The sequence below is a fragment of the Polypterus senegalus genome, chromosome 9 (assembly GCF_016835505.1).
Source record: "Polypterus senegalus isolate Bchr_013 chromosome 9, ASM1683550v1, whole genome shotgun sequence".
In the NCBI taxonomy this organism is placed as follows: Eukaryota; Metazoa; Chordata; class Cladistia; order Polypteriformes; family Polypteridae; genus Polypterus; species Polypterus senegalus.
In genome coordinates, this window is record NC_053162.1 from 128,423,526 (window position 1) to 128,567,704 (window position 144,179).

Sequence of the window (144,179 nt, forward strand, 5' to 3'; positions counted from 1 at the left end):
CAAGAGGTTAACACTTCCTTGGCTGCTGTTTTTTCAGACCGATGTTACCATTGTTAACGATCTTACTGACACGCAAAAGACAGAACTGTTATCTTTGATAGAGCGGAACACTGATGTCTTTTCAGATTTACCAGGCAAGACTAACATTATGAACCTGATGTTCGCGTACAGATGCGGCCGTTCCGGATACCGGAAGCGCAGCGAAATATTGTGCGCGAAGAGGTAAAAAAGATGCTGACATTGGGTGTAATTCGTGAAAGTAAAAGTGACTGGTGCAGCCCAGTCGTATTAGTTCCAAAGCAAGACGTTTCGGTTCGGTTCTGTATCGATTTCAGACGCTTGAATAAGGTCTCTAAATTCGATGCTTATCCCATGCCCAGTGTCGATGAACTGTTGGAAAAACTGGGTCAGGCGAGCTATATCTCCACGCTAGATCTCACGAAAGGCTATTGGCAGGTGCCTTTAGAGGCTAGCAGTTGTGAGAAATCCGCATTCACGACTCCTGACGGACTTTATGAATTAACAAGACTCCCATTTGGTCTTCACGGGGCACCTCTAACTTTTCAGCGTATGATGGATCAGATCCTGCGTCCTCATTCTGAATATTACGGGGCATACCTTGACGATGTCATGATTTTTAGCAATGATTGGAAAACACACTTAGAGCGGCTTCAAGCCGTTCTTGAAAGCTTGAGACAGGCTACCCTTACTGCTAACCCTAAGAAATGTAAACTGGGCATGTCCGAGACTCATTACTTAGGCTATTCTATGGGCAAGGGTTTACTTAGGCCACAATTAAGGAAAATAGAAGAAACGCTTGTTTACCCGAGACCTGAGACACAGAAACAAGTATGCACTTTTCTGGGGCTTGCTGGTTACTACAGAAGATTCATTCCAAATTTTGCACATAGAGCTGCTCCTCTTACAGAACTTACTAGAGGCAGGAAAAACCGACCTATCTTGTGGACAGAAAATTGCGAACGTTCTTTCAGCAATTTAAAAAAAGCATTGTCTTCTTACCCAGTTCTAAGGAACCCCGATTTCACAAAAGATTTTATCTTGCAAACAGACGCAAATGCATTTGGTGTGGGCGCAGTCCTGTCACAGATTTTTGATGGAGAAGAACATCCAATCACATATTTGAGTAGGAAATTACTTCCTAGGGAACGTAATTATTCTACAGTTGAGAAAGAATGCTTGGCAATTAGGTGGGCTGTGGAAGCGCTTCGCTATCACTTGTGGGGACGAAACTTCACTTTGGTAACTGATCATGCTCCACTTCAATGGTTATACCGACAAAAAGATACAAACTCTCGCCTCATGAGATGGTTTCTGGGCTTACAACCTTACAGTTTCACAGTAAAACATCGACCAGGTTCTGAATACGTCAACGCAGATGTATTATCACGACTACATGAACCTGGTACAGAGAGTCGCTTGATTCACGGGAATGTGAATAAAGCTGAGGGGGAGGGTGTGAGCTGGAGGGCTGATCGCACCCCAAGAAGATACAGACGCCCCTGGGAAAACCCCAACCCCTGAAATACTGGCTACCCTCACATTGCTCCTTACCTTCTCACTTGCGCTATAACGCGTAATACAAGCCTTGCGCAATACTCCGCTAACTTAAAAGCCTTGTGCAGCGCCAGTCAGTTTTGAAATTGATTGTTTGCTTTTATCTCTCTCTCTCTGACATTCTCTGCTCCTAGCGGAACTGTCATCTCTGACTTGTCATGGAGCACATTTAAGCTTTTGAAAAAGAAGCAAATGTTTGTTTGCAGTGTTTGAATAAAATTCCTGCTTTCTACAACCATCTGTGTCTCTGTGCAAATCTGTGACCAAAGCGTGACAATATATATATATAAACTGCTCAAAAAAATTAAAGGAACACTTTGAAAACACATCAGATCTCAATGGGAAAAAGAAATCCTCCTGGATATCTATACTGATATAGACTGGGTAATGTGTTAGGAACGAATGGATGCCACATCGTTTGATGGAAATGAAAATGATCAACCTACATAGCCCTGAATTCAAAGACGCCCCAAAAATCAGAGTGAAAAAATTATGTGGCAGGCTAGTCCATTTTGCCAAAATTTAATTGCAGCAACTCAAAATTGTACGCAACACTTTGTATGGCCCCTGTGTTCTTGTATGCATGCCTGACAACATCGGTGCATGCTTCTAATGAGATGACAGATGGTGTTGTGGGGGATCTCCTCCCAGATCTGGACCAGGGCATCACTGAGCTCCTGGACAGTCTGAGGTGCAACCTGGTTGCATTGGATGGACCAAAACATAATGTCCCAGAGGTGTTCTATTGGATTTAGGTCAGGAAAGTGTGGTGGCCAGTCAATGGTATCAATTCCTTCATCCTCCAGGAACTGCCTGCATACTCTCACCACATGAGGCCAGGAATTGTCGTGCACCAGGAGCCACTGTACCAGCATAGGGTCTGACAATGGGTCCAAGGATTTCATCCTGATACCTAATGGCAGCCAAGGTGCCTTTGTCAAGCCTGTAGCGGTCTGTGTGACCCTCCATGGATATGCCTCCCCAGACAATCATTAACCCACCACCAAACTGCTCATGCTGAATGATGTTACAGGCAGCATAATGTTCTCCATGGCTTCTCCAGACCCTTTTACTTCTGTCACGTGCTCAGGGTGAACCTGCTCTCATCTGTAAAGCACAGGGCACCAGTGGTGCATCTGCCAATTCTGGTATTCTATGGCGAATGCCAATCGAGCTGCATGCTGCTGGGCAGTGAGCTCAGGGCCCATTAGAGGACATGGGGCCCTTGGGTCACCCTCATGAAGTCTTTCTGGTTGTTTGGTCAGAGACATTCACACCAGTGGCCTGCTGGAGGTCATTTTGTAGGGCTCTGGCAGTGCTTATCCTGTTCCTCCTTGCCCAAAGGAGCAGATACTGGTCCTGCTGATGGGTTATGGACCTTCTATGGCCCTCTCCAGCTCTCCTAGAGTAACTGCTTGTCTCCCTAGAATCTCCTCCATGCCCTTGAGACTGTGCAGGGAGACACAGCAAACCTTCTGGCAATGACACATATTGATGTGCCATCCTGAGAAGTTGGATTACCTGTGCAACCTCTGTAGGGTCCAGGTATCGCCTCATGCTACCAGTAGTGACACTGACTGTAGCCAAATGCAAAACTAGTGAAGAAACAGTCAGAAAAGATGAGGATGGAAAATGTCAGTGGCCTCCACCTGTTAAACCATTCCTGTTTTGGGGTCATCTCATTGTTGCCCCTCTAGTGCATCTGTTGTTAATTTCATTAACACCACAGCAGCTGAAACTGATTAACAACCCCTCTGCTACGTAACTGACCAGATTAATATCCCATAAGTTTCATTGACTTTATGCGATACTCTGATTAAAAGTGTTCCTTTAATTCTTTTTGAGCAGTATATATATATATATATATATATATATATATATATATATATATATATATATATATATATATATATATATACTAGCTGTGTAAGCCCAGGCTCCTAGAAACAATGGGTTCTGGCACTTCAATCAATCAATTATATTGATTGTGTATTAGCAGCTAAGCTAAGCTAATTATTTCCAGTTTTAACTTATGTAATAAAAATGAGGAACTTAAACTAAAATTCTAGTATGATCAAATTTATTTTTGAATGGCAGATATTTATAGATTTTAGTGAAAGAAACTCAGATGTAGCCACAGTAACTTTTTATAATGTAGAAATTTACAGATTTTGGCAGTAAGTCAGTTCAACAGAATCAGGGTAGCTGCCATATTTTGCTGTATAGTCGGCAGAACAGAAGCAAGAAAGCTACTTCTTTAGGTTGCATAGCTGTGAGGATAGAAATAAGATGTCTGCTGTCTTATGACTGACAATTACCAGGAGGGAATCAAGGCGGTCATTTTCTAGTGCTGGAAATGCACAAAAGCAAAATAAACACTGCTTGCTGAATAAAAAGAGACAATAACAATTATATTTTCTTTTATTACTTATTAACTTTATTTCATTATTTATTAATTCAATGAAGTCTTTGGCCAAGGAGACTTACACAATTTGAGAGATACAATTGGAGCACAGGCAGATTAAGTGACTCTCATAATCATATGGCAAAAGCAGTAGGATTTGATCCCACAGCCTCAAGGCTTGAAAGGGAAAGCCTAAAGCACTGTGACACACTGTGTGCCTAAAATGTTTTAAAACTATTTTTAAGGATTCTCATACTTTTCATGTTGAGTCTTTCAGGGGATCCTGAACCCAGTCCTCCCATATTTCAAACCTTGCACATAAATATCATTAACAATAATGCAGGAAAGAATGGGTGAAACCAGGAATTTGTCTAAAAAGACAGAGCACAACTATTTAGGAAAGGATCCAAAATCAAAAACACTTGATTTGTCAGGATCAAAAAATAAAAATATCAAATAAAATATAACAATGGCTACTTTGCTGAATGGCCAACTTAACAAATAAACAACAGCATGCCACCATATACAGTAGGTGGGTGGCACAGCAGTGCAGTTGAACAGTAGTGAGATAAATGGCGATTATTTATGTTTAGTAAACTTACTGAACAAAACAGAATAATGACAGAGACAAGCATCTACTGAATAATTCTGAGAAGGACAGCTGTGCAAATCAAATGGGAAAGAGACATCTATACAGACTAGATTGTAATTTACTGCCTGTAATGGGGACTACAATTATGCTCAATGATGTCGAAAAATTAAGTTAAGGACTGCACAAAAAAAATTGCTTTTTGAAATTTGTTTTGTTAAAGTCCTTTTGTTGCTTTTTAATTTTATTGCTGTGCATTTATAACATTTAAAATTTTCTTATTATTGTCAGTACAATGTCTTTAAAGGATGAGTTTAAACTGGTTGCTTAAAAAAGAAGCAGCCACAGAACAGCAAGCAAATGAAAATTATAAAAAGGTATTTTAAGTTCAGAGTTTTTAGGAATGGATATTTGACTGATAACTGTTGTACTTAAAGATTTTACAACACCCAAACAACCCCCCATCCCACTCCTTTGAGTGCTTCTCAGAGGTGTGCTTCTACTTTTATTTTATAAGAGAGCGTTGTTTTGAGTCCCATCTGGATTGTAAGGACATATTTCTAATGCAAAGTATTACTAGGAAGCTATGTGTTTCACCTGACATACTTTACAGGCTCCATTGGCATTTACAAGTGTCAAGCAACACAAGTACGCTTCAGAAGTGTGGAGACAACAGGATCAAAGAATAAATCCTTCTTTTCTGGACACAGGATTCATTGCTATCACTTCTTTCCCTGCTTCTGAGGAAGAAGATCTGGAAAATGGGAAGACAGGAATTAGATTTATGAGACATATATCAAAGGCAAGAGATTGCCCTCCAGGAGGACACATTTGTGTAAACTTCATAAGATCTTACAGAGAGAGAACTAGGGAAAGAGAGCTGACCAGAGAGTAGAGAAGTCTCCAAGGCAAAGCACCAGTCATCAAAAGTCCTTTAAGCTATTTCAGAGACATTAAGTAACAATACAAAACACTGCCTGGAATTGACACACAAATTGTATGTTTTGCTAACTTTGTCTGCTTTCAGATTTATAGAAATGATCCAGGATGTACAGTATGGTACAATATGCTACATTCAATCAGCTTTTGTTTATGGCACTAGTTATTTGATTAAAACATTTTAGTCTGTTTTCCTGTTTGCATAATTTTCTCTATTTTTATCCCTGGGTTGGCAACAGCTAGGTTAAATCAAGGGTTTTGGAGAGAGAATAAAATAAGAAAAAACAAGACATAAGCAGCAATGACAGTCATACCTCCAATGTAGGTGCAGTTACTGGACCACAGTCCTCAGTTCATGTATACTATGTATCCCTAAAGTCTGATAAGTGTGAGAACAAGTGAACAAGAGTAGCAACAGTGGTGTCGCATATAGCTGTAGATATAAAGGAAAATAGTCTGTGCATCTGATAAAAGGGGATGTATGCTTTAAGAAGTGTCTCAAAAAGCCTTTCCCAACATAAAACACTGCCTGAGCAGGCAAAACTGAGACTGGCAATTTAATGTTGGGCAGCTGCAGTAAAAAAGAGATGAGGAAGCTGATGATTATGTCTGGCTGGAAGCAACGAAACAAGACAACACCAAACTATGTATCTCTTCATGAGAACAGACAATGGAGGGGCAAAGGGACAATTGCCCTATCAGTCCTAAAGTTAGGAGGGCACATTGCCCCTATTTCTTCTGTAAGCGTTGGGCCCACAGGAGGGCAGTCACATGTTGTGTTTTTGAGCTGTTTTTGGGTGGTAGGCCCAGCAACCAGGCACTCGCCTGCAGGTACTTCTCCCAGGCCTGTCTCCAGGAGGATGCCCCGGTAACCCCATACTGGGCAGGGTGTTCTTTTTGAATTCATGGTTTTTTCATTAGTGGCTTTGAATTGCTCTTTGACTGACCCCTCATCTGGGACAAATTTGCCTTGGGAGGCCTTACCAGGAGCTTTTGCTCTGAAAAACATAGCTCCCATTGTCACAGGGGTGCTCAAACCTCTCCACTACGAGAAGGTGTTGATTCCCAAAGAATCTGCTGATTGCTGACATGCTGACTTTAAATTATTGCCTGTTGCAGGACGCCAGCAAATTCATCAGCTCACCATGCCCAAAGATACTTTGAGTGAAATCATCACTGCCAGATCTGTAAGTAAACACCTGTGGACATTAGACAGGAGCCAGAACTGTTGAAGAAAGATGTGAAGGGATTTATTGCAAAATAACGATTCTAAAAATTCAGAAGAGAAAGGAGGACATCTGATTACTTATGGTAAGATCTTTCTGCAAGACCTTCTTGTGTTTGAAGCACAACATCTCAGAAAACACAGCACAACTGCAAAAATGGAAACTTTCCTTAGCTGCTGGACTCTTGGAAAAGGAACTCTCTTTCAATCAAGAGATCTTTTTTCATCTTTTGCTTAAGGATATATTATCTGTAACCAAGGAAATGGACCATCTAGAAAATGTCATCTGGGACTAAATAATGACTACATAATCTCAGCTAGGTGGTATAAGGTGTATTGCTTTTATTTGCTGCTTTTGGTTATTATGCAAATACATTTGATTTTAAGTAAAAGTTTAAAGCCAGTCAGTATATGATTATTACTATTAGCAAGCCAAGTGCTAAGATTGATCATTCCTTGTCTAGCTGTGATCCATTAAGGGCACAGAGGACATTTTGAGTAGTCCAATATTGGTGGTAAACTCTGTTAAAATAAAAGAATGAAAAAAGACAGCAAAGTAGCCTGCTGATAAAGGTTTCTAGGATTGAATAAGTGGGGTACAATATGGACAGTGAGGCAGACAATATGTTATAGGTAACAGTTGTATAGCAACAGTTGTTAAGCTCTGACTTAACTTTTATCCTCTGGGCCATTTTTTTCTTTATAAACTGTCTTTTGTTTCATGTTGGATGTACATTACGACAAGCAACTAACCAACTTGCCAAAGTGCAAAGTTTTATCAAAAAACAGTTAGTTGTTACCCTAAAGCCCCTAATTGTTATAGGGTAGGAATTCATCATTTTGAGACTACAGGCACAATATTAAAACAGACTACATATTCCTTTTTTTTTTAGTTTTGCGTTAAGACATATTGCTGTCACCTGTAACTCTCCAGACACAAAGCAGTGCTGTAAAACTCTTTGAAGAACAATTCTGTAAGAGGCACTGTTCAGATTCTATGTAATTTATATATTTTCATTTTAAAGTGTATTCACACTTTGTGTCATTATTATCTATGTTAACATCTTAGATTAGAACGACCAAATATTATACAACTCAAATATAAGATGGGAGAAATTCTTTTCCCAAAGGAACTGGAGGAAAAACAGATAAAGCCCCCATGACAAAGCTGAAATGTTTTTCACATACTTTTGTGATACATGTTTTAGTCATTGCAGCAAATCATTAGAATAGCTAGCCAATTATCTGTATATAACATCATCTAAGATTCAGAACCTCACATGTGCGTTTCGTATAAACAACAAACTATCTGAAGAAGTAACTGTTTGTTCCATCAGGGAATTTTTTTTTCTCCTGGATGTTGAACAAACCATTCATATATCAGCCCAGTTGCTGAATCTAAAAGCCACCCAAGATGAGTCCTCCTGTGACACGTATGTTACCTTCATCTTTACAGAAAGTATTGTTTGAGCTTTGTGACTTTAAAGCAAGGGTTGTTAAGGCTTTACATCCAGACTTCACTATTATTCACTATTTCTTATGGTTTTCTTTATTTGGTTCATTCAAATAAATGCTGCTTTTGCTTTTAAATTTCTACACTGTCTGTACAATATGAGTGAGTATTTTGAGAATGTTTGAAGATTACAGTAATCATTCCACATCATTGTTTTCATTTTTTATAGTTTTTCTTAATGTTATTATGTGATATTGATTTGTGTTTTTTTTTTTTTATTGGATTTTACATTTTGTAATTCTTGCTTCATGGGGCAGTCGTATTTTTATTTAAACAATACCTGTTGCCAGTTGTGTCGCAGTCATTAAGTGAGCAGTGACCAAAGAGGGTTTTATTGTGAGATTTGAGGAAAGCAAGTTTAATTAGAACCAAAGCATTATTGTAGGGTACCAACTGAAATGAGGAACCTTAATCTCATAGATGGTTTAATCATGTGCTCTAACAAAGATACTGGTAGAAAAAAAGATTTTTAATGATACAACATGTGGAGGCTGCACAGCTGAAAGATGTTGACTCATATCACATCAAACAGAACTACTTTAAGAGCTGCAAGTGGTCACAAGACACCAGTGACTCTTTAGTGTCTGGAGTACAGACTGCTAAAGCACCCTTGTCACGTATAAGATGGTATATCAAGATGACATGCTTTAAGTGTTTACATTCTTCAGACTTCTTCATCCCTCCAAATGGTTTAAATAAACATTACCATAACAGAGTTCAAATTCAGAGTACGACAATAGAATTATCTGGGATAATCAAACAGTTAGTATTCAAAGAGAAAACACTCTGGTTATCTTCATAGCACAAAAGTAAGAAAAATGTACATGCCTTTATGTGATATTATATATATGTGAAGGTTCATATTTACAGTAAGTTCCCCTTCCTGACTTCAGTGGGAACTAGGGATCAAAGGCTATTGTATGATCTCACCATTCGACTATACTTTCAGGGCCTGCATATAGAGAATGTTTTACCAGATTGCAAATTATTTGGATTTTTTGGTAGTGTACCATATTAAAAAGTTCTAACCTATGGAAAAGTTATACTACTATGAAACAAGAAGCTTCAGAAGTGAACCTGGCAGTGGTTTGTTGTGGTAGAGTTCTAGGGTGATTATATTTTCCCTTTCAGTCTCTTAATTACATAGGTCATATCAGAATGTGCCAAATCACCAGATTGTGAGAAAGCCCCAGAGTAAAAAGGAGATCCCGGAAGTGAAACGGGGCTCTCCTGATAATCTAGAGCGTGGCTCTGTGAGCTCATGTGTGGCTGACAGCCCATCCTTAGCTGGTAAAGGGGCAGAGCCAGCATTTCCAAACTGTTTTCAGTCTTGCAGAGGGAGACTATCAGGGGGAAGGTGGCTGTGCTACGAATACCGCCAGCCGGGCCATATTTGGAGAAATTGTCCACGGAGAACTGGGGAGGAAGCTAAACATGTGTGCTGGTCTCCCCATGGTTCTCCTGTGATTGTTTTAGAGGACGAAGCCACGGACCAGCCATGGCCAATGGAACCTCCTGGAGGAAGACAACCCTCGCAGGGCTGGATGCTACGACCCATGATGCTTTGCTAAGGGTGGGGCATTGTGATGGACGGCCAGCAGCTCATCCCAGCCAACACATCCAGGCCTCTAGATGGTGTCTTCCCTGCAGCACGGAGGTGCCCCGGATTCCCTCAGGACGCCATGGGAGATAGAGTTCAGCTTCACAGCCCTGCTGGGTGCCGTGGGTGCCATCATGTGAAGCTGCAGGGAGATGCACGATTTTTATTTTCCCTGTAGCCCGGAAGTACTCCCAAGTCACGGGGACGGAAGAACAGAAGTACTTCCGTGCTGAAGAAAATATAAGTCTTTATCTGACCCAGAAGTGCTATTGAATCACATGGACAGAAGGACAGGAGCACTTCCGGGTCATGGACTGATCGAGACTCAGCAAGCTGAGCTGGAGTTCGGAGGTAGAGTGACGGAGCTGCTGGGAGGAGAGGAGGATTATTGTTATTATTATTGATTTATTGTTTATTGGGGTGATTGTGTTGCACTGTGTCACAATTTCAAAGAAAAGAAGAAATTAAAAATATTTCTACTGCTTTTACCTAGTGTCTGGATGTTCTGTCTATGGGGTTTGAGGAGCGACAGCACCCTCTAGTGTTACAACTACAAGTACTGAAGTAGTTTTTGAAGACCCCAACTTTCCCCCATATTTCACTATAAAGAATATAGGATTCATTTATCTACTGTCAATTCATTTTCTGAATCTAGTTATCCTGTGAACTGAAGCACACCCCATCATCACCATACATAAGGCAGGAACCAGCCCATCTTGGGATGCCTGTCCTTTAGAGTGCAGCTCATACACACAGCCACACATACAGACTGAATTTAAAAAGATAATAATGATCTTAATACTCAAATTTATCATATTTATTAGATGTTGAATAAGACTGGGGAACTGGGAGAAAAACGACACAGATACATTTGTAAAGTACAAATTCTACACAGACAGCAGCAGCAAGAATAGAACAGAAGGCAAAGCAGTGTGTACCAGCCTAATGATACAGTAAGAAAAATACAAAAATAAAGAACACAATGCTAAAAACTAGAAAAGCAAACTGCCTTAAACATACAAACAAGAGAACAAAGCAACAATATGTCCTCTGAAAGGCATTCAAATTTAATGGAAAAAAAATCTTTCAAAAGTTAAGATACAAGAAATAAAGTCTTGCAAATTCAAAAGGATCATATTCAAAGGAGGCAAGATAACCTTCATGGTAGTACATGCAGACCACCTGACCAGACCACATGAAATCAGTAGTATAGTTGTGTTTATAGTAATACTGAACAAGCAAAAAGATGACTAAATTCATCTATTTTCAAATGGACTGCACTTATGATAAAATTATACATGAAATCCATCCATTATCCAACCCGCTATTTCCCAAGTACAGGGCCACGGGGGTCCGCTGGAGCCAATCCCAGCCAACACAGGGCGCAAGGCTGGAAACAAACCCCGGGCAGGGTGCCAGCCCAACGCAAGGCATTATACATGAAAGTAAATACTTTAAAATATTTTAAAAGTTTATTTGTATTTCTGTCTTTATTTATTGATTGATTTTAAATGAATAACACATTTTACACTTGACATTAATGTTTTTTTAAACATCTTTTGGAGCCAAAATATATAAAAATAAATAAATATTAAATAAGTATAAATGAAAATTATATATTTTTAATATACCTAGATAATGTATCACTTCTGTAATGATTATCTTTTCACAGATCCAGTGATAAGAAGTTTTGCAAGGTACTGCAAACAACAAACCAGGATCCATTATATTAACACATTCCAACCCATACTTCACTTGGTGAATACCTTCTTTAAATCTGCAAGGAAAAGTAAAGAAAAACAGAATTTACACAAATGGAAAAATATTGGTGTTCAAAGCTATGGCACAAAATGTAAATCACAACTATTTACATTAAGCTTTATTTACTAATTTATACATTTAAATAAAGTATCCTGATGATTTAGTCAGTACAAGTAATTGTAGTCATCATTAAAGTAAAGCTACTCATAATCATATTTTCAATTGATATCTGCCAATTATAAAGAATTGTAATATGGTTTTGTAACCTTTTAAGTTCACTTGTATTGGTCAGGCCCAGTAGAAACAAGTAGGAAACCCACCCAAAACAGCACACCAGTTCATATTGGACAACAGCTCTTGACATGTCTTCGGAATGTAAAAGAAAGGCAGTCTCAGAAGGGAATCCACAAGGGAATACGAACATGTAAAAACCTGACAGAAAGCAATTCAATTTCTGTACATACCAGTTAGTGATTTTTAATTATCTGTATAGGAAGAGGTGTTAAATGAGAAGAGGGAGAAGAACTTATACAAACTAGATAAGCTAGGAGCTAAGATAAGAAGATTTAGTGCAGAGACGACAGAAAGTAGTTAGAAATGTTACAGTATTTTTTTAAAATCAATTGTGTTCACTTCTTTATGTTTAATCAGAATTCTACTGTATAATACATTTCAATAAACAGACAATATTGCACTCGGCTTTACAAAAATGTTTTGTAAAACCTGCTTTGCTTGTATAGAATGTTATTTGATTTTAATAAATTTAATAATATGTTCATAAAAAAAAAGATTTTTAACAAACATAAACTGCACTATGCCAAGTCTAGTCTATTGCCGCGTGAACTTGAAACAATGAAATTTGTCCTTGCATGTCTCCTCAGTAGAAAAATGTAATCCAAGAAAATAAACTGTATACAGTATATTCACATGTACTTTGGAGACAACTACAGGGCTCATCAAATGGAAAAATACCACTCCAAGTCAACTGTCGGCACTGTCAGCTGATGTCTCTCTTCTGGTTCTGTCTGCATATCTGAAGATTAAAGGCTCAACGACGCATGACACCCCTTCCCTCCTCTTCTGCCTTATAATGTGCTTAACCACAATCTTGTGGTGTCTGAAGAATTAGTGGTGCCAATGAGCCTTTTTAACAAGGGATGAAATGTGTTGTGCTCCCACTTCAGTTCATCAATGGTTGTCACTCCAAGGAAATTAAGCTGCTCACTCTTTCAACAGCATCTCCTCCAATGTAGATGGAAATGTCATCTGCCTTCTACTTTTAGAAGTCAATGCAATTGAAAATATTGCACTCGACAAAGTTTATGACTTCTACTAACAGATATGCTCATTGATATTAAATAGAGTACAATATGCCAGAATGTTAAACTTCCTAAATGTGTGACAAGGTATATTTTATTACACAAACTATGCCATTTGTTTGATAAACAATCTAAAAACAAACTGCAGAATTACTGCACATAGTAAGAAACAAAACCAAAATGACATGTTATACGTGTCATGTTACACATACAATATTTTCTTTCTTATACCATCTCCTTTATTTCTGCAGATGCACAAACTAAGCAATCTACTATACTTTTGAAATGTGTTGCCATCCTTCTGATAGGGTAAATTAAAACAAACAATTCATGTCTTGTATAACTCGTGAACATGAATGTGAATCCTGGCGTAGCAATACATTCATTGACGTACTCATCAAGCTGTTGTGTTAGAGAATGACTGAATGTTCTCTGTGCAAAGAAACATTCTCTTTCTGAAAGGCTCCCCTCTCAGCAGCACGGGATGAAGATAAAATGATAGGGAAGATATGACTTGCTAAATCATGCTTAGTGTTGGCCTTTCTTTACATGGGAATGACTGTGCCTAATTTATGGAAGAAAAATGATGTCAGCACCATCATTTAACAGTAGAAATTTTACAATGTTTAAATCAATTACTCAAGGTATTGAGTTTTATTTATTTAATTATTTAATTTTATTGTTTCACACATACACTTGTCTGTTAATTGGAAAGTAATGATAAATGATCTATCTGCCTGTATGTCTCTATTTCCCAGCAGTCATCTACCTGTCTTCTTTGTGCCATAGTATTCATAAAATGTGCATTGTCACTTGTAATAAGTGGTCTGTGCTTCTTAATCAAACTAAGGTATCCTGCTTGGTGACAGTTCTCCTGCTCATTTATTCTAACTGGACAAAAGTGAGTTTAGATTTAAATTGGAGGTCTGTTTAGTTGTACTGTATATATTAATCTTAGGCTTGAATCTTCTAATCCAAAAGCATGCACTTTGGACCTGTGTTCATGTTACTGGTGATAACATTCTCACTAGAATGCTTTTAACTGTCACTGATAATGCTGTCCTTAATAAAGTTTAACAGTGTAATTCATACTTATCAATGATTCCTCACCCAAACATGTCCTAATAGTCATTCCTTCAATAAAGCCTTGCATGTTTCATCTGATAATATACCCTTCATTTTTATTCTTGAGCTCAAAAATGCTAGAATAGTAATTAGTCAATTCACAAAAATAATATGTGTGATGATATCTGCTTTTATTATACTTTTTATTTCTTATTTGCTATATGAAAGTAAACATAATGGAGTTTTTAATGTTTTATAGAGCGATTCCAAGGACTAGTCAGAAGGGCAGGGGTAATTATGTTTCAGGCAGAAAAGGAACCAAACAAGCGGGAGAAAATTCATTATTATGATTTTAGATTGAAAAACACACGTCTAGACAGAATTGTAAGGTTGTAGTAATCCATAAGAATAACCAGAAGTAGTTTTAACACTGCTATGGGTGTCACATGACTTTACATGTTGTTTATATTTGTATGTATGGAAGGTCCCAAAAAAAGTTGAGAAATTATTTTTTTGTTTTAGCAATTCTAGGTTGTCTAGATACTATTTATGCCACCATTGTACTAATGACTTGACATACATTCTAAACCCTCCAGTAATTTAGCTGATATGTCCCAACCCTCATTAGCTTTATTAACCTTCTATAAAAAATCATAAAGGTCTCAAATTCCCACAAAGTCACACAAAAGATTAACACAGAGGATCAAATCTGGGTCAATAATGAAATTTCCATGACATTGAATTAATTGGATAAAGTATCGCAGTTTAGAATTTTCAACCCAGCCATATTCAAAATTCTTAAATTAAAGAAGCAGAGGAAGAGAGGCCATTTAGCCTGCCTAATCACTGAAAATCACAGAGGGGTCTTCAGCCTTCTCCAGCCAGTGACACCACTCTTCAGAGACACATTTTATTGTGGAAAATTCACAAATTTCTTCAACATAATTAAGTTCTGTTGCCAAAACCATTAAAAAAACAGGCACAGGGGTGCAACATACTAGGATCTGAGAATTTCTGAGAAGGAATTGCTCTCAGCTCACTGTTTCACACATTTACAGTGGATTCAGAAAGTATTTAAGCCATTTCCCTTTCTGCACACTTTACTTACAGACTAGCAAAAATACCCACGCTTCGCAGCGGCGAAGTACTGAATTAAAATTTTTATTAAGAAGAAAATGAAACCTTTTTAAACTGAGTGGAAAATATACCAATAATTATTTGTTAAAGATCTCTTTGTATACCACATTGTCAGTTTGGCCCTCCAGTTGTAATATGACCAAGCTGTGCACTGAACTTACTCTTGAGCATGCTACGTACAGTTGGCCATGTGAAAAGCAAACTTGTTTCAAATCTCACAGCTTGGATTGCTGCTGTCATAATCGGTTTGAGTTTCATGGTTTGTTTCAATTACAACAGTATTTGCAGGACTTGTGTTGAAGTGACATTCGGCGTCTGTCAAGTGTTGCAAGCATACAACCGGTTTTATTGATAACTTCACATCCAGCTTTTGAGAGTTTAAACATTCATAAACATCAAAGTGTCCACTACTGAAATCGTCACATGTGAATCTAAGATGTTTAAGAGTCATTGGCTGTTATCGAAAGGTGTAAAATATTTGGCCATTTCGGGACACTTGAAAGCGACAACCGAACAATTCAGCGGCAGCCATCAACTCACATGCAGAACCATAGGTGAAGGGCTTAAGCATTTCACTCTTATAGTACTCTTGTGTAGTATAATTCTCTCCTGTACCGTCATCAGTCCACACCTTGAACCTGTCCCAGTCATTCAATACATAAGACACAATGTTCCTCCGGATATCAAGAGTGAGCCTGATATGGCCGTGCAATATGTAACAAAGAGAATGGAAAAGGTAGGTGCCATTTCCGGGCATGGAAACCACTCGGTAAGTGACAGTTCTTCGATCGATGGTAATCACCTTGATAGACATGTTAATGTGGGTATGGTTGGAATGATAAAGGAAATGGGTACCTGAACAATGTAAAGTAAGTCTAAAATACCTACACAATAACTATAATCATAATAAATGAACAATAAAACAGCGGAGGGCATTATACATGAAGTGGATTAAATAAAAAGGCTGTAGTTATCAGCAGGGAGACATGAATCCCGTGGCGAAGCAAGGAAGGGAATGTAGAGACTGGAGCAACGGACGGCCTTATATAGGCAGGCAGCCAACAACGTGGTGAAGTGTTGGGATGGGGGACCCAACGCCGCCTCACGCGGTGACCGAGCTGCAGGCCATGGACGTATATATGTATGTAAGTAGGATTCAGTTAGCGTTAGGAACCCGTGTACCAAATTTCTTGAAGATGGGCCCATAAGTAACAAAGACGGTTGGAAAGTTCAATATGGCGGCCGACAGTTGCGTCATATCACTGAAATAAGTACGTACATTGGTTTCGGTTAGCACGGGAAAGCCGTCTACCAAATTTCGTGAAGATGGGGCCATAAATCAGAAAGTTCAACATGTCGAACGTTGTCGACTGTTATGACTGTTACGCGTAGAAGTTTGAAATGAAACCTGCTTAACTTTTGTAAGTAAGCTGTTAGGAATGAGCCTGCCAAATTTCAGCCTTCTACCTACACGGGAAGTTGGAGAATTAGTGACGTTGGAAAGTTCAATATGGCGGCCGACAGTGGCATCATACCACTGAAATAAGTATGTGCATTGGTTTCAGTTAGCGCAGGGAAGCGGCCTACCAAATTTCGTGAAGATGGGGCCATAAATAAGAAAGTTCAGCATGGCGGATGTTGTCGACCATTATGACCATTACGTGTAGGATTTCTAAATTAAACCTGCTTAACTTTTATAAGTAAACCATAAGGAATGAGCCTGCAAAATTTCAGCCTTCTACCTACACGGGAAGTTGGAGAATTAGTGAAGTTGGAAAGTTCAATATGGTGGCCGACAGTGGTGTCATACCACCGAAATAAGTACATACATCGGTTTCGGTTAGCGCAGGGAAGCCTCCTACCAAATTTCATGAAGATGGGGTGTCAGCCTTCTACCTACATGGGAAGTTGAAGAATTAGTGACGTTGGAAAGTTCAATATGGCGGCCGATAGTGGCGTCATACCACCGAAATAAGTAAGTACATTGGTTTCGGTTAGTGCAGGGAAGCCGCCTACCAAATTTCGTTTAGATAGGGCCATAAATAAGAAAGTTCAACATGGCGGACGTTGTCGACCGTTATGACCGTTACGTGTAGAATTTCTAAATGAAACCTGCTTAACTTTTGTAAGTAAGCTGTAAGGAATGAGCCAGCCTTCTACCTACACGGTAAGCTGGAGAATTAGTGTTGAGTGAGTGAGGGCTTTGCCTTTTATTAGTGTAGATGTAATTGAAAATGTGCATGTTTGACTTTGAGCAAGTTGAATTGAAAATAATTGGATTGCAAGAAGACCACCTCTGCTTTGGACACTGAGAGGGAAGATAATGCCCAAAATGTACTGAGGCCGGAAAGACCAGATGGGTGCTACCATCTTATTTGGTTGAAAAACAAAAACACAACTCATAATTTGACCTCTGAGAGAGGAAACAAGGGACTTTAAAACTGTACGGTCACAGCCATACAAAACTGACACAAATTTTATTTACCAGACACCTATAAATCCTATTAGACCCATATATCACTGAAACAATTTAAATATGTGACAATAAAATATGCTAAAATCTTTAATCAAATATAAAGCAATCTATGCCAAATTAAGTGTCAGCAAAAAGATTAAATGAGTCATTTTGGCTTTATTTCCACCTAGAATAAATGAGCTTTTCATCATTACTCTTTCATGAAAACCACTTTTATTACATTTTCAATGGACTATGGATGGGTGGGTATACGTGTATCCAACTGATATTTTCCAGTTCTGAGCTAGATAGCAGTGATGTTCTTCTTTTGATTTTAAAGGAAAGTAAGCTTGGATGTATTTTTGTGGTTGACCACAGTGTTTCTGGCCCATTTGTTGGAGATTCTGCAGAAGAGTTAGGGCAGCACATGTGGAAACACATGTGGCTATCAACATTTCTGCATAAGCCAGAACTTAATGATGCAAAATGACCTCTTTGTATCTTGTTGCTATGTTCACTTTTACTAAGGTTTACCATTTGCAGAATAAACCACCCTACCTAACACAGCTTCACATTTTAGTGTGATTGTCCCTGGCCCAGTTGTATTATCTCTTCAAAGGTTTTTCTGTTTCAGTTGCACATTATGTGATTGAACATTATGCACCAGTTTGTTATTTTTACCTAATCAAGTATCGGGCTATACTTGTATATGTAGCTAGAAAGTTGTATACTGCTAAATTAGCTTCTTTCTTTAAGGACATTCAAATATCTTGTATTGCTTCTGTTTTTGTAAAAGAAATGTCTGTAACTCTAAAATGCATGCTTTTCTGTTGACATACTAATCCAGAAGGCATATAAAAATAAATGTTTGTGAATTGTTTAGATTTTCCAAGACTTTTGCACAATACTGCATGTAGTGCTGTTATGTGGTGCTAGCCAGCACTGACCCAATGCACTTCTGCTTATTTTTGTTGTTATTTTAATTAGCTTCCTTTTAAAAGAAGACCTTCTCACTATGGCAGGCTAAGAAGAAGTAACAATTAGGGTTCACAGATTTAACTCTATAAAAAACAAAACAGAATGTACAGAAACAGAATTTTACACCGTTAGTTGTGTTTATGCTGTTTAATTGATGGAAGATTTACTTTACTGGTGCCCAAATTTAATTTCTATTAACATATACTTGCCCACATTTATCATGTAGCAACTGTTTTCAGAAAACCTAATTCTAAAATACATAATATTAATTTTAAAAAGTAAAGCTACAGTTGCACATATTCATGAAGAGTATTGGTTTAACATCAATAAAGAAAATAACTGAATGTCTTACATGTTGTTCTGAAAAGTTGTCCCGTCAATCCAATTCCATCTTTCATTCTCTTTTCTCATTCCAACCCACATTTGGCTCACAGTGTGATTCAATATGAAATTCTTTAAAGATAAAATAATGAGAATTACTACTTAATACATCCTTTTTAGATATGGCACCGTGTGCAGGGTTAACTCCCACATTGCATACAATGTTGCTGGAAAAGGCACTGCCTCCCTGTGTTTAAGAGCTAGATGAGTGGTTCAGAAAAAGCATCAATAGATGAATGGGCATATTGTCTGGAGAACCAAGTAGGTACAGCCACATTACATACAAAACATAATACTGTTTTAGAATGACTTACAAAATGAATTGGCTATCAAACTCAGACCAAAATATCTTTGAACACTGAAACTTCATTTTTTGAATGTTTCTAACACTCCGACATGTATAATGGACGGAGATTGGAGATTTTCTTAAGAGATTTTAGAAAACAACATGCATGACATTATGATTGGCACAATGGCTATTTAACCTTCTTGTGTGTTCTGTCTGCTGAGAACATATTTTAATTACCAGTGTAACCTAAAAGAACCACTGACTGACTATAGGCTGTAGCTAGCCTGCCTGAGAAATATACTGCAGCAGAAAAGAGAAGACTGTAACAGGAAACTCAACAAAAATAGATTAAGGCAAGGAATAGCTGTATTTAATTTTCTCTGAAATGTTCCTGGCCCTTCATTTTTAATCATAAAACATCTACATCCTGATCTGTTTTGTTACAAATTGATCTATATTACTTACAGTTGCATTTTTTCTTCTTTAATGTTACACTCAACCTACACATGGGCTTGTAACAATTTGTCGGCATTTGCCCTTGGTAGATGCCATCAAAATTTGCAAAATAAACAAACACTATTAAAGAACAAATTATTTATGTATGCTACTAATGGTTACCTAATGAACAGTTATACTAAACAAAATATCTTCAGTATTAAAAATATAAGAGAAAATAGTCCTACCAGTTCCTCAGTTTTCTTAATTACTGTGAGGTTTGAACTTTGCTTCCTGCAGAAAGTGTTTGCATTATCCCAAGAGAGTTTTTTTGTTGCAAAGTAATATAATTTCCCATTGTGATTTAACCATTGCTCTTCTTTCATATTCACTGTAAGTTAAAAAATAGTATAAAAGTAAATTAAGTATTGTTTACATATTAGAAACCATTGTTCAATGAAACTTAAATGATCACCATACAGCATACTTGCACAGCATTTGACAGCAGGGCTTCAACGGGTAACTCTGTGGTTTAAAGTCAGTTGATCAAACCAATAAACTGCACAACAACCTGTATAGTAACCTGCTGTTAAAAATCTACTTCACTTGTACTAGTTAACTCTCACGTCTCCCTTTTTATAAAATGTACTATCCCCATCTCTTTAATCTTAATACCAGTAATGGCGCACTTCACGATAATGTGCAGTGAAAACACTTGAGTTGAGCATTCCTAGTTTTCATACTCTTTCTCTGTACGTTTAGCATTAATTTGCTCAGAGGATGATGTGCTTGCTGCTTCCTGAGCAGCTCTTCTTTTCTCCATCCCAGCAGCCCGCTTCTTCTCTTCTTTCGTCGGCATCTTTTCACGTTAAAGCTGATTAAGTCAGTGTTTGTGTTGCAATTACTTAGTATGTTTTCTTTAACTTTTCACTTAAGCTAACACTTAAGTGTTCAATCTGTCTCAAGAATGATTTAAGATTTGAAGAGGTAGGGGAAGTGACAGTGAAGGTGGTAGGGATGAGAACTGTGCCCATACGCATGCACCGCACAACCACTGGCTGCTGAGAGTTGATTCTGCAATAAAATAAAATAAAAATAAAAAGAGAAATAACCTTGGAAGTCAATCATCACCACGAAAGCGGACAGTAGATGTCACGTAGTATATGTGTAGCAAAGTTCAGGTCAATAGGTCAAAAGGTTTGCGAGCTACAGATTATTTAAAATCCTGGACAGACAAATGGACAGCCACGGTAGCATATTATATATAAAGATATTACTCTTCTACTCTAAACTCATGATGCTAGCAATTTGTTAGTCACTTTTCTCCTCCATTTACCTCCTGTCATCAGAATCAGACTTGCATCATGCAGCCTTTCACATGCAGATGAAAATCTGCATATACACATTTTAAAAATATTATAAAACTAGCAGAATACCCGCGCTTCGCAGCGGAGAAGTAGTGTGTTAAAGAAGTTATGAAAAAGAAAAGCAAACATTTTAAAAATAACGTAAGATGATTGTTAATGTAATTGTTTTGTCATTGATATGAGTGTTGTTGTCATATCTATCTATTTATATATATATTTATTTGCGATTGGCAGCGGAGAAGTAAAAAGAAAAGGAAACATTTTAATAATAACATAACATGATTGACAATGTAATTGTTTTGTCATTGTCATGAGTGTTGCTGGCATATATATATATATATATTGTCACAAGAACGAGACATGGACAGATAAAGAGTTGGGGCAGCCACCCGTATATTGTGGTATCCTGGCTGCAAAGTCGTTTTTCTTGTAAAAATACAGAGCACTGAAGTGCATACAACCGAGTCCAAAACAAGACTGAGGAAACAAAGGAAAGGGGGCAGGTTTTAAAGGGGGAGACAGGAAGTGAGGTCGTATGGATCTGGCACGTGGTCTTCCACCATTGGCTCGTAGCCGGAGGTGACATCAGAGGGACTGGAGCTGGTGTGGCCGACTTCCATTGGCTCAGTCCCGGAAGTGATGTCAGGAGATCCAGGTGAAATCCCCCGGGGATGGTCTACAGGCAAAGGAGAAAAAGAGTCAGTGCACTCTGCCACACCCCGGCATGCCTCCGAACTGCCTTCACTCAAGCCCTTTAGCTGCCTCCCATGCGGACGTGTGTGACAATATATATATATATATATATATATATCACAGACACATATATATACAGTTATATATATATATATACACACATACATATATATACATATACATATATATACACATACTGTATATATACACACACACATATATACATACTGTATATACAACATATACATATCTACATATATACTGTATATACACATATATATACAAATCTACATATATATATCTACATATATATATATATTAGGTGGGACTCGATTAAAAAATTAATCCAATTAATTAGAGGCTGTGTAAGGATTAATCTTGATTAATCGTATGTAATCGCACGTAAATTTGCCCCAAATAGCAAATGTTTTTTTTTTTTAATTTAAAACGGTTTTAGTGGGCTTACAGAATCAAATAATAGACATGGACATGAATATTGTAAACTGAAGCTGTTTTAATTTCTGAAAAAAAGCTTTTAAACTGCATTTGAATTCAAAACAGAAACAAAAATATCATCCCTGGTTAAAATTGGGCAGACTTAAAAATAAAGTGGTAGTTTAAGTACTTTAAGTACATTTTCAGAATAGTATTGTCTTTAAATAATAATAACCAAAATTTCACATAAAGTGCAGTTTTTCTTCTTAAAAAAATAAGTCAGAAACATAAAAGGTAATTTGACCAGCTTACTCTTTAAACTCTGAGTAACATTAGCCAAAATTATTTTGTACATTAGGCTAAAACAGTGTGATCATTGAACATTTTGTAATTAGATGTAATTAGAATTACTAACGGTCACGGAAGTCCAATGATCCCCAGTAAGAGCCACAAAGTCCGCTTTCTGTAATGCATCTAATTTTGCTTGCTTTTCAGTGTGCACAAAACCATGCTTTTATCAAGGCTTCGCTCGGATAGTCGAAATGATCAGTCGTAGGAACGCGCTTTATTCCGACTCTAACATTTTTGTAGCTGTGATGTGTGCATCAGTGTAATGGATGTACCAGGAAATCATGCATTGACAAAAGTTCCGTTTGCTTGCAATTGAAAGTGTGATTAAATCGTTATTTTTAACGTTATGGAGTACATGCATCGAAGCTTCTCAGCTGTGCTTGTGCTAAGAAAGGGAAAATTTTAAAAATAATGTAACATGATTCTGCGTTAACCTAATATTTTTTCATACGTCCCAAACCAAGGAGATGCGAAGGTAAAATGAATCGGTAGCGTACATAGTCAGTACATCCCCTCTCGGAAATCGAACCTCGAATGTAGGCGTTAGAGGCTGAAGACTCTACAATTGCACCACAGCGTGTGGCTTGTCTATGCTAAAGTATGTATTGTAGATCGGGGTATAGATATACATTTATATATATATACCCGTGTATCGCAGTGGAGAAGTAGAAGTTATGAAAAGAAAAGGGAACATTTTAAAAATAACGTAACATGATTGTCAATATACAGTAATTGTTTTGTGAGTGTTATTGAATGTTGCTGTCATCAAGGATTTGATTATCATTATTTCTTTCAATCAGGCTCGTATTTGTAGGATGTGTTCAAGTTACATTCCGTGTTTGTCAATCGTTGTAAAGATAAGAGGTTTCATTCATCGATTAGTTCCTTACTGCATCAATAAACAGCTCGTCTTCCTTTTTATCTGTGATGTGACAAACTGCATGCACGGGTTTTTTTACACTGTCTTCCTTTAGCAGGACATTCACTTTTTCCACCGTGTGCTTTGTTTCGCAGTAGCTGCACTTATGAATATGATTGTATGTATAAGACGCTTCATATTTTTTTGCTGCCTTCTCAATTGTGTAATTCGGTTTTGTTCAGCACTCTTTGGAACTGTTGCTTTTGTCTGTGCACTGCGTCAGTTCACGTGAGCCGCTTGGTGTTCTTGCATCGAAGGTTCCCAGCTGTACTGGTGCCATCTCGTGTAATGTCAGCTAAGACCCGGCACTTAAAAGTTTCTCTCGCAGTTTCAATGAGTTTGTGCCAAACACCACCCTGACCATCTCATCTTCTTCTGCATAAGCACAGTTCTTCACCCGTGAATATTTACCCGTGGCAGTTTGCTATTGGATTGCCGCTGACGGACGGCCTTATATGGGCAGGCACTAAATTACAAACGCTAGTGGCAGCCTGTCTATGAACTTAATTTAATATAAACTTACGGTTCACGCCGTGCTTTGTTTCCGCTGTAGCTGTACTTATGAATATGCTTGTATGCATCATTTGCTTCATAATGTTTTTCTGCCTTCTCAATTGTGAAATGGTGTTTTGTGCTCATTGCTGTTTGGTGTTCTTCCTTGTTCTCTACGTACTTACGTAGGAGGCGTGATGATGTCACACGAAACTCCGCCCCCCGCGGCCATCTCCAACTCAAGACTCCATTACATTATATGGGGGAAAAATAGCTTCCAGTTATGACCCTTATGCGTAGAATTTCGAAATGAAACCTGCCCAACTTTTGTAAGTAAGCTGTAAGGAATAAGCCTGCCAAATTTCAGCCTTCTACCTACACGGGAAGTTGGAGAATTAGTGATGAGTGAGTGAGTGAGTGAGTGAGTGAGGGCTTTGCCTTTTATTAGTATAGATAATATCAGGTAATCTATACTAATAAAAGGCAAAGCCCTTACTGACTGACTGACTGACTGACTGACTGACTCACTCACTCACTCACTGACTCACTCACTCACTCACTCATCACTAATTCTCCAACTTCCCGTGTAGGTAGAAGGCTGAAATTTGGCAGGCTCATTCCTTACAGCTTACTTACAAAAGTTAAGCAGGTTTCATTTCAAACTTCTACGCGTAACGGTCATAACTAGAACCTACTTACATACATATATATATATACGCCCATAGCCTGCAGCTCGGTTGCCGTGTGAGGCGGAGTTGTGTCACCCATCATCATGCCTCCCACGTAATTGAGTGCCTCCCCATATAAGGCCGTCCATCAGCAGCAATCCAATAGACACGCTGCCGCTAAATATTCGTGGGTGAAGGACTGTGCTTATGAAAATGAAGATGAGATGGTGAGGGAAAGACTAGTGTTTGGCACAAACTCAGCGAAAGTGCGAGAGAAACTTTTAAGTGCCGGGTCTTAGCTAACATTAAATAAAGCCGTGGACATCACAAGATCGCACGAGATAGCACAAGCACAGCTGAGAACCTTCGATGCATGTACTCCGAGCGGCTCACGTGAACTGACTGTGAACGCAGTACGCAGAGAACAAGCAAGAGCTCCAAAGAGCGCTGAACAAAAAATGCATTACACAATTGAGAAGGCAGCAGAAGAATATGAAGTGAGTGACGCATAAAAGCATATTCATAAGTGCAGCTACTGCGGAAACAAAGCACGGTGTAAAGTTTAAATTAAGTTCATAGAGACTCTGCAGCTGATGTTTGTCATGCCTATGACGATATTCGCGTGATACAAGTTTAATGAGAGGACGCAGGGTATAAACGAGACTTTTGATCACTTTGTAACAGAGTTAAAATTGCTGTAACGGAGTTAAAATTGCTGGTGAAGGACTGTGCTTATGCAAACGAATAGGAAAGCCAGGTGTAAACCTTAAGTTTAAATTAAGTTCATAGACACGCTGCCGCTGGCGTTTGTCATGCCTAAGACAAATGTGATATTCGCGAGATACAAGTTTAATGAGAGGACGCAGGGTATAAATGAGACTTTTGATTACTTTGTAACGGAGTTAAAATTGCTGGTGAAGGACTGTGTTTATGCAAACGAAAATGAGATGGTCAGGGACAGAATAGTGTTTGGCACAAACTCAGCAAAAGTGCGAGAGAAACTTTTAAGTGCCGGGTCTGAGCTAACATTAAATGAAGCCGTGGACATGAACAAGCCTTTGTAGTCATATCAATAGGAAAGCAAGGTGTAAAGATTAAGTTTAAATTAGGTTCATAGACATGCTGCCGCTAAATATTTGCAGGCAAGTCCACAACTTGATACTGGGAATGCCTGTTAAACATCTTAGATTCACGAGTACCAATTAGGGTAGTGATCACTTCAATGAATGAAACCTGTTATCTTTACGGTTGACAACGAAGATGAGATGGTCAGGGATAGACTAGACAAACACGGAATGTAACTTGAACACAACACATCCTCCAAATACGAACCTGATTGAAACAAATAATGATAATCAAATCCTTGATGACAGCAACACTCATAACAGTCACAAAACAATTACATTGACAATCATGTTACGTTATTTTTAAAGTGTTTCCTTTTCTTTTTCATAACTTCTTGAACACACTACTTCTCCGCTGCAAAACGCGGGTATTTTGCTAGTTGTGAAATATTTCCTGGTGTCACTATTCAGCTGTATGCAAATCTATAAATACACACACAGTATATTCAAGTAAGCACATTGAAAATACATTAAGTATTGTCAAAGACCCTCTCAGGCAGTCACAGTCTGCTGCATGCCATTTAAGCATTTGGTTAAGCATAAATGTCCCATACTGACAAATATCCATGCATGCTTTCAAATGCAAGAAGTAAAACCTGTTTTCTCACAAATAAATAAATAGATAAACTTTTAAGGAGAGCTTGCTTTACTGGAACACTTTGATGCTTCCAGAAGCACAGAATACAGGTCCTGGATAATACAGTCAAAAGGTTGTATTTATTTACTTCTGTAAGCGTGATATTACAATATTACAATATTCTGGAACCCTTTTTACTGTATGTGTATAGTTCAATCTTTTAAATGTAAGAAACTCCCAATGTGTTTATTTATACACCATATGAAACATCAGTTTTTCAATTTTTACATGTATTCATATTTTCCCAAATAATTCAAAACAGCCAGTGAAGCATGTAGCTTTTTGTCAGAGAATTAACAAAGCATACTTGGTTCACATATTTGTAGCCAAATCAACTATAAAGACTTTTAGTCAAATTTGGTGAAATAATGTACAAAGATGATACCTCAGTACATCTATGCATACTCCATGGGGGATAAAATGATGGCCATTTGTTCAATTCCCCACAATCCTGGACCAATGCTAGAGAAAATTCACACTGGTAAACATTCATATTAGATACATTTAAATCTATACATTGCTAAAGGATGTATGTAAAGGTGGATCTGTACTTGGCCTCAGCACTAAACAGTACCCTATGATGAGAGTGGCAGCAAAATCATAAACTTACAAAAGCAGCCCTATACACCATGAACATATTTTCTTCTTCTTTTGGCAGCTCCTGTTTAGGGGTCACCACAATGGATCCATCAATCCCTGTATTTTACATAATTTTCTGCCACACCGACTGCCTTCATGTCCTCCCTCATCACACCCATAAATATATATATATATCTATATACGCACATATATACATATATTGTATATATTTATCAGACACGTGCAATTAGGAGGCAGTCAACAAGCCATGAGGTTAGTGAAATATAGCAAGATGAAGGATTGATTTATTTACTAACGCCTCTATCTTTCATCAGAACCAAAGAAGAAAAATAACGATTCCATTCACTCACCTTCACCACTTCCGGATTCACAAAATGGCCCCTCAAAGTCACTTCCGTTTTTTTCTCTCCTGATAATGATGTCACTTCCGGTCTTCAATAAGGAGGTCATTTCCGGCTCCTGATGATAACGTTACTTCTGGCTCCTGATGATGTCACTTCCGACTCCCTCATGACAACATCACTTCCAGTTCCTTCACGATGACGTTACTTCCATCCATTTTCATTGCTATTTTCATAACGTCCGCTGGACATTATACGGGGCAACTCCCCAACTCTTTTTGATCTTGTGGACTTTGATTATGTCAATCGGCGGCAGAATTAGTGTTCAAGATGTCAGAAGAGCAGGACCTAAGTACCGTTTTGGCCACCATTATAACGGAACTGCAAACCGTTAAAATCTAGATGGGAGAAGCAAGAACTCAGTTAGCTGAGTCAGACGCTTGGGTAGCGGTAAGGACAAAGACTGCCCAGTCATTTCCCCCTCAATTGACCTACATGACCAAGGGAAGATGATATAGAAACCTATTTTTGATTTTTGAGCGAACTGCAAAATGCAATGTATGGACAAAATTGAAATGGGCATACATTCTAGCACCGTATCTGAAAGGTGAAGCGCAGAGAGACTACTATGATTTAACTGAGGAGCAGGCCACTGACTATAAAACACCTTAAAGGCGGAGGTGTACAAAAGCTACGGCGTATCTCCGGCACAGCAGTCAAGGGATTGGCGGGAGTGGCGGTTCGATCCCAAATGACCAATTCACACCAAGCCTTTGAGGTATGGGGCCAACTAGGGTGCTGGGTAAGACCAGACATCAATAACGCCCAAATGGTGGTCAAACAGCTAGCATGTGAGACATTCGTGAATGCCCTACCTGACAATCTTGCCCAGCAAGTCTGGAAACAGGGCGTCTTAATTGAGTAGGTTGAGTGGCAGTGGGCGGTCTGTAAATCAGAGCGTTCAGAACAGTCCTCTCACCAAAACAGACAGGTTCATGTCTTAGCCCCCGAGCCCACCTGGCAACTTACAGGGACTCTGATCCGGCCAAAAGAAAAACAGTACAGCCTTCCCTGCTGTTTCAAGTGTGGGGAGGTTGGACATATCTTCCCCGCATGCCCCCTTCCCGGTGAGCCAATGGATTGTTCACTCGGCAAGGGAGAGAGGTACTATGCTATGAGTAACCCTTTATTTCTTCCGTATAGAGGAGTAGTGATATTTAAGTCGATATAAAGTAATCGCTATGTGCAACTCTGGCAGTAACATTTCTATTGTTGCTCACTGTTATGTTTTACTAAGACTAGGCTTAAAACTAAGACCAGACATAGATGCATACATAGCAAAACTCACTATCATAAGTACACCTCATGTACTACTTCAGTGGGTAACTCTATGAAAAGCTTAATCATAGTGGTTTTGCCCAATCCTCCTTATCCTGTGATATTGGGGCAGGAGTAGTCTGATAATAAAAGCGGTATTAACATTTCTACTCCTTGTAAAAAGTTGGGCTTGGTAATGGATGGGGATAATGCTAACCCGACTGCCTCCACGCCGTGTAAGATGGCCACTAGGACCCATACGCCAACTGTGACAGGGAGAAGGTCCTTTAGGGTCTCCGAAAGCCAACCCAGCAACCATGTAGCCTGTGCGGTCTGAAGCTCCGCTCATTGAGATCAGAAGGGATCCCATTCAAGAATTATCTTCACAATTTAAACTAACGCCGCACTCCTTTAAAAGGGAGCAATGGAATGATGATTCCTTAAAATTCGCCAGAAATACAGTAGTCTCAGTTAGCGGACACATGTCCAAAGATCCTATGCCATGAATGCATTACTTTGTCTTTGAAAATTAACTCTTGTATTGCGTGGCAGAACATGAGGGAGAGGTGAGGTCTCTGCTGTTAGTACCGCGTACTTGTTAGTGGCAAGTATGTGAACTAGCACATATCCATCTACTAGGTGCCCATCTGGGAACCGAAAAAACTTTACAAAGAATTCCGTTTTGTTTTTATTGACCTGGGATAAATGAGGAGGTCAGATGATTCTGTGCTTTATGCCCTGAATGCCAGCTTCATCAGATTCCTAGGAGGGACCACATTCCTATTATCCCTCTTCTCCTAATCAATATTCCCTTTGAACGAGTTGGTATTGACCTCATAGGACTTTTGGAATCCTCAATACATGGCCATAATTACAGTATATATTGGTCTTATTTGACTATGCCATGCGATTTCCAGAGGCCGTTCCCTAGCACTAGGCTACTAAAAAAATCATTGCACGGGATCTAGTAGGGATATCCGTGCGTGTCAGGATCCCCAAAGAGGTGTTAACAGACCAAGGAATTCCCTTCACTTTGGAGACATTCAGGGAGATGGCTAAGTTACTACAAATTAAACATCTTAAGACATCGGTCTATCATCTTCAAACAGACAGGTTGGTAAAACGATTCAACCAAACACTTAAACAGATGTTACACAAGATAAGAAGTTAGTGAGGACGAAAGAAACTTGGATCAGTTGCTTCCCCTCGTATTAATTGCCAACTGGGAAGTACCACAGACCTCAACTGAGTTTTCTCCCTTTGAGTTATTATACAAACGACAATCCCAAGGTCTATTTGACATGTTAAAAGAAGGATGGGAAGGAGAGGTCCTTCCCTCCTTTAATATTCAAGAATATATCACACAATTACACGATAGATTGGCAAAGATTCAACCAGTATTAAAAGAACATCTAGAGAAGGCTCAAGCAGCGCAAGCACAATAATATAATAGAAACACTACCCTCTGGGAGTTTCTCTCAGGAGATTGTATGATGGTGCTCATACCCTCTTCCCATTTCCAATTATTGGTGCATTGGCAAGGCGCTTACAAAAATAAGGAACAAAAAGAACTCCTAGATTATTTGTTGAAATAACCCAATCGTCGGCCAAGTGAGCAAGTATATCACGTAAATTTGCTGAAACTGTGGAAGGACAGGGAGATCGATCCCTCCTCCGGGCAGCCTCGTTCCCTTTTCATTAAACATCAACCACCTTAATTTCAGATCTGATCTGACCTGGAAACAAAGACAGGAATTGGAAACAGCCATCCTGTCAATAACGGAAGTGGTAAGTGAACAACCGGGTCGCACTGCCCTGATTGAAGACAATATGATTACTGTCCCAGGAGTAATTGTCAGAGAATGCCCATATCAACTTCCCAAGGAAAAGAAAGCAGAGGTGGAATTGGAAATCAGACGTATGTTGCAACTGGGAGTGACTGAAGAAAGCCACAGTCCCTGGTCCAGCCCTATCTTTCTGGTTCCAAAACTAGATGAGATGTGGAGGTTCTGTAATGACTTCTGACATCTCAATCAGGTCTCCAAATTTGATGCTTATCTGATGCATCAAGTAGATATCCTCAAAAGGTTAGGTAACGCTCAATTTCTAACTACTCTTGATAGGACTAAGGGCTACTGACAAATTTCCTTAACAGCCTCTGCCAAAGAAAAGACTGTGTTTAGTACTCTTGGTGGACATTGGCAGTATAATGTCCTTCCACTTGGGTTGCACGGGGCACCAGCAACCTTCTAACGTCTGGTAGATACACTGTTAAGGCCCAGCAATGCCTATAGTGCTGCTTATTTGGATGATGTTGTTATTTATTCCAGCACATGAAAGGAACATATACTGCAGGTTAGAACTGTCCTCTCAACTCTGGCACAAGCAGGACTTTGAATTAATCCAAAAAATGTTTTTTGGACTAAAAAAAGCTAAATATTTAGGCTATCTGGTGGGTGGGGGAACAGTTAAACCACAATGTTCCAAAGTTGAATTCATTCTAAATTGGCCCCATCTGCAAGGACAAGCTTTTCGGAGTTTAGTGAGTTACTACTGCCGATTTGTACCTTGATTCTCAGAGTTAGCTTCGCCCTTAACAAACTTGACAAAGAAAAGAACACCTCTAAAAGTGGTTTGGGATGACAAAACTGAGACTGCTTTTTGTAACTTTTTATTTGGCCTTGATATCAGCACCAGTATTAAAAACTCCTAATTTTTCTTTTCCTTTTATCGTCCAGACCAATGCATCAGACACAGAACTTGGAGCCATGCTTAGTCAATGCACTTCCAGAGAGGGATAGTGGTGTTGTGACTTATTGGTGCTTGGGACAGTGTTGTGGCTGAAGGGATTACGGGGAAGATGTGCCCTCTAGTTGAAGAAAAATAAAAGTCTTTTGGTTCATGCGTGCCACCTGTCTGTGCTGGGTCAGGTGCCTATATAGTGCCTAATATTACTAATATTACTATATATATATATATATATATATATATATATATATATATATATATATATATATATATATATATATATACACAGTGGAACCTCAAGATACGAGTTTAATTTGTTCCAGCACTGAGCTTGTATAGCGAATTTCTTGTATCTAGAACAAACTTCTCCATTGAAAATAATGGAAATCCAGTTAATCCGTTCCGCACCCCCAAAAATATCAACATAAAAATCTATTTTCCTAACAAATAACACTGATAAATCTATACTAATAAAACACAAAGCCCTCACTCACTCACTCACTCACTCACTCACTCATTCACTCACTCACTCACTCACTCACTCACTCACTCACTGACTCATCACTAATTCTCCAACTTCCCGTGTGGGTGGAAGGCTGAAATTTGGCAGGTTCATTCCTTACAGCTTCCTTACAAAAGTTGGGCAGGTTTTATATCGAAATTCTACGCGTAATGGTCATAACTGGAAGCTGTTTTCTCCATTTACTGTAATGGAGATGAGCTTGAACACTGTGGGGGCGGAGTTTCGTGTGACATCATCACGCCTTCCACGTAATCACGCAGTACATAGAAAACCAGGAAGACCTCCAAAAGCGCTGAAGAAAACATGCATTATATAATTGAGAAGGCAGCGAAACAATAAGAAGCGGCAGTGACATATACAACCATATTCATGAGTTCTGCTACTGAAACAAAGCACGATGTAAACCTACACTTTAAATTAAGTTCATAGACAGGCTGCGCTGGCGTTTGTAATTTAGTGCCTGCCCATATAAGGCCGTCCGTCAGCGGCAATCCAATAGCAAACTCCACTAAATATTCACGGATGAACGACAGTGCTTATGCAGAGGAAGATGAGATGGTCAGGGTGGTGTTTGGCACAAACTCAGCGAAACTGTGAGAGAAAGTTTTAAGTGCCAGGACTAAGGTAACATTAAATACAGCCATGGACATAGCACGAGATGGCACCAACACAGCTGGGAACCTTCGATGCATGTACACCGAAGGCTCACGTGAACTGACGCAGTGCACAGATAAAAGCAACAGTTCCAAAGAGCTGAACAAAACCGAATTACACAATTGAAAAGGCAGCAAAAAATATGAAGCGTCTGATACATACAAGCATATTCATAAATCCAGCTACTGCGGAAACAAAGCACACGGTGGAAAAAGTCAATGTCCCGCTAAAGGAAGACAGTGTAAAAAACCCATGCATGCAGTGTGTCAGGTCTCAGATAAAGAAGAAGACGAGCTGTTTATTGATGCAGTAAGAAACGAATCGATGAATGAAACCTGTCATCTTTACAACGATTGACAAACACGGAATGTAACTTGAACACAACACATCCTACAAATACGAACCTGATTGAAAGAAATAATGATAATCAAATCCTTGATGACAGCAACACTCAGTAACACTCACAAAACAAATACTGTATATTGACAGTCATGTTACGTTATTTTTAAAATGTTCCCTTTTCTTTTCTAGCTTTTTAACACACTACTTCTCCGCTGCGATACGCGGGTATATATATATGTATATATATATCCCGATCTACATACTCGAATAATGGATACTTTATTTGCCATCAATGATTGTTTTGGTAAAGCCATACTCAGTGTATTCATTAGATGAGCGGTAAAAAGTAAGAGGAGGGAGGATGACTTATTGAGGCATGCAGGCTGTAGTCTTGGCGTCAACTCTATCTGAATTTGCGATCACATTTGAAAAAATATATCTTTTCAAGTTCTATTTAGTCCATATGTGTCAAACTCAAGGGCCGCAGGCCACATCCGGCCCGGCGTGTAATTATATCCGGCCAGCGAGATCATTTTATATACTGTATTATTGTTATGGCACGGGTATATGAAGCGCTGGTAACACAATAAACTACAGATCCCATAATGCAGCGCTTCAGCTGCCTTGCGAACACTTACGCGTTAATCAAGTCTAGCTTATGATGCTGCAAGTTATTGCGAAGCTAGCTCACACGATGCTGAAGAGAAAAGTTGATTCTGAAAATAGAGCCTTTAAAACCGATGGGAGGCTGAGTATATGTTTACTGAACCCGTGTGTCTCATTTGTGGAGCTAATGTGGCTGTAATTACAGAATTTAATCTAAGGCGGCACTATGAGACAAAACATCAGGGTAACCTGAAAGACCTGAATGCAATGCAGAAGATACAGAAAGCAGAAGAATTAAATAAGAATCTGACACTTCAGCGGACGTTTTACCCGTGCACAATCACAAAGTGATTTCAAGTGAAGCTGCTTTTATGGGAGACACAAATGCACCAGTGCAACTTGCCCCACTTTCCCTGTTGCCAAGTAATGTTAAACCAAGTCGTCACTACGGTGTTCCCAAATACGCACTTTGCTGATAAACTGAGCGCACTGAGTTTGCACGGCGCTTTGGTGACTTTGAAGAACAAAAAAAGTCCGTCTACATGCGGCTCGAACCTTGTGCATGTTTGGTAGCACATATCTGTGTGAGAAGCTCTTCTCAGTGATAAAGACTAACAAAACAGCACACAGGAGTCGCCTCACTGATGAGCACCTGCAATCCATCCTGAGAATCTCCACAACACAGAACCTCACACCAAACATAAACGAACCTGTTGCCAAAAAAAGATGCCAGGCGTCCAGCTCTAAAATGACATATGAGCAAAGACAACTGAATGATTTGATTTGTTATTGCTGAAAGGAACACATTTTATTTATATTTCCAGGTTTTGTTATGCAGCATGTTCATATTTGAATTTGTATAATTTTGACAGGATATATTTTTATGGAGAGCAAAATCTTTTGGGATATTTAAAATCTAAGTTTATTTTTATATAAAATTACATAAGAGTAAAGAAATTTGAATGTTTGTTCTTTTAACGTTTACTTTATTTCTAACTTGTATAATTTAGACAGGATATATTTTTATGGAGAGCAAAATATTATAAGTTGTTTAAGGTTTGAGTTGATTTATTCAGGAATAATATTCCTGTCTGTTTTTACCATTCCTACTAAAGATATTTCTGTCGACTAAATAAAAATTCCTTCTATTTAAAATTTAAATAAATGAACAAATACGATAGTTCATAATATCCACAGACTTGCACATAAGAGCGGAGTTATCCGTTTTAACAAGCAGCGTATTGCACTGATCTGAAATAGCTGTGTGTGTATATATGTAGATATGTATGTATATGTATATATATGTTTATATATGTGTGTGTGTATGTATGTATATATATATATGTATTTGTGTGTATATATGTGTGTGTATGTACTGTATGTATGTGTGTATGTATTTATGTGTGTGTGTATATGTAGATACTGTATATATATATATGTGTATATGTATAGATATGTATATATATATATGTTTATGTGTGTGTGTGCAAATATATATGTATATTGTGACGGCTGGCCCCGGCACAGACAGACGGACATCATATTGTCACCACACACCATTTATTTACAGTATTATTTACAAAGTTTGTGCTCACGTGCACCCCCAGTGCCTTCTCGCACCGATCTCCCCAAGTCCAGGCCCACAGTCTTTTGTGCCTTCCTGGCCGCCTCCGTCCTCTCTCTCCAGTTCCGTCTGCTTCCTCCCGACTTCCACCAATGACTGGAGGGAGGCGGCCCCTAAATAAGGCTCCCGGATGAGCCCCAGGTGTTCCGTCTTTGGCCACGCCCAAGCGTGGCGGAAGTGTCGGCTGTCTTCCTGGCAGCTCTCCGGGTGCCACATAAAGTCTTCCCCCCGGCACTTCCTGGTGTGGCGGAAGTGTCGGGCTCCCGGGATAATTAGGCACCGGGGCGCCGCCTGGCGGTGGCCACGGGTCCCTACAGGGCTGGGCTTCAAAGCCCTGTACCCGAGGCCCCCTGCCTAACCAGGACGGACGCCCCACTCTGTCTGGAGGAGGCACTCGCCCTCCTCCGGTCCTCAAGCGCGCCCCGCCAGGCTCCTGCCCGACCGGCAACCGCCGCGGGATAAACCGGCACCGGGGCGCCGCCTGGCGGTGACCACGGGCCCCTACAGGGAAGGGCTTCCATGCCCTCAACCCGTGGCCCCCAACAGAACCAGGACGGACGCCCCCTCGCGGTGTGGAGGAGGCACAAGCCCTCCTCTCGTCCTCCAAGGCGTCCCGGCGGGCTTCAGCCCGCCGGCGACTGCATGGGATCAACCGGCATCGGGGCGCCGCCTGGCGGCAACCACGGGCCCCTACAGGGTAGGGCTTCCATGCCCTCGACCCGTGGCTCCCAATAGAACCAGGACGGACGCCCCCTCGCGGTCTGGAGGAGGCACAAGCCTTCCTCATGTCCTCCTGGCGTCCGGCGGGCTCCAGCCCGGCGGGGCCACAGTGCCCCACCGCTAGCGAGGACACGTGGGTCCAGCGGCACAACCGAAAGGGCAGCACGTCCCGGTGAGGGTCCTACTATGCCCCAGGGTCCAACACGACACCCTGGGACATCCGTCTCGGCACCCCCCCGCGCAAGCAGCGCCCTGTGGTCTGCGCCGCTCTCGCCCCGCTGTTCCCGCGGTTGGGACACTATTGGCCTCTCGGTGGAGCCCTCCAGCGGCGGCCCGTTTCAGGAGGGCAGGTCCCTGATGACGTCGTCCTCAGCGCTCGTCGGGGCTTCGGGCCTGTGGAAAAAAGGAAAAGAGGGCCAGAAGCACTGCCAGGACACTCACCCCGAGCGTCCTGCGGTCTCCCGTACCCGCAGTGCTCCGCCCCCTCCGACAGCCCCTGACTTGCCTGCTGAAGTCCTCCGTCGCAGGTTCCATGCCCGTCCGTCTGTTGTCCGCGGCACGCTTTGCAGGCGGCTCACCCAGCCGCCCAGGATCTCCTCTGCCCGCACAGAAGGGCGGCCCTTCTCGGACGCGCGCACCCAGCGCGCCCTCTCCTATCGGAGGAACCGGCATTCACCCGCCGGTTCCTCCTTCTTTTCTTGACGCGCTGACGGTCTGGGTCTGAGCACAGCAAAGCTCAAATCCAGCCCGTCTGCGTCCAGGCAGAGCGACAGGAGACAGCTGCAGGCTTGGGCGCAGGCGCTAGGACCCAGGGCACTCAGCAGCCCGATCCTACCAGCCCCTGCATATTTAAGCTCCTCGCCGGCGCTAGCTGTCTGCACCGCCGCATCTGCTGTCGGGAGGTTGCTTACTTGGAGCTGATCGTCCGTAGCGGTCACAGCCATGTTCGGCAAACCTCCCGCTTGCTTTACGGGGCGGTAATACTCACCACCCCGCCGTGTTCTGCCGGCCTCTGGTTCCAGCGCCCGCGCCCGATCCTCCGTCTCACGCGGCGTCTCTCCCGACAGCGACCGCCTTTCCGTCAGCTGCTCACACTGGCGGCGAGAACACGTAGCAGCTCCTCTAAGGGCGGCCTGGCGGGCGAAGGGACTCCTCCGACACACGCCGAGCCGCTGGTGGAGAGAGAGACAGGCGTCGGTGAGCTTACCTGTCGATCGGCTCCACGCGCGCCTGCCTCCTCTGGGCCACTCCCTCTGGCCCAATCGGGTCTCGTTTTGGCACGAGATTGGCGTTCCTAGGTCCGCCTCCATCCAATCCTCGGCGGGCACACTAGACACACCAGCCAACCCCGTGCCTGTCAGCGGCGGGACATCCGCCCAGCGCCATTTGGCTCTTTCCTCCCTAGTGCGGCGACATGCTGGCTCTTCAGGTTGCAGCGTCTCCCTTTCAGCAGCTCTCCCGGCTGCTGCGGCGCTAACGAGGCACAGCGGTTCGACAGGCCCCTGCCACCGACAAGGATCCGGGCGGCCCCTGCCTGTTAAAGAAAAACAGGCGGGCCCTTCCCCTGCGAGCAGGAAACTTACCTCCGGGTCCTGTCTGTCGGGAAGCGTCCCGGCATGGCCTCGATAGGCGGCCTGCCGTTCCGTGCGCCTTCTGCCACGGCGTGCTGCGGGAGCCCGCTGCACTCCAGCAATGCCCATGGTCCTTCCTCCGCACCTGGGAAGCTTCGGCCATATGCGGTCCGGCGCGGACTCGGGTAAAGCGCTCAGGGCTGTGCACGGGCGCTCCTGCGGCCAGTGTGGGTCCGCTGCTGCGCCGGGCGTTCACAGACATTTTTGATACAGGTCCCCACCTTGCACCAGGCGGAGCATCCTGCCGGCTCACGCCACTGTGACGGCTGGGCCCGGCACAGACAGACGGACATCATATTGTCACCACACACCATTTATTTACAGTATTATTTACAAAGTTTGTGCTCACGTGCACCCCAGTGCCTTCTCGCACCGATCTCCCCAAGTCCAGGCCCACAGTCTTTTGTGCCTTCCTGGCGCCTCCGTCCTCTCTCTCCAGTTCCGTCTGCTTCCTCCCGACTTCCACCAATGACTGGAGGGAGGCCCCTAAATAAGGCTCCCGGATGAGCCCCAGGTGTTCCGTCTTTGGCCACGCCCAAGCGTGGCGGAAGTGTCGGCTGTCTTCCTGGCAGCTCTCCGGGTGCCACATAAAGTCTTCCCCCCGGCACTTCCTGGTGTGGCGGAAGTGTCGAGCTCGGGATAATTAGGCACAGGCGCCGCCTGGCGGTGGCCACGGGTCCCTACAGGGCTGGGCTTCAAAGCCCTGTACCCGAGGCCCCCCTGCCTAACCAGGACGGACGCCCCACTCTGTCTGGAGGAGGCACTCGCCCTCCTCCGGTCCTCCAAGCGTCCGGCGGGCTCCTGCCCGACCGGCAACCGCGCGGGATAAACCCGGCACCGGGTCGCCGCCTGGCGGTGACCACGGGCCCTACAGGAAGGGCTTCCATGCCCTCAACCCGTGGCCCCAACAGAACCAGGGCGAACGCCCCTCGCGGTGTGGAGGAGGCACAAGCCCTCCTCTCGTCCTCCAAAGGCCCGGCCGGGCTTCAGCTCCGGCCGGCGACTGCATGGGATCAACCGGCATCGGGGCGCCGCCTGGCGGCAACCACGGGCCCCTACAGGGTAGGGCTTCCATGCCCTCGACCCGTGGCTCCCAATAGAACCAGGGACGGACGCCCCCTCGCGGTCTGGAGGAGGCACAAGCCTTCCTCATGTCCTCCTGGGCGTCCCGGCGGGGCTCCAGCCCCGGCCGGGGCCACAATATATATATATATATGACAGCAACACTCATCACTCACAACAGTGAAAAAACAATTACATTGACAATCATGTTACGTTATTTTCAAAATGTTTCCTTTTCTTTTTCATTGCTTCTTTAACACACTACTTATCCGCTGCGAAGCGCGGGTATTTTGCTAGTAATATATACAAGTGGAACCTCGGTTTGTGAGTAACTTGGTTTACAAGTGTTTTGCAATACAAGCTAAATTTTTTAATTGATTTTGACTTCATAAAATGAGCGATGTCTTGCAATACGAGTAGTATGGATACACTTTATCTGCTGAGCGTCATGTGATCATAACTGAACTGATGGTTCTTCTCTCTTGTGCGCGTCTCTCTCCTTATCTCTCTTGCTCGTGCACGCGTCTCTCTCTCTCTCCTTATCTCTCTTGCTCACACGTGCGCGCGCCTCTCTCTCTCTCCTCTTGAGGGCAATCGTCTCCTATTCTCCGTCTGCATGTCCGCGATATTTTTGGATTCACTTATATGGTGAACTGCTACAGCGAAACAATGAAATCACAAGTGCACAAACGCGTAGATCCTCACGCTACGGGAGAACAAGGAACACTGAGTGAGCTGATGGGCTGGCAGCGTCAGCTTGGGTGAATCCCCGAGTCGAGGCGGATCGGGAAAGACGTCACGGATACCCACAGCCTGTCTCATGTCTTGTTACACAGGCCAATGCTCGTATTTAGATCAAAATTTTTCCCTCATACTTTCCTCGTATCTTGAATTTCTCGTATACAAAGCTGTTCGTATCTCGAGGTTCCACTGTATATATATACAGTGGTACCTCAGTATACGTCTGCTTTGGAATAACTCCAACTTGGTATACGTCCTGTTTGGACACGAAAAATTTTGCTTGGTATACGACCTTTGTTTGAAATACGACTCGCGTGCTAACCTTGTTTACCTCTCTCGAGACAAAGCCACGACTGCCCATGAGCGTTAGTGTGCCAGTTGCTAGCATTCATTGAACAACCCGCGCTATAACTCTCTGTGAACTTTCACGTATGTGGTATAGCAGGTCCACAGCTCCTGTCAAAGTCCAGCTTTAAAATAAATAATTACCGCGCTCGCAGCTTGGTGAGGGGGCGTGGTGGTTATGTGGCTGAAGGTTGTCAGGGCAATTAGCGATTTGGGCGTTTCTCACCAAAGTGCACTTGTGAGGGACCGTCCGCATTTATGATTTTTCCTGGGGCTGCTTATCTTGATAAACAGAAGTGCGAGTCGGCTAGAAGGTGAGGAAAAAGAAAGAACGGACGGGAGGTTGAGTGAGTGAGAGAGAGAAAAGAGAGAGAGAGAGAGAGAGAGCGAGTGAAGTAGCTGAAGTAGGCAGAGTTAACGTCAGCTGCAAGTAGGGCGACTCCCCTGTTGGGAAGCAGGGGGGCCGCCAGGTAAAAAGGCACCGGGCTTCTTCTTGGTTTTTTTTTTTAAAAAAAGAATGCTTTCTGCTCAATTTTAACTTTGTTGTTTTTAAGAAGACTTTTTTCTATTGTTTTTAACCTCCACGTTTCACTTCTGATTTTATGGATTATTTATTGGAACTTTGGAGACTGCACTTTAATTTGAACACCTTGTTTTGGGGCATCCAGTAAATTTAGTCTTGAAACAAATCATAAATTAATTGATAACCAAAAAATAAGGTGTATAATTAGACCAAGGGATAAAACCAGACACTCCACCAGGGGCATCTGTAATATAAATTTAATTCAAATTAAAACAAAAAATATATCAGTGTTCAGAAAGAACCATGCAGTTTTAAATGCTGTTTATTGAACATTCGCTCTCTTGGCACTAAAGCTGTTTTGGTAAATGATATAATATTAAGTACAAAATCTGATCTGTGTCTTCTTACTGAAACCTGGCTTAGTAAATGTGACACTGTTCCCTAGCTGAGGCATCACCAGATGGATACTCGTTCCTTCATAAGTCTAGAGATTCTGGTCGAGGAGGAGGCTTTGGAATAATTCATTGTAACAAATTGCAAATCACTCCTAAGAATTTAGGCAACTTTACATCCTTTGAGGCATTCATTTTAAATATTAAAACAGATTCCAACACAATTATAGTGCTAGTCTACAGACCACCAGGGCCATATTCATTGTTCATGACTGAATTTAGCAACCTTCTGTCTGATTTGGCTATAAATTATGATCACGTAGTACTGATGGGGGATTTTAATGTACACATTGATGTGGAAACTGAAACTTTTAGCAAATGTTTTACTTATTTGTTAAATTCAGTAGGATTTTGTCAGATTGTCAAGGGTCCAACTCATAATCATAACCATACATTAGATTTAATTATAACTTACAAAGTTGAAATTCAAAATTTAAATATTACTCCATTAAATGTAGTTATTTCCGATCACTTCTTAATTACGTTTGATTTAGTTCTGCCCATGCCAGCGCTCGCAGATTAAAACAAAGACAGTGCGACATCTAGATTGTAATTCTGCTTCAAAATTTATAGATACCTTGAGTAAGTCGAGTGTAATTGTGGAAAACCATTTAGATCAGTTAACATCAAATGTAAACGTGGAAAACAATTTAGATCAGCTAATATCACATTATAATGTGACCTTGAGAGATGCCCTGGACACAGTGGCTCCCCTAAAACAAAAGTGATCAAAGCACATAGAAACTCTCCCTGGTTTAATGAAAATACTCGAGCTCTTAAATTAGAGTGTCGAAAACTGGAGCAGATGGAGAACAACAAAGCTACATGTCTTTCAAATTGCATGGACAGAGAGTGTAATAAATATAAAAAAGCCCTCTTTAAAGCTCGCTCAGAATACTATTCTACATTAATAGATAGCAATAATAAAAATCCTAGGGTACTTTTTAGAGCAGTGGCTAAATTAACAAATGGGAATTCAGATCAACAGTGCAAAATACCAACAGATATTAGCAGTACAGACTTTATGAACTTCTTCAATGAGAAAATTATAAGATCCCAGATCTCAGCATCACAGTACAAACCAAATACTAGCTTAGCAGACCCTGTCACATTGCATTCAGCACTTTAATAATTTTAATCCTGTAACTCACCAGGAAGTCTTAACTTTAATTACTAAAATGAAGCCCACTACTTGTTCCCTAGATCCAGTGCCAACAAAACTAGTAAAAAGTGCAATGGATGTTCTTGCAGCGCCTATTCTAACCATTATCAATAGTTCATTACTGCATGGCACAGTACCTGATGCACTAAAAGTGTCAGTCATTAAACCTTTACTTAAAAAGTCAGACCTAGACCCACACATACTAAATAACTATAGGCCTATTTCAAATTTACCATTTCTCTCTAAAATACTAGAGAAAGTAGTCGCCAGTCAGCTTCAGTCACACCTTACGCATTACAATTTATTTGAGAAATTCCAGTCTGGCTTTCGCACTGGTCATAGTACAGAAACGGCACTAACACGGGTTGTAAATGACATTCTGATATCCTCTGATGAAGGAAATTCCACTGTAATTATGTTGTTGGACTTAAGTGCAGCATTTGACACCATTGACCATTCTATTTTACTGCACAGGCTAGAAAACGATGTTGGGCTTACAGGCCCCGTGCTCGCTTGGTTCAGTTCTTATTTATCAAATCGATTCCAGTATGTACAGAAATGTGCAGACAGTACTCCATCATTATACACAGAAGTTCAATATGGTGTCCGCAGGGCTCAGTACTGGGACCTTTACTGTTTTCACTTTACATGCTTCCACTGGGATCTCTCATTAGGAAACATAATGTTAATTTTCACTGTATGCAGATGACACCCAGTTATACCTTTCATTTAAATCAAATGAAGTTTCTCCGATGTTGTCTTTAATTAGTTGTGTTAGTGAATTAAAGGAATGGATGAATGAGAACTACTTGTCTTTAAATACAGATAAAACAGAGATGTTAATTGTTGGAGGGAATGACGCTGATCACAGCAATATTTTGTCGTCATTTAACTCAGTGGGAATCCCAATTAATTTTACTGAATCAGCCCGCAATCTAGGAGTTATCTTTGACTCTAGCATGTCATTTAAAGCATATTACAAAGTCGTCCAAAACATGTTTTTCCATCTTAAAAATATTAGGAAATTAAGGCTTTCTAAATAAACAGGATTGTGAGAAATTAATTCATGCATTTATCTCTAGTAGGATTGACTACTGCAATGCGGTGTTCACTGGCTGTTCAAACTGTTCTCTATACAGCCTCCAGTTAATCCAAAATGCGCTGCAAGAATTATTACAAGAACAAGAAAATATGAACACATAACCCCAGTTCTTAAATCTTTACACTGGCTCCCAGTTAAGTTTAGGGCAGATTTCAAAATCCTCCTTTTAACATATAAAGCATTAAATGGCCAAGGTCCGCTTACTTGTCTGAACTTATCATGACTTACAAACCTGAGCGCACATTAAGATCTCAAGATGCCGGTCTGCTTAGGATTCCAAGGATTAATAAAATAACAGTGGGAGGTCGAGCTTTTAGTTACAGGGCCCCTAAACTGTGGAATGGTCTTCCTGCTTCCATAAGAGATGCCCCCTCGGTCTCAGCCTTTAAATCCCGGCTGAAGACTCACTACTTCAGTTTAGCATATCCTGACTAGAGCTGCTGATTAACTGTACATACTGCATCTCTGTTGTTAGTCATTAGCACTATAACATAAGTAACATGATAATTATATTTGAATACTAACCCTCACCTATTCTGTTTCTTTTCTCGGTACCCAAATGTGGCCATTGGTGCCACGGCCCACCTGCCAAGTTGTTTGCCTGCCTATGGTAAAGTCATCCCTGATGGAGGATCACAGGAATCATGGGAAAGAGGGTCCTTTCATCGGAGCAACGTTTCAGCCGTGGCATGGCCAAATGGGGAGGCAGCTAGATGGATGAGGTCTCCAGGACTCTAAAAATATCCAAACCTAATTATGTCATATCATCTACTGTTAAACCGTAATTCTAAAATTTTTATTATTATGCTGTCTTAATGAATAGTTCTGTTCTGTATATTGTATTGCATTGACCCCCTACTTTTGACACCCACTGCACGCCCAACCTACCTGGAAAGGGGTCTCTCTTTGAACTGCCTTTCCGAGGTTTCTTCCATTTTCCCTACAAGGTTTTATTGGGAGTTTTTCCTTGTCTTCTCAGAGAGTCAAGGCTGGGGTGCTGTCAAAAGGCAGGGCCTGTTAAAGCCCATTGCGGCACTTACTGTGTGATTTTGGACTATACAAAAATAAACTGTGTATTGTATTGTTTTGTTAATTGTTTTAATAAAAGCACTTTGCACTTTTTCACCATCCCCTTGCTTTGTTGTTACTGATGAGGTTAGCAGTGAGGCACATTACCGACGGTGTAGGGTTCAAGGGCTCCCCGGCAGCAGATGGGAGCATACAGCAAACCTGCATCGTCACAACGTGATTTTGTGTTTTTTTCATGTAAATTTGAATTGATTGTTGAAAAGTATGAAGGTGGCATGCGTATCCGAGACATGGCTGTTGCATACCTTTGCCGAGAACGACGGTATCTACGATTGTGAAAAGCAAAGATGTTATTAAAAAGTAAAGTGAGGTAAAATTTTCATTTATTTCATCTAATTGCTTTTGTATTTATGTATTTTAGTATTAAGCAGTGTTTAAATTTTATACAACCCCATCAATGTATAATATGCCAAGAGCAATAGGATTTTTTTTTTCATGGGAACGGATTAATCATTTTCCCATTATTTCTTATGGGAAAAATTTGTTTGGTATACGTCTTGTTTGGTATAAGTCAAAGGGTCTGGAACGAATTAAGGACGTATACGGAGGTTCCACTGTATTAGCCCAATATAATCACAAAATTTATAACATCTTTAAACACTGACCTATGATTCCTGTTTACTGCATTCATAACTTTGTAACAGAGAATGCAACATCACCAGGAAAACCATCTGCTCAATACATTGCTGCTTCACAATAAGGGGAACAGGTGATTTGTGTGTGGAGTTTGTATGTTCTCACAGTTTGTTTGTGAGAAAATAACAGCAATATTGGAAGCCCACAAATTTTGCTAAAATTTTCCAAAGATTTATGGGATTTTACTATTATTATAACCAGTTAATTGAGAACTTTATTTCAATTGTAACTCTAATCACTGAACTAACTAGGAAGCCCATGTAGCATCTGAACAACTTAAATAGCTATTTTTGTCTGCTTCTATTCTGAGACACCATGATATAGGAATGTGTTTGAAAAATTAAATATTTGCGTTTCTTTTTTTAACCTACTTATTCATATGACAGTCACAAGGAACTTGAATGTGTCCATGCATCATTGGACACAAAGTGGGAAATATGTCTGAACAAGGTGCCTGTCTGTCACAGGCTGCAATTACACATAATTTATATGGGGTCAATCATAGCCTACAACGTTTTTACCAGACATATCTTTGAGAAGTGAAAAAATAACTGGACTACTGGGAGAAAACAAACATGGAGAGAACATTCAAATTTCAAATAGGCAGCATACAAGACATTCTAATTAAGCTGTTAGGCAACAAACGTACCTACTGTTCTGTCCCATACCCAATTATGAAAGAGTACCTTAAAAGTACTAAGGCTATAACATTGTAAGCACACATTTCAAATGAAATGAACTTTAGTACTAAGTAAAAACTGCCATATTTATTCACAAAGGAAGAACTGAAAAACATCTGGCAAATCTACCACAAATCATGTTAATAAAAGTTTTGACACAGAGAAGATCTAGCTAATAATGAATTTGGACTGGTTTTAAGGGATAAGAGAGAAAGCATTTAGAGTTTATTATACAGTTGTCCTGGAATCTCTGGAAAGTTCTCTCTCGTTTGGAATAACTCCACCTCCATGCCATTGTATCGTATGGTAGTCTGGGTTGTGCCTGTACCTATTAATGTGCTCAGCTAATCTAATACTACATGCTATGGTGGGGGAAGGGTCTGTAGGATGTTAGTCAAGGCAGTAGTACCTGTTAGTGCTCTTGCAATAAATTAAAACGATATAAGAAGATAGAAAAGGACTAATAAAGACATTAATATGTGTATCACACTATTTGTTAAGCAAAATAACTAATAAATATATTGGAAGCATAAATATTTTAATTGGCACTATTAATAAGGTTACACTATAGTTGTGTTGTTTTTTTCTTTTTTGTTTTTTTTAATCCTGTAGCATTTAATCTTGTATAACATTGAGTAAAATACAATTTATTGAAGCACGGAGTACCACCCTAACACATTTTGATGGAATCCTAGGCATCAGGTAAATTATAATTAGATCTTCACTACATTCAGGGACTTGTCTAGAACATTCCCTGGATGAGAACCAATTGCCCAGAATGTTACTTAGAATACTTGCACATTTGAATTATAAGGTGTCCCAGATGACAAAGGTTGAAGGCCCGGTCCTGCATGGAACTAGAGTGCCTCCGGTGTTCCTCTCCAGTTCCTCTTTAATGAGTCAGAGCCAGTTGGAGAGACAAAGGCACAAAAGATTTCAGGATGATCAGAAAAGTCCTGTTGTTCAATAAGGCTTTGCCTGGGAACATTCCTAAGACAATGGGCCTCAGTTTTTGGTTAAACAGCTGCATCAGAAGTGCTATGTAACTAATCGAGTACTTTTCTGTATACAATATTTGCAGATTTGTTTTAACCAGGGCTAATATTATTAGCTCACAGGAACTCATTACTCTTAAACATGCTACATACAATATGTCTTCAGTACAACACTCCTGCTTTTCCTAGTGATTGACATTGGCTGTTAGTGATGGTCACTGCAAAACACAACTTTAAAGGAAACTATTATTTTTAATTGAAACAGGTTATTAGTAGAAGTAATGGGAATTTCGGGTATAAATATAATTTTAACTTGTAGTACATCGATGCTACAGCATTATTTGTAACTAGTTTAAAAATAAACAGGTCCGGTAATTTAACTTTTTTTATAACATCACCATATTTCTACGAAATTAGTCAAAGCCTTTTGAAAATGTTGGGGTATTTAGATTTTCTTTTGTTCGGGGATCCCCCTTGAATATTAATATATTGAAATTTCCATTCTTAGTGAATACTTATTTTCCTAGATATACAATAGTGCCAAATTTTGGCTTTTTTACTAAATGGGAAATAGTGCTTTTATAGACCAGTGAGTGAGTCAGTCAGAAAGTCAATCAGTCAACTTTACAGTTTTTATATATAGATATTTATATATGTATAGATTATGCTGCTATAGTGTAGCCAGGGTTTTATTAATGGTTCAAGGTTTTTTCTTTTAATTCATTTACTTTATTATCTTTGATGTATTTTATTGTTTTTGTTTTTGTGATTAAGTTATTATTTCTTTGTTGTATTATGTTATTTATGAGTCTTTTTCGGTATGCTCTTTCTGTTTTATATGTTGAGCCAAGAGGGTTTTTTTGCTGACTCAGGGTGATCAGTTTTTTGGGATATTACCATAGTCAGAACAAACCAAGATCAAAGTTGGAGATAAAAACAAAATGTCAAAACTGACAATGCTAATCAGAAATCAAAGACAGAAAATAAAAGTTTAATTTCCAAACCTCAGAAGAAGAATAAGTGAAGTTTCTGAAGCACACATTTTAGGGTTTTCACTCATTAATCTTGGATATGGAAGAAAACACTCATGCCAGCTTAAGTTTTGTTGTGCCAAATATACGCACATAACATCATGCCTCACAGAGAATTTTGGAAAACAACTGCCTAAAGAACACCCAACGCTACAGCTTCAAAATGGCAGCACTTACTGTATAACATGGCAATAATTTTCAATACCTAAAGTTATTTTTAGAATTGTTGAATCTAAAAGAAACCAATAAATGTCATGTTTGTCTATATACAGTATGTTCAAATGAACCTACAAAAATTCATGAAAAAAATCACAGATTATAACAAAGCCCCAATCCTAGGGCATGGCCTCCAGAAAAGATAAGCCATAAAAATGGCAACTTCTCCATTGTTTTCCTGCCCATGGTAAACACCCCAGAAATACTAAAAGGACTGGGATCAAAGGATGAAAAAAAATTGTCTTCATAATAAACTGCACAGCTCAAAACCTATACAGTAGAAATGCTCAGGAGGAGATGTTGGCAACCTGTTGCTGTAGGTATTCGAAAGTGTTTGACTTTGATTTTGCTTAGTAATCTACATCAGAGCCCCCCAACCCCCATGACATTTATTTTCTCTTTCTGTTGTCAACTGTCCATATCTCAAAGATAATATTAATGAATATACTGTATATTGTTAGGATCCTTTCACATTAATAAGTGTGAAATAACTGCTTTATCTTGTGTTTAAACTACTGTGTATTAATGTGCACATTATGTAATTTCCAAATTTTGTAATTGTGTTTTAACTGTGAAATGTTACAACTAGAGTTTCCGATAATACTTGAAGGACATAAACTATTCATTCTGGTGAAGGGGGTATGGGAAAATACCAGAACAATAATGTATACAAAGAAAAACAATGGCAAGAGTGTAAATTATAAAAAAGACTAAAAATAAGAAAAATAAAAAAATAAAGATACCTTCCTAATACCAGTGCCTTGAAATATTGTAATAAAATGCCCCACTCTTCCCACTTAGGCTTTAAATCTTACATGTTCATGAAATGTATTAATTTATTTATTAATTTATTTGTGTGGATGCTGCTTCCTCAATTGTGGTAGCTTAATAACTAGTTTGTAAGTGACTCATAAATTTATAACTGATGTGCATATTCTATCCAGCATCCTTCCCTTTCTTTAGGCAAATCAAGGATTAAACCTTTCTGTTTAAAGCAAACCTCCTATTTTATACACTTATCTTGAACTAATTTTCAGGAACACTAAAATTTATCTTCCTTTCTCAGTTTTTCTCAGACTGCTATTGATTCAAAAGTGAAGAAATTGACTTTAATAAAGAAGCACATTGAATGCTACAACAAACGGTATTTTTTCACAGATTGTTGACAGCTCTCACCTATGCACATACTGTAAGTAAAATGCACCTTTTGAAATGGACCACAAATTATCCATCCCTTCTTCCCTATCCCATTCTCACTTCCTCTGGTCACTGAGCATAATTTTATCTCTTTTACAGACTGATCCATTGACATATGCCTTTTCCTCAAGCCCACATACACTACCAAATGTATCTATTATTATCTAATTATCTTATCTAATTGTCACTGCAATCTTAAAAGGAGGCATGGTCTATTTTAGTCTTAGTTTACCAAATAATTTTGTAAAATTCTGTTCTCCAGTAACCCATATCCGTCCATCCATCCACCCTCTTCCGCTTATCCGAGGTCGGGTTGCAGGGGCAGCAGCTTGAGCAGAGAGGCGCAGACTTCCCTCTGCTCGGCCACTTCTTCAAGCTCTTCCAGGGGAATCCCAAGGCATTCCCAGGCCAGCCGGGAGACACAGACTCTCCAGTGTGTCCTGGGTCTTCCCCAGGGCCTCCTCCCGGTTGGACGTGCCCGGGACACCTCACAAGGGAGGCATCCAGGAGGCATTCTGATCAGATGCCCGAGCCACCTCATCTGACTCATCTCGATGCGGAGGAGCAGCGGCTCTGCTCTGAGCCCCTCCCGGACGACTGAGCTTCTCATCCTATCTTTAAGGGAAAGCCCAGACACCCTGCGGAGGAAACGCATTTCAGCCACTAGTATTCGCAATCTCATTCTTTCGATCACTAAACATAGCTCATGACCATAGGTGAGGGTAGGAACATAGATCGACTGGTAAATTGAGAGCTTTGCATTATGGCTCAGCTCCTTTTTCACCACGACAGGCCAATGCAGAATCCACATCACTGCGGACGTCGCACCATTCCGCCTGGCGATCTCACACTCCATTCTTCCCTCACTCGTGAACAAGACCCTGAGATACTTGAACTCCTCCACTTGGGGCAGGATCTCGCTCCCAACCCTGTGAGGACACTCCACTCTTTTCCAGCTGAGGACCTTGGTCTCGGATTTGGAGGTGCTGATTCTCATCCCAGCTGCTTCACACTCAGCTGCGAACCGATCCAGAGAGAGCTGAAGATCACGGCCTGATGAAGCAAACAGGACAACATCATCTGCAAAAAGCAGTGACCCAATCCTGAGTCCACCAAACCGTAACCCCTCAACACCCTGGTTGTGCCTAGAAATTCTGTCCATAAAAGTTATGAACAGAATCGGTGACAAAGGGCAGCCCTGGCGGAATCCAACACTCACTGGAAACGGGTTCGACTTACTGCGGACCAAGCTCTTACACTGGCTGTACAGGGACCGAACAGCCCTTATCAGGGGTTCTGGTACCCCATAATCCTGGAGCACCCCCACAGGATTCCCCAAGGGACACAGTCAAACGCCTTTTCCAAGTCCATAAAACACATGTAGACTGGTTGGGCAAAACTCCCATGCACCCTCCAGGATCCTGCTAAGAGTGTAGAGCTGGTCCACTGTTCCGCAACCAGGGCGAAAACCACACTGTTCCTCCTGAATCTGAGGATCCACTATCCGATGGACACCCCCCTCCAGGACTCCCGGATAGACTTTTCCAGGGAGGCTGAGGCATGTGATCCCTCAGTAGTTGGGACACACCCTCCGGTCCCCCTTCTTAAAGAGGGGGACCACCACCCCAGTCTGCCAATCCAGAGGCACGGTCCCCGATGTCCATGCGATGTTGCAGAGGCGTGTCAACCAAGACAGTCCTACAACATCCACAACCTTGAGGAACTCTGGGCGTATCTCATCCACCCCCCGGGGCCCTGCCACTAAGTTTTTTGACCACCTTGGTAAACTCAGTCCCAGAGATGGAGGAGCCCATCTCCGAGTCCCCAGGCTCTGCTTCCTCATAGGAAGGCTATGACTGGGATTGAGGAGGTCTTCGAAGCACTCCTCCCACCGACCCACAACGTCCCGAGTCGAGGTCAGCAGCACACCATCCCCACCATATACATTGTTGACACTGCACTACTCTCCTCTCCTGAGATGCCGGATGGTGGACCAATTTCCTTGAAGCTGTCCAAAAGTCATTCTCCATGGCCTCCCCAAACTCCTCCCACACCGGAGTTTTTGCCTCAGCAACTACCGAAGCCGCATTCCACTTGGCTTGCCGGTACCTATTAGCTGCCTCCAGAGTCCCATAGGACAAAAGGGTCCGGTAGGACTCCTTCAGCTTGACGGCATCCCTCACCACCAGTGTCCACCAACGGGTTTGGGGATTGTCACCATGACATGTACCAACCACCTTACGGCCACAGCTCTGGTCAGCCGCCTCAACAATAGGGGCACAGAACATGGCCCATTCAGACTCAATGTTCCCCACCTCCCTTGGGACGTTGTCGAAGTTCTTCTTCTGACAAGGGTCGCTGCCAGACATTCCGAGCAGACCCTCACAACACGTTTGGGCCTACCAGGCCTGACCGGCATCCTCCCCCACCATCGAAGCCTACTCACCACCAGGTAATGATCAGTTGACAGCTCCGCCCCTCTCTTTACCCCGAGTGTCCAAGACATGCGGCCGCAAGTCCGACGACATGACCACAAAGTTGATCATCGAATTGAGGCCTAACATTAACAGTAACCTAACAGGCCTAACAGTAACCCACATTGTACCTGATAATTGTGACTACTTTGAAACCAGTAATGGATTTTTATCCTGTTTCAGCTTGCCATGAAAGTGACAGACTGCTACCTTCCAAACAATTCTCTTTTTAATAAGCTTTATCTGAATTGACCCATACCTACAGGACCATGTGGAATTTAGTTTTTTTCAATCTGCATTTATCAAAACTGATAGTTGTAGCTACAAGTTTTTAAAGAAAAATGCTTTGAATTTCCTACCAAACTGCACAAATGCTGTAGTTTTTGTTTAAATGTAACATCTCCATACGGGAAATTTAAATAGACTGGAAAATGCAACAGAAGATGGACCTGAAATGTCCATAATGTAAAAGAGGCTCCCACATGGTAAACTGGAGAGACCTTTTTAGTAAGAATGCAGTGTGCTATATAAGCTTGAAGTAAAAATTTCAATAGCATTAATGTGAAGGAATATTTATGGGAGAAAGAGAGTATTCCAGAGGAGTGCCAATAGGTGGTGGGGCCCTTATATAGTACAAGAGATTGGCCCTCTAATTACAGACTGGGGCAATAGGATGCAGAGATACCAAGGGTCTTCAAAATGAGTTCCAGTAAGAAGGTAACCAGATTTTTGACAGGACATTCCTGGTAAGTAGTTCTGGAGATTGAGCATGAAGGTTATTCCTGGGTGGGGATAAAGACAGCTTCAGAAGAGGAAAACACTATTTCTACAGTGAATAAAGAACAGACAGTCTGAGAGGTGAGAGGGAGAATTTAGATGCTTGTGGAAATGTGGTTTTGTTCAGTGAGTAATTGGGCAGGCCAAATCATACAACAGCTAAAGGCCAGTTCTTAATAAGTTAGGACCAGTGAGGCTGGGAATGTTTGTTTTCCTTGTAATTTTTACATGTATTTTCTTCCTGTCATCATACTTCACTGGTGTACTTTTTTGAGGTAAATGTTTGGCTTTTTGGAACTTGTTGTTCACAGTTAAACAGCCCCATTACACCCAATATTAATCACTGTGGGTTTGTACATGTGTAGCCTTCAAAAGACTAGCATCGTGTCAAGTATGCTTTTCAGTATAATATAAAATTTTTATCCCATATTGAAATACAATACAAAGGCATATCATTGTATATTTTAATTCATGCCCATTTGATTGTGCACTGAATGTGCCTTAACTAAAGGTAAAGCAAACTCATTACATTTCACTCGGTGGATGTTTGGAGTGCATTGTATTTCTTTCCACAATCATGTGTGGTATATGTCGAGCCACGGGTGTAGTGCAGAACTCTGGGCCCTATACATAAGCAGTCTCTGTAGGCCTCTTCCTCTTGATCCATGTTTGTCACACGTCCTCTGAATTGTTTTTAGATAAACTTCAATCAACAACTGTGCCAATCTGTATCAGCTATTATAGTATTCTAGTGCCATGCTCATACCACATTTAAACAACATTTAAACAAACAATAATTTGTGATATGTGCTTATGACTGCATAGTTTAAAATCTCCTTTCTCAGCATTCTGTAGCCTACTATTACTTTCCTATGATTAAATGAAATGAGGTTTTCTTGAAGTATCATACTTAAAAATGCTTATTGAAGTATTTATTACTCCCAAGGTTTAAGATAAAACTACAAAAATGCCATCTTGGTTTTCTAACCCCTACATTTAGAAAATGATTACAATACTGCATAATAAAAGATGACTGAATTAGACTATGAACGTTTTATGTGCAGAAACAAGGACAAAAGATTCAGCTTTCCAAAAGTGATAGCCCATACAATATATTAAATGCAAGATACAATTATATATTAAATACTATACAAATTGTATTAAATGCCCAAACTTAAACTGCAGAAGTTCAAAAGTATACAAGTCAAAAGGAAAAATAATTTAAAAAATTAGAAAGTCAAAAAAAATCAAGTTGGGTGAAATTTACTAAGAACATTATTGCCATGCCGCCATTACCACAAGGTTTTGTAACGAGTTTACGGCAGCTCTACCTCACACCCTCAGATTTCAATGGAAATCAAAGAAAAAAGTAATCCAGCAAAAGTCAGAAAATTCTCATGTCTGATCTACAAAGAAATGATAAACTACTGTAGAAACTGACACTTGAACTACACAAACTAAAAACATGCATTCCCTTGTGTTAGCTACACTCAACTTTCTTGTGAAAGAAATTAGTCAGCAGCTGTTTCTACCTCGTTTTGTTTTCTTTGTTTTTCCTTTCTTTCTTTGAATTTTTTGAAATCCACATTTTACCCTTCTTGGGGAAGAACATGATGCATTACTTTCTGAAATCAAAGTTGCACTCCAGCATAATCAGTCACTCTGCTCATTTAGCAAAATTGGAGACCAATCTAATGAGTAGACTCGGAGAGTGTCTGCTATTTTTACAAACAAAGTTTAGTAATTCACCCGATATTTCCAGACATTTATGTGCACTTATGAAATCAATTACTTAGAAATAATAACAAAATATAGACAAAAATGAGACATAGGGATCCAGAGCCTATTCAGACTAACGGGTAAAAGGCATGAAGGAAACTTGAATTTTGAACAAGTTTTTAAAAATAATGCACCATTATAATAATATATTAATTAAACAGCAAATTGGCAATGTTATGTATTAAGTGGGTTATACAGTATGTATGTAATAATTACTGAAAAGAATTACTGTAATATTTTGTAATTTGCATTTTTTTTGAAGAGCACAACAATAACTTACTAAAATTTTACATTTTCTTCCTTTTTTAATTGAATTATTTATGTTTATTACACATGAAGTTTAAAGCAATATTTTCATTCATTTAATGTAGCATTTTCTACTATTTTGTAGCATTCCTGTTTTCATTCAACTTTTGGAATTATAAGAAATAAAAATAACTAATTAATTAATTTGGGTTCCTTTAATTATTTCACTTTTTAATAAGTTATAAGGATTACTAGTTATTCCAAAAATGATAAAAGTAAGACAAATAGTTACCAGTAGTTTTCCGATGTGCTGCAATGTCCCCGGCATGATTGTTCAAGGCTGAATTGGTCATTTGGTTTCCAGGAGCTAAAACAAATTAATTAATTCCAAATAGGTTTTTTGCCATGTTTTTATATTTCAGTTTTGAATTACAATTATTTAATTACATTTGTTTCACAGTATTTGATCTTGAGACTGTTTTTAAAAACCCAAAATGACACAAAAAGATAATGCAATGTGCCAGGTGTGCATGTACAAAGGATAAAAATTCAGGCTACAGCATCAAGAATAGATATTGTAATTAAATTTAAGCATGATGAGACTCCTTTAGGAACACAAATCAGGATATAAGCCTATTTTTGACCGTAGACAAAGGCAAAATTTAATTTTAAAGTGATTTTACAGAGAGAAGCGTCAACCATGCAACTAGAATATACATCAATGGAGGGGTAGTGAACCACAATCGATTCTGGATGGATGAGTTTTTCTTCAAAGTCACCCACTGTATATCATTAGAATATGCCTTCAAACTACCCTTCACCAGAAAAGGGTCCTCAACAGTATGTTACTTCAAAGTGTTTCACTGGATTTGAAAGTTTTATTCTTTCTGACAATCACTTTACTACAGTATGTTCAAGTGATGATTCTTGCTTTCTTAAACTAACAGGCCTAAGGTTAATAATATCTCTCTATAGAAAATCCATGTGTACTACTAAACCATAATTAAAACATTTAAAACTACGTGACTTGATCATTCAGTGGATAATGTAAGCAAGAACATTAAAGGTTTCAATCATGAATTCTACGACGATAAAAGTGCTTTCACAGGTCGCATGGTAGTGCAGCGGGTAACAATAATGCCTCATAGATCAAGCATCCTGGGTTTCAGTCCTGCACCTTGATGTTGTTTGTGTTGCAAAATATTATGTGAAAGATAAGGATGGATGGAGACGGATGATCTGCCATTGCGACCCCTAAATGGGAGCAGCCAAAAGAAGAAGACTTATTTTAGATTATGAATCTATTAATGCTGGTTGAAAGTATACAGTTGAGATTAGAAAGTCTCTTACCCACACAATTCATGTCCCTTGCCCCTTGGCACTGATTGGAGATTTGATTTCTTTTACTTGAGGCATCATTGATGGGTGGTTATGGAAAGAAATACAATACAGTGATCCCTTGCTGTATCGCGCTTTGACTTTCGCGGTTTTGCTCTATCGCGGATTTTATATGTAAGCATATGTAAATGTATATTGAGGATTTTTCACTGATTCGCGGATTTCTGCGGACAATGGGTCTTTTAATTTATGGTATATGCTTCCTCAGTTTGTTTGCCCAGTTGATTTCATACAAGGGACGCTATTGGCGGATGGCTTAGAAGCTACCCAATCAGAGCACGTATTACATATTAACTAAAACTCCTCAATGCTATAAGATATGCCTCCTGCGCGGTGCTCGATTGTTTGCTTGTCTCTGCCTCTATCTCACCCTCTCTGACATTCTCTGCGCCTGACGGAGGGGGTGTGAGCAGAGGTGCTGCTTGCACAGAAGCTGTTTGCCTAGTGGATACGGACGTTCCTCTAAGAAATGCCGCTTTATCGAGGTGCGTCCAAAAGCACACATTAATTTTTTGATTGTTTGCTTTAATCTCGCGCTCTCTCTCTCTCTCTGACGTTCTCTGCGCAGCGGAGGAGATGTGAGCAGAGGGCTTTTGCACAGAGGCTGTTTGCTTAGAAGATACGGACGCTCCTGTAAAAAATGCTGAAAGGCTACCTTCGCATTGATCCCTTCATTGCCGCTGCTTTATCGTGGTGCTTGCATACTTAAAAGCGCAACAGCCCTATTGATTTTTCATTGTTTACTTTACTCTCTCTCTGACATTCTCCGCTCCTTACGCGCACTTTGAAGAGGAAGATATGTTTGCATTCTTTTAATTGTGAGAAAGAACTGTCATCTCTGTCTTGTCATGGAGCACAGTTTAAACTTTTGACTAAAGGGTGTTATTTCATGTCTAGAGGGCTCTAATAATGTTAAAAAACGTATTTAGAAGGTCGTAAACAGGTTTTCTATGCTCTAACTGCGAAAATATTAGATTTATAAATAAAGAATCCTACTTCGTGGAAATTCATTTATCTGTCTGGAGCGGATTAACCGCGATAAACAAGGGTTTACTGTATAACTGTGCGGAGAATATTTATAAACAGTGTGGGAGAGTTTTTAAGGGCTTAAAATATATACAAATAATCATACAAACATATGGTTTCTACTTCGCGGATTTTCACCTATCGCGGGGGGTTCTGGAACGCAACCCCTGCGATCGAGGAGGGATTACTGTATACTCCATTGCATGACAAATTGCAAAATAATGAATACTTTGATTTCATTAAAATTATGACATGAAAAATTCATACCAAAATTAAATATTATGTCATTTCAGTGTAGTTTATACACTGGATTTTATTTTAGCACACGTAATCTTCCATGATAAACATGTACAGGCTGGATTAATTGTCTCAAAATGTTCCTGATATACTTAAAGTTAATATAAATGTGTGAGTGAGTGTTTGCTGAGATTGACTGGCTTCAAGTTTAGAGTTGGTTCCTGGGATAGTCTCCACCACCCCTTTAACCTGCACTGGATAAATGAAAGTTAAGAAAATGAATGGATCCGAACAAGATAGGTTCATATTTGGGAAGATAAAGAGAACACTCCTGTACAAAAATATTAACTTTTAGCTCTATTCTTGTATGGGGCACAAACATATGAAGGTTTGTTCAGCACTGTCTAGAATGAGACAACAGACAGAGGTATTTTAATAAAATAATCCCTACTTTCACAATTTATTTCTCATTTCTGTGTATTAGACTAATGATATTAAATGTGTAAATATGTCTTTTTGTATTCATTTTATTTTAATATTATTATGCACTTTTGTAAAAAATAATATGTATAAGAAAGCTATGACCCACAATACACAGATACATAGAGTTTTAAAATGTTCTTAGCAAACACGCAGCTCTAGTTTGCTCTTAATGCAGAATAATTACCACAGAGTCTACTTTATAGTGCTAAAATGAACATTAGCTTACAGTTTAATTGGTCACTCTTTTGGTTTGCTTTGTATTTTTTGCCTTTCTCACTGTATTGAAAACAACATTTATTTTACAGTCACCCATTTGCTGTACCACCTATTCAATCATGTTAGGTACAGTAATATCTCTTGGATTACATACTATAAAAAGGATAATTTCCCTCTCTCTCAGGCTATATCAGACTCTTTTCTCCTCCTTATTGCGTAATTTAGTTGCAGCAATATTTCTGGTAGCAACCTTTTTCTAAAAAGAAGTAAACCAAACATAAACAAATGTGAGATTATGTTAACCTGTTAAATACTGTAATAAGTAGTAATGATTAAAAATGGTATCCACGCATCCATTTTCAAATGCACTACTCACCAATCAGAGGCAATGGGTCCAGAGCCTACTCAGACTTTATTGGGTAAAAGGCATGAAGGAAAATTGAATTTTCGACAAGTTTTAAAAATAATGCACCATTTGCATAATAAATTAATAAAACAGCAAATTGGCAATATTATGTTTGAAGTGGGCTATATGTGTTATAATTACTGAAAAGAATTACTGCAATATTTTATAATCTACATTTATTTTGAACAACACAACAATAACTTACTAAAATTTTACATTTTCTTCCTTTTAATTGACTTTAATACAACACTTTATCATTTAATGTAGCTAATATTGCATTTCGTATTATTTTGTAGCATTCTTGTTTCATTCAAGTATAAGAAAAAAAACAATTAATTAATTAGTATGAGTTCCTTTAATTATTTCACTTTTTACTAAATCATAAAGATTGTTAGTTATTCCAAAAATGATTCATCTGAGTTTGAAAAAGGAAGACAAATAGTTACCAGTAGTTGTCAGATGTGCTGCAAAGTCCCTGGCATGATTGTTCAATAGTGAACTGTTCATTTGGTTTCCTGCAACTTAAACAAATTAATTAATTCCAAATAGGTTTTATGACTGTTTTTATATTTCAGTTTTGGCTTACAATTATTTAATTACATTTGTTTCACAGCATTTGATCTTGAACTGTTTTTAGAATCCCAAATTAACACAAAAACATAATCCAATGTGCAAGCTGTTCAAGTACAAAGCAGACTCATTTAGGAAAACAGATCATGTTATATGCCTATGTCTATGCCATAGACAAAGGTAAAATTCAATTTTAAAGTCATCTTAGCAAAAGAAGTGTCAGCTGTGCAACTTGAATATACATCAGTGGAGGACTAGTGAACCTCAATCAATCATGGGGGCTATGGATGAATTTTTTTCAGATTCACCCACTGTATATCGTTAGCATATACCTTCAAACTACCCTTCAACAGAAAAACAACCTAAACAAACACAATAGCAAAGAAAAAATAGCATATTTATGTATGCAACATTAGTACAATAATTAATAAAATATCTTAAGTCCACATGATCCTATCACTGCCAGTTTATCTGGTAATGTTAGGAGTGATCATGTTACAATAAAAAAACACAATTTAACTGAGTATTGCTATGTTTCATATTAGCATATTAACATTTGCAAAATGTTCTTAATAACACTCAAAGTCAAATTGAATACATGTTTGAAAGTGGTTTTAGTCTTGTAAAATTCTGTGAATTGTTGTTTTTCTTTCTTTATCGTATATTATTTCATAGTGTTTCACTGGATTTGAAAGTTCATTTCTTTCTGACAATCACTTTATTACACTATGTTCAAGTAATGTTTCTTGCTTTCTTAAACTAACAGACCTAAGGATAATAAAATCTCTCAGTTGAAGATGTTAAGGTTAATAATATCTCTCCATACAAATGTCCATCTGTACTACTAATCCCTATTTAACACAATTAAAATTACATGACTTGATTATTCAGTGAATAATGTAAGCAAGAACATTAAAGGTTTCAATCATAAATTCAAAGACAATAAAAGTGCTTTCACAGGTGGCATGGCAGTGCAGTGGGTAACACTATTGTCATATAGATTAAGCATCTGGGTTTCAGTTCTGCAACTTGATGTAATCTGTGTGGGATTTGCGTGTGGGATTTGCTTGTGTATGTTTTCCTCCAGGTACCCTGGTTTTTCTCTCACATCCCATAATATGTGCTAGTTAGGTTAATCTGTGATTTTAAATTGGCCCGTTTTATGAACGTGTGAGTAAGTGAAGTGCTGTACTAGTACCCTGTCAAAGGATATTAAGGCTCTGGATAATGATGGGTTGAGAATATCCTAAAATGGACATAATACCAAAGCTCTTTTTTGAAATATCCGTGTATAAATTACAGTATATTACCTGATCCTGTTTGAAAAAGTCACCTTCTCTTTTAATTTAAGTCATTAAAGCACAAAATAGTCACAGATTAAAAATAGAGTTCTGCAAAGATCTAAAGTAGAGGTTTGTGTGGCACTACCTCAAGTCCAGTTTTATTTCTGCGTCATTAATATATGTATTTGGAAACTACGGGTGGAATCAGAAGGCAATGGAACATCACCTGCTTGATTAGCTATGGAGAGAAAACCTCTTCTCATTTTGTACTTTGCTCTGTGCCATAGTCATTAATAACTATACAAAATGTTCTAAAAATCTGATGCATCATTCACTTAAAATATGGAATCAAAGTAAAGAGTCATTTTAAGGTAGAAATACCATTCTCCACTGGTCCAGTGCACACCAACTACATATTCCAACATTCTTTAACCTACACATTATTTAATTTATGGAAGTCATGAGGTATCCAATATCTGTCTAGACTGAAAATGTACCATGTGGGTATCCTTTTAGCAACTATGCCTTCAATATATAATTCTAGTAATACTATATTTTTTTTTGTGATCAGATATTTAAATTTAAATTAAATTAGTGAAAACAACATTCTACAATCATAGGAAAGATAGCAGTGACAGTAAACAACAACTAACCAACAACAGAACCCTACCAAAATCACCCTGTAAAAGGAGTGCCTAAATAGGTGAAAGTTACCGATGCCTCTTGGTGAGAGTCTAAAGAGAGACACAGCAAGCCCAAAAGCTGACAGATTAATTGGAAAAGTGAAGAATTAAAGTGGACTCCCAGCCAACTAGCTCATTCCCAGAGGCCCAGTAGCTTACCACTTCCCTATTTTGGACTCAGATGGCCCATTGTTATGAGCTGCCAAAAGTTTGAGTAAGACTAGATTGAAAAAAATGATTTCCATCTAAAGGTTAATATTAGTTGTGCACAGATGATGTCCAGACAGAATACCCTCTGCTGGATAAAAGTCAGGATGGGGCAGAGAGGTCCATGAAAAGAAGGCAGAGGAGGAAATCTAACAGAACAAACTATATTTTAAAATCTTTGTAAAAAGGAACCTGCCCAACTTGCCTATTTTTTCTCATTTATATATACTTAAATAAATAGTAGATAGAAGTGACAAATCAATTGGTAGTACTTCACAGGTCTATCAACTAATTTCAAAGTGCTCATCCCTTGATGATCTTAGGCAGTGATGGGAAAAAAAACATTGAATTACAGTCTCAGGTATGGAATGGAAATCCATCATTCACAACATTAACTCTTCTTCAGTGTAAGCAAAGTTTGGTTTAATATATGTTAAAACTGTATAATGTTTGGTCTCATCCGTTGCGAGAGATGGACGTCTGAAGCGGAGCTCCACTAGCAGCTGTGTTATTTTTCATATTATCTTCTTATTATCCTGAGATATCCTGTATTTATCCAACCTGAGGGCACTACTACAGTATATGCAAGCATATATAAACATGGCCAACAAGAAAGGGGTTCAGAAAGAAACGAAAGAAACGAATACTAAAGCTACATCTAAGCTCAGATCGGCAAGTCCAAGTTCAAGCACAAGGTACGGCCTTTCAGAGACTGACCTGGATCAGATGGGCGAAAGCCCAGACTCCTCGGGACCACGGTCCACTACATCGTCTCCGGGTGAGAGCGAATTGGGGAGCGAATGTACGAGTGCGAGTGACGCAGGTCACGATAGCTCGCCAATCGGAGAAGATCATCTGAAACTGGAAAAGGCCTTGCAGTCCGCGCTTTCAACTACTCCACGCGAGCCGGGAACACCGGCTGTAATAGAGCCCACCGCCTCACCTACAGTGCGCGAAAGCAGAAATGATCTGTCTGAACTGAAGGTGATGATCACTGAGCTCAAGCAGAGCTCAAGCAAGAGATAAAAAATGATATAAGGAAAAGCGAGAAGGCAGGGGAAAAGGCAAATGAGAAGCTAAATGAGAAGCTGCAATAGGAGCGGCAGCAGGATAATAAAGACTTGGAGAAACGCATATGTATTTGCCTTGAGGCAGTCTTTAAAGATATGCTGGGTAAAATTGAACAGCACATTCAGGAAACCACGTCTAAACTGAGCACACTTGCTGATCAACTGGAGGATGTCAAGGAGACATTCATGACTGGGATTGAAACAGCCGAAAATCTAGCTGCCAGTGCTGAAGAAAAAGCAGCAACTGCCAACTCTGAATGCAAAAAACTCGGAGACAGACTTTCTGCTTTTGAAGATGGAAGCAGAAGGAATAATATTAGAATCGGTCTACCTGAGAATCGAGAAACTCCAAACCCAGTGAAATTTGCAGCTGAACTATTTTCTAAAATAATTGAAGAGGACTTTAAAGCAGATTCTGAGATAGCAGCGGCTTATCGCGTATGCGGATCAAATACTTTTAGACCTAGATCTTTTATTATTCGCTTCGAGAGATTATTATTTAAGCTAGAGGTGATGGCACTCCTCAGACACAAGCAAGAGATTATATATGAAAATAACTACATTCATATCTTCCCTGATTTCTCTCCTGCAACAGCTACTAAATGTGCAGCCTTCTACAACATTAAACAGCGGTTACGGCAAGCCAATGTTAAATACAGCCTCTTGTATCCTGCCAAACTGAACGTGGAATTGCACGGTCAATTCTATTTCTTCGCCAGCAAGGAAGAAGTAGAAAAGGAATTAAGAAAGCTGATCCCGACACTATTCTGAAACATAATAGTGAGTTGCAGCCTGTCATGACATGGCAAGGATAAATAACCTACTGTCTGATCTATTTGTTAAGATGCGGGTTTTTATTATTATATATCCTCTTTATTACTCGGACGGTATCTGTTTATGTTTTAATTACAGTTATAGACGTTTGTGCTTAATTTTTTTTTTAATTCTTTTTATTTTTTATCTTATTTATTTATTTTTTCTCTGCCCTAAAGGAGACTGTTTAACATCATACCCTTGGTTTATTTTAATTGTTATTATTGCATTAAGACTTACTATGCTTATTCTGGACCACTTTCTAACACCATTCCCCGGGTTCATTATCCGGGTTTATGATCTTAATACATTAAGATTGCTGATACTGAAGATTATATATATTTTAAGTTCATAGTTTGTTAATGATTATATTTTAGGCATATAGTATTTAGACTATATTGGCAATAGATATCTCTTTTTTTTAATCCTCAAACGCCGCTGCGTGGGGGCTTGTTTTGTTTTGGACGTGCTCTGTCTCTGGGTATGTCAGAGGACCGGAACTGCGTGAAGTGAGGTCCAGCCTCATGTGGGGAGGCAAAATGGGAGGGTGAGGGATTAAGGGGGGGGAGAAAGAGAGCAGGCTATATCTATATCTAATCTATTCTTTTAATCTTTATAATTATAACTACCAACGTAACAATAGGCTGCATGGCAATAACTCTTGGGGAAATAGGAAATTAAGGTTAAAGCTGTCTCACTTCCAGTTAAGACTATAGAATGACATCAAAAATTCAGAATCAATGTCTTCATGATGGGACAGTTAACTTTGTGAGCTGGAATGTGAAAGGCCTGAATCACTAATTAAAGAGAAAGAAAGTACTCTCTCACCTAACAGGTTTAAACGCTAAAACAGTTTTTTTACAGGAGACCCACTTCCTAAGCAAGGATCAGTTCTGGGTGCAAAAGGACTGGACTGGCCAAATGTTCCATTCTAGTTTTACAAAGAAAACTAGAGGTGTGGGAATTCTCATACATAGAACAGTCTCATTTGTAGCATCAGATGTAGTATTGGATCCTGAAGGGAGATATGTAATGGTCATGGGAGACTTATCTAACTGTAAAATGATTTTGATAAATGCTTATGCACCTAATGTCGATGATAAGAAATTTATACAAAATTTATTTGCATCCATTCCCAATGTGAACACTCATAAAATTATAATGGCTGGGGACTTTAATTGTGTTTTAAATCCACTCTAAGATAGGACTTCTATCACAGGGGGGAAGACATCTAACACTAAAAAGATAATTACAAAGTTTATAACTGATCACAACTTATCAGACCCCTGGAGGTTTTTAAACCCAAACTCAAGAACGTATTCTTTCTACTACAGATTTTTTTTCAAAACATGGCAGGATCTAATCAGTAATATTTTAGAATAAGCTCTTAAAGCACAGAGGAAGCAATTATTTTTGTATTTCTTTTTCTTCTCCATTCATCTCTGTTGGCTTATCAAACTCATCAATTTAGGTATGTTTACAAGCCTTAAGTTTTACTCCGTTGGCCATGCTCTCTCTCTCAGGGGTGGGGGTCAACTTGTTCTCAATCCTACTTTTTGTAAAAATTGATTGATTTGTATGGAATGATTGCAATAAAATTTAAAAAAATAAACTGTATAATGTGCACATTTTGTAAAATCTATCAATAACAGGAATCTAAGACTGAGTGGTCTCAATAAGTTATATATTTGGAGAATGCCCCACACTCAGACAATTTTGGGGATAAATATTTATTTGTCAGATTAATACCATTATTTTAAATAACACCATATTGAATAAATTTAGGAAGTGAAAATCTATTAATTTAATGTAGTCAAGTAGATAAATGGTAAGTGCAGAAGGACAAAAATAAACAGGCAAACAGACAAAAAGACAAAGAGCAGCTTTTATGGATAATGCACATGATTAATCAGTTAACAAAGTGGGAGTCAGAAACCAAGAAACTCCTCAACACAACCAACATTGAATGTAAAAAGGTTCAAATAAAGAGGTTATAGCAATATCTAGAAAACGTGTCTCTAACTAAATGATCGTTAAAATGTTATTTTTTGTCATCTATTTGTAATCCAAAGGTCTGGACTTTCTGTGAAGTGTGTCACCACCTTAAAAATAATCAAACAAAATAAAACCATGATGAGGAAAATAAAACTTAGTAAAAATAAAAAGTCTATATCAATAAGGAAACACTGCGGTGGGCTGGCGCCCTGCCCGGGGTTTGTTTCCTGCCTTGCACCCTGTGTTGGCTGGGATTGGCTTCAACAGACCACCGTGACCCTGTAGTTAGGATGTAGCGGGTTGGATAATGGATGGATGGACAATAAGGAAATAAAACAGTGCAGAAAGAAAGTAAATGATTGAAAATGTGTGTGATATCCTATATATACAGTGGTGTGAAAAACTATTTGCCCCCTTCCTGATTTCTTATTCTTTTGCATGTTTGTCACACAAAATGTTTCTGATCATCAAACACATTCAACCATTAGTCAAATATAACACAAGTAAACACAAAATGCAGTTTTTAAATGATGGTTTTTATTATTTAGGGAGAAAAAAAATCCAAACCTACATGGCCCTGTGTGAAAAAGTAATTGCCCCTTGAACCTAATAACTGGTTGGGCCACCCTTAGCAGCAATAACTGCAATCAAGCGTTTGTGATAACTTGCAATGAGTCTTTTACAGTGCTCTGGAGGAATTTTGGCCCACTCATCTTTGCAGAATTGTTGTAATTCAGCTTTATTTGAGGGTTTTCTAGCATGAACCGCCTTTTTAAGGTCATGCCATAGCATCTCAATTGGATTCAGGTCAGGACTTTGACTAGGCCACTCCAAAGTCTTCATTTTGTTTTTCTTCAGCCATTCAGAGGTGGATTTGCTGGTGTGTTTTGAGTCATTGTCCTGTTGCAGCACCCAAGATCGCTTCAGCTTGAGTTGACGAACAGATGGCCGGACATTCTCCTTCAGGATTTTTTGGTAGACATTGGTAGAATTCATGGTTCCATCTATCACAGCAAGCCTTCCAGGTCCTGAAGCAGAAAAACAACCCCAGACCATCACACTACCACCACCATATTTTACTGTTGGTATGATGTTCTTTTTCTGAAATGCTGTGTTCCTTTTACGCCAGATGTAACGGGACATTTACCTTCCAAAAAGTTCACCTTTTGTCTCATCAGTCCACAAGGTATATTCCCAAAAGTCTTGGCAATCATTGAGATGTTTCTTAGCAAAATTGAGACGAGCCCTAATGTTCTTTTGCTTAACAGTGGTTTGCGTCTTGGAAATCTACCATGCAGGCCGTTTTTGCCCAGTCTCTTTCTTATGGTGGAGTCGTGAACACTGACCTTAATTGAGGCAAGTGAGGCCTGCAGTTCTTTAGACGTTGTCCTGGGGTCTTTTGTGACCTCTTGGATGAGTCGTCTATGCACTCTTGGGGTAATATTGGTCGGCCGGCCACTCCTGGGAAGGTTTTACCACTGTTCCATGTTTTTGGCATTTGTGGATAATGGCTCTCACTGTGGTTCGCTGGAGTCCCAAAGCTTTAGAAATGGCTTTACCTTTACCAGACTGATAGATCTCAATTACTTCTGTTCTCATTTGTTCCTGAATTTCTTTGGATCTTGGCATGATGTCTAGCTTTTGAGGTGCTTTTGGTCTACTTCTCTGTGTCAGGCAGCTCCTATTTAAGTGATTTCTTGATTGAAACAGGTGTGGCAGTAATCAGGCCTGGGGTGGCTACGGAAATTGAACTCAGGTGTGATACACCACAGGTTATTTTTAACAAGGGGGCAATTACTTTTCACACAGGGCCATGTAGGTTTGGATTTTTTCTCCCTAAATAATAAAAACCATCATTTAAAAACTGCATTTTGTGTTTACTTGTGTTATATTTGACTAATGGTTAAATGTGTTTGATGATCAGAAACATTTTGTGTGACAAACATGCAAAAGAATAAGAAATCAGGAAGGGGGAAAATAGTTTTTCACACCACTGTATCTTAGATAATATTGCTTTTGCAACAATTTTTCTTACTCAACTGAAAGAATCCTAAAAATAACGCAATGAGAAAGTAATGTTTAACACAACATTAAACTATAAAGAAATCTATTTTCAATTCCAGTGTACAATGTAAGAATTTGACAAGAATTCATTAATACTGTTCTAAAATAAATAAACCAGAAAGGCCGTCACCACTGCTTTGCATTCTTTTGATGTGAAAAATATTGGATTTTAGGTTTTTCATCCACATAATTGTGTACACTGGACAGAGGATGAATGTTGAGATCTGAATATGACTGAATGTAACCTAATTTTAAACATTTATGGGCACTAATTTTATTTTTCTTGACTGAACCATGGTTTAATCATTGTGATGTAATTTATAAGCTCAAGAACACTTAATGAGAAAATGTATAATTTAATTTAAGGAATATTTTCCAATTTTCTGGGTCTTCATGCATATTTCTTTTTTCTTTTTATTCATTGTATTGTAATCGTTCCATACAAATCAATCAATTTTTACAAAAAGTAGAATTGAGAACAAGTTGACCCCCACTCCTGAGAGAGAGAGCATCGCCAACAGAGTAAAACTTAAGGCTTGTAAACATACCTAAATTGATTAGTTTGATAAGCCAATAGAGATGAATGGAGAAGAAAAAAAAAATACAGAAATAATTGCTTCCTCTGTGCTTTAAGAGCTTATTCTAAAATATTATTGATTAGATCCTGCCATGTTTTGAAATAAATCTGTACAGATCCTCTAACTGAGTATTTGATTTTTTCCAATTTTAGATAGTATAAAACATGGGTTTCCCACTGACTTAAAAGAGGAGAGTTAGGATTCTTCCAGTTTAGCAAAATAAGTCTGCGTGCCAGAAGTGTAGTGAATGCAATCACAGTTTGTTTGTCTTTCTCCACTTTAAACCCATCTGGAAGAACACCAAACACAGCTGTTAATGTGTTAGGAGGGATTGTGAGACCAAGGCTGTCTGAAAGGTAATTAAAAATTTTGGTCCAGAATGATGTTAATTTGGTGCAGGACCAAAACATGTGAGCAAGTGAGGCTGGGGCTTGGTTGCAACGTTCGCAGGTTGGATCTTGCCCTGGAAACATTTTGGAGAGTTTTAGGTGAGACAGATGTGCTTGATATATAATTTTGAGTTGAATAATTGTATGCTTTGCACATATTGAGCTTTCTTTTTTAATTTAAACTGACTATAAATGCACACATACTGTATTTATTCTGTCAGCATAGATATGACCTCCTGTCACACCTTCATAACCTTAAAGAAAGCAACTTGGACTCTGTGTTTGGAAGAGAAACTCCACGCTGCCAACTCCTGACCAAAATATCTTGCAAACTTTTGTAAGCCCTTCTTGGATTCTCTCTCATTCTAAATAAAATGTCAGGAACTAATAAAACAGGCTGGATTCTGGCAGATTGTTGCATGCTTATTAGCTTTCAAAAGTAGTATTTTCTTAAGAGAAAGTTATTTTTACACTTTTTAATTTAGTTCCCATGGATGCCTAAAATATAGGGGCTTCTCCTTAATTACTTTCACCTACTGAGCCCTAGACATTACCAGATTTAGTAATCATTAGACAAAGATGTAATTATATTACTGCATTCATAGTTACAAAGATATCCTTTAATTAGGCATAACCATAAAACGTCAACTTTGATGTTGTATAAAATGTCTAATACCATTAACATCTGAAGAATCTTCAGTACATTCATATCATGAGGCACTACTAAAGAAACAGCAGTCACTACATTTGTTATTAGTTTTTTCTGCTGCTTCTTTTACTATTTCCAAAGTTACTTAATGATTTTTTCCACTGCTTGGATAAAAAGTAGATAACATTTTTAAACAACTAGCTTTGTAAGACAAAGAATTTTTTTTTATTTATTTGTGCTAATCCTAATCATAGACATTAACTGAAGCATTTTAAATCCTTAGAATCGGTAGAGCCAGGTCCATAAAAAATATCTCTAACGTACACATGGTATAACATCTAGGTATGTTCAAGAACTGGGCAAGCAATGTAGCCCAGACTGAGGTCAGTAGGTAGGTTCTAGAATCTTCTCAATCCATTTCAGGGTTGGGGGTGCCAGAGGCAATCCCAGCAGAACTGGGCAAAATGCTGAAAATAGGCCTCAGTAGGACTTTACTCTATCATAGGGACCACTCTTACTCAAACATGCACATAAACATACAAACACACACACACACAAAACCCAAAACAATATAAAGTGAGAATTTGTAAGTGCTAATTGACATAACTTAAATATATAAAAATGTTTGTAATTATTTCCTTCAGTGCCTGAGCATGTCTGACTGTAGTAATAATCATGAAAGGGGACTTGCAAAGCTATTCAGCTTTTTAAATGTTAGGGAATAACAGAAGTGAAAGGCAAAATTTATTACAGCGAGTGACCATTATGGATATCAGGTGAATGTAACATTCTGATGGTAAATTATAGAGTGACCACATTTTCAAAGTTCCAAATCAAGACACATATGTAACATATATACCCACTCATAAAGCCTATGCTCATAATGCCTGCTTTATGTCAGCATCATAAGAGAGGGATCATGGCACACATTGTGATGATATTTTATTAATATGTATTATGGATCTGGATCTGTTCACCATCAGTAGCAGCTATCTGAGGTGAAAAAGATTAAATATATGTGAATGCACCAAAAAGGGTGTATCAAAAATCTAATATTAAAATAGATCTGTACATAATGAATGAAACCAGAAAATTTAAACTGAAAACAACATAAACAAATACTCATAATAAATTGTCTTTCTATCATCACCAGGGGAAGGTTTAAAATAAAACCATAAATAGAATACTTATATTTTGATATGAAAATGAATATGGCACATATTTAAACATTGTCATAACATAAACAAAGAGCAAAGAATGTCCAGAAGCTTTTTTATTTAATTGTTTTCCTAGTCCCATTTAATCAAATTCCAGAATGCTGGGAGCTAAAGACTGTTTTAAAAAGCATAAGACAGGTTTCTGCTCTCCTCTCAATGTACTACTATGGCACTCGGTACGGCTTCTTCCCATAAAAAAATGACACCAGAGATTTTGGGAGCCTTTGGAGCCAGCAACAACAGGATTCAGTGTCTTTTTTATTAATAATAATAATAATAATAATAATAATAATAGATTTTATTTATATTGCACTTCATATTTTAGAAATCTCAAAGTGCTACAGAGGCAGCCAGTGAAGGGTTTTCAGGATTGGGGTGATATGGTCATGCTTTCGCACCCTCATCAGGATCCTGGCAGCACAATTCTGAATATACTGGAGTCTCTGAATACTCTTGCCAGGAATCCCAATGAGGAGCGCATTACAGTAATCTAGCCTGGAGGAGACAAAGGCATGGACGAGCTTCTCTGCATCTTCCAGGGTGAGAGTTGGTCGGAGTTTAGCGATATTCTTGAGGTGGTAGAAGGAAGACTTACAGAGGTGTTTGATGTGGGTGTCAAAAGTGAGATGAGGGTCCATTTTAACACCCAAATTGGTGACAGATGTGGAAAGGGGAATGTTTTGGCCAGCGAAAGTGATACTGGTGATGGTAGGAGAGCGGAGATGGAGTGATGTGCCAGCTAAGATGGCTTCTGTTTTGGATCTGTTTAGCTGAAGAAAATTGAGCCTCATCCACGCCTCTATCTCCTCCAGGCAGGTAGTCAATGTACTGTAGATATTGGCAGAGGAGCAGTAGAGGAGGTGGGAGTAGTCCTGAGGTAAAGCTGAGTGTCATCAGCATAGCAATGAAAAGATAAACCATGTCTGCTAATGACATTTCCAAGAGGGAGCATGTAGATGGTAAAAAGGATGGGGCCCTAGCACAGGTGACATTGTGGGTATGAGAGTTTGCGGTGCCCAGGGCGACATGCTCAGTTCTGCCGGTCAGATAAGATGTGAACCAATTGTGAACATTTCCTGAGAGTCCAATGGTGTATTTCAGGCGGTGAAGGAGAATGTTGTGGTCTATTGTGTCAAAAGCAGCTGTCAGGTCAAGGAGGATGAGTAAAGAAGGGCAACCAGTATCTGCTGTTATCAGAAGATCATTGGTGACCCTGGCCAGGGCTGTTTCGGTGCTATGGTCAGGGCGGAAACCAGACTGAAACTTTTCAAACAGATTATTCAGTTTGAGGTGATCATGAAGTTGTGTTGCAACTATTTTTTCCAGAACTTTAGAGAGAAATGGAAGATTGGAGATGGGCCTATAATTGAAGAGAACTTCAGAATCCAGGGTGGGTTTTTTCAGTAGAGGTCTGATGACAGCAGTTTTTAGTGAAGAAGGAATATGGCCTGCCAAGAGGGACTGGTTTATGATCCTGGTGATAAGTGGCGAGACGGCAGAGACGTTGGCCCTCAGCAAAGCTGAGGGGAAAAGGTCCAGGGAACTGGTATACAGTTTCATTTTCCTGATGACGTCCTCCACCTCTTCCCGTGTGGCAACAGAGAAGGAGCAAAGGGGCTGGACAGTCTCAGACAGTAGGTCGACAGTTGGGGGCAGGATATCCGTGGTGGAGAGGTGTAAGCGGATGTTATCAACTTTTTGTTTGAAGAAATTGACGTGCATACTGCACCTCTCATCGGTGGCCTCAGAGTAGGCAGGTGAAGGAGGTTTGAGAGGTGATTTATAGTTGAAAAAAGTTTTTTGGGGTTCCTGGAACTGTTGCTGATGATGGTGGAATAGAACCTGGACCGTGCAACCTTCAGAGCTTCTGCATATGCCCTCTTGTGTTCCCTGTAAGCCTGTTTGTGGACAGTCAGCCCAGAGGCCTTGAGCCGCCACTCAAGGACACGCCCAGTCGTCTTCATTTTTCACAGTTCGCAGGTGTACCAAGGTGCTGAGCACGAGAATGAGACGGACCTGGATGTTAAGGGGGAGTGGAAGTCCAGGAGACTGCTCAGAGACTGGTTGTAAAAATCCACAAGGTCAGCAACAGAGAGGGAGCTGATAGGGTCAGAGGAGATAAGTTTAAGGTCCAGGGCCAAGGCATCATTGATGTTCTTCAGATTTCTGAAATGGATCTGTCGTTTTAGTTATGGTATGGGGGGAAAGAAAGGACAGCTCCATTGACACTACTTTGTGGTCTAAAATACCAAGATCATATACCTGTAGGTTACTGATTAAGGCAGAATTTGAAATTACCATTTATTAGATTTCTTAACGTGTAATTATGATATTGTGGAATGTGAAGGAGTGAGAAAACAACTATTTGGACTAGCTCATCAGAATTGTAACTTTGTCTGTTATAACTGACCATGGACCCCCAGATGCCCTTTTCTCTAGCAGTGATGCTGACTTGAATTTTGGATTTCTCAGTTATGATGTGAATTAACTTTATATTGTGATGGTTTATTTTTTATGTATCTGATTGAAATTACTGTTTTATTGTCTATTTAATGTAATTTGTGTACTTATGCTATATATGTAATGTGTTGTATTACAATTGCAAATACATCCAAATGTCCTGAGACTATACTCAGCAAAGTACACAATAACTTATAAAAATTTTAAAATTACACATGAATAAATAGGAAACATGTGGTAGATCATTTTTACAGTATGGATACCAGGGCATGTGGAAAAGCATTAGAACTATTACTGCCCACAAAGACAGCCCTGTCTCTCCCCACAGTGATGTCACATTGGCCAATTATCTCAACACATTTTTTGTTCGCTTTGAATATAGAAACTCTACTACACCTGGAAAGATTATAGCCACAGAGGATGCCAAGTTCTCCCTTCAGACAAAGAATGTATGATGTTCGGCGCACACTGCTGAAGAAAATCAACATCAGTAATATGAATGACTAATGTCCAATTGCTCTGAAGCTAATAATAATGAAGTGTTTTAAGGACTGGTTCTCTCTTACATTAAAATCAAGATCCCTGCCTCCCTAGACTTATACAGTATCAGTTTGTTTGCAGAGCTAAAACATCTACTGTGGATGCTACCTCTCTAACTCTATACACAGCCCTGACTCATCTAAAGGGACAGGGTACATATGTGAGGATGTTATTTGCAGACTATAGCTTTACTTTCAATACTGTTGTCCCCACCCAGCTCATCCATAAATTGCACCAGCTGGGCCTCAGCGTACCACTATGTAATTGGATCCTCAGCTTCCTGAGCGCCATCAGGTGGTACAGCTAGGCCTGCATTGCTCCTCCATCATAACTCTTAACACAGGCGCACAGGTTGTGTACTGAGCCCCATCCTCTACTCCCTAACTTCCAACAATGACCAATCAGCCTACAGAGACGAGGTGAAAAACCTGGTGAAATGGTGCTCAGTGAACAACCTATCCCTCAACACAGGGAAGGCCAAGAAACTCGTCATCAACTTCAGACGATCGTGTGATGAGGATCATGCTTCAATTTTCATCAATGGAGACAGGTTGGAGTGTAATCAAGCTTTAGGCTCCTGGGAATATAGATCTCCGGGGACATTTCATGGACATCTAACACCACAACACTGCTGAAGGCATAGCAATGGCTGTTTTTCTTAAACATGTTGGAAAAAAGTTGGCCTCCCTTGATAAATGCTGCTGACCTACTACTGCTGCACCACTGAGTGTATTTTAACCCATTGTACTTGTGTGTTTTGTTGAGGAGTGTGACTCTTATTGTACTATTGTACTAAAGAAATTCAATTCAATTCAATAGTATTCCTAGGTCTTATTACTATGTCTATTACTATATTAACATGTCTTACTTAAGCTAATTCTTATCATTCCAAATTGAAGTTATTTTACTAGTGCACATTGGACAGATGAATAACCAGTTTACTGATGCTTTGTAAAAGTTTTCAAAACCAAAATAAGCCTTTGCTAAGGTCTTGTTACATAAGAGTAAATGAGTAATAAAATAATTTTTGCAGTACCTAAACTAAAGTGTATCCTATAATTCAGGATAATGCAAAATATAGTAAAGGAAAATCCTAAAAAAATTAAATTATCCAAGTACTGTATATAAAAGTAGATTGACAAAAACTTCTGATAAAGTTAGAATTAGAATGGTAAGTACATATAGAAAGCAATAAATCAAAAATGCTGGGCATGAGTATCAGTATTACAAGTACAAAGAGAGATTTGGGATTTTTAGATGTGTTCCTCCAGAAGTTCATTTTAATCACTGAACAGTAAATATTATCTTTGAAAATGTTGAACTACTTACAGTGTTAATTATAATAGGCACACTAATTTTGTACAGCACTGAATTAGCTTATTTATTTAAATTTGGCTTTTCTGCCTGTTAAGAACAAATAGTGAAAATGTTTCTGCTTCAAGTGCAGTGTTTAATTCAAAGATGACTTCTGATATATGTGGAAAAAACAACGAATGATGATTGGCATCACAGCCATCATCTTTGGGACTTTCCTTAATGTAGGTAACCATAGGTATAATGAAAGGATGATGGCTGTGATGGTGATCATCATTGTTTTTTTCCGCTGATTACAGATGTTGTCTTTGAATTAAACAAATGTAAAACAAAACAAATGAAATTGAAATAGAACAATTATCAGTGTCATGGCCCTGAGAGATGCTATCTAAGACCAAGAAAAATAACTCTGGTTCCTCCCACAGAATCGAATGAAACCGTCCATAAATCCCCACTTCCATTCCTCGGTCCCTCTGCTCAGGGCACCACCAATTCTCTTCCTTTTATTGTCAATCATATCCACCAAAGGCAGTACTCCACATTGCTCTCCATCCTCCCCATTACATTAGACTCAACAATCCTTTTTCCTCCAGGATTCACCCCAGCTGGAATGCCACAATTTTGTTTTTATTAATGATTAAATGTAAGAAAAGCAACTCAAAAAAAAAAAAATAAATATATATATATATATATATATATATATATATATATATATATATATATATATATATATATATATATATATATACACAGTATATGGCAATTATTTTCCCTGAAATAAAATAAAATAACAATAAAAAAGTAGCGGGGGGGGGGCATCTGTGTGGCATGTTTCAGCTGAATGCCAGTTTGGGTCACGGTCATAGTGAATGCAGCTGGCTTATTATTTATCATCACTGTGTAGCAGCTGGAGGCGTTGCACCTTTGTAAGAATGCAATTCACATGCACTGCAGTATGAGAGGAGGTGGGCAGATGAGTGGAGAAGCAACAGTTATGTAAATATTTGAAGCATGTTCAATAATAAATTTCAGGAGTTTTTGTTAGCATTGAGAAAACATTCTCTAGAGTGTTTTATTTCCTTGCAGGGTGTAACAGTGGTGACCCTAAAGCTCTTGGACGATTCCTGAGTTACGTTAGACATGTCTGCCAACGTGGTGGTGTTAATAATAATAATACATTTTATTTATATAGCACCTTTCCCATGCTCAAAGTTAAAGTTATCAGATTTTTGAGAAATGCAAGCCTTGCTATGGTAGAGGCACAGTTCTATTATGGGACATTACGTCAAATGAGGCGAGGTACTACTATGTTGTTGCACTCTCATTGCCTCCACAGCATCCAGGTTGGTGAGTCTGCTTGAAAATCCCCCGGACATGAACAAGAATGTAACCTTAAAGGCATACTTTTTAGAGACATACGGCCTCACAGAGTCATACATGGAGCAGTAACTACGATCATTGCTGAGCCTCAGAGACACAATCGATGAACCACATGTTAGCTCTGCCAAGGCAGTTGTAAGCCCTATTTTATAGTTAGAGAACTGTTTCTGCAACAGATGCAGGAACAAGTGTACACTACCCTAACCAATGTGCCTGTTGTTGAGTACTGAGAGTTAGCTAAGATGGCTGACAGCCTACACTCCGCTTTGTAGAACTATTATATCTTTCTCTGGCCCCCTTAGCAAGACTGCAGCTTGCACTGCGCTTCCTCCTCCACAATCACAACATCCGTGATCCCAATAACTGACTTCTGTTTTTACCATGCCTAATTTGGTTAGAAAGCAAAGAAATGTAAGTTTAGCTCACCTGGGTCAGGGTCATCTCATCAGCCCCCAACAGACCACCTATTCTGCATAAAATTTGTCCAGTCCAGCTGCCATTTTCTGTGATACTGGTACACAAGTGAGAGTGCCATCTGTATCACCTATTGATGTGGCTTCAGGGATAGAAGGGCCTGTTCTGGAGGCTGCTAACGGCACTGGGATTCCCTCCTATGGAACACAGCATACCATCTCATCTTTCAGTGGAAGGCATTTCAGTTAGACGTTTGTCTTTGCCAAGGTAGCCAGACCACTGCAAATGGGCTGTTGGCTGATGTTAAGAACTGTCACCTCATAGATGCAAAGGACTTTGCCACCCTTCCCTGCACACTCAGCAATGTCACTACCTCTGCCCTACAAAACATGATGGCCACGACTTCAGACTTTGCCCACCTTCACAACGAATACCCCTAGCTATCCAAACCCACTTTTTGCACAGCAGAAACCAAGCATGACATGGAACACTACATATCTATTTTTCGTACACCAGTCCACTCCCACACATGTTGGCTGGCCCCTGACAAGCTGGCTATTACAAAGGCTGATTTTGCCAACATGAAACAGATAGGAATCGTGCGCAGATCAAACAGCCCATGGGCATCACCCCTCCACTGCCTGAATGATCACACTGTCCAAGACCACTTCCCAATTCCACACGTACAGGATTTTTTGGCACGGCTCTCTGGGAAAGCAATCTTTTCAAAGGTGGACCAGGTCCGCAGCTACCACCAAGTACCTGTGTACCCAGGGGACATCCCCAAAACAGCAGTCATCACCCTGTTTGGATTTTTTGAATTCCTGCATACACCATTCAGCCTTAAAAACACTGCACAAACCAGAGGTTAATGGACTCTGTCCTCAGCGATTTGGATTTCCTTTTTGACTTCCTAGAGGACATCGTGATTCCCTGCTCTAAGCTGAACACCTTGCCCATTTCTGAGCCTTGTTTGTGTGCCTGAGCCTGCATGTGTTGATTATCAATCCCACTAAGTGACTACTGAATGAATTCCTGGGGCATCGCATTTCAAAAAAAGGGTTGTGACTCCTTTCCCTTCCAAAGTCTCTGCTGTCACCAATTTTCCAAAACCCTGCACTGTACATGCCCTCCAGATGTTATTGGGGTTGGTCAATTTCTACCATTGCTTCATTCCTCGGGCAGCAATTATTATGCAACCTTCATATGAGGCACTACAGGGCAGTACATAAAGATAAGAACAATGTGGTGGCTGACTGTCCCTCTCAGCCTGTACTAGCAACCATACACATTAGAATTGACTACGACCAGCTAGCGGCTGACCAAGCTAAAGACCCTGAGGTCCAGGCTCTTCACTCGGCAGAAACCAGCCTTCTATTGTTAGAGGTGCAGTTGGACATCAGTGCCACTAAGCTCCTGTGTGACACCAGTAAAAGTTACCCACGCCCAATTGTCCCCAGGCACTGGAGACGGCACATTTTTGACACCTCACATTCAAAGCAAAGGGTTTCCCAACATTTGGTGGTGAGCAAAAAAGATGTTCGGAGCTGGGCAGAAGATTGTGTTCCATGTCAGAAGGCTAAAATATATTGCCATGTTAAAGCCCCACTGACACCTATCCCTTGCCTGTTCGCAATTTTAACCATGTTTACATGGAACTGGTAGGCCCTCTTCCTCCTTCTGAGGGTTTTACACGCCTGCTCACTGTTGTAAACAGGACTATAAGGTGGCTTGAAGGTGCTGCTTGGATGTCTACGACTGCAGCAGAAGTAGCCATTGCTTTTATCAGGACTTGGGTTGCGGGGTTCGGCACACCCTCCTACATCACTTCCAACCAAGGCACACAGTTCACTTCACAGCTTTGATATTCAATGGCACAAGACCTTGGGACGACACACCATATCACTGCCTACCATACCCAAGGTAACAGCCTTTGCAAGCAATTTCACTGGTTGCTAAAGTCAGCTCTTGAGGCCTCAGTTACCAACCTCAACTGGGTCGACCACCTGCCAGGGGTGCTGTTGGGTCTACATACCACTCTAAAAGAGGATCTGCAGGTCTCGTCTGCTGAACTGGTGTTTGGTCAGCTTCTCCGTGTGCCAGGGGATTTTATCCCTTAGAGTTCTATTCCTGGGACTGCATCTTGACACTAATCACTGCTCCCGGACACAGCAGTAAACTTCTAGTCGGTTCGTCCTGCCCAGCATAGCTCATGCCACCTGCAATCAGCAATGTTTGTGTTTGTCTGGCATGAGGCACTCCAGAGCCCAAAGAAACCACTGCCTTTTCTGAGTCCTGCAACTTGGAGACAAAATGATTGTGCTTGATATTGGTGGCAAACAGCAGACAATTGCCTCAAGCTTGCACACACATATTCCTTCCAGGTTTTCGACTCATTTCTGGTCCTTGTTGGTGACCTTGCCCCTGCTTCCCCTAACAAACCTGTACCTACAGGGCATGCAGATGTTAGTTCTCCAGGTCCAGTCACAACTCTGCCTACCTGCACTCGGACTGGGCGCATAGTACGTACTTCAACCAGGTTAACATTGCACATGCATGTGAATTCTAGGGTGGGTGCTTCAACATCATTATAGTTCAAAATATGTTAAACTGGTGGAGTTGAAAGGACAACTGCTGTTGGATAGCTCTTGGCGGAGTCTGGATCCCCAACAAGCCGCCTCCACCGAATTTTGACATGGACTCTGTCAGCAAGCAAGTTTAGTGGTAAGCGAGGTAATCACTAAGAAGCTGAAACCTCATTCTGAAGGAGAATTTGTGAAGGAGTGCCTTGTTGCTGCTGCAGAACTACTAGCACCAAGTAAAATTGTTCCAAAGTGTCAGTTTGTCTTGAAGAACCGTCGTGAAGCGAATTAAAAACTCACTGAAGGACAACGCAAGAAATTTCCAGTTTTTATCTCTGGCCTGCCACAAAATAATGGACATAACAAATACTGCCTGTAAGAGCCAATCTTAGAAAGTAAGGCTTTATGTTGAATTCATATTAGTGTTTGCTTAGTCATAGTCATAGACAATGGTATAGCCTTTTACCTCCTGTAAGTTAATATAGATAGAACTTTCTTGCTATAACTAACATACAGTGTGTTAATTGAATCAGTTGTTGTTTAGAATAGGTCCCAGTACTTAAAAGACCAATTTTCAACACAGAAATGGGATAGGCATACAGTTTTCTGACCATTTTGAAATGGTTAAGAAACGTTTGGAAGTAATTTTGTAATGATTAGAAATGTAACGATAGAAATGTAACAAGATTTAAGCTTTGAATAGAATTCTCTTAAACAAGAACTTTTCTGATTTTTTGCTATTTCAATTTTCTCTATTTTGTGTGAACTGTTTTACTTTGAATTTTAACTAAAACTTTTAAAAACGAAGATATTTTGTCTGTGGAATCATTTCAATGAATCAAGCTTTTGTTGAATCCCATTTTTTATGTTAGAGCTGCCGAACTTAGCCCAATTAGCCATTTTTGTGCAAGGGATTAGAGCTGAGTTTGATATGAGGGTGGAATTGCTGTCATTGCAAGTCATGGCACTACTAAAGGTGAGGATTTGTTTGTGCAAGTTGTTTTAGCTATTAGCCAATTTAAACTACCATTTGAAAAATTAAATGGCCTTGCCTCAGATGGAGCTTCTGCCATGGCTAGCCTGCAAAAGGAATTAATAGCATTGGTTAAAAAAGAAATGAGTTGTCTCAGTCTTGATCCAAGTGATCCAGTTGCAGTGGAACCTCGGTTCATGACCATTATTCGTTCCAAAACTCTGGTTGTAAACCGATTTGGTCCTGAACCGAAGTAATTTCCCCCTATGGACTGTATGTAATTACAATTAATCCGTTCCAGACCATACGAACTGTATGTAAATATATTTTTCTTAAAGATTTTTAAGCACAAATACAATTAATTGTACCATAGAATGCACAGTGTAATAGTAAACTAAATGTAAAAACATTAAATAACACTAAGAAAACCTTGAACAGAGAAGAGTAACACTGCAAGAGTTTGCGCTATAGCGCTACGAACCGCTCACTAAAAACACTTTTTTTAATGAGTTTTAAGCACAGGGAAAAAAATTAACATTTGAAAAATATATAATTTAATGAACCACTACGAAAACTAACATTGCAACAATGCACGCTACAAACCGATCGCTGTAAGCAGAAGTGAAGGAGAGGTTAAAACACAATAGATAGAAAGTCTTCATTAAATACAACAAGGTTAAAACAATGCTTGGATCTGTCTCTTTAAGAACAAGCCTTATGCATCCAGCCGTCTGTCTCACGTGCGTCTCTCCCTCTCTCGTGTGTGTGTCTCTCTCTCGCGCGCCTGTGTGTGTGTGTGTCTCTCTCTCGCGCGCCTGTGTGTGTGTGTCTCTCTCGCCCGCCTGTGTGTGTGTGTGTCTCTCTCGTGCACCTGTGTGTGTGCCTCTCTCTCGCTCGCTTGTGTGTGTGTGTCTCTCTTGCACGCCCATGTGTGTGTGTCTCTCTCGTGTGTATGTGTCGCGCTCGCTCTCTGGCTCGCTCGTTGCACAGGGAGAGACTGAACACATGCGGAAATCATCGGCGCGCACAAACCGAAAGGGAAACTGGCTTGTTTGTATACCGAGTGTGTGGTTGTGAACAGAGGCAAAAGTTTGGCGAACTTTTTGGTTGTAAACCGATTTGTATGTGTTCCGAGACGTTCGTGAACTGAGGTTCCACTGTATATGCCACTGTATCGTACATGAAAAAAGCCTGTATGCCCATTCCCTGAAGCTCAACAGCATAATGTCAACTGTTGTTTCCATCACAGATTTCATCAAAAGCAAAGGTCTAAACAGCTGCTAGTTCAAACAGCTACAAAGTGAATTTGAGTCGGAGTATGGAGATCTGGTCTACCATTGTGAGTCATGCAGATATGCTACACTGAGGAAAGAAGTAAAGGAGTTCATGGAGATGAAGGGAAAGCCTACCATGGAACTCAGTGATAGAAAGTGGCTATGTGGTTTGGCCTTCAAAGTGGACATTAGAAAGTACCTTTCAGAGCTGAATGTCAATCTCCAAGGTCCCAATCAGCTTCTCAGTGCTCAGTTTTCAAATGTGAAATCATTTGAAGTGAAATTAAAGCTGTGCCAAGTGCAGCTGGAAAAGGGTAAGTCTGTGCATTTTCCTACTCAGCAAGAACAAAAGCCTGCTATGACATCTGAATATGCTGGAGAGTGTGCAAAACTCCGTCAGGCATTTGGTAAGTGGTTTCAGGACATAAAAAGTAAACAAAAGGAACTGAACATATTTGCTATGTCATTTAATGAGGAACCAGCTGATGTAACTGACAACATGCAACATGAAATCATTGAGCTGCAAAGCAACGACAAGCTAGGTACAAAAACCTCCATCTGCTTGAGTTATATAACCTGTACATACATCCTGAGGATTTTCCCATTCTGAGGAGACATGCTCTGAAATTTGCATCTCTGTTTGTGGTAACCTACTTCTGTGAGCAGTTCTTTTCAAAACCAACCGACTGACCAAGACCCTGGAAAATCAGCTACAAGTAGCATCATCATCAGGACCATCTGACATCAGATGCCTCACCAAAGAAAAGCAGTTCCAGCCACCACATTAAAGAGGTTAGTGTGATATGTGTTCAGCAATTTAGTGTGGCCTTTGAAGGATGTTATACAAAATTAAATCACCCTTCATAGGAAAAAAGTTCCACACCCTGCTCTAATTCATTTTTTGCTTAAGTCTGAAAAAAGTCTTAGCATGAATAATTTTATGAGATTAATCTTCTCAGTGATCAACATCAAAAGCTTACTGTTTGATATGACAACTTACTTGTATTCTTGTTTTGTTGACCTGTGAAAAATATCAAAGCAAAAAATTAAGTCAGGAATAAATATTCTAACTAAAAGACAAAGCATTTAAATTATTATTATTATTATTAATATTACAAACTGTGGAGACAGTGTTGCATTGCATTTTGAGTAGAGTGTTGGGCATTAACCACAAATCCCTGCATTTTATTCACTGTGTGAACATCAGCACATCATCTACCTTGCCTGGGCTCAAATTGTAAAAATAAAAAGTAAAACAAACAATTGTAATATAGCCTGATGCTGGTAGTCATTTTGGACAAAGACATCAGCCAAATATACAGTAACCAGTAACGGCGGACTGCATGATAACGTGCAGTGAATACACTTGACTTATAGTTTTCATACTCTTTCTCATTCATTTGCTCAGAGGTTGATCTGCTTGCTGTTTCATGAGCAGCTCTTCTTTTCTCCACTCTAGTGGCCCACTTGTTCTCTTCTTCCATCAGCAACTTTTCGCATTAAAACTGATTAAGTCAGTTTTTGTGTTGCAAGTACTTTTTTCTTAATTTTTCACTTAAGCTTGCAGTTAAGTGTTCAATCTGCCTCAAAAATGATTTAAGATATGAAGAGGTGGGGATGAGAACGGCACCCGTACACATGCACCGCACGGCTGCCCTGCTGGCCACTGCCACTGCCACTGCCGAGATTCGATTCTACAATAAAATAAAAATAAAAAGAGTAATAAAAATCATCACCCCAAAAGTGGACAGTAGAGGTCACGTAGTACATGTGTACCAAATTTCTGGTCAATAGGTCAAATGGTTTGCGAGCTACAGGTGATTTAAAATCCTGGACTGTCAAACGGAGAGCCATCATAACATATTATATAAGAAGATAGTTGTATATATTAACACTGCAAAAATTTTCTACACTGTAATCTATTTTAGTAATTTTTTCAGTAGATTACAAAAAATGTATATAGGTCAATTGACACTTTTTTTGATTGTAACGGGAAATTCTATTGTTACATCTAAAAACACTGACACAACAAACAATGTTATTGTTCTTATTCCTACACACACTTTTATACAGTATGTACATGTAGGTGACGAGTTAAAAAAATTAATGAACCAGTTTTGGGTCTATAAAATGTGGGTGCCACAATCCATCTCTAAGCTTACAAACAATGTTAAGATGAGAGGTAACCTTAAGTACCTGTTAAATATCCATGTAAACATAAGAGATAATAGGCAAACTCTGTTATGAATGTATTGGACCAGGGAACTGAATTCAACAACACTAAACACATACAGATTATTTTATAGGTACTTGATGATACATGTGCTATGTTATAAAATATCATACTTACTGATAAAAATGGTAAGTGTCAGCAGTATTACAGAGATCAGCAAAGTAATACAAATTATGATTAAACATTTCCTTGAACACCTCCTTGGAAAACCTATAGTAAAAATATTCATATTTGTACTTAGTTTCAAATTTCATTTATTTTACCATTATTATAAATGTGGTTCTGTAAATACAATAATACTAATATAGATCAGATTAGTTGATTTTCAGTTTATTCATGTCTTTATGATAATTTATAATTAAACCACAAACATTAAATTAATTTTCCTACATAGTAGACAATGATAAGTACATGCAGTACATCATTTCAACTAAGAATCTAAATACAAATAAAGTTTTGTTTAAGCTGTAGCCTTTATCATTACAAATTATAATCAATTTATTTCTGAACTGTCTTCAATACAGAGTCATGGGCCATCAAGCCCGAGCCTGCACCAGAAGCATGAGGCCAGGGCAGGAAACTACTATACATCACACATACACCAGATCAATTTGTACCTAAGAAAATAATGTAAAATGTGAACCTTTGAGATATGGGAATATACCACAGTATGTGGAGAAACGTCTTACAAATGCATGGAGAATATGTACACATGGACAGTAATCAATCAAGAAGTCAAATTAAGGACCTGGAGCTGTAATGCACAATCATTAATAGTTGTGAAACCATACAACCCCAGAGTCATTTCTTGTTAAACCTGCAATTCAGAACAGGAAAGGTCAGTTTATTTCAACAGGTTAGAACATGTGTAAGTCTGAATCAGCTAATTTAAATGCATTTATTGTTTTTAATAATATTGTACATAGACACTAAATTATTTGTGCATGGTGCTTAAGATTTTGACATACAAGAAGTGCTGAGACAACTGAAAAGGGCCACAACTGTCAATAAGAATACATTATTTATATCATGAATGCTGATTTTTTTTCTTATATATATTTTAGCGATTTTCATTATTGCATTAAAATTCATAATGTATATATCAGTGAGGTATACAGGGGCTTTGTAATTTCTGCAATTCTGAGAATATTCTGGTAGGTGGAGGGCTGGTGAAACCACAGTGCTCCAAAGTAAAAGTCATCTTGGAATGGCCCCGTCCGATAGTCACAAAACAGGTGTAAGCTTTCTTGGGATTAGCGAGTTACTACTGCCGGTTTGTGACAAGTGACAAGTTGTGCCAGAGGACAACGGCAGCGTACTAACCTCTCTCTCTTTATTTCTTCAGAAAGACAGAGGCTCCGCCGCCATAATACTGCCCAGATGATCGAAAGAGCCGCAGTAATTCCAGGTTCCTTTTTTCCCTCTGGTGCCCCGGTGAGGACATCAGCTACCCATCCAGCACCACGATTTTCCCAGCATCCCACCGTTTCATTTCTGGTTCGCCCCTTTTATTATTTTCAGTAATGTTCTGAACTTTTTTTAATTTACCCATTAATTTATGAATTTAACTTGAACTGCTTGCTGTTACTGAATATTTTTACTTCAATTGAATACACACAGTTTTTTATCATAAAAAATGTTTAGAAATAAATTGGAAAAACAAAAACAGTAAAAAATAATAATAATATCATAGGGACCTGGGTATTTAATGCTACGTTAGTCAAAACAGATTACCTGTATATACCACCTCCCTTCAATTAATTCTTCATTGATTCATGATGTAAAAATATTTTCAATAGTCATTTCAGTATCTCCAGCAAGTGTTGATTTGGATTCAGACATGGGACCTCATGTATAACGGTATGTATGCACAAAAATGTTGCATTCGCCCGTTTCCACGCTCACATAGCATTGTATAAAAACTAATCTTGGCGTAAAGCCACACACATTTTCACACCAGCTAAATCCTTGGTGTACGCAAGTTCTCCAATTGGTTTTGCAAACTGGCAACACCCAGCGTCAAAGCAGTGCTTTTGTTCCAGTGTGGTTTCCCATTCTTTTTTAGATCCACATCCCTGATGCGGCTTTATGACATACACTGAAATTAACTGCATTTCGTTTATTAGTTTAGGGCATCTGATTGTAATTAACCTGTAATAATATAATGGTCCACAGAATGGCCAGACTATTCCAAATACCATAGCTGCTTTCGCATTGTTCCTCTCAATGCACCACTCATAGTATTTATCCCACTGTATCTGAGTGTGGAATCACAGCCCTACAGCAACTGCTTGGAAAGAGAATTATCGGGATACAGCATCAAGGACACGCTGCCTCAGCCATGCTATTTGAACTGCAACCAAATGCTTCAGAGCCTTTCCTGTAGGGACATTGCGGTTCAGAAACAGTTTCATCCCAAGAACTATAAACGCACTCAATCAGTCCATCAAGTGCTCCTTGCAGAACTGTTTATACTTATAAGTACAATTACCTCACTGTAAACTTGTGATACAGTTATAATATTGCACAACCTGAGCCACTTTATAAAGCACATATTTACATATGATGACGATATAATTTTTAAGATGAAATGCAGCAAAATGTTTATTACATTATACAGATAAAGTTTTAACATCATTTAAATAATCTATATTGTTAATAATTAAACTTGTGAGGACATAGTGTTGCCGCGCTAGCAATGAACTGGCGCCCTGTTCAGGGATTGTTCCTGCGTTGTATTTTTGCTGGGGTTGGCACAACACTGAATGGACAGATGAATAGAATAATTAAACATGTACTATGAAAATATTTCAATGTTCCTTAAAAGTTTTGAAGAATCGGTGTTCTAAGCTTAGATGGCATCTATTACAGAGCTCATTGTGTGGTGATTGGGTACTTGAAGAAAGAAAAGACAGGACAGGAATTGGGAGTTAGTATGTTTGAGGGAGACAGTACTGCTGCAGTAATTTATTTCATTGAAGAATACAACGCAAGGTAGGAACAATCCCCGAACTAGCTAGCTCTGCGCCACCGTGCAAATACAAACTGTTCTACAAGTACAAGGACCACTTGATGGACAGATTGAGTGTGTTTATAGTTCTTGGGATGAAACTGTTTCTGAACCGCAATGTCCCTACAGGAAAGGCTCTGAAGCGTTTGCAGTATGAGAGCAGTTCAACAGAGTGCGCATGGCTAAGGCAGTGTGTGCTTGATGCTGTATACCGATAATTCTCTTTCCAATCAGCTGCTGTAGAGCTGTGATTCCACACTCAGATACAGTGATATAAATGCTCCGAGTGGTGCAGTGAGAGTAATATGGAACGGGAGCAGCTGAAAGAAGACGAAGAAGGTGCAGTGAGAGTACCAATGCTAACGCAGCTAATAGTTTGGCCATTCCATGGACCATTATATTGTTACAGGTTAATTACAATCAGATGCCTTAAACTAATAAAGAATATGTGGTTAATTTCAGTGTATTTAATTTGATTTCAGCTGCATCAGGGATGTGCATCTAAAAAAGAAAGGGAAACCACACTTGAACAAAAGCATTGCTTTGATGCTGGGTGCCACCGGTATGCAAAACAGAGCGGAGAACTTGCATTCACCAGGGTTTTAGCTAACCTGAAATTGTGCGTGGCTTTATGCCAAGTTTAGGTTTTATACAACGTGATTTGAGCATGGAAATGGCATTACTCAACATTTTTGTGCTTACGCACCATTTATACATGAGGCCCCAGGAATTAAAATGCATCATCATTGTGTGCTTTAATTTTTTTTGCACTGCACTGCTCCTATTAACCTGTAGTTAGAATGGGAATAGGAACACTAAAATAATATTCCACACTGCCATAAAGAAAATTTGAATTTTATAATGATGCCAATGACACGACAGTCTCATGAAGGGGACACAGCTTAACACACGCTGCTAACTTTCTGCTCACTTTTTAAACCTGCATAGGTGTCAGAGCTCACTGGCTAAACTTTCATGCCTTCCCTGACTGCTGCCTCCATCCTACACAATACTTTTGTTTTTCTGCTGACCTTGATTGTTGTGTGTGGAGAGAATGCACATTTGCATTTTCACTCTTGATAAATGTGCTGATTATAGAGAATTGTTAAGTAGTTTCTGTAATTTAATCATGGAAAATGTCTGCAGCAACTAATTCTGCACTTAGAAAATTTTTATTCTTTCAATTTCAGAAATACATAACCATTTTGTGCACAATTTAACAACTATACTTAAGCCAAGTGAATAGTGAGAAACTTCTGTTGTTATTGAAATTCTATGCAGTGTCAAATTCTGTACTTTGTAACTACTAGTTACTACTTATGCATAGAAATGGAACATTGTTTAATGTTGTGATTAAGAAACTCAGGCACTGCTAAATATAACTTTTGTCTCAGACAGTGCAATAGCACTAGCACAAATTTGCTTTTGTTAATAAATGTAAGTTCAATTAAAAAGTACCTTTGTCAAGATTGTATCAAAAGTACAAGAGGGTATATATCATAGTCTGTTTAGGGGATATATTCTTGTGGTTATCTAGGGGACTATGGAACAGAAAAGATTGAAACAACAGAAATACAGTATTCTGATATGTTCGTTAGAAGATGATAAAACATTATAAGCTAACTTATACATTGAAAATGCCAAAAGTTTATACTTTTTTGATATTTAACCTATTCTTCTCCATTGCATTTATTTTTCATGGATTTCTTTTAACATGTCTAATGTTGCTGTAACCTTAGCTAGATTATAGTTTACATTAACCTGATATTTTTGTTACAAAATGGTAAAACATACCATATATTGTTCATTGAAAACATTAGGAATAAATATTATTTCACATTTAAATTATTATGCCATTCATCACTATTGTTTTTTTTTTTTTTGTCAACTAAAGGCAAAAGAAAAATATATAGCAATAAAAAACTTGCTGTAAAGGTGTACTCCATTAAGCTAAAGTTGATGATTATTGAAAAATGACACATTTCAAAACATTTTAGGATTAACTATGGTGTGCCTTGAAACTCTTATTGAAGTGAGAGTTCTTGTAGTACAAAGGGCTTTTAAAACACCAGCACAGCTAATAATATGTAAAAAAAAAAAAAATCGATTTTCATTTTTGATTATTATCAAAACAATATGCGTATGTTTATTGCAATATAACAAAGAGTAACATGTAGGTTGAGCCACAATCATGTTTCCCTCAATAATTAATCATATTTGATCACTTTGCTGTTCTTGTAATAAAAATCTTTATTGTTCACATTTCACGAATGAGAAATTATATGATCAAAAGGATTCAGGTTGCTTGTTGAGGGAAAAGAATGTTGTTAAAGCATGGCACAGACCTCTTGGCATTTCGTGACAACTATAGATACACAAAAACAAAATTTGCATGCAATTATTTGAAGCCAACCATTGCACTGTCAAATCATCACTGCAAATGCCTGATGGCAGCATAGACAGACTGCGTCAATTCTCTTCTGTTTTGTTTCTATCTGTGCATTTCTGTATAATGTTGACAATGCAGAGACTCTTGGAAAGGCATCGGTGGGTCAGGAGTTTCACCAGGTATACTTTATCCTGAAGTTAGGATGACCATTCCTTTTCATGATAGTCCTGTATTCATGCATTGCATCCCAGAATTTAAAATATCCTGCTTGTCCTGTTTAGTCAAGATTTTTAGTCGGCTGAATAACCCAGGAGGGCACCTTCCCCCAGCTGTCCAATTTCATGTGCATTTTTTGAAGACACACTAAACTCCACAGAGGAAACCAAACTTCATCAAATTAATGTTTAATCATGTTTAATTCTGGTTTAATGAGTTGTGTCTCATTTCGGAACCATTGAAATCTAGCTAGCCTTGCTCCATCTCTCACTTGTGCAGTATAATGTCAATACAACACAAAGCCTCGAAACTACAGAATTGCATACATGCATTGGAAACAAATGCAGTACAATATGTTTGCATATGATATAATAATCAGCTCAAATAAATTATACCATTTAACCCAACTTCAGGGGATGCACAAACCAGTATGTTCCTTCATGCCCATCCCAAGCCCAGATAAATGGGTAGGATTACGTCAGGAAGGGCATCTGGTGTAAAATTTTTCCAGATCAATATGCGGACAACAATACAGATTTTCATACTGGATTGGTCGAGGCCCAGGTTAACAACGGCTGCCACCAGTACTATTAGCCAACAGGGTGTTGGCGGAAATTGGGCTACTGTTGGCCGAAGAAGGAGAAGAACGGTGGCTGGGACATGTCCAGAGGCAAGAGGAGAGGAGCAAGGTAAACAAAGCGGAACTGATGGTAGGAACTTTGAATGTTGACAGTATGACTGGTAAGGGGAGAGAGCTAGCTGATGTGATGGAGAGAAGGAAAGCTGATATATTGTGCGTGCAAAAGATTAAATGGAAGGTAAGTAAGGCCTGGTGGATTAGAGACGGATTCAAATTGTTCTATCTTGGTGTGGATAGGAGGAGAAATGGGGTGGGGGTTATTCTGAAGGAACAGTATGTCAAGAGTTTTTTGGACGTAAAAAGAGTGTCAGACAAAGTGATGACTATGAAGCTGGAAGTTAATGGTGTGATAATCAGTGTTGGTAGCACATATGCCCCGCAAGTTGGCTATGTGATAGATGAGAAATAAGATTTCTGGAACTGGATGAAGTGATGGACAGAGAGTGGTGACTGATAAAACTGATGAGTCACAGCATGAAGTTATAGGAAAGAGTAGTGGAAGCTAGGTTAAGAAGTGAGGTGATGATTAGTGAGGAGCAGTATGGTTTCATGCCAGGAAGGAGCACCACAGATATAATGTTTGCTCTAATGGTATTGATGGAGAAGTATTGAGAAGGCCAGAAGAAGGTGCATTGGAACTTTGTGGACCTGGAGAAAGCATATGACAGGGTGCCTTGAGAAGAGTTGTGGTATTGTATGAGGAAGTCAAAAGTGGTAGATAAGTATCTATGGTTTGTTACACATGGTATGTATGAGGGAAGTGTGACAGTGGTAAGGTCTGTGGTAGGAGTGACAGAAGCATTCAAGGTGGAGGTGGGATTACTTTAGGGATTAGCTCTGAGCCCTTTCTCATTTGCAATGGTGATGGACATGTTGACAGACGAGATTAGACAGGAGTCCCTGTGAACTATGATGTTTACTGATGACACTGTGATTTGTAGCGAGAGTAGGGAACGGGTTGAGGAGACCCTGGAGAGGTGGAGATATGCTCTAGAGAGAAGAGGAATGAAGGTCAGTAGGAACAAGAGAGAATACATATGTGTAAATGAGAGGGAGGTCAGTGGAATGGTGAGAATGGAGTAGAGTTGGCGAATGTGGATGAGTTTAAATACTTGGGATCAACAGTACAGAGTAATTGGGATTGTGGAAGAGAGGTGAAAAAGAGAGTGCAAGCAGGGTGGAATGGGTGGAGAAAAGTGTCAGGATTGATTTGTGACAGATGGATATAAGCAAGAGTGAAAGGGAAGCGTGAAAGTAGTGGGACTAGCTGTGTTATATGGGCAGGAGACGGTGGCACTGACCAGAAAGCAGGGGACAGAGCTGGAGGTGGCAGAGTTAAAGTTGCTAAGATTTGCATTGGGTGTGACAAGGACTGATAGGATTAGAAATGAGTACATTAGAGGATCAGCTCAAGTTGGACAGTTGGGAGACAAAGTCAGAGAGGTGATATTGCGTTGGTTTGGACATGTACAGAGGAGAGTTGCTAAGTATATTGGGAGAGGGATGCTAAGGACAGAGCTGCCAGGCAAGAGAAAAAGAGGAAGGCCTAAGAGAAATTTTATTGATGTGGTGAGAGAGGACATGCAGGTGATAGGTGTAACTGATCAAGATACAGAGGACAGAAAGATATGAAAGAAGATGATCTGCTGTGGCAACCCCTAACGGAAGCAGCCAAAAGAAGAAGAAGAAGACTTTGTGAATTTTGTACTTAAAATAAATTAGAAGGTGTGTATTTTGCCACAAGTAAAATAAGTAAACCAAAGAAGTGTAACTTCAATATTGGTAATGAAACTTATGTAACGTTTCAGAATTTCAATAATTTAAACGTGTTGAGATTTGGGTTATGTTAACTTTATATTGCAAACAATTTATAACATATGATATGAAGTAAATATGTTCAAGTTCTATTGTGACTATGCATTTTTGTTTAAAATGGTCCATCTGCCACCCATTAAGAAGCCTAAATTTCAAACTGTTAATCGGTTGGTGTCCAGCAGTCTATTAAAAATTATAGATTTACATATTTTTCTACATATTAGGAAGTTTTTCAAAGTACGGAAAACCTTGAGTCGGGAAAGGTTTAATACATTGACCCTTTCTTCAGTGTAAAACAGACTGGTGACTGAAATGACAGAAAGTAATTGTGTAATTTTCAAGCCTGAAGAAAAAGGGCAACATTTTTGTTCAAGTAGTGCTACTGGGCAGTGTGTAGGTAACATTACAGTTTGTGTGTGTTTTTTCTTTTCTTTTCTCCTGAGCTATGAAGTGCTGCTTCAGTTTGTCCCCACCACTGGTAATATATATATAATTACTTTGGACATATATGAAAAAAATCTGCTGAAATGATTTAGCTTCAAATGAATGTTGTTTGACAAAAAGACAGTGGTGTTCCATTTAAGAATCAGAATGATTATTTTATTAAATAGACAGTTTCAAACAATTATGATATTATCAACTATGTCTAAGAACATTTTGTTTTCAGGGTAACTGAATATTTCATGCAATTTTAAATAAAATCCAGAATCCAATGTGTATGTTCTCACTATATCCACTTAGCTGTTCTCAAAATTCTCAGTTTTCCTGCATGTTAGGTTAATTGTACGTAAAGACGATTTTAAACATTATAGCTAATAATAGGCAGAAGCACCAAAGAGCACAATAAAACAGAAATTAATTGGAACTGGCCTGCCATATCCTCTTGTCCGTAGGGCCTTAAATAATATTTTTGTTGCTATCATAAAATATTCTTTTTTGGTGCAAAATCTATAAAATCTCAACAATTGTGATTTAATTATTCCCTTATGGGAATGCTTTGGATGATAGCTATCCTTACGTAAAAGTGCATAGGTGTCTGTTTCCTTGAAATGTACTTTGGTAGCTAGTTTATTTTGTAGTTTATAAATTGTTGTGTCTAAGTATTTTACTTTTTATTTATCCAATGTAGCTGTTAACTGTATATTGGGCCAGTGTTCATTTTAAATCTTTAAATATTCATAAAACTGTTCTCTGCTGTGTTCCTATATGCCGAATATATCATCGAGATACAGTATGTCAGGAATATTTTAGGTTTTAATTGTATTTCGTGTTGAATTTCATCTTTCCAATGGGCCATGAATAAGTTAGCATATGCCGGGGCAAACTTATTCCCCATAACTGTTCCCTTCACTTTCAAGTAATATTCACCGTAAAATTCAAAATCATTCATTTCTTTTTAGACATATTGTTAATAGTCTAATTATATATTTTATCATTTTTTGGGTTTAACTTTTTGTTGTAATATTTTATGAAAAACTTGAATTCTATGACTGATGGCTCTGTTCGTATAGAGATTTTTTATGTACATTGTGAATAGTAGATCTTTTTCGTCTACTTCTATGTTATTTATCTTTTCTTCTTTCATGTCTCTCACGTAACTAGTATGTTTTTGAGAAAATGGTGGTTTAATAAATACTCTAAGAATTCTGCTACGTTATATGTTTCCCTCCCATAATCTGAAACAATGAGAATTTTATAAGGAATTTTCCATGACTGGAGAACTTTCTTAGTTTTGGGTATGAGGGGTCCTTAAGACATTGTACTTGTTTATCATTGATTTTTTGTTCTCTCATTTCATCTATTAAACTATAAATTTGTTTTTGTGTGTCTAGGTAAATTGGGGATTTTGGTTTTCTGTAATAGTTTTGGCCATTCAATTGTCTGTGGACCTCATATTCTTTCTTACCCATTATAACTATTACACTGTCTTTATCAACTGGCTTTATTATAATGGTTTGTCTCATTTTTGAGTTGTGTCATAGCTTCCCCTTCTTCAGTTGTATAGTTTTTCATCATTTGTGGGTTTTATGTTTTAAATTCCTATCTAATTTTCTTTCCCCTTGGGATTAATAAAGTATCTATCTATCTATCTATCTATCTATCTATCTATCTATCTATCTATCTATCTATCTATCTATCTATCTATATATCTATCTATCTATCTATCTATCTATCTATCTTATGAATTCCAGTATATGTTTGTTTATTTTATTTTTATTGTTTTCCAGTTCCCAATTAGATTTGGGAATGAAGGGAAATCTTTTGTGTGTAGTTCTTCTCTCAAAATAATGTATGAGTTTTTTCCTTCTGTGAAGTTTTTGTATATATTTCCATGTTTAATGTTTTAATTTGGGATTTCTGTTAGTAGTAGGAACAAATGTAATTCCCTTGTATAATATTTCTAATTGGGCCTTGGTTAGCTTGATTAAGTTTAAAACATTGTTATATATTATAATCTCCTGATTTTTGGATGTTACCTTAGACTAAGTTTAAAACCCTAGCCATTAGTTTAAATTTTGCTATTGTATTTTTGATCCAATGAATGTTGTCTTTGTGGACATTGAATTCACTTTCTTTTAGTTTAGGGATATGTAGTCCACTGTTATGTATATAGTTGCTGAAATTATGTAGTATACTTTATTGTTTAAATTTTAAGTTTGGTGAAAAGTTAAGTTCCTTTATTCTCATTCTAGCATTGGGTTGAAATTGTTTTGTTGTTCTAATTAGAGTCTGAATCTGTTTAATAATTGTCTCTGGGTATGAGACATCTTTGTTATTAATGCCTATTATAAAAATTATGTCCATTACGTCCACTATAGGGTATTTTAATTTTCTTAAAATTGCCATAATATTCATAATCTTTGCTCCTGGGTAGTAGCCTGCTTGTGTATGGAAAACCCAGAATATATTTCAAATTAGAGTCACCCATGATAACTATAGGTTTCTTTATTTTGATTGTCCATTCTATATTTTTATTATGTGAGATTCTGTGGTTCTTAGGGTAATAAGCTACTATTATGGTATCTGTAGGTTCTTTCTCTTTCTATTTTAGTTCCAAACCATTCAAACTATTGTTTTTCTTTGTGTTGTGGTTCTGTTTGTTGTAGTGGTTTGGTTTCATTTTTATTTTTGTCTTCTTCTGTTTGGCTTTGTAAAGTACTTGTAATTACATTTGTTTCTATTGATTTTTCCAACTCATCTATTTGTAATTGTTATCCTCCCTCATCAAATTCTAATATTTCCTCTTCCTCATCTTCTAATATTAAAGTTAAATTATTTTCATCTTCTTGTTTGGTTTGTTTATGTACTACTATGTCTCCTAGTATTATTTTTTGGCCCTGTTTTGTAACTGTGATTGGCGTTATAATATTCTCAATTGTTTCTTTCCTGTGTTGTCTGTATTTTGTAATTTTTTTTTTTTTTTGTAGTTGTTTGACCTTACTTAAAAGTAGTTTATAAAACTTTGTGGGTTTTGTTTTAGTAAATAAATTTTAAATAAATTCAAAACATAAAGACAAGTTGAGAATGCTTACTTGTTCAAGATGAGTATATTTTATGACCATACTTTGATGATCAACGTTTTTTATTTGTGTACTTAACAAATGGTATAGTGCTTAGCACTGAAAGCTCCAGATCCCATTGTTTATGTTCTCACTATATCTGCATAGCTGTTCTCTAAATTCTGAGTTTTCCTGCATGTTAGGTTAATTGTATGTAACGAAGGTTTAAAACATTATAGCTACTAATATGCACAACCCCTGCACAATAAAAGTAGAAATTAAATGGAATTGGTTTAGTGGTTTTGCATTAGTGTCATCTTCAATCAAATGTTGTCCCATGTATTCAAGTTCACCTTTGTTAAGTACATAAAACTCGAATTAAAAGCAAGAATGTGTTGTCCAAAAGTGGCAAAAACGTATAATCACATTTCACACATTACAAAAATGTGTTACATTTTGAAACTTAATTAAATGACACCTCTCAGTAAGAAGCATTAAACACCTCCATATTTAAAACAGTCAGCAGTACAAGTCTTCACAAGAAATGCTTATCTTTTGTGGTTACTATATTTCTACTGCTTGAAATAAAACCTGAACTCATATGTGTAAACAAAAAATAAATTGTGTAACTGAAACTATGCATTTTAAACATGGGGGCAACTGTGTAGCTCTATACACCTTGGTGTATAAAAATAGAAATAATTAGAATTGTTTCTTATCACCCAAAATAGGTTTGGCATTAATCAGGAAGTTGTTTCTGTTTAAAATGTTGTTATTTGAAGTGGTATTTCTTGTAAACCTATTTTTTTTCACTCAAGTTAAGAAGTGTTCTTTTCCATCTAAGGTCCATTTTCAGAGAGAGATGGGAGTTGTCACATAAGAGTGTTAAACCACAGAGACATTTTTTGTGGGTTATAACTTTGAAAATTTGAACTAAAATTTGTCCTTACCATTGCTCTGTGGTCTTAATTATTGAATTATTTGTTCATTCATTTATTTTCTAGTTTTCTAAGACCAAGTCATGTGGGCAACAGTCTTAGCATTGAGGCCCATATGTCCCTTTCCCCAGCCAATCTTATCAACTCATACTGGACATTTGGAGATATAATCTTCCCAGTGGGCCCAGTGTGCTCTGTGGGGTTTCATCCCAGCTGATAGTGCTTGTGAACTCTCTACAGGGAGGTAGATGCCCGAACCACCTCAATAGATGCCTTACGATACAGAGGGTCAGCGACTTTACTCTGAACATCTCCCAGATGTCTGTGCTTCTAACCTTATCTTTAAGAGAGAGCCCAGACACATTCTGGAGAAAGCTCATTTTAGATTCTTGTACCTACAATCTCATCCTTTCAGTCCTTGGTGCATTTTGTGTGCTTTGTTATAATCTAGTTTCACACTCAATGAGATACATACAGTAGATTTGTTTGTGTGCACTCATTCTGTAGTAAAAGGTGATAGTTGATTGTATTATTGAAAAGAGTAGTTTGCACTTGTCATTCTGATGTTTGTTAGTTCGTTTAAGTAACCTGCTTGAAAAATATTTGTTGTACAGTACTTTATAAAATGAAAAAATACATGGTTATCCCTTCAGCAACTGAAATTAATCAGGGGGGTTATATGATAGGGATTTGCTTTTATACACAGAATAATCACAATATCATTTAAAAATTTTAGGATACTGCATTATTTGAATTTATTTTGTGGAGAAAAAGCAATATAAATAAGATTAAGATTATTTGTAAAATTTCAATACCTGCATCTTCTCCTCTTATGTTAATGCCTTGCTGTACATTACAATAAATGTCCTTAGAAGGCTTGTTCAGAGATGAATATCCTAAAGAAAAGTAAGCAGAAAAGCAACCAACAAATGTATTGCAAGATAATCAAAAATAGCATGTAGGTCGAACAACAAGCAGGGTTAATCGCACAACTCAAGAATTAATTACATTCGATCACGTTAGGTTTGTTTCCTGCCTTGCCCCCTGCACTACCTGGGTTAGGCTCCAAGATAAAGTGGTTTAGAGAATTACTAACTGACTGACTTTACTAATCTTATAATATTGTTCACTTTTCACTAATGAGAAATTATAAGCTCCAAAGGTTTCAGGTGTCCTTGTTGGGGTTTTACAACACCAGTAAAGGATATTGTTAATTTCCTGATGATTATAGATACGTAAAAACATTCACATGCAGTTATCTGAAGCCAAGCATTACTGTGTCAACTCACCACATCAAACGCCTGATCACTGTGTAAACGGTGTACATCAGGTTTTTTTTTGTTTTGTCTTGTTTTGTTCCATTTGTCCGATTTGGTCAAGGCTTTTAAACGACTGAAACACAAAGGAGGACACCCTCCTCCATCTCTGCAATTTCATGTAGATTTTTTCAAGGTGCACAACACTCCACGAGGATAACTAAACATCATCGATTTAATGTTATTTAATTCTGAAATTGTGTCCTGTTTTGGAACCATGGAAATATACTTAGACTAGCTAATGCAGTTTTCTGGGTATCACATAATACAGGAGGATTTTTCACGTAAGTGAAGTGATGTAAAATGTATTCATCCCACGTTGCAACAGTCAGTCATTTTCTAACCCGCTTAGTCCTGAACAGGGTTGTGTGGGTTCGCTGGAGCACATCCCAGTCAGTGAAGCTACATAATGTTTTTAGGTTTCTAAAATGCAACAGCTGCATTAGACGGGACTACCTGACAAATAACAGCACCTCCAAACTCATTAGCTCTTTAAATATGAAACATACTTATTATGCATTAATACAGAGGTAAGTCCTTTTTGACATGTATGACCAAACCTCTCAGCCCTTGACAGAAGCTACAGCTTTCTTTTTGGATGTGAAAAGCTCAGTAATTGTTTGCACATAAATGTATATTCTGTAATTCTCAAGTTTGTTCTTGTATATAATTTTAAATTATTGGATAGTGTTGAATCACTCTCATTGCTACTAAAAACATAGTTTATTTTACAGCTTTAAGTATGACTTTCAAAAACTTGCATATGGAACTGGGTAATACAAAAGAAATCTTTTTAATTTTTATGATGCCATCAAGGGTGGTGCAATGGTAGTGCTGCTGCCTAGCAGTATGGAGACACGGGTTTGCGTCCAGGGTCCTCTCTGCATGGAGATTGCATGTTCTCCCTGTGTCTGTGTGTGAGTTTCCTCCGGGCGCTCCAGTTTAATCCACAGTCCAAAGACATACTGGTTAAGTGAATTGGCAATCTTAAATTAGCCTGTGTGTATGTTTGTGTGTTGCCCTACGATGGACTGGTACCCTGTCCAGTGTTTGTTCCTGCCTTGCACTTTATGCTAGCTGAAATAGGCCCAGGCAGAACCCTGCCACCCTATTCGGGATTCAGCAAGTTTAATACTGACTGACTAATACATTATGCATCACACGACTATAACATACAGTACTTAGGTCGTTAATCAGTCTGTTGTAGATTGCCACGCTGCTTCTGTTTCTTTTTTAATAAGACACATTTCCTTTTTGTGTGATTATTAATCATATATTTTGTGTTCTTACATTATGCCACTTATGTTTCTTACTAGTGTTGGCATTTTGAATTAATCTTCTTCTTTCAGCTGCTCCAATTTTGGGTTGCCAGAGCGGATCATCTTTTTCCATATTTTCCTGTCCTTTGCATCTTGCTGAGTCACACCCACCACCTTCATGTCCTCTCTCATCACATCCATAAACCTCCTCTTACACCTTCCTGTCTACCTCTCTTGCCAGGCAGTTCTATCCTTAGCATCCTGCTCCCAATATACTCAGCATCTCTCCTCTGCACATGTCCAAATCAATGCAATCTTGCCTCTCTTGCTTTGTCTCCCAACCATCCAACATGAGCTGACCCTCTAATATACTCATTTCTAATCCTACAGCTAATGCAAACCTAAACATCTTTAACTCTGCCACCTCCAGCTCCGTCTCCTGTTTTTTGGTCAGTGCCACTGTCTCCAACCACACAATTAACACAGCTTTCACTCTTGCTGGTAGCTGTCTGACAGAAATCACTCCTGACACTCTTTTCCACGCATTCCACCCTGCCTGCACTCTCTTCTTTACCTCTCTTGTATTCTCTAAATATTTAGTTTTTCCCAATTGCCTTAATTTATTCCTATATCTAGCAAATTTAACTTAATTAATTAAAATTAATTATCCTTATATATAATTTGATGTTCGCATCAATACCCCATATGTATGGTGTTCGCGTCAATACCTCGACTCAATATAAGTTAGAACCATGCAATTTGGCATCTTTCCTTCTGACATCTATTGGCAAACTGAGTAATGACGGCTGGGTATTAACAACGGTAATTTAAAAAAATTTAGCCGATCTCAGATCTAAAATGAGTGATGATCGCAACGCAGCCAGAAGAGCAGCGGCCACGGTAAGGATGTGTAGGAAACGAAGTCACATGCTTGACGAGGAACGTAGACTTGCTAATGCGACCAGATGTACACAACATGCATAATAAACGGATGAGAATGTGCGGCTACAAATGCTACTAACGCTGAAAGAAATCGTGCAAATCGGACAAAAAGGACAGATGAAGAACGTATGCTACAGAATGCTACTAACACTGAAAGAAATCGTGCCAGCCATGCACAAGCGACTGAAGAAGCTCGACCAGCCGCAATTGCAGCGCGGGTTGAAAGAAATAGAGCAGTCCGTTCCTTGCGCCGTGAAAATGCTCAGTGGCACGGCATTGCCTTCTGCAATCACACAGCTATTATTGAGGACGAAGTTCTGGAGCACCACTCTGGTGCATTTGACAACCTGTGCAAACATTGCAACTCATTGAACTACACCTTTGAGAACAAGGTCAAAGTCTTAAAAAAAACAAATGATTCTTTGCAGAGAAAGTATTGTTTTCACAAACGTAGAATTTGTAGCCCGCTTCGATCGGGCTCTAAGTTGCTAGTAGTTTTTAAATTGGTGCATTATGTGTGCCTTGTATAATCTAGTTCCCCCTCCAGGAGGATTTATTTGTAAGTTTGATGTTTGAATGATGTTTGCATTATTGAAAAAAGTAGATTGTACTTGTCATTCTGAGAATTTTAGCTAGTTTAGGTAACCTGAAGGAAAAATATTAATACACCATTACAGTATACTATAATCAAGATCAGGTAAAGTGTCTCAAAATGATACTTATTGTTGAATAGCACTGTATAAAATTAAAAAACAAAGGTTATGTCTTCAGCAATTGAAATTAACCAGGATATTATGTGATAGAGATAATCACAATAGGGCACTTTATTATCTGGCTTTAAGACTGCTAATTAATCTTGTGAAGAGAAAGCAATACAGTACAATAAGCCAAATTTCAATACCTGTATCTTCGTCTTTTATGTTAATGTCTTGTTGTACATTACAATAAATGTTCTCAGAATACATTTTCAAAGAGCAAGATCTTAAAGAAAAATAAACAGGAAAATAATCAACAAGCATCAACTGCAAAGCAAGTACAATTCTTAAAAATGTATAACTGAAATTACAATAAGATTACTTAAACTTGAAATTGTTTTGCTTTTATTGAATACTTCAGCATTATTTAAAATAGCACATCCTTTTGGTCTCAAAACAAGTAGAAATCAATGTTAAATTTATTAAGATATATAACAAACCTATCATGTTTAAAAATATTAGTACAATCTTTTATAAAAAGTAAAAAAAACATTTCACAGCTTTTTAATTTAGTTTATCTATTTTATTTGTTTGTTTGTTCGTTTACTGCTGTTTCCATTACAGGATAGAAGGAACCCACCCAATCATAGTGCTCTCACACAATTTTAAGTTGGCAAAAAGTCAGAATTAGCATAAGTTGCCCTACTTTTGGGTATCCATAAATAATGTAATGATTTATTTCATTAGGTAGTACATAATAAAAAGAACATTTGTATAATATATTTGAAATATTAAAATGTGTGCCTCAGGTTAAATATTTAAAGTCTAAATATTCTCAATTGTAGTGGAAATTTGTAATTTTTCATCTGACAGTGGTCAGTTTTCTTCCAGTGGCTCACAGAGGGCTAGGACAACCATTAAAGAATCAAATATCAAAACATTATCATATGAGTGATCAGCAATATTCAAAAAACATAAAATGATATTCCACATGCCTATATTACAGATGCTCACTTTTTGAAGTTTTATGAAGAAAAGTAACTTTAACCCTTTATATTGATAGGAGGTTAACCCCTAGGTTCGGTCGATGTGACATGTAGTACTTCTGGTCATGTTTCCACCTATTTTTTTACTTTTTATCAAATGGGTGTTCTTTCCTGCATAAAATATTATTCAAACTGGCCTAAAAATTAGAATGCCTAAAGTAGTGGGAACCCCAAAAAGCTTGACGTCATGTATAATTAGACTTCAACATGAGTCAAACAGTATATCATATGTGAGGGTTTTCTCATACTGCTGAGTCAGGACGCTCCGGAAAAAGTCTGAAGGCTGAAGTGATTTCAAAGCATTCAAAGTACTAGGGTGTTGTACCGTGTTAGCCATTATGAATGTTGTAAAAAGTCAAGCAAATGATTACAATGATAATGATTACATTGATCATAATAATGGTAATGATGATAATGATTACATCTTGCCTGAAGATGGGGCCTGAGTTGCTTCAAAAGCTTGCATATTGTAATCTTTTTAGTTAGCCGATAGGCCTAAAAGGTGTCATTTTGCTTGACTTTTCAAAGCATTCAAAAGTAATTCTTATGAACTAGTATCAAAAAAAAATTTTAAATGGAAAAGAAAAAATGTTGCAAACTCTACATAGGAAGTGAGTAGGCCATGAATAAAGTAGAGTGGATAGAGTGGTAGCAACATTGACATTAGTAATTAAAATTTTCATTTGCATTAATCAGCTACATGCAATCCTGAAAGAACTTGGCAAAAAAGTAAAATCAATTGTAAATTATGTTTATGTGTATAAAATGAGTAGATTACAGTGAATATGAATGTCTCAAGCAGATAACTGTTCATTAATTGTTCCTGAAAATGCACAACTGGCATGCCTGATCTAGATTTTTTGGCAAAATTTAAGCTACATTACCTGCTAGGGTTAGCAAGATAAGCTATTGAAAAAAAATCTCTTCCACTTTATTATGTTTTAATTAAATAAAATAAATGTAAAACTAGAAAAAAATTTCTGACTAAAATGAAAAATGTGCACTCACCAAACCTCAGAGAAGAATCAAAGAAAGCTGTAATGAGGTGACTTCGTGCATTGAATATTTTGATTCAATTAGGGGAAGAAGTTTGGGAGAAAAAAGTGACAGAACAAGAGCAGAGCTGCACTTTGAAGTGGCTGACACACCCCGCAGAGGAGGCCAGCAATTTGTTAGTTACTCTCTGTACATGAAACAGGTTACAGCCCACTGAACAGACAAAAATAACAGATGAAAGAAAAAGGAGAGTAATAAAACAACAACAGTTTTATATTAAGAGAACGACCATCTTGTTAGAAAGGTGAGAAAAAAACTAGTGTCTTTATTAAGTTGTACTTTTGATAGCAAGATTTTAAAAAGTTGTTGTTGCAGTCTGATTTAAACAAACTCAAAGAATAAAGATAAGCCAACCAAAAATATACATTTTTCTTTAAAATTGTTTGTTGTTTAATAGGAGACTGGGGTGTGATAAAGTTCTAGTTATTTTTCATTCTTCTTTATATCATTGTTATGTTACCTTCTAATTATTCTGCATTGACTCTAAGGTTCAGACAACTACTGTACTTTATAGACTTTGTAAAGTCTTCAAGCTAGACTCACAGGAGACCTGCTTTGAAAAACAGGTGTTTAAACATTAACAAAGTATAACTTAATGTCTACACTACAATATATTGAACATGATTGACGCTTGAACAAAACAGAAAATACCAACCTTTTGGTAAGCTAGCAGAGAGCACAGTTTGTAGGAAACAACAAAGCAGAGACTTGGCTATACTAAGATGTATTAGTGCTGAACTGTCATTAACTGTGGTAACATGAATAAATACTGTAGATTTTTTTAAATTTGTCTGCCTCTACTTCATATGTAATCAGCACTTTTTAAAAGTATAGAAACAACAAAACTGCCAATTTGGCCTCTGCATTTCAATTATCTCTCTGATCACTTAAACTGACCAAAAACATAAACAAAACGCAGTAGCAGGGCATCATAAATAAATGTTGTAACTGCTCTTTTGTATGTATATCAATGTTTATGCTTATGGAATGTGACAATGGTGGCATACAACATTTAACCTTGCCTGGTGATGTGCAGTTGGCATATTCTTGGGTCTGCATGGAAAAACAGAATTTTCCACCACAATGAGTCTCCCAGTTCCCTTGCTGGTGATAAACGTGGGAAAAATCAAGGCTAAGGGAGTAAACCCCTACATAAAATCGGAAGTGGGGCCCCGAAATCAGGCTGTTGATAAACTCTTATCATCTTTCTGACAGCTCCTTCAACTGCACTGGAAAAAACTTTCCTTTTCTTCAAAGGGAATGAGAATGAAAATGCAAAACATTAATTTATTTGTACAGAGTTATGCCCAAATTGTCTCAGTCAATGGAGTAAGCAATCAATTAAACAGTTCATCTGCTTTTATACTTTTTTCTGAATACATCACTTCATCTAATATATTGTAACAACCCGTGGTGGAGTCTTTAAAGATTTTAGAGCCGAACTCTGCCGTGCACCTCTCCCAAGCTGTCGGCTAGCGGATTGCCAGTGTTATGCACGCAGCTGCACCCAGCTCTTTAGATAACGAGCACTCGTGTCCCATACACCGCACGACTCTGAGTGTCTCGGCAATAATTGCTTAGATAGAATCTTAGCAATGATACAGCTCTGTCCTGTTGTATCTTTTTATTAACAGATAGCCAGTAAAACAAAGCTTAAAACTCATTGTATAGCCATGGTCAAGGTCATTTACAGAGCCATCTTTCTCATTGATGGTGACTATTTACAATAACAACAACCCCGGACGGCGATAACCCAACCCACCCCACTGATTGAGCACAAACACATACAACACTTACAACAAGAAAGACAATTAGGTTACTAAGTTAATTTCGACACAACAATGAGCTTTACATAAATTACCCATAAATTCCCCACAAACTATTTACATAAATTACCCATACGGCGTCACTCCGCCAGCGCTTGCTGCCGGGTCGTTACAATATCCATTCATCTGTCTTTTAATGTGCAGAAGTTCGTTACCTCCTTCAATCAACCACCACCAATAATATTTGACTCCTGTCGATTCTCCCATTATTTTGAACGACACTTCATAAAGAGAGTTTTTTTGTGGATTGTCCTATTGATCTTTGTATTGCTTCATAGGTGTTTTTCCATCAGTTTATCCCCACTTTCTGGAGGAGTGTTTGCTACTCTTTTACCTCATTCTAACCTTGGAAAATGACATCTACAATGGGGCAGTGATCTCTTGCACTTTTGGCTTTAATTTGCAATTACATAACCCTTGAGGGTTATCCATTTCCTGTGTTTAATTTTTCATTCTGTTATAGCTTCTCTCTCTCTCTCTCTCTCTCTCTATATATATATATATATATATATGCATACTTGTAATTAATTGTAAAAGACTATTATATTACTTCTTAAATTCCCATTGTAACTTATAGTTGACCACATTTTTCTACTTTAACCATGTCTATTTCTAACTGTATTTCACGTGTGGTATTACATTTTTTATATTACATTTGTGTTGTTACCAATTATTGCTTTGTTTGGCTGTTTATTACTTAGACACAAATCTCAGAATCAAGTCAGAACAAGACATCAATATTATCATTAATGCAAGTCACTGCCACTTTTTAAGATCACATTTAAAGTGTTAGAGTTGTACCGCAGGTTTTTATTAATGTTAATAATCTTTTGCCAGTAGCTGGGATCTTTGGTTTGTATCTGGGCTTTCCAAGTCACAAACTGAACACTCAGCAACTCTTTGCACAAACAAAGCCAAAATAGTGTCCAAATAAAGTGCAGTGCTCAGAACGTCAATAAATAAATTATCCATAAAAACAGGGTGAATGAAAGTAGAGGTTAAAAAATCTAGTTAAAACAAGGTTGAAAACAATGGCTGGAAGCATCCCACTTTTAAAATCCTGGTGCCTTCTCCTTTGCTCTGATGGCTTCTCTGTTTATCCCTCTCAGACCTAGCAGCTGAGGAGTCACTCCTTTCAGCTTAAATTGGACAGACTTTAACTGGTAATGTTTTAAATGCTAATATGATGATCACAAATATAGTACTAAATATAGTAGTTATGGTTTGGTCTCGTCTGTCACCGTTAGCAGCGATTTTATTTTTCCTTTTTTATATAATCTTGAGGTATCCTATATTTACTCAACCTGAGGGGTTTTAATTACAGTATATTCAAGCATATATAAGCATGAGGTGCAGAAAAAAGGCTCAAGTTCAAGGTATGGCCTACCAGAGACTGACCTGGAACTGATAGGTGAAAGTACAGATTTCCCGGGACCTGACGCTGTTGCATTGTCTCCAGTCAAGAGTGAATGTGCAAGCGAGTCAGGCCAGGAGCACTCGCCGATTTCAGGATGTTCAGTGAAACTAGAAATGGCATTACCTTCCATACTGTCAACTGCCCCTATCGAGAAGACTGAAACGTGCAGTTCAAGCTAAAGATAATGATCAACACTTTTGGAGGGGACATAAAGGAGCTCAAGAATAATATAAAGAAGGATATACTGTAAATGATATAAGGAAAGAAGCTGCTTCAGGAAATTAAAGAACAGGAGAAACGTTTAAGTAATTGCTTTGAGGCAACCTGTAAAGGTATGCTTCAAAAAAGTGAGGAAAAAATACATGAAAATGTGTTAAACTTGGAGCACTTGGTGCTCAGTTTGAAGACATTAAGCAAATGTTCACGACTCATATTGAAATAGTTGAACAATTCTCATCTTACACTGACGGAAAAGCAACGGCTGCAAATTCAGAATGCAAAGTGCTCAGAGGAAGGAATCATATCAGAATCGAAGGTCTCCCTGAAAACCGTGAAAATTCAAATCCCATGAAATTCATAGCTGAACTACTCTCTAAAATAATTGGAGAGTACTTCAGATCAACACTGAGAATGCCTCAAATTCTAGAACGTTCATTGCGCATTTTGAAAAATTACAATCCAAATTAAATATAATGTTACTTCTCAGACAGAAACAAGAGATTATATTTAAAAATAACTGCATTCGTATTTTTCCTGATTTCTCACCTTCAACCGCTGCTAAAAGTACCACAATCTACAGCTTTAAACAGCACTTATGGAAAACCAAGATCAGTTACAGCCTCTTGTAACCTGCTAAATTGAGAGTGAACATTCAAAGCAAGTTTTACATTTTTACCATTCCAGAGGAAGCAGAAAAAGAGCTAAGAAAACTAATCCCAACACTTTTCTGAAATATGATTGTGAGTAACATTGTGTCATGGCAAGACAAAGAAGATCTTACCCATTGCTTGATCCACTTGAAATGAGCCTGGTGCTGTAATTATACATCCAATTTCCTTCTAAGTCACTTTTTTGTTTAGGTTTTAATTACAATTATATATATATATGTGTGTATGTATATATATATATTGTGGCAGTAGGGGGCGCTAGTGCTCCCTTGAACCCTCAGGTACCACGCTAGACACCGGATAAAAAGTCCAAGACTTCTTTATTAAATGACAACGTGCACAAAGCACCCTCCACACTACTCAAACTAAATAAACACAATAATACTATTCTCTTTCCTCCTCGCCCAGACACTTCGCCCCTCTACCTCCCAGCTCAGCTCAGTGTCTGGACTGGCCCATAGTCCTTTTATACACCCTGACCCGGAGGTGTTCCTGCCCAATCAGACCACAGTTCCTTATTATTTCTGGGTCAGGGTAAACAGTCCTTTTCTTCAACCCGGGAGCACGTCGTTCCTTCCTGTCACGTGACCGTGACGTACTCCCGGGTTATAGGGCACACAAGAGCCCATGAGCCTCCCTACAGCGACTCCCGGTGGCCCCCAAGGTAACTCGGGGCACGATCCTGCTGTCGGGAGAGCTCCTCCTGGCGGCCTGGGGTGAGGGCCGGAGCACGAAGCCGGCAGTCCTCCACAATATATATATATACTAGCAAAATACCAGCGCTTCGCAGCGGAGAAGTAGTGTGTTAAAGAAGCAATGAAAAAGAAAAGGAAACATTTTGAAAATAACGTAACATGTTTGTCAATGTAATTGCTTTGTCACTGTTGTGAGTGATGAGTGTTGTCATATATATATATATTTACACACACACACATAAACATATACATATACACATATATATACACATATATACATACATATATATATACACACACACATATATAAACATATATATACATATACATACATATCTACATATATACACACACAGCTATTTCAGTATCAGTGCAATACGCTGCTTGTTAAAACGGATAACTCCGCTCTTACGTGCAAGTCTGCGTGGATATTATGAACTATCGTATTTGTTCAAGTTCTATTTAAATTTTAAATAGAAGGAATTTTTATTTAGTCGACAGAAATATCTTTGGTAGGAATGGTAAAACAGACAGGAATATTATTCGTGAATAAATCAACTCAAACCTTAAACAACTTATAATATTTTGCTCTCCATAAAAATATATCCTGTCTAAATTATACAAGTTAGAAATAAAGTAAACGTTAAAAGAACAAACATTCAAATTTCTTTACTCTTATGTAATTTTATATAAAAATAAACTTAGATTTTAAATATCCCAAAAGATTTTGCTCTCCATAAAAATATATCCTGTCAAAATTATACAAATTCAAATATGAACATGCTGCATAACAAAACCTGGAAATATAAATAAAATGTGTTCCTTTCAGCAATAACAAATCAAATCATTCAGTTGTCTTTGCTCATATGTCATTTTAGAGCTGGACGCCTGGCATCTTTTTGGCAACAGGTTCATTTATGTTTGGTGTGAGGTTCTGTGTTGTGGAGATTCTCAGGATGGATTGCAGGTGCTCATCAGTGAGGCGACTCCTGTGTGCTGTTTTGTTAGTCTTTATCACTGAGAAGAGCTTCTCACACAGATATGTGCTACCAAACATGCACAAGGTTCGAGCCGCATGTAGACGGACTTTTTTTGTTCTTCAAAGTCACCAAAGCGCCGTGCAAACTCAGTGCGCAGTGCGCTCAGTTTATCAGCAAAGTGCGTATTTGGGAACACCGTAGTGATGACTTGGTTTAACATTACTTGGCAACAGGGAAAGTGGGGCAAGGTGCACTGGTGCATTTGTGTCTCCCATAAAAGCAGCTTCACTTGAAATCACTTTGTGATTGTGCACGGGTAAAACGTCCGCTGAAGTGTCAGATTCTTATTTAATTATTCTGCTTTCTGTATCTTCTGCATTGCATTCAGGTTACCCTGATGTTTTGTCTCATAGTGCCGTCTTAGATTAAATTCTGTAATTACAGCCACATTAGCTCCACAAATGAGACACACGGGTTCAGTAAACATATACTCAGCCTCCCATCGGTTTTAAAGGCTCTATTTTCAGAATCAACTTTTCTCTCCAGCATCGTGTGAGCTAGCTTCGCAGTAACTTGCAGCATCATAAGCTAGACTTGATTAAAGCGGTATGTGTTCAACAAGGCAGCTGAAGCGCTGCATTATGGGATCTGTAGTTTATTGTGTTACCAGCGCTTCATATACCCGGGCCATTAATAACAATAATACAGTATATAAAATGATCTCGGGCGGATATAATTACGCCGGGCGGATGTGGCCCGCGCCCTTGAGTTTGACACATATGGACTAAATAGAACTTGAAAAGATATATTTTTCAAATGTGATCGCGCAATTCAGATAGAGTTGACGCGCACTACAGCCTGCATGCCTCAATAAGTCATCCTCCACTCGCTCTTACTTTTTTACCGTTCATCTAATGAATACACTGAGTATGGCTTTACCAAAACAATCATTGATGGCGAATAAAGTATCCATTATTCGAGTATGTAGATCGGGATATATATATACATATATATATAACCACGTATCACAGCGGAGAAGTAGTGTGTTAAAAAGCTAGAAAAGAAAAGGGAACATTTTAAAAATAACGTAACATGACTGTCAATATACAGTATTTGTTTTGTGAGTGTTACTGAGTGTTGCTGTCATCAAGGATTTGATTATCATTATTTCTTTCAATCAGGTTCGTATTTGTAGGATGTGTTGTGTTCAAGTTACATTCCGTGTTTGTCAATCGTTGTAAAGATGACAGGTTTCTTTCATCGATTCGTTTCTTACTGCATCAATAAACAGCTCGTCTTCTTCTTTATCTGAGACCTGACACACTGCATGCACGGGTTTTTTACACTGTCTTCCTTTAGCGGGACATTGACTTTTTCCACCGTGTGCTTTGTTTCCGCAGTAGCTGGATTTATGAATATGCTTGTATGTATCAGACGCTTCATATTTTTGCTGCCTTTTCAATTGTGTAATTCGGTTTTGTTCAGCTCTTTGGAACTGTTACTTTTATCTGTGCACTGCGTCAGTTCACGTGAGCGGCTCGGTGTACATGCATCGAAGGTTCCCAGCTGTGCTGGTGCCATCTCGTGCGATGTCCATGGCTGTATTTAATGTTACCTTAGTCCTGGCACTTAAAACTTTCTCTCGCAGTTTCGCTGAGTTTGTGTCAAACACCACCCTGACCATCTCATCTTCCTCTCCATAAGCACAGTCCTTCACCCGTGAATATTTAGTGGGAGTTTGCTATTGGATTGCCACTGACGGACGGCCTTATATGGGCAGGCACTAAATTACAAACGCCAGCGAAGCCTGTCTATGAACTTAATTTAAAGTGTAGGTTTACATCGTGCTTTGTTTCCGAAGTAGCAGAACTCATGAATATGGTTGTATATGTCACTCGCTCGCTTCTTATTGTTTCGCTGCCTTCTCAATTATATAATGCATGTTTTCTTCAGCGCTTTTTGGAGCTCTTCCTGGTTTTCTATGTACTGCGTGATTACGTGGGAGGCGTGATGATGTCACACGAAACTCCGCCCCCACGGCGTTCAAGCTCATCTCCATTACAGTAAATGGAGAAAACAGCTTCCAGTTATGACCATTACGCGTAGAATTTCGATATAAAACCTGCCCAACTTTTGTAAGGAAGCTGTAAGGAATGAACCTGCCAAATTTCAGCCTTCTACCTACACGGGAAGTTGGAGAATTAGTGATGAGTCAGTGAGTGAGTGAGTGAGTGAGTGAGTGAAGGCTTTGCCTTTTATTAGTATAGATATATATATATATATATATATGCATATGTATATTGTGACAGATAGGGGGCGCTATCGCTCCCTTGAACCCTTGTCCAAAATGACAGACACCAGATAAAAGTCCAAAAGTAGACATTAATACAGCACAGTGCACAAAGCACCCTCCTCTCCACTATACTCATCAAATACACAATACAAATACTCAATAAACAATCCTCCACTCCCAGACACGTTGCCACACTTCCACCTAGTTCAGCTCGCCATCTGGAAGCTCCCACAATCCTTTTATATTCCCTAACCCGGAAGTGTTCCAATCCCCAGTCCATGTGATCTCCTATCACTTCCGGTCAGATAAAAAGTCCTTTTCTTCACCCCAGAAGCACGTCATTCCCCTTGTCCATGTGACTCGCATGTACTTCCAGGGCGTAAGGCAAATAACCATCGTTCCTCCCTGCAGTGTCTCCTAGTGGTCCGCATGGTATCCACCAGGGCTGTGTAAAAAAACTCCAATGTCCAGGATGCCCTGCTGGTCTTCGGGGCACCTCCATACTGCAGGGAGGGCTCCAGCTGGCGGCTTGGGGGTATTGGCCGGGATGAACGGCCGGCCATACACCACAATAAATATTGTAACAAATTGACTTTAGACAGTCACAAAGATTTGGGGCAGTCACCCGTATAATATGATCTTGGCCTGCAAAAGGTTTGAAAAAGTGATTTGATTACAAGACAGAGTCCAAAACAGAACTAATTAAGTGGAGGTTAAGATGGTGGTTTTAAGGGCTAGAAGAGGAAATTATGTCATCCACGCTACAAAGGCACCTGGGCCAGAAGTGACGTCGTCAGTGGTGCCGGAACCTGATGGAATTTCCCAGGAATGGTTTGCAAGAGACTGAGACAGTCAGCACACTCCGCCATCCTGGTCTGATGTAGTATTACTCAAGACCTTTAGTTGCCTCCTAATCGCACGTGTGTGACTATATATATATATATATATATATATATATATATATACAGTATATGCATGTATGTATGTGTTCATGTACGTATATATATATATATTTTTTTTTTAATTTATTTATTTTTATTCATTTAATTTTTATTCTAATACTATAACACGTTATCTGCTTATCCATGACTATTGTTTAACATCATTCCCCGGGTTTATTCATTCCAGACTGCTTAAGACATGCAATATGTGGGGGTGAGAAGGCAATATGTGGGGGTTCAGAGAAAGAGAGCAAGATATTTCTAACCTGTCCTTTTAATCCTTACTAGCAAAATACCCGCGCTTCGCAGCGGTGAAGTACTGCATTAAAATTTTTATTAAGAAGAAAAGTAAACCTTTTTAACTGAGGGAAAATATGCCAATAATTATTTGTTAAGGATCTCTTTGTATACCATGTTGTCACTTCAGCTCTCCGGTTGTAATATGACCAAGCTGTGCGCTGAGCTTATTCTTAAGGTTGCAACATACAGTTGGCCATGTGAACAGTAATCTTGTCTCAAATCTCACAGCTTAGATTGCTGCTGTCATAATCGGTTTGAGTTTCATGGTTTGTTTCAATTACGACAGTATTTGCAGGATTTGTTGTGTTGAAGTGACATTTGGTATCTGTCAAGCGTTGTGAGCACACAACCGGTTTCATCGATAAAATCACATCCAGGTTTTGAGAGTTTAAACATTCATAAACATCAAAGTGTCCACTACTGAAATCGTCACCTGTGAATCTAAGATGTTTAAGAGGCATTGGCAGTTGTCGAAAGGTGTAAAATATATGGCCATTTCGGTACACTTGAAAGCAACAACCGAACAATTCAGCGGCAGGCATCAACTCAGATGCAAAACCATAGGTGAAGAGCTTAAGCATTTTACTCTTATAGTGCTCCTGTGTAGTATAATTATCTCCTGTACCGTCATCAGTCCACATCGTAAACCTGTCCCAGTCATTCAATACATAAGACATAATGTTCCTCCGGATATCAAGAGTGAGCCTGATATGGCCGTGCAATATGATCATCTCGATAGACATGGTAATGGGGGTTGGAATGATAAAGGAAATGGGTAACTTGGGATGGGGGACCCAATGCCGCCTCACACGGCGACCGAGCTGCAGGCTATGAACGTATATATGTACGTAAGTAGGATTCAGTTAGCGCTGGGAACCCGTGTACCAAATTTCTTGAAGATGGGCCCATAAGTAACAAAGACTGTTGAAAAGTTCAATATGGCAGCCAACAGTGACATCATACCACCGAAATAAGTACGTACATTGGTTTCGGTTAGCTCAGGGAAACCGCCTACCAAATTTCGAGAAGATGGGGCCATAAATAACATAATAATAATAAGTACAGACATTGGTTTCCATTAAAAGTTCAATATGGCGGCCGACAGTGGCATCATACCACCGAAATAAGTACCAAATTTCAGCCTTCTACCTACACGGGAAGTTTCAGAATTAGTGATGTTGGAAAGTTCAATATGGCGGCTGACAGTGGCGGCATACCACCAAAATAAGTATGTACATTGGTTTCGGTTAGTGCAGGGAAGCCGCCTACCAAATTTCGTGAAGATGGGGCCATGAATAAGAAAGTTAAATATGGCGGACGTTGTTGACCGTTATGACCATTACGCGTGGAATTTAAAAATGAAACCTGCTTAACTTTTGTAAGTAAGCTGTAAGGAATGGGCCTGACAAATTTCAGCCTTCTACCTACACAGGAAGTTGGAGAATTAGTGATGTTTGGAAAATTCAATATGGCGGTCGACAGTGGCGTCATACCACCGAAATAAGTACGTACATCGGTTTTAGTTAGCGCAGGGAAGCCACCTACCAAATTTCGTGAAGATGGGGTCAGCCTTCTACCTACACGGGATGTTTGAAAATGGGTGATGTTGGAAAGTTCAATATGGCGGCCGACAGTGGCGTCATACCATCGAAATAAGTAAGTACAGCGGTTTCAGTTAGTGCAGGGAAGCCGCCTACCAAATTTCGTGAAGATGGGGCCATAAATAAGAAAGTTCAACATGGCGGACGTTGTCAACCATTATCGACCGTTATGACCGTTACGTGTAGAATTTCGAAATGAAACCTGCTTAACTTTTGTAAGTATGCTGTAAGGAATAAGCCTGCCAAATTTCAGCTTTCTACCTACATGGGAAGTTGGAGAATTAGTGATGAGTCAGTGAGTGAGTGAGTGAGTGAGGGCTTTGCCTTTTATTATTATAGATAATTGTAAGTGCCAACGTAAGAATAGGCTTCATGGAGGTCAAATCTATCTTATGTAATAAAATTAAGACTACAAAATGTAAACAAAAGTTCAGAAACAATGTCTCCATGACCAAACAGTTAATTTTCTCAGCTGGAACATTAAAGTTCCACATCAAGAATTAAAGAAAAAGAAAGTATTCTCTCACCTAACAAGTCTAAAATAGTATTTTTATAGGAGATTCACTTATTAAGCAAGGATCAGTTTTGGTTGCAAAGAGATTGAACTAACCAAATATTCCATTCCAGCTATACAAAGAAAACTAGAAGCATTATTAGAATTCTTATAATTAGAACAATTTCATTTGTAGTATCAGATGTAGTGTCTGACTCTGAAGGGAGATATGGGATTGTCATGGGTAATTTATTTAACTGTAAAGTGATTTTGATAAAAATCTATACACCTAATGTGGATGACAGGGACTTCATCCAAAACATATGTGCATCCATTCCTAATGTGCACACAAATAAAATTATAATGGCTGGTGACTTTAACTGTGTTTTAAATACAGACCTGGATAGGTTTAATGTTGTAATTGTTTGAATAAAAAATAATCAATGACTGTCTTTAGGGAGGAACATTTATAGTTTGATAAGTGGAAATGGACAGTGAAACTGAAAGTGACACTCGGTCAGTATTTACATTATTAATATACCTTTTACACTTCTGTTTGAGTACATTTAGTGTTTCGCATGTTTTACAGTAAAAGATAAAAATGTGATTATTTTAAGCCAAAAATGCAACGCTTTTTACATGTTGCTTTTGAGACAAAATGTAACACTAACGCTTATTGTTCCACAGATTTTTTGTAAGAAATGAACATGTTTAATTAATTCTGTTAAAAAAGCAAAGAAGTCAGATCTTTGGCACTATGTGTAAAAGTCTACAAAGTTTTTAAAATGTGACTTTTTGATGTCCACAAATATTGTAAGTTTTTACGGAAGATTAACCTTTCTTGCAAGACAGTGCATCAGTATTTGGATCAAGTATTTTTTGATACCAATACTGGCCTAAGAATCACCTGGGGCCTCATGCATAACACCATGTGTAGAATTCACACTAAAACATGGTGTACGAACAAAAAGGGAACTGTGCGTACGCAGAAAATATCCAGATGCATAAATCTGTGGGATCGCCAATTTCCACGTTCTTCTGCTACATAAATCCCGGACAGCATGAAAAGTAACGCATGTACACGCACCTGTCTCCACTCCCAAACTCCTCTCAGAATTACGCCTCTTTGAATATGTAAATCAATATAAATAGCCCTTAAGCTCAGTGTTCTGTGAAAAGGCAATGGCAAAAGCACAGGGAAAAATAGAAGAATTTCACCAAATACCAAGTGGAGGCAAGGAAAACATACTATTTGTTGGTTTTAACAGTGGTATAAACAAAAAAAGCAAGTTGATCAAGTGACATAGAGTGTCGGAGAAACTCGAAAGCTCAAGTTCACAAAGTCGCACAGTGCCCGAAATAAAAAAGAAGTTGTCAGATATCAAAGTCACTGTGAAAAGGTGACTCGTAACCCACCATCTGAGTGTCATTTGAAAGCTTATTCAGATACAGAGAAAAGAAAAAAAATAGGTACACAGTGGGGAAAAAAGCTCGAAATATCAACTTTAATCTCGAAATTTCCACTTTAATCACTTAATTTTGTCATTAAAGTAAAACATCATAAACTTCACCTTTAAATCATTTAATTTACTACCTTTTCAAATACTATCGTGACTAAAGTAGCACGTTAAATGCTTTGTTTTGTATATGCTCTTCTATGTGCTCTATGTGTGTGAATCACTGCGTACTTCTTAAACGGGCTTTCTCTTCCTCCGACTGGACACAGAATCCATTATATTCATGATATTAAAGCTCTCTAAATAATTAAAATACTGAGATGTATACTTGATATCATTTTCATGATGATAGGAGTTAAAGCAGTTATTAAACATGGGAACACAGTGGCACAGTGATAGTGACGAGCTGGCACCCTGTCCAGAGATTGTTCCTTCCTCACGCAAGATGCTTGCTGCGCCGTGCGCAACCTTTGATGAAATAATTTACTGCAGCAGTACTGTCTCTTTCAAATGTACTAACCCCTGATTCCTGCCCTTTCCTTTCTTTCTCCAAGTAACCAATTGCCACACAATCAGCTCTGTAATAGATGTTAAGTCATCTGTAAGCTTAGAACGCAGATTCTTCAAAACTTTTAAGGAACATTGAAATATCTTCATAGTACATGTTGTGATAAATCACTCGAGAAAACAACTCAAAAAGTGTTGGGGAATTGCCCCGTATATTGCTTGAACAGCAAAGTTGGTCAAAATATATGAAAAAAACATACAAATATCAAACAATCGTGAGAGGTAAACTGGTGGTTTATATAAGGAACACAAAATGGCTGCAGGAAATGATGAATGGGGAAATGACGTCATCAGAGGGGAACCGGAAGTGACGTCATCATTGAGGGACCGGAAGTGGCATCAATCATCAAGGGACTGGAAAAGTGATGTCATCAGATGGAGCCGGAAGTGACGTCATCAACAGGGTGCCAGAAGTGATGTCATCTCCAGGAGCCGAAAGTGAAAAGTAAAAAAACGCAGATTGGACAGGGTCTTAATAGTAAAGCTCTGCGCATGCGTGCGAAAATCGGGTAGGCACCGCAGATCAGGTAGCAACAGTGCCGTCATCATTGAGGGACCGGAAGTGACGTCATCGTCAAGGGCCGGAAGTGGCGTCATCATCAAGGGACCAGAAAGTCACGTCATCGGATGGAGCCAGAAGTGACGTCATCAACGGGGGACCGGAAGTGATGTCATCTCCAGGAGCCGGAAGTGAAGTGAATGATGAGGAGGTAGATGTTTCGTTTCCTGAATTATTGGTTTGTATTGTGAATATGGTCAGTTGTCTTCTTTAGTTCTAAAAGGTCAGAGAGAGAGGCATTAGTACCATGAAACAAACCCCTATCGTTTGTTATTTCGCTCACCTTAGGACTTGTTGACTGCTTCCTAAGCGCGTGTGTGTGACATGACCCCCCCCCTCAGCCCAGACCCATTGGGTCGGGCGGCCTGCACCAAGAGGTTGAAGGTTCGGGAGAGAGCATAAGCGTTGGCCTGAAGAGCACCTTGATGATAAGTGACCTGAAATCTGAAATGTTATAATTCGAGAAACCACCTGGTGACACGAGGAATAGACTCTCGATTCAGAGCCATCCACTGTAAAGCGGCATGGTCCGTAACGAGAGTAAATTCTCATCCCAACAGATAATAACGAAGTTGAGTAACAGCCCACTTAATCGCCAAAGCTTCCCGTTCCACCGCTGCATATCTGGTCTCCCTGTCCAACAGTTTTCGGCTCAGGAATAACACGGGGTGTTCAGCACCATCGATGCATTGGCTCAACACGGCACCCAATCCTGTGTCCGATGCATCAGTCTGGAGAATAAAAGGATAAGAGAAGTTAGGAGATTTTAATACAGGTGCTGACGTTAGGGCCGATTTTAAGTCACAAAATGAAGCTTCAGTATTGTCATCCCATACCACCTTTAAAGGAGCACTTTTCTTTGTAAGATTAGTAAGAGGCATAGCTCTCTCAGAAAATCGAGGAACAAAATGATGATAGTAACTCACCAACCCTAAGAAAGCTTGTACTTGCCTCTTTGTTATCGGACGGGGCCATTTGACAATGGCATCAATCTTCGAACACTGTGGTTGAACCGTTCCCCCACCCACCAGGTAGCCTAAATATTTAGCCTCGTTTAAGCCAAAGAAACATTTCTTTGGGTTAATCCGTAAACCTGCTTGTGCTAGTGTGGAAAGAACAGCCAACACATGCTGTATATGTTCATTCAATGTGCTGGAATAGATGACTACATCATCCAAATAGGCAGCACTATATGAATTGTGGGGTCTTAGCAGTGTATCCACCAGACGTTGAAAAGTTGCTGGAGCCCCGTTCAAACCAAATGGAAGGACCTTATACTGCCAGTGTCCACTAGGAGTACTAAAAGCAGTTTTTTTATTTAGCAGAGGCCGTTAAGGGAATTTGCCAGTACCCTTTTGTCATATCTAAAGTATTTAAAAACTGTGCATTACCCAAACACTCGAGGAGATCATCAACTCTAGGCATAGGGTAAGCGTCAAATTTAGAGACCTGATTGAGTCGCCGGAAATCATTACAAAATCTCCACGACCGATCAGGTTTAGGAACCAAGACAAATGAATTGGACCAAGGACTGTAGCTCTCTTCAATAATATCCATTTCCAGCATTCGTCTGACTTCCAACTCTACCTCAGTTTTCTTCGCCTCGGGAAGTCTGTATAGCCGTTCTCGGACAATAACACCCGGGTCAGTAACTACGTCATGTTCAATCAGTGTAGTGCGACTGGGTTGCTCACTCACAACTTCAGGAATGGAGAGAATAGCTTCCTCCAATTCCTGTCACTGTTTCCAAGTCAAATTAGAACCGAAATTAAGTGGTTGATAAGTAGCGAAAAGAGAGCGTGGCTGACCGGAGTTAGGTTCCTCATCCCTTTCCTTCCACGGCTTCAGCAGATTTATGTGATAAACACTCTCGCTCGGTCAGCGATTCGGTTGTCTAACCAAATAGTCAACGAGCCCTTTTCGCTCAATGATCTTGTAAGGTTCTTGCCAATGTGCTAATAATTTAGAATGAGAAGTTGGAATGAGCACCATTACACGATCACCCGGACGAAATTCCCAGATGGTGGTGTTACGATTATAATATCGTGACAGCGCTGCTTGAGCCTTTTCCATATGTTCTTTTAAGATAGGCCTGATTCTGTTTAAATGGTCGCATAATTACGCGATATATTCCAACACAATAGAGGATGGGAGAACCTCCTCCTCCCAGCCTTCTTTTAGCATATCCAATAACCCACATGGTTGTCTTCCATAAAGGGGTTCAAAAGGAGAAAAGCCTGTGGAGGTTTGAGGAACTTCCCGATAAGCAAAGAGCACGAGTGGAAGCAATTGATCCCAATTTCTCAAATCCGTGTTAACTACTTTTCTCAAAATCTGCTCAAGAGTCTGATTAAAACGTTCAACCAGACCATCAGTTAGCGGGTGATAAACTGACGATTTCAGATGTTTTATATTTAGTAACTTTGTAACCTCCCTGAACGTCTCCGAAGTGAAGAGAGTTCCTTGGTCAGTTAAAACCTCTTTGGGAATCCCCACACGTGCGAATATCCCTACTAGTTCCCATGCGATATTTTTAGATGTGGCTGTACGCAATGGGACAGATCCAGGAAATCGCGTGGCATAATCTACTAAAACAAGAATATATTTATGACCTCGTAGTGAAGGTTCAATGGGTCCTACGAGATCAATACCCACTCTTTCAAAGGGAATATCAATAAGGGGAAGAGGAATAAGAGGAGCACGGTCCCTTCTAGGAATCTGACGAATCTGGCACTCCGGACAAGAAGTACTGAAACGTCGGACTTCCTTATTTACTCCTGGACAATAAAATCTGAACTTAATTCGTTCTAATGTTTTGTCGGTTCCTAAATGGGCTCCGAGTAAATGAGAAAGTGCTAATTGACACACTTGATGACGATAAGTGCGTGGTATTAACAGTAAGGTTCTTATTTCACCTTCATCGTCGGAACATTTTCTTTATGTTCCATTACCAAGCCCTCATTTATTAACGGGGGAGTATTGTCTGTATCGCGTTTCATTTCTGAGCAGTCGCACCCGAGTATCACGGCATAGGGTGGATTTGTCATCGCGGCCATTATCATTGAGTGCATGACATTATCCACCGAAATGACACAAGAGGTGGCTTGATAATACTTAATGTCACTGTGGATACATCTAAGACTAATTTTGTGCTTTAGCCATTGTTGAGGTAAGACAGAACGGCGAGCAACAATAGAAATGTTACTCCCGGAATCATATAGAGCGGTAACTTTTATTCCATTCAGAATTACTGCTCCCGTATACGGCAAAGACAAGGGATTGATCACAGCACAGTACCTCTCTACTCTTCCCAGCGAACAGTCCATCAGCTCCGGAGTCGGGCAGGCAGTGAACAGGTGTCCTACCCCCCCACACTTGAAACAGCACGGAGGATAGACTGGTTTTCTTTCTTCTGCGTAGAGGCATCAGGAAACGATCGGGCAGGCTCATTAAAAGGTACACGATCCTGTCGGGTTGGGCGAGAGTACCGTTCTGACCCTTCAGTTTTGCAGACTACCCAATGACGCTCCACTATTTTTACGAGGTCGTCCATGTTCGCTACCTCTTGTTTGCGGACCTGCTGGGCAACTTTTTCTGGAAGTCCATTGATAAAGGTTTCTATGGTCACTATTTCAGCCATCTGTTGGGCACTATTAACGTCTGGCCTGAGCCAACGTCCTACTTTGCCCCAGACTTCGTACACTTGTGTACGGATGGGTCGCGCTTGGTCAAATTTCCACTCCCTCCATTTGGTCGCCTGCTGATCCACGGATACGCCGTAGCGTTTGAATATTTCTTTTTTAAGGGTGTCATAATTGGCAGCCTGCTCCTCCGTCAGATCATAGTAAGCCCTCTGCGCTTCTTCCTTCAAGTACGGCGCCAGAATGTAGGCCCACTTCGATTGCGGCCAGGCATTGCGTTTAGCATTCCTTTCAAAGACCAGGAAGTAGGTTTCTACGTCGTCTTTGGCGGTGAGATATGTTAATGGGGAAGGTACTGATCGTGATGTCTCTACACGAACTGCTGCTGCTGCACGTGCCTCTGATTCTGCGAGTCGGGTCCTGGTATCTCCGAGTTGAATCTTGACTTGCTGTAGTTCGGTCGCCAGAGTGTTTAATGCGGCATTCAGATCCTGTCCCTCGCTCATTCTTGGACGATTAATTGAATCCTGCCGGCTACGCCAATTGTGATAAATCACTCGAGAAAACAACTCTAAAAGTGTTGGAATTGCCCCGTATATTGCTTGAACAGCAAAGTTGGTCAAAATATATGAAAAAAACATCCAAATATCAGACAATCATGAGAGGTAAACTGGTGGTTTATATAGGGAACACAAAATGGCTGCAGGAAATGATGAATAGGGAAATGACGTCATCAGAGGGGAACCAGAAGTGCCTGTCATTACCCGATCTGCATGGCTACCCGATTTGCGTGCACAGGCGTATTGAAAGCCTAATATGCCGTAAAGTGTTCACGCATGCGTTAAACAGATTGGGCAGCACCATAAAGTGAGTGATGACGTAGCATTTCAATACGCACGCGCATGCAGATCGGGCTGGCAACGGGAACCAGGTAGTGACACACACCGCATACCATTAATGAAAAAACATTAAAAACAAAAAGAAAATCACTTTACGGCACGACCCGATCTGAACTGTGCATGCAGCACAATTTGACATTACGGTTTATTCATTTTAGTTCCACATTAGTTGACCATAATGAAAATATTCATCCTGCAAAATAAACAAAGCAGCCTTTGTGGCGTAACGTTGATGTCCAATGTTTAATCGCCGTAAGAGGAAGCTTAGGTGTGCACACCTGATAAGCCCCAATTAGGGCGAACTACACACTGTGTACTCTTGTATTATTTGGCAGGTACTAATATAAGTATTTAGTGTTTTTATTTTCCCACTCACGTAATAAATCATATAGTTTCCTTTCCTTTTGATCTATTGTTGCAATTTCCCTCTTATGTCCAAATTGTGTTTGTTTAAAAATATCTTTAGACATCAATTATTATTAATAAAATTGCCATTTGTCTTAACGCATCAGGTTTACAAAACCTAATGTATCCAACCAGTTTTATAGAAATATATGGTAAATTTTTCAAAAAAAGAAAAGAATTAACACTGTGTTGCATGGCATTGTGCTGACTGTCCCTGTCCTTAGTGTTAACTGTAAATATCCACTTGTTAAAATTCTTTAAATCGTTCTCAGTTGTGCAATCAGGTCAGATGCTGAAGAAATGAAGAGTATAAAGCCACCGGTTCAAATCCTCATTTATTCCAATGGCTAATAATCTTACAGAGAAGTTTTTAACTTTACTGTATATCCACAGACTTAAATTAAGGAAATGTGCTGTTATCACTTGAATCAATCTATTTGATCTATTTTTTTACAGTAAGTGCTTGTTGCTGTAGTTCATATTTGTAATATGTTTGTTCTTAGTGATGTGTTTTTAATTTTATTTCAAGGTGTCTCTGTAAAACTCGCTGAGAAACCAACTTGCCTATTAATATGATAAAACTGAACTGAATTTAAACAGCTGTAAAATAAAATATTCTCAACTAACTGAGCAGAATTTAAACAGCATGAAGTAGTTCAGTTTATGATGAACAACATGTGGACGGAGGGCAGTGAAATTCTTTCTTACAAGTTTAATCAACACAACACACCGCTGTTTGTGTGCAGACTCCTCATCTCATGTCAGTGATTTTATTTACCCATATTGACACAGAGCCAGTTCATTTTTATAACTTAAAAAAAAGGAAATACAATACACTTATCTTACATTTTTATTGAAGGAATAAATGGTATGTTTAAAAATAAAAGTGAAAGATCTGTGAACAATGTTTCTCAAAAACAAATTATACACACCCATATTTATATGTATATATACAGTATATATATATTATGAGTAAAAAATTCAGTAATCATAAAGATGTATAAATGGTAAATGCATTTAACTAGAACACAACTACAATGAAAATGGCCAACAAGGAGAGGTGTTAAAAATTATTAGGGAAGGAGAACACAAATATATTTACAGATTTTTACCTTAGTATTTAAAAAAAATGTTAGCCAAGGTTTTGAACACAGTAAAAGTGAATCATTAAATTTGTCAAAAAAGGAAAAATGCTATTTTAGCTTTGTGAACAAGATGCTACTCCAGCAACTTTCCATGAAAATTCTGTTCTATTTAAACTGACATTTTTCCTGCTCTGTCCTTTAACATTTGTTCACTAATAATATTTTTACATCACCTTTGCTTACAAGTGTAGCTCAAATTGCTCCACAAAAATATACAGTTACAAAGAAAACTGAAGGCATTATAAAAGTAAATGAGAAACAGATGGAGGGGTCCTTGTCCTTTGTAATAAATACACTGCCTGGTCAAATGGCCAGGGACAAAGACAAACTTGCAGCCTTCAAGGACACTGGAGATAATAAACCTCTGGGGGTCCCAAGCCAAAGCCCGCACAGCCCCCTCTGCACATCCCAGCATACATGATTGTGGCCGTCTCAGTCCAATCACAATTCCATTTCAGGACGTCTTGTGAACTTTTCTTCTGTCACAGGCAGTTGGAGTTGATGTAACAAACGCTGGAGACGCAGGAGGGCACCATTGCAATAAACTGGAAAAAAACAACAGAGAAAAACAGCAGAGGTTAGTGCCCAGTACAGAACTTACAAAATGTACACAGTTCCATTTCTAATCTATTACACCCAATGCAAGTAACTAAGAAAAAGCCAAATTAGAAAAGTGGGCTTGTTGAAGTTTTTCAAAATGCTTGACATTTGTAGCCTGGCACTTCTCTATTGGCAAAGCACTCCAAATTTTGTTGTACGAGTACAGAAATTTGCTGGTTTTTATGTTTAATCTTGGAGTAAAAAGCAAAGTAAAGTTTGAGAAAAGAAATGTTGGGAGCAGACACTCGAAAAAACAGGCAGGGTCTGAAATACTCATAGCCTTCTAATTATTTAATCCATCCATCCATCCATCCATTTTCCAACCCGCTGAATCCGAACACAGGGTCACGGGGGTCTGCTGGAGCCAATCCCAGCCAACACAGGGCACAAGGCAGGAACCAATCCCGGGCAGGGTGCCAACCCACCACAGTAATTATTTAATAGAACCTTAAAATAAATTCTAAGTGAGACAGACAGCCAGTGTAATGAGACCAAGACAAAAAGGCCAATACCTCGTGATCACTTGGCAAAGGCACAGCAGATCAGAAAAGAGATTGAGACGGAGGATTCTAGAAGTGCCAGGCAGGAGGGCAAGCCGCTGCTTCAACATGGCACACATCTCTCCATCCTTCTTCTTTAACTGCTGCCCCATAACACAACCGGACTCTTCTACTTCATTGTAACTGTTAAAAACATAAACACAGTAGATATTCACTCAAGGAGTTCAAACATTAATAAAGTGTACTCTTACTTCTTATTCTGTCTCCTTTCTTGGTTCACCTGTAGATCAATTATTACCAAAGTAAACCATCACAATAGATAAAGGTCTGCTTAGAGTAAAGTCTAACTAATAATATTTTTTTTAAATTACTGTGGTTTATTGTTGGATTTTGAAAGAACCCTAACTTAACTGTCATTATATGCAACATCATTTTTTTCCTTTTAAATTACACATACAGTAGACATTGTGTTACAATCTCTGTATATCTGAACTTCTAATGTGATGTGCTCAGGTGTCAGTACTTACATGAAAACATCTTTGTTTTTCACTCCTGCCTTAGTTTTGTATTAATTTAAAATTAAGTCTCGGTTCTTTCAAAATCCAACAACAAAGCACAGTAACTTAAGAACATAAATGTTATTTTGCAAAACAGAACAATATCCCTGTTTAGTGACTGCTGGGACTGATGCACCTCAGTCTCTGTGTTTGCGAGGATTCACACTCTGAGGCTTTCCTGTCTAAAATTAAAAACCTGTGTTAGTTACTGGACAGAGTGAGCAGACATACAGTACAGTATTCAAGGCAGCAAAATGTTACCAATCAAGTAATAAATATAGGGAGGCTTTGCAGGAATTGTGCACAAATCACTTTTGAAATTGGAAGCCTCAGTAGTCTTACCTGCAGAAATAGCAAATCTAACATGAACTGCTCATCATCTCCAATCTGGAATCTTAAAAACAGAAGAAAAGAACATCCAGTTGTGTCTCAGAATTCGGGTACACTGGCATCTGTTCAGCCACATGGAAGGCTGGTTACCACCAGGCATCCTATAGGATCAAGACAAAAAATGCAATAAAGGGGCATTGTTTTTCGAACTGCAGCAATAAGAAATAAGTTATCTCTAATGAGCAAGGCTCCTCCATTATATTCAGTTAAATGTATGTATGTGTACTTCTGTAAGCTTATAACACATGACAACAGCAGGTGCCCAGCCTGTCACTGTGCCACATCAGATGCACACTACACTTCTCTGATGGCTTTGGATATGAATTTTAAAATTGCCTGTTTTCAACCATGGAATTTTTTTCTACTAAATAAGGTTAAAGAAATCCATTAACAATTTGTAATGTTATTATCCGCATCCTGCTTTCTTGTAATAACTTAGTTGTTGCTACTCTTGTATGTAATATAGCCTTCATCATTATAATTTGTTAACTTTATTATGGAAAAACTATTGCATTGATGTAATCTGATATCAACATAATAAAAAAATACCGATGGCTTTGGAGGGCACACTTTACACCTAATTCGACACCTCGATTACATTGTTTTGCTTAATTATTAGCACGCCGTTCGCTCTTTAATATAAAAAATGTGGACAAATGCTAAAAGAAACACATCACCAAATGCTAATAGTGTGTTACGAAATAAATTACATACATCTATTAATCCATTAACCCAAACACGGAAAATGCTGTGATTTTTTCGAATAAACCACGAGATTACGAAGTGGTTTAACTAAAAGTGATGTACTTACAAAAAGCTGTATATGGCCATTATAAAGTTCACAGACACACATCGCATTTCATTTCGCTCCCTCTTTATTCGACTGGAGTTAAATTTTTCAGGCGACACATCTTCCATGACGTTATAAAATTCAAAAGTTGCCATCTTTTCCAGTAACAAGTCCACTTACAGACGGAGTTAAATGACAACACAAAAATTACTTGCAAGTACAAGTCAAACGTGACGAGTGATGTGTCGTAAAACTTTCGACATGCGCAGAACAAATCGGGCAGCGTCATGAAATGAATTTTAATTAAGCAGAGTGTGCGTGTGCGTGTGCAAGACAAATCGGATGTGGACTCATGTCGCAAAGTAAAAAAACACAGATTGGACAGGGTCTTAATAGTAAAGCTCTGCGCATGCGTGCGAAAATCGGGTAGGCACCGCAGATCGGGTAGCAACAGTGCCGTCATCATTGAGGGACCGGAAGTGACGTCATCGTCAAGGGCCGGAAGTGGCGTCATCATCAAGGGACCAGAAAGTCACGTCATCGGATGGAGCCAGAAGTGACGTCATCAACGGGGGACCGGAAGTGATGTCATCTCCAGGAGCCGGAAGTGAAGTGAATGATGAGGAGGTAGATGTTTCGTTTCCTGAATTATTGGTTTGTATTGTGAATATGGTCAGTTGTCTTCTTTAGTTCTAAAAGGTCAGAGAGAGAGGCATTAGTACCATGAAACAAACCCCTATCGTTTGTTATTTCACTCACCTTAGGACTTGTTGACTGCTTCCTAAGCGCGCGTGTGTGACAATGTTTAATTATTCCATCCATCTAGTGGTGGCTCTGAGGCTAGGGATTTGAATTGGCAATCGAAAGGTTGCTGGTTCAAATCCCATAAACACCAAAAGTGACTCTACTTCGTTGGACCCTTGAGCAAGGCCCTTAACCTACAATTGCTCCATCCTGAGTAGGACTTTAACCTGCATCCACCCCTGCATGTCGGTCCTCCAACCTGCAGAGAAAAACCTGTGGGTTGGGGGCAGAATTGGCACTCCGGCCACCATAAAAAGCCTCACACTGGTTCCATTCCATCCGAACTTGTGTGGTGCTGAGGTGTCACCCATTGCATGGCTACACTCGGGTCCCAATCTAAGATCCTGAGTTGGTTTGTCATGTGGTAGGTGTGGCAATGTGCTGTATTAGCGTGCTCCTAACCTCTCTCTCTCTCTGTCCATCCAGGGTCATGCCAGTCCCAGCAAGAATACCAGATGAGGAGTTAATCTATCTGACCATAGCTGCAGTGAGACAAGCTCTAATCAGAGTAAACCCAAGTAAAGCTTCTTGTCCTGACAACATACCTGGACGATGCTCAAAGAGTGTGCAGACCAGCTGGCTGACATCCTCATTGATGTGTTTAACATCTCCCTAAGACAGGCAATTGTTCCAACATGTTTTAAAGCCACCACAATCATCCCAGTTCCAAAGAGATTATCTGTAACCTGCCTGAATGACTACTATACCATGGCACTTACATCAGTCATTGCTTACCATCCCAGCTGGTGTATCAATGATGCCATATCCACTGCACTTCATCTGTCACTGACTCACCTGGACAAGTTAGACTCTCATATAAGGATTCTGTTCATGGACTTCAGCTCAGCATTCAACGCTGTCATTCCAGAGAGACTGTGCGCTAAGAACAGCGAGCTGGGCCTCAACACCCCCCCATGTAAATTAGGTTTTAGACTTCTTGACTTAAAAGCCTCAGCCAGTCCGCATCGGCACCAACACCTACAAATTTATGCTGGCGCTGTTAGTTAGGTTCAGATCAGTTAGGCGGGGAGAGAGCGTGATTGTGACTGAGAGAATAAAATTTAAAAAAGCTAACTTTTACAAGCACCATAAATTTACACCCGATCTGATGCTGTTTGTTTTCAAATAATATTGCACTAGTGCGATGATGTTTTGTAACTGGTACTATTCAGATCATAAAATGATTTCTTCAAAATGTCACATATATTTGTCTCTTTCTTTTTTTTTCTCCAGTGTTGTGTTGACATCATAGACCAGAAGGCGTGAGCTTATTCAGTGCGAGCAGGAGCACGCAGGTGGCCGGATGCTTGTGCTATAACAAGCTAGACCAGGCAGCGATCAACACACATGTACTGTGCAAGGCATGTACAGGGTCCACTGAGAAAAGAAGAGTGTTCATGGCTCACCTTGCAGAGGAACTTTGTTGTCACTTCTTACAAGAAAAGACAATAAAAAAAGAAAAGGAGGATGCAACATTGACAAGCTTCTGTTCCAAGACAGCCAGATCCCCCAGGAAAGCAAACTCAGTCAGTGTGAGGCGCCCCTTCAGTGTAATAAGAAACCACAGCATAGAGAGAAGTATGTAAAATCCAACAGGTACACATGTCGTAAATGTAGGAAGGACGGTCTTTGGGTGTGTGGGAACTGTTAACATTTAAATTTGATGATTGTATATAGCACGGAACTAACCTCTCTGTCCTATTCTTTCCTCTGCATTTCCTAGAGTACAAAAGAAACACCACCATGCACCAAAATGTGGAGATTGGGCATAAAAAACAAAAACATGCGATAACTGATTACAACTGCAAGTTGGTATGTGAATGAATATGAATAATGTTACATCAGTGCCACAATGTTTTCTGAAATGTACTATACAGGTCATAAAATGAATAATTCCAAGTTTCATATATACTGTACCTATGTCTCTGTTTTTTGTCAGTGTGACTTTGACATCATGGACCATAAGCTGCATACTAATTCAGCGTAACCAGGAACATTCAATAAAACTGAATAAAGATAATCAAATGACAATGAGATACGAATAAGGCAGATTCACAAGCATTTGTGTGCCAGCTTTTATCCATCTAGAGCAGAGAATTTCCAGTTCCATTGTCTCAAAACATCACTCACATCTACAGTTTTTCCCAGTTTCAAATAAAAACTAACAGCGTCAGATCTGGGGTGGGGGTGGGTGTTGAATCATGACCATGACTGAGAGAATAAAAGTATAAAAAAATGCTAACTTTTACAAGTACTATAAATTTACACCAGCTGTTACAGACGCAAATCAAATGTATGTTTTTATTGTATAATATTAAAAATAAGAGCAGCTCACTACTCAAAACAGTAAATATACGGGGCAGTCAGTATCGAAACGGGGGACTCTTGATTACAAGTCTGCAATTCTTACCGCTGTGCCACAGAAGCTGTTGTATCATCCTTGTATCTTTTGTGAAAGTGTTTATTTGATCTTTGGCCATTAGGCTTCACACATTATATAGTTTATGTCTACATTTTGTCATTTTTTACTAAAATATGAAAATTTTTTCTGTTTTAATGATGTGTTTACACAGATCATTGTAGAAACGGAACTCACATGAAATGCATGTGTTTCAAATAACGATCTATTATTTCCCTATTGTGGCGAGTGGCTGGGGGTGATACCCAGCTGGGATGCCCAGAAGGACCAGAGGAGGGCTTATGCCTCTTCCAGACCACGAGTGGGCGACCGCCCTGGTTGTGTTGGGGACCACGGGAATGGAGCTTAGAAGCTCAACCCTATAGGGGTCTGTGGTCATCACCGGGGGCACCCCAATGCCTGTTGAGCCCTGGCCCTCAGCACTTCTGCCACACCCGGAAGTGCTTGGGGGAAGAAGACCAGGGACACCTGGAGTGCTTCTGGGTGTGCAGCCGGTACTTCCGCCACACTGAGAAGTGCCGGCGGAAGCTAATCGGGAGGCACCTGGAGCATGTCCGGGTGTGTATAAAAGGGGCTGTCACCCTCCATTTGAGGGCTACAGTAGGGTGGAAGAGGACAGAGCTCAGAGGAGAGGAGTGGAGGCGGTCAGAAGACAGAGAGAGGCATTGTGAAGAGGCCTGGACTTTGGGGGGTGATTGGTGCTGCGGCACAGGGTTTGTGTGTGCTTTATTACTGTAAATAAACGTGTTGGGTGATAAAATCATGTCTAACTGCCTGTGTCTGGGCTGTTTCCCACAATGGCGTCCCAGATGGGACTTTCCGCCTGGTTCAAGGCGGAGACCCATCAGTAAAAATAAATTTGTGGGCAGTGCGGTACAGCAGGTAAGCCCACATATGCACCACGGGAGCGGCACACACACAAGCCTGCGGGAGCGATTCACACCACGGACGGCCACTGGTCCACAGAAGGGCCGTTTCTCCCAGGTGCGGAAGGACAACAACAAGCGTTGCCAGAGTGCAGCGAGCTCCTACAAGCGTTCCATGGCTGAGGACATCCAGGACGGCATGGCATCTAGGAAGGCCATGCTGAGGTAGGCACCTCAGACAGATGGGACCCGGGAGGTAAGTGCCCTGCCCCAAGACGGTTGGCCCTGCGGGATCGGACTTACATTCTCTGTTGCAGTCAGAGACTGCCCAGATCCGCATCGGTGGCAGACGCATGCTGATCTGCGGGGCTTAGTCAGCGCGGTGACAGCAGGAGAAGCTGCAGAGAAGGAGTCGCTGCAGTTCGGGATGCGGCGGCAGCTGCGAGGCTGCCCGGACACCACCACACCAGGAGGAAGGGAGACAAGATGGCCATGGATTGGAAGTCCCTCCCTGAGACAGGCAAGGGATTGGACGGTGTGTCTTGCGTGCCCGCCGATTATTGGATGGAGGCGGGACCAAGGAATGTCCATCCTGAGGTGGGGAAGGACCCGGTCCACCGTTAGCTGACTTTCTGTGCTTGCCAGCGGCTCTGCGCAAGCTGGAGGAGAGCCTTCAGCCCGCAGAGTCACTTTTGCAGGTGAAAAGTGTCCTCCGTAGAGGATTGAAGGAGCTGGAGGGGAAGGCAGTCGCGTCCATGATGACACTGCGACAGTGGGCAGATCGGCGCAACGCAGGAGTCTTCAGCCAGAGGGACACGGTGGGGCAGGTAAGTGGAACCGGCCCCATAAAGGATAAGGGAGGCCCCATCAAAAAGAACTGTGTTGTAGGTGGTCGGATTCAAGTAGCGGGGGCTCCAATAGTGGACGCGGTGGTGGGAGTTGATCTAATGGTAAGGGGAGAGAGAGCAAGAGGGCAGGCAGGACGCCGGCTAGTGAGTGCCACAGGTCCTAGCGCCCTACGCCCCAAGCCAGTGTCAGTCTCACGCCGTTCCACAGGGATGCAGACAGGACAGGGTCTATACCTTTTCCATAGGGAGACCCAAACCGTCATGGCGTCCCAGAGAAAGTGGAGGAATCAAGGGAAGAGAGCTGGTTCCTCCGATAGGAAGGGACATGATGCTAGGAGCTCACGTCCAGAGAAGGGCCGCCCTCTGCGGAGGCAGAGGGAAACCCCACAGCCAGCTGAGGTGATGGGGGCGCGTGCGGTCCCACCAGATGTCCCAACACGGAGGGCATGGAGGTTTAGGAAAGGGGACCGAAGTGGCAAACTCCGGGGTGCCGATCAGAGTGGGGAGCATTGCCTGTCTATGAGACAAAGGGACGCCGAGTAGTGGCATCAGGGTAACGTCTCATTCCAACTTGTGTTTTGCAGAACCGGGCCCTGGAGTGGAGTGTGTTGGCTTCCCGTCATGGGAGACCTGCCCTCGCGGGACAGGCCGCTACGCCCGACGGATCTTCACTGGCGATAAGGCACTGTGGCAAGTGGCTCGGGGTGGTACCCAGCCGGGACGCCCAGAAGGACCAGAGGAGGGCTTACATCTTACACTATACTGTTATGTGGTTGTATTGTCTGTTTGTCTATTTATTTTATTTTATTGTATATTGTCTATTGTACTGTTTCTGCCGTACCTTGCACCTTGCTGTATGTTGCTATGTGTTGCACTGGGGCTCATGTAGATACAGTACATTGTCTCATCTCACTATGTACCTCTACACAGTGACTGATGACAATAAAGTGACCTTGACCTTGGCATATTTTTCAATCTTTGTGCAATTTGACATATTAGGAGCCTTTGATACATTGGTAAAATTAGATATGAATATCAAGTATTCCCAGATCTTATTATTAAGTATTCAATAACCATAGAAATATGTCTCACTTAAGCTAATTCCTGTCATTCCAAAATGAAGTTATTTTATTAGTCCACATTGCATAGATGGATAACCACTTTACTGATGTTTTGTAAAAGTTTCTAATACCAAAAGAACCCTTTGCTAAAGTCTTGTTACATAAGAGTAAATGAGTAATAAATGCATTTTTGCCATACGATAACTAAAGTGTCACCTATAATTCAAGCTAAAGCAATTGTACAGTGCAGAAAAATAAAAAAATAAAAAATTATCTAAGTATATAAAAGTAGATTGACAATAACTACTGATAAAGTTAGAATGGTCCAGATCACCAGTGAGTTACTGGAGAAACTGTGTATGGCATGGGGTGTAAAGCAGAAACTGACTACGGCCTACCATCCTCAAACTAATTTGACAGAGAGAGTAAATTGGACATTAAAGACCATGTTGGCATCCTATGTAGGAGACATAGCGATCAAGACTGGGACAAATAGATCCCGGAATTGCGATTTGCTATTAATACGGCGAGCCATGAGGCTACTGGTGCTACGCCTGCTTTGGTAGCCTTAGGACGACAGGTAAAGGGCCCACTTGATCGTTTAATAACAGCTCCCTTACCTGAAACTCCTCAATATACTACAGTTACCACTCTAGATCAATTTAGGAGGGACGTTCAGATGAGATTGGTGAGGGCGACAGCCAGACATGCCAGGTATTACAATGCCCGCCGTAGTAAAGTGCACTACTCGGTAGGTGATCTGGTCTGGGTTAGGGCTCACTATCTCTCTGATAGCAGTAAAAAATATTCCTCCAAGTTCGCGCCTAAGTGGACAGGACCAGCTTTGATTATAAAACAACTCGAGCCCAACAATTACCACATACAAAAGGGTAGAGAACCAGAAAAGAAAATAGAGACAGTAAATGTGGTCAACCTCAAGCCCTACTTTGGACCCCCTCTGAGAGAGACTGGGGGTGGGGAATTATGTAGCATTGCCACATAAAAAAGTATATATTTTTCTTTTCTTCTTTTCTCTATGTAGAATCCCGTTGTCAAAAAAAAAAAAATATATATATATATATATATATATATATATATATATATATATATATATATATATATATATATATATATATATATATACGGAAGATAAGATAGGTGGGTTAGATAGAGAAGTCCTTTTAGGAGGTACAGGGCTGTTATTTACAATTTCCAGGAGTGCCATGGAAACAGACGCACTATTTAAATAGAGGCGGGAAAAGGCAGGAGGAAGAGAAAGAAAAGACAGCCCGAGTTTTATGGTGAAGGTGGAAAGGACATGACCATTCTAAGTCCAGGACAAAGATTTGTTTTCGGGGAGCACCACAAGTCAACTGCAGTCTAGGGTGGCCACCTCGAAGTTTCCGGATACACTGAGGATACTAGGAAAAGGATCGAAAACAGTGTGAGCGGTAAATCTTTTTATTCTGGGATTGGCATGCCTGATGAACTGGACTATGGAGAAATAGTAAAACAAAAAAAACACTAAATCAAAAGGATGGAGGGGAAAGTCTTGGAAATATAATTTCATGCTTTGTGTTTATAGTATATATTGGAAGTGGGGGTGTTTTAAAAGTGTATTAATTATAGTTTTTTGTTTTTGCGTTTTTTTCTCTGTGTGGGTTTTTTAATATCGTTTTTATTATTATAAATCACCTTTCGGCGCTGTGGGAAGGGGTTAAAAGCAGTTTGAGGTTGTCCTGCAATCTTCAGTTAAACTTAGTAAAGTGTAGCGGAAAAAAAACGTTACAAACTATTCAAAGTGGACTGCTTCATCATATCCAAAATATGATAAATACACTGCGCAATGACTGTTAGTTTTCAAAAAGATCCTCTTTAATGTTTATTTCACATACAGAGTGCATCCCTTTTGTGGCTATTGAGTATTTGGGACCCATTTTCAATGTTTCCTAAAATTAAACCTGAGATTCAGTGTACTTGGGTCATTTACTTGAAGAGCATGTTAAAGGACAATTTTTGTGAAGTACATATTGGAGTTGGAGAGGGACACAACAAATAAATAGCTCAGCGTATGCAGCTTCTTTCCAAAACAATCCAGTATAGAAAAGAAAAACTCTGCACAGCTGGCCTTGGACATAATTTTAGGAGAGAGAGACAACGTGGAGGGAGGGCTCACTTTGGAAGATCAAGAATTTTCAGAATACAAGGATCATGTTTCTCTCTATTTGGAGTCTGGCAGTGAGTCTGAAAAAAAGGATAGAACTGACTCTCAGAAAAATGATGAAATTAAATGGTATTTTTGTTCACAGAAGGAACCACCATGCCTTACTGCCAGTATGATTAAAAAAGCAACCATGACCAATACAGATGGCACTCGTGCATGTATGTGACATCATGTCTTTTCTTTTGATCTCAACACCACCCAGAAAATCATTCTGGAATGCACAAATTTGGAGGGGAAGCATGTTTTTGGAGATAGGTGGAAGGAAATAGACCAAACCAATTTACATGCATACTTTGGGCTTCTTATACTTGATGGTGTTTTCAGATCCAATGGGGAGTCCACTGAATCCCCGTGGAATGCAGAAACTAATCAAGAACCTTTCTGTGTAGCACGGTCTCTGACTTTTGCAATATTTCCACGATTATCCACTTTGATAATAAGACACCCGACCAGCTCCATGATAGAGAGATAAGCTAGCTACAATCAGGTAGTTGCAGCAACTAATTCTGCACTTTAAAAATTACATTTAAATTTGTTCATCTTCAAAAATACATAATTATTTTATGAATAATTTAACAAGTATACTTATGCCAAATGAGTAGTAAAAACCTCTGTTGTTAATCGAAAATGTCTGTAGTCACAAATTCTGTATTTTGTTAATTACTGGTTATCACTTATGCCTGGATATGGTAAGTTGTTTAATGTTATGATTAATTTAGGCACTGTTAAAAATAACTTTTATTTCATTAAAATACATAGACTGTTTTTGAAATGGCCTCTTGTGTTATGTTTTTGAAAATACAGACAACATATAGCACAAGGGGAAAATGCCTTTGATAATAAATGTAAGCACAAAACAAACAACTTTGTGAAGACTGCAGCAAAATTACAAGTGGGTCAATATCACGGTCTGTTTAGGAGAGCCCTCTCATATTCTTCTCATAAAAAACTTTTTATAAGGTTGTGTTCCATGAAGCTGAAGTCGATCATTTATGGAAAAAAGACGCACTTCAAAACATTTTAGGATCAACTATGGTGTGCCTTGACACTCTTATTAAAGTGGGAACTCATGTAGTACAAAGCGCTTTTAAAACACCAGCAGTACAGTTAATAATTTGAAAGAAAATCCGTTGTCATTTTTGATTGTTGTCATAACAATATTTGTACAGTATAAATATTGCAACATCATTAAGAGTAACGTGAAGGTTGAACCTGTAATCTGGTTTAATTGCACGACTCAAAAATTAACTACATTCAATCACTTTACTATTCTTACAGTATTTATTGTTCCCTTTCTACATATAAGCAATTATACACTCTGAATGCTTTGTATTTCTTGTTGGGATTTTTACAACCCCAGTAAAAAATATTGTTAAAGGACTGCACAGACCCCTTTGCATTTCCTGAAAACTACACAGAGTGAGAAAAAATAATGTTAACACTAATGGTACTGCTATATATTGTATATACTTGTCTACAATTTTTTTGGACAATTTATGTGTCACATATGGTACATGTGTTGAACATGATCGCAAATAAGTTGAGACATTCTTGTAAATCATCTTGCACATATGAAGTATGTTTTATGAATACATTTCCACCATTCAAAGGTTAATATAATGTTGACTCACCCTGTATATTTTCAAAAACAAAGTTTATATGTAATTTTTTGAAGTCAAATATTGCCATGTTCAGTCACCATAGTCAATGCCTGCCCATTGTGTAGACGTTGTGCATCACTTTTCATCTGTTTCTAGTGCGTTCCTGTATAATGTTGGCAATGCAGAGAATCATGAAAAGGCATTGGTGTGCTAGGTGGTTCAGAGGGTAGACTACTGCATGCTCTAACGTTTGGTTGACAAGACGTCATGTCACTTCTTTCCGTGGTAGTCTCATATTTATGCATCGCATCCTGGAATTTAACTAAATGTCCCATTTGGTTCAGTTTTTAGCCACCGAAACATGAAGGAGGACACCCTCCCCAAGTTCTTCGAATTAGTGTACATTTTATCAAGGTGCATGAAACTCCATGGAGGAAACCAAATCTCATCAATTTACTGTTGTTTAATTCTATCTAAATGAGTTGTGTCACATTTTGAAACCGTGGGTATAGTCAGCCTAGCGAAAGTGTTTTTTTGGCCATCAGGTAATAAAGGAGGCCTTTCACAGTAAGTGAAGTGAAGTAAAATGCATTTATCCACCGTTGTAACAGTGACACTACATAATGTACTTTAGGTTTCCCAAACGCAACAGCTGCATTAGACGGGACTAGTGGACAAATGAAGGCATTTCCGTATTCAACATGTTAACTATGTAACATACAAAACATTCCACATCTTTAATACACATTTAAGTCCTTTTTGACTTTTATGTATCATGCATACCCCTCCGCAAGGGTGTTATTCAAAGCTCTTCCCCCAACCTAACAGTGAGAGAAGCCACAGCTTTCTTTTTGATGCTAAATGAGCAATATATGTTTGTGTATTAATATATATTGTGTAATTTTGAAGTATGCTCTTGTCTATAATTTTCACTTTTTTGCCATATATGGCTACTGAATACATAATTATTTAAGTGCCTCAAGTCTGACATTCAAAAACTAGCACGTTTACTGCAGAACTCAGCAATACAAAGGAAATCTTTTTAAGTGCACATATTTTCAATTATAATATACAGCACTGGTCTTTAATCGCTCTGTTATAGATTGCCATGCTGCTTCTGACTTTGTAATATTCCTTTTTGTGTGTTTATTGATTATGTATCATATTTTCTGTCCTTACATGATGTCATTTATGTTTCATACGGGGTATTGGAACTTTAAATAAATGTATTCTGCAAATGTTTTTTTTCCCAAGTGCCTTAGTTTGCCCCTGTATCAAAAATGTGTCAGTAAATTATATACAATAAATTGGTGCATTATGTGTGCCTTGATATAATCTATAGCTTCCCCTTCAAGAGGTAAATGGATGTGTTTGTTTGCACTACTTCTGTAGAAAAAGCTGATGGTTGGATGTTTGTATTATTGAAAAAGGTAGATTGCACTTGTCATTCTGAGATTTTTAAGATACTTTAGGGAACCTGCTTGAAAAATATAAGTACACAATTTCACTATAATCAAGTTAAGGTAAAGTGTCTCAAAATGATGTTTGTTGTTGAACATTACTGTATAAAATTTTAAAAAATGGTTATCTCTTCAACAATTGAAATTAATCAGAGGGTTATTTGATAGGGTTTTACTTTTATACAGAGATAATCACAATATCATTTATAAATTTTATGATACTTGATTATTTGGTTTTATGCCTGCTAATTTATTTTATGTAGAGAAAACTATATAATTAAAGTCAAGATTATTTTAAAAATATACAGTTAGTCAGATTTCAGTACCTGCATCTTTTCCTCTTACATTATCCCTTGCTGTATATTACAGTAAATGTCCTTAGAGGGCATGTTCAGTGATGAAGATCTTAAAGAAAAGTAAGCAGAAAAAAAATCAACAAGTGTCAATTGCAGAGGAAGTACAGTGCTTAAAAATATAGAACTCAAATCACAATATGGCACTTAAAAGTTATATAGTTTTGCTTTAATTTATTATTTCCAGCATTATTTAAAATAACACAAGGCAGGGACCACCATTAATGAATCTAACATCAAAGATATTATAACATTTGTGATCAGCAATATTAAAAAAGCATAAAATAACACTCCACTTGTCTATATTACGAATGTTCATTTTTTGAAGTTTTATGAAAAGGAATAACTTTGACCCCTCATCCATAATAATTTGACTTGCACAACTTCAAGTTCATTTGATCATTTTTGCTGATGACACCTATTGGTGTTCTCTTTATCAATGGGAGTTTGTTTCCTGCACAAAATACGGTCCAAAATGGCCTAAAAATGAGGGATTTTCAAGTCTACAGTGCCAGGAGTAATGGGAACCCCAAAAACGTGGCATCTTGTATAACTAGTTATCAAGATGAATCAAACACCATCTCACATCTGGGAGTTCATGAATAAACTGCATGCAATCTTAAAAGAAAGAACTGATAAAAAAGTAAAATCAAGTGTAAAATGTATTAATATGTATAAAAAGACAAATTTGCAGTGGATGTGAACTTCTCAAGGAGGCAAAGAGGAAAACATTCATTAATTGTTCCTGGCATGCCTGAACTCATATTTTTTTTTAAATTTAAGATGTATTACTTTCCAGATTATCCATATAAATAAAATATTTAAAAATTCTCTGCCACTTTACTATGTTTTAATTAAATTAAATAAATTTAAAATTAGAAAAATACTTGTTGACTAAGATAAGAAATTTGCACTCACCAGAGTTCAAAGAAGAATTCAGAAAGCTGTAATGATGTGACTTCCTGCCATTGACCATTTTGGTTCAGCTAGGGGAGGAGTTTGGGAGAAGAAAATGACAGAATGAGAGCAGAGCTGCACTTTGAGGTGGCTGACACACTTTCCAGAGGAGGCCAGCAATTTGTTAGTTACTTACTGTACATGAAACAGCTGGACAGTCAAAAATAAAAGGTGAAAGGAAAAGGATAGTAATAAAACAACATTACCCATATATTTACAGAAGAGAATGGCCATCTTAGTAGAGGTGGGAGAAAAGTTAAAAAACAACTAAAAGTTTTAATTAAGTTGTACTTTTAATCACAAGAAGTAAATATGTTGTTATTGTAGTCTGATTTAAAGTGACACAAAGAATAAAAATCCGCCATCCAAAAAATATATCTTTTGTCACACACGCGCGCATGGGAGGCAGCTAAAGGGCTCGAGTGAAGGCAGTTCTGAGCCATGCCGGGATGTGGCAGAGCGCACTAACTCTCTTTCTCACTTCCCTGTAGACCTAACCCGGGAGGTTCCACCTGTCTCTCTGGACGTCACTTCTGGGACCGAGCCAATGGAGACAGACCTTGCCAGCTCCGGCCCCCCTGATGTCACATCCGGGACTAAACCAATGAACGATGAACACGTGCCCGATCCTTATGACCTCACTTCCTGCCTCCCCCTTTAAAAGCCTTCCCTTTTCCCTTCTCTGACAGTCTTGTTTTGGACTCTGTTGTAAGCACTTCAGTGCTGGTATTTGAAAGAAAACGACGTTGCAGCCAGGATACCGAATTACATGGGTGGCTGCCCCAAACCTTTTTCTGTCTTTGTCTCGTTTTGTGACAGTGGCGTAGTCGGCAGGATGGAGAAGTCCCAGAAGAGAAGGGGACAGGACCTGCAAAACACCCAGGTGGGAGCGTACCGGGGCCGAGTATTCAGGCGGGGAGGGTGCCCCGTGGTTCGGCGAGACCCGGTGCGGGCTCCGCTCCCAGCACGCAGAACTAGGCCATCTAGAGAGGCCAGGGAGTGTGCGGGTGGGGCTCACCGAATTGGGCTGCCCTGGAGGGGGGAGACGAGAGGGACTCAGTATGCTCTCTTGGGGGAGAGTGCCTGCCCCCCAGTGAAACCACAGCCCCATTTACCACCTGGGGTGCCCCAGACTGGCAGGTGAGTAAAATAACAAAGTGGAGGTTGGACCCTGAGAGGCCGACCAGTAAACAAGCCTGGTCCTTATGGGCAAAAGTATGGCAGTGGCTACGGCCCTTGGAAAACAAGCCCTACCAGGTAATTGAGCAGGTAGCTTGCTATCTGCTCCTGAAAGCACTTCCCCAGGGCTTCACCCAGCCGGTCTGGGGCGTGCAGTTTACGAACATGTCAGGGCTCATAGAGCTTCTGGAAACACAGAGGGCGGCCTCACACTCTGGGAGAGCAGAAACGCACTTCTGTCAAACTCAGCCGGGTATGTCCCAAGACCTAGCCCCTCCCTGTACAACCCGGAGCTTGTATCGGCGTCCGCGGCGCCGCGGGCACGCAAAACCGCTTGGAGGCGAGGAGGAATGCAGGTGGAGGGGGAGGAGGGCTTGGTGTGCTCTGACAAACCCGCTGGACGGTCCCGCATACAGACGTGGTGATCGTTAACGGTTTAAAACTTCCGCCCTGCTCGATTCCGCAGCAACATTTCCATTGTTGCCCGCCGCTTTGTGCTACCGCGACAATGGCTAAAATTCAAGACCAGTATAACCTGTGTCCACGGGAAACCGCTGGTACAGGACCGCCGCTGTGTCATTAGCTACGGAGGGTCAGTCCAGAAAGTAACCGTGGCAATCCTTCCTGATCCTCCACACCCGGTGATACTAGGGCGGACTGGTCTGAAATTAAAAGCGGTAAGACACATACCACTCCCGGGGTTAAGTTGGGCCTCGTTATGGACGGAGATGAACCGTCTCAAGCTGCCTCCACGCCGTGTAATCAGCCGGCAGAGAGAGATGAAGCAGCCGCCCTGGGTGACGTGGCAACTCCCGGGCCGCCGCAGGCTGACACGCCATCCACCAACGCCGCGGCGGAGCGGGAGGAAACCACGCCCATTGAGGTCGGCGCTGACCCTCTCTCCGTGTTGCGGTTTCAATTTAAAAAGACGCCGGCTTCTTTCAAAAGGAGCAATGGAATGACGACTCCCTGAAGTTTGTAAAAAATGCAGTGGTCCTTGTCAATGGCCAGCGCACTAGTCAGTCGATGCCACAGGGCCCCTACTTTGTGCTAGAAAATGACCTCCTTTACCGTGTAGCAATGCATGACGGGCAGGAGACGAGGCTGCTGCTAGTGCCGCGCACCTTCCGCGGCAGGTCTGCGAAGCTAGCACACGCCCACCTCCTAGGTGGCCACCTGGGCACCAAAAACTCTGGAGCGGATCAAGCCCGGTTTTACTGGCCAGGAATTAATGAGGAGGTTCGTCGCTTTTGCGCTTCCTGCCCGGAGTGTCAACTGCGACAGATTCCTAGGAGGGACCGTGCTCCTCTTGTTCCTATTCCATTGATTGACGTTCCCTTCCACAGAATCGGGGTCGACCTGGTGGGACCTCTAGAGCCCTCAGCCCGAGGACACAAGTACATTTTAGTCCTCGTGGATTATGCTACACGATACCCGAAGCTGTTCCGCTGCGGCCAGCTACCTCTAAAGCCATCGCACGGGAATTACTAGGGTATTCGCGTGGGGATCCCCAAAGAAGTCTTGACAGACCAGGGGACCCCCTTCACCTCGGAGACGTTCAAGGAGACTGCCAGATTACTGAAAATAAAGCATTTAAAACCTCGTGTATCATCCTCAAACCGACGGATTAGTAGAGAGGTTTAATCAAACTCTCAAGCAAATGCTGCGTAAGGTGGTGCGAGGATGGAAGGAACTGGGATCAGCTCCTCCCCTCGTCCTTTTGCCTATCGGAAGTCCCACAAGCCTCCACGGGTTCTCCCCTTTGAACTACTGTATGGGCGACAACCTCGGGCATATTGGATATTTTGAAAGAAGGCTGGGAAGAAGAGGCTCTTCCCACCACTAACATACTGGAGTATATCGCGCAGTTACGCGATAGATTTGGAAAGATTCGCCTGTCCTTAAAAGTCACATGGAGGAGGCTCAAGCAGCACAGGTTCGCTACTACAACCGCGGCACGTCTCTTCGGGAGTTCCGCCCGGGAGATCGGGTCATGGTCCTAGTGCCTACCTCCCACTCTAAGTTGCTTGCCCACTGGCAGGGCCCCTACGAAGTTAAGGAGAGGAAGGGACTGGTCGACTATTTGGTGAGTCAACCCAATCGTCGGCCAAAGGAGCGGGTATATCATGTGAACCTGCTGAAACCGTGGAAGGACAGGGACCCCGATCCCTCCTCCGCCAGCCCCGCCACTCTTCGCCACACACACGACCTTAACTTTGGCACAGACTTGAGACCCAGGCAACGGCAGGAGCTGGAAACAGTTATCCGGACCGCTCGAGAGGTAGTCAGTGAACACCCGGAAGGACCTCTCTGATTGAGCACAACATTGTGACAGAGCCCGGGTTGTTGTCCGAGAACGCCTGCACGCCTTCCCGAGGCAAAAAAGGCTGAAGTGGAGCTTGAGATCAAGCGCATGCTGGAACTAGGTGTAATTGAGGAAAGTTATAGTCCCTGGTCCAGCCCCATTGTGCTCGCCGGTAAGCCTGACGGAGTTGGAGGTTCTGCAATGACTTCCGCCGGCTTAACCAAGTCTCCCAATTTGATGCCTATCCAATGCCACGCGTGGGACGACCTCCTCGAGAGGCTTGGACAGGCTCAATACCTGACCACACTTGACATGAACAAAGGGTACTGGCAGGGTCCTTTAACGGACTCCAAGGAAAAACGCGCTTAGTACCCCTAGCGGACACTGGCAGTATCGTGTCCTTCCATTTGGGTTACACGGGCTCCAGCAACCTTTCAGCGCCTGGTGGACAAAGTGCTTCGCCTCATAACTCATACAGTGCTGCCTACCTAGATGACGTGGTCATCTATTCCAGCACATGGAAGGAACACCTACAGCATGTCCAAGCGGTATTACGGACACTTGGTGAGGCCGGACTCCGGATTAATCCCAAGAAATGTTTCTTTGGATTAAGCGAGGCCAAATATTTAGGCTACCTGGTGGGTCGGGGTACCGTAAGGCCACAGTGCTCCAAAATTGATGCCATTCTGAAATGGCCCCGTCCACAACCAAGCGGCAGGTCCAAGCCTTTCGGTTAGCGGGTACTACCGCCGGTTTGTACCCGGTTTTGAGAAAGCGCGCCTTGACTGATTTAACAAAGAAGAGGGCCCAACATTGTGGTATGGACTGCAAAACAGACACTGCATTTGGTGACTTGAAGAAGGCCCTTACGTCCGCACCTATTTTGATGGCACCTAACTTTTCTTTGCCTTTCATCCTCCAGACGGACGCCGGACACAGGCCTGGGAGCCGTGCTGAGCCAAAGTGTCGATGGTGTCGAACACCCCGTCATGTTCCTGAGCCGGAAACTGTTGGACCGGGAGACCAGGTATGCGGCGGTGGAGAGGGAGGCTCTGGCGATTAAATGGGCGATCACTCAGCTGAGGTACTACCTGTTGGGCGTGAGTTCACCCTTGTCACGGACCATGCACCTCTACAGTGGATGGCCCTGCACAAGGAGTCGAATCCGCGGGTCACCCGGTGGTTTCTTGACCTGCAGCCGTACAAGTTTTCGCCGCTCATCGCCGGGTGCTCTCCATGCCAACGCGATGCTCTCTCGGGTTTACGACCTCTCGGTTAAGGTCGCCCGACCCACGGGTCTGGGCTGAGGGGGGCCTTGTCACACACGCTCGCATGGGAGGCAGCTAAAGGGCTCGAGTGAAGGCAGTTCTGAGCCATGCCGGGATGTGGCAGAGCGCACTAACTCTCTTTCTCACTTCCCTGTAGACCTAACCCGGGAGGTTCCACCTGTCTCTCTGGACGTCACTTCTGGGACCGAGCCAATGGAGACAGACCTTGCCAGCTCCGGCCCCCCTGATGTCACATCCGGGACTAAACCAATGAACGATGAACACGTGCCCGATCCTTATGACCTCACTTCCTGCCTCCCCCTTTAAAAGCCTTCCCTTTTCCCTTCTCTGACAGTCTTGTTTTGGACTCTGTTGTAAGCACTTCAGTGCTGGTATTTGAAAAGAAAACGACGTTGCAGCCAGGATACCGAATTACATGGGTGGCTGCCCCAAACCTTTTTCTGTCTTTGTCTCGTTTTGTGACACTTTCTTAAAAACTGTTGTTTAATTGGAGATCAACTTCCAACAATCGCACAATGTTTCTCAGTAAAAGAAATAATTATTAATTAAGTTGTTTTCAGATCCCCGTTGATATAAAACAGATTTATGGTGTCCGGTAGGTAACATGGGATACCAGTATGTAACTCGGCACACTAAATCACACATCCACTCCCTTTAATTTTGGGCTAATTAAAAGTTCCTCATTATGTGAGATGAGCGTCTCAGAGAAAACCATACAAAGCAAGAGTCAGCGAAGAAGAAATGTCGTCATACTAGGACATATTAACGCAGACCCATCAGTAAGTCTGTTAGTTGAATAAGTATTATAGAATAATGTTTGAATTTGTCTGCCTCCAATTCATATGTGATCAGCACATATTACAAGTACATAAACCTGTCAATTCAATTTCTGTCTTTCAATTCACTCACTGAAACTACCAAAATATGTCAACAGAAACATATGGTAGGAGAGCAACATAAATATGAAATTGTTTATGTCCAGTGTATACATGTTGTTTATAGTGGCCCTGTTGCATGTATGTGGATGTGTATGTATATGTGAAGGCACATATAACTGAAGATTTCATTTGACAGTGGTGACATAAACATTTACCCTTTTCCAGTGATGTGCAGTTGGGTCTGCACTGAAAAATGGACTTTCCCGCCCTCCAAGAGCCCCCCAGTTGCCCAGTGGTGATAATCTTGGGAAACATCAAGGCTAAGAGAGACCAAAAATAAGTAAAAAGTACCAGAAAAGTGAGACCAGTTTACACGAATGGTGATCTGGTTGATGAAAGTGGTAAGGGCCCAAAACCACGGTTCACCAGAATTGGTTTCATGATGATAAGTTCTGCAAGCTTCTGAAGATGTACAAAGCATTCTTCAAGTGGTATAATGATATTGATTCTATGCCAAAGCAAGGTCATTTTAAACATCAGCAGAGCAGTAGATCACAGAGAGAACTCTCCACTATGCATAATGAGTGGTGAGCAGATAAAGTCCAGCAATATACAGATTCCAATAACTTTATGAGAGTTTTTCATTTTTGTGAAAAATGTGTATGGACCCTCAAAGCCCTGCATTTCTCTACTCCTCACTGTTAATAATAATTCCTTTGTTTAAGGACAATAACAGGATCACTTCTGAACAGACCCTCAACAGTTGACACCACCACTGCCCCCAACTTTAGATGGGGTCAAGAAGGCAATTAGACAGACCAGTTCAAGGAAGGCACCAGGCATGGACAGCATTCCTGATTAATTGTTGAAATCAGAGGATCCGGTGACTCTGAAAGCATTCTACAACATACTGATCTTCTTCAATGAGAAAATCATGCCACAAGACTTCAGAGATGTTATCATTGTCTTTCTGTTTAAAAATAAGGGAAACAAAGCTGTCATTTGTGGAGTATTTGTTATAGTGGCAGAGCTGTCAATATGCAGTGAAATTATCTGATTCCAGCACACATTATTCTGTGATTCAAAACATGTGGCAGTGCTGACAGCACATGTGTACTAAAATCATATTATTTTCTGATGCCATGTGTACTATTCACGCCATCTTCTATACGTTTTTGAGTGAGCTGTTACAATGTAAACAATGTTTTCAGACATTGTAAGCCACACCAAGTAATGTCTGCCAAATATGCAATATTAATAATTCATCATGCCTGAGGGACCTGAGGTTTTTATTTCCAGCTTGATCCTAACAGTTACATTAATCTAGTCTTAATACACATCTCAAATACTGAAGATTTATTATATTAACATAATATTGTATATGATAGACTAAGAGCAATGTAATATACCAGTGTATCTATAACAACAGTCAGTCATCATTATTTAATTTCTGGGCCTGCATTTAAGAGCAAATGAAATATTTTGTAAGCCGTAATTATTATACTTCAGTAAATTGGGTTGCTTCAGCCTTGAGAATTAAACTAAAGCCTGAAACAGGAAACCACAAGCTCTGGTACAATAAAACATCTACAAACCAAAGCAGACTACTTCTTTGTCAGTCTTTTATAAACATCTGCTAACTTCAAATAGCAGCGCCCCTGAGGTAGTTGTTCCTGTTTAGAAATATACCTATTTTTGGTATTCTTTCAAGAACTGTTAGCCACCATTTAAATCTCTAAAGCTAGTATGTGG

The 144,179-nt window shown here is 39.6% G+C and overlaps 1 protein-coding gene and 1 long non-coding RNA gene across 3 annotated transcripts; both read right to left on the bottom strand.

The window, feature by feature from the left end:
* Positions 1 to 4,050: 4,050 nt before the first annotated feature.
* On the bottom strand, positions 4,051 to 101,272 carry LOC120535775 (C-type lectin domain family 1 member B-like). Of its 2 annotated transcripts, none has more exons than XM_039763834.1 (11): positions 101,193 to 101,272; positions 99,345 to 99,424; positions 95,742 to 95,822; positions 82,536 to 82,628; positions 81,186 to 81,206; positions 58,177 to 58,245; positions 54,257 to 54,331; positions 19,914 to 20,056; positions 18,913 to 19,013; positions 11,477 to 11,622; positions 4,051 to 5,322 (listed from the first exon to the last, which is right to left on the bottom strand). In XM_039763834.1, the coding sequence occupies exons 2-11, from the start codon at positions 99,406 to 99,408 to the stop codon at positions 5,291 to 5,293; spliced, it is 825 nt and encodes a 274-aa protein (XP_039619768.1). In that variant the 5' UTR covers positions 99,409 to 99,424; positions 101,193 to 101,272; the 3' UTR covers positions 4,051 to 5,290. The 2 variants fall into 2 exon arrangements, with proteins under 2 accessions (XP_039619768.1, XP_039619767.1); XM_039763833.1 differs by having other exon boundaries at positions 58,177 to 58,251.
* A 20,506-nt stretch (positions 101,273 to 121,778) lies between these two features.
* LOC120534999 lies at positions 121,779 to 123,510 on the bottom strand. The gene is made up of 3 exons (XR_005634836.1): positions 123,346 to 123,510; positions 122,459 to 122,629; positions 121,779 to 121,891 (listed from the first exon to the last, which is right to left on the bottom strand). It is a non-coding gene; the product is annotated as an uncharacterized LOC120534999 (long non-coding RNA).
* Between the last annotated feature and the right edge of the window lie 20,669 nt (positions 123,511 to 144,179).

Bases quoted from the DNA above. Each gene is read 5' to 3' on its own strand.
- LOC120535775 (XM_039763833.1), bottom strand. From the start codon at position 99,408: ATGTATTCTGAGAACATTTATTGTAATGTACAACAAGACATTAACATA. The intron at 20,057-54,256 runs GTAACTATTTGT...TTTAACTTACAG, and splicing joins AGCACATCGGAAAACTACTG to TGAATATGAAAGAAGAGCAA. The intron at 11,623-18,912 runs GTAAGACATTCA...TTTTCCTTGCAG, and splicing joins ACAACTTTTCAGAACAACAT to ATTTAAAGAAGGTATTCACC.